Raw genomic sequence first — 114,228 nt, 5'->3', positions numbered from 1 at the left:
TTGGCCTTTAGCTGTGGACCTTTTCCCCACACTGTGTCCCACATTTGGAAATGGGGAGGAGGTCTGCTGACATGGGTGTATCAGGCAATGATTTGGAAGCGGGCTGTACAGGAACTGGAAGAATGTGTGTATCCCACCTGTCTGTGCAGTTGGAAATAATGCCCTTCTCTGGGGCTTCCCTGGGACAGCCAGAGGCTGTCTTTGCAGGCATCAGATCAGGATTCTGGAAAGAATGTCAAAGAGCCATTCATTCTTTATTTTGCTAGTAACTCTGTGCCTTCCAGAGTTAAGTGTCACCCACCGGAGCTGCAATTCAGTCAGATACAGTTTATGAACTGGGACTTGTTCTGTGGCAGTCCCACCTGAGGATGCTCTGAGTAGCTCACACAAGGTTCAAAGAAGCAACCCATGATCTCATGTCCAATGAAAGGGGGGTTTATGCAGCATAACAAGTTTTGCGTCTTTCCCAGCTGCTGAACTGCCATATTGACAGAGTCATTTTTCTGTTTGATTTGAGGAAGCAGATGTTTCTGGTGATGTGTAGCGGGTTGTGTGAATTACGTGTGCACCTTTGGTTGTAGTGCAAACCAACTGGCTAAATCATCTATGTGTCTATTTCATTTGTGTATCATAGGAACAGTCTGCTCATTTCCATGGAGGGAGAGGGATTCAGGACACTGGAACTGAGGGTGTGTCTACACTGCACCATTATTCCAGAATAATGACTGTTATTCTGGAAAAACAATACTAGTGTCCAATTGTGTTATTTTGAAAGAAAATTGAAATAACGAAGGGCTTTTTCTGATGTTGGTAAACCTCAATCCATGAGGAATAAGGCCTCTTCCAAAAAACCAGTATTTTGCAAGAGGGTGTGTGTGGATGCTCCACTGTTGCGATATCAAAATAGCTCCTTACCAGGGCCATTCTAAGTTATTCCTCCCCAGTACCTCCTGGGGCTCTAAATTGAAATAGCACATCCATATTAGGGGAGCCTGCCTCGGACTAATTTTGAGGCTTGCCTGTAGTGTGGACACTCAATTTTGAAATAAGCTACTCCGGAAGATATCTTCTTACGGAAGACTCTCTTGTTTATTAGAGTGAGGTTAGAAAAAAATACATTGCTTGAAATGTGGCAAGGAAGCCACCATTGGACCAGAAAAGTGAGTTTTGCTGCCTTATGAAAATCCACCCTGATTTGTCTGAGTGATGTGCCTCTGAAAATCACCATTGGCATATGCATGTTCCATCTGTACTGAGCATGCTCCACCCAGGGACTGAGGGGCTGAACAGGACTTTATCTGCAGTTCTTCCCACCAGCTGGAGGCTGTTGTGTTAGATAGGGAAGACTCTCTCTTGTGTTCTCAATGGCTACGTCTACACAGCTTCCCTCTTCCGCAAAAGCTTATGCAAATGAAGCATGGATTAGCATATTGCTGTGCTTCATTTGCATGATTAATTAGGGGCCATTTTTTCAAAAAAAACCCCTCTTGTGCAAGAGCTGTTCTTCCTCATTTTTTCAGGAAGAACAGCTCTTGCGCAAGAAGGAGTTTTTGCACAAAAAGGAGGTGTGTAGATGGTCCCTTTTTGCGCAAAAACATCTTGCAAAAAAATGGCTCCTAATTAATTATACAAATGAAGTGCAGCAATATGCTAATCCCTGCTTCATTTGCATAGGATTTTGTGGAAGAGGAAAGTTGTGTAGATGTAGCCAATGGGTACGCCTACGCTACAGAGGAAGATCGAAGCTGCTGCTGTCCATCTTCCAGGGTTCAAATTAGCAGAATAGTTAAAACAGCTGATTTGAAGTGAGAGGGGCACTGTGGTCGATGCCGGTAACTCTGCTTTCACGAGGAGTAAGGGAAGTCGAAGGGACAGTGATCTCCCTTCATCTTCCTGCAACATAGACAGTGCCAAAAGCCGAGTAAAGCTACTTCGACTTCAGCTACACAATTAACATATCTGAAGTTTCATATCTTAATTTGACTTTGTCCCATAGTGTAGATCAGTGTTTCCCAACCAGGGTTCTGCAGAACCTTGGGGTTCCACAGACCATCGTCAGGGGTTCCGCGAGAAATCGTGGAATAAATAATTTTTTTTCTTACAATGTAAGCTGACATTATATATATATATATATATATATATATATATATATATATATATATATATAAACAGCTCTTTACAAATATTTTGTTGACAATAATTTAGCAGTAATTGAATTGCACTCCCCACTGTCAATTTTTTGGCCAAGCAAATATTTTCATAGGTAGGGGTTTCTTGGGATATGAAAAATTATTTTAGGGGTTCCTCCATGGGAAAAAGGTTGGGAATCACTGGTGTAGACATACCCTGTGGGACTAGGAAAAGGAGACTAATAAAACATATGGGCTGTGTCTAGACTGCATCCCTTTTCCATAAAAGGGATGCAAATTAGACACATCGCAATTGCAAATGAAGCGGGGATTTAAATCCCCCCCGCTTCATTTGCATAAACATGGCTGCCATTTTTTTCCGGCTCGGGGCTTTGCCGGAAAAAAGCGCCAGTCTAGACGGGGATCTTTCGGAAAATAAAGCCTTTTCCAAAAGATTCCTTATTCCTCTTAAAAAAAGGAATAAGGGATCTTTCAGAAAAGGCTTTATTTTCCAAAAGATCCCCGTCTAGACTGGCGCTTTTTTCTGGCGAAGCCCCGAGCCGGAAAAAAGTGGCAGCCATGTTTATGCAAATGAAGCGGGGGGGGATTTAAATCCCCGTTTATTTTGCAATTGCGATGTGTCTAATTTGCATCCCTTTTACGGAAAAGGGATGCAGTCTAGACACAGCCCTGATGTTATAGATTTAACCAGTAGGTGGTACCCTATGTGTAACAACCTTGACCTTGCGACAGCCATTACTGGCAGTGCAATGATAGTGAGCATATCTGCTGTGTATCTCTGGGAAGGCAGCTTGGTAGCCAGTCCATATCAAGTACCAGAAGCCTGCCCTTCTGTATAACTCCTGCAACCTGTACAAGGTGTACAGGACAGTGGAAACTGGCAGCCTGTATCAAATGTAGAGTGAGGAGGGGAAAAAGGAGGGTGGAATAGGAACAGTCTGGATAGAAACAGCCCAGTAATCCATAACCACTAGAGAGCACTGCTTTCCACAACCTGGGATAGAATGCAGGTTTCCTGAGTCCCAGCATTTCTCTGCTGACAACAAATATTTGGGAAACCCATTTGCAAAATGAGTGTCTTGTCTCCTGGTAGTGACTGGTCCACATAGCAGATAAATGCTATCACTGACTCCCTTAGCTCGAGCGGTAGATGTCGGTGCTCTGGAGCTAAAGGTCCTGCTGGTGATGTCCTAAGAGGAGGATCAATGTACTTCCACATAATGGAATTGAAATACTGATTTTTTTGATATGTGATTTCCTATATTAAAAAAGAACACCAAGTTTGCAAAGCCAAGCACTGAAATGTTAGGAAATGCCAGGAATTAGATTGCCTGTGCCACCTTAATTTGCGAGGACGTTTAATTACACGATCAAACACAAATTTTTCCCACAAGACTTCTGCCTTATTCAGTGTGCAACATGCATAGTGCCAGTGGAGCGGACAGACTCTCTGGGCCCCTGGGGAAGGAGGAGCTCTGGCTCCGTATCCCTGAAAGGGACAGGGCCTTGGGTGGAAGGGGAGAGGCTGGGTCTAGCCTCCCTCAGCCAGCCCTCAGAGCTGCCTGGAGCACGCCACCCAGGGCTCCAGCGGTGATTTAAAGGGCCTGCGGCTCCAGCCACCATTGTTACTGCTGTAGCACTGACAGCAGCCAGGAGCTCCAGGCCCTTTTGAATAGCCGGGCCCAGGGGCAGTTGCCCCCTCTCATTGGCAGGCTGTCATTCGGTGCAGAAGTTGGGAAGGGTACAGTGAATGAGGCAGGAGACTGCAGGAAAGGACAAGGTGGTCTTGTGGTGTCAGCTGTTGAATGCTCCTTAGTGATCTGAATTCTTCCCTTGCCTCTACCACAGAGTTCTGGCATGATGCTGGTCAAGGCCTTTAAACCAGACTTCTCCCAAGCAGTCACTGCCTGTGTTCCTCATCATCTTCATGCCTGACCTGAGACCCTGTGGTCTGATTTACAGAAGCCCAGAGCAATCAACTGTAAGTGAAGTAAACGTGAGCTGTGCTCTGAACATGCCACATGCTATGAAAATGCGAAGTACTCTGAAAAATCAGGCTCTAGATGTCTCAGGTTGCACTCCCAAAACCACAGACAATTTTGGCCTTAATCATTCCGTGCCTCAGTTCCATACCTGCAAAATGAGAATAATAGCACCCTCTCATCTTACAGAGCGCTGTGAAGATAAATCCATTCATGTCTGAAAAGCACTCAGTTCCTACTGTGCTAAGTGCGATAGGAAACCCCGAGAGGAAATTAATATTCCAGGATTTAGTGCAGGATTTGATGTTGTGCAGTAAATATGACATTGGGTCATACACCAAATGATGGGGATAAAAAGAAATATTGAATAACTACCCACTCAATGAGCGCCATCCATCCTATGCACTGAATAAAATTGGGGTCTCAGGGAACAAACCGTATGTGATCATCTAATTGAAGACTGTAGCATAATAGTACACACAAGAGGGCTGAATTACGGCTGTGCAATTAGATTTAATTCTGGAATTTCCTAATGTCTGAATGATTGACATGGCAACCTTAACACCCCTTTTCACAGAGCTTTGTATATAGTTGTGGTGAGAGAAAGAGGACAACTGCTGGAGTGTTCTCCACAAGGGCCTCTGGGCTTTGGAACTGTCTCCCTCATCCCTTGGTCCATACTAGCCCTAGTGTATTGCCTTTCAGAGGACACTACAAAAAGGCCCATTTTTGTTCCCTAGAGGTATGGGAGTGGAAAGGCTTTTGCTGGGGGATCTTGCTACTGCATTGGCATAGATTGTTGGGAAGGGGCAAGGGTGCGAGGAGTTGTCAGGGATAGAAACTTCTTCTTAATAGAAGTATGTGTAAGTCTAAACACCGTCTGTCTGTAATCTTGGGTGACATCTGTGGAGCCCCATTGCATTCAGTACTAAATTGCACAGGAAAAAAGTCTTGTTAGAAGCTGGGAAAACTGGTTGTAAGTCAGTTGGAAAATGAATGAGGTCCAAATGTTGCTCTCTACTGTACACTTTGAAGTCAAGGTGTAACTGAGAGTCCATCGATAAGCTGCAGTCCGGACAAGGGGGTGTAAATGTCTGAGATACTCTGGTTTAGTAGAGAAGCAAGAGCATGGGCAGCTAGGGTAGAAGTGAGAAAAACATCCAGTGCTTCAGCCAACATAAATCCCTACTCCCATTTTCCAATGGCAGCACCCACACATTGTTCACCAGCGGTCGGGTTCTGTTCCAATCTCCGCAGCCACATGGGGCATTCCCAGCATTTCCCATTGTCGAGAGGAGGAGACACAGAGAGACAGGGGCCGTGTGCATTAAAATGATAATCAAATGGTTATTCACATTTTCAGACATTAATTTTAGAGCTGTCCAAATGTTTAGGGGGGAAAAAAACTATTCAAACTGTCTGGAATGGTTGTGGGCTGGCCCTGCTCCAGGCATCGCTGGAGAGCAGTTTTGACTGAATTTGTTAGAGCAATGGCTTTGCTTAGCTATTTATGAGCAGCTTGCAACACAGAGGATACATATGTGACTAAAGAGACAGCACTTCTAAAGGAATCTGGCCTCCATGTACTGAATTCACATCACAGAAGGCATTAGGAAGCTTCTGAAATTGACTAGTTGCCTTACCGCCCAAGTGAACCTATTTCCCAGCTGAGCAGCGCTGTGAGAGGCAGGCCCTAATAACACGCCATCATCCCAGCATATACATTCCTGTGAAAGGGTAGAAGCATTCTGAGAGATGGAAAGCAGAAGAGTGGGAGCCAGGATGGCTGGGGAGACGTGCCTTGCCCTGTAACAACTTCTGCCCTTTCCCTTCTCCCATCTAAGATGTGGATATTAATACAGATCCACCCAACAGAGAAATTGGGAGGCTTAATTAGATGAGAAACGTTAATGGGGTTTAATGGAGGGAAGTGAAGACCACAAAGCAGCAAATAATTCATCTCTCAGTGTCTAGTTTTCATCAACTTTTCTGGCAGAGTTAATAGCTTAGTCCGGTACCAATCCCTAGAGTTATCCACTGCATGATCAGCATTTATGAAGGGTCAGGTTGAGAGCTCAGATAAGTCCCTGAGAAAGGAATAAACCTGTTAAGGGAACAAATATCCATTGTGTGGAACGGGGAGAATGGTACAGACAATTAACCATGCTAAAGACAAGGGGCAAGGTTAATCCTGGGGTAACTGTACTGACCCAATGGAATGGCACTGCAGATTCACAGGAGGCCCTACTGCTGTTAAAACAAAGATAGTCCTGGTATCTTGCTCTAAATGCTACCTGCTCTGATGGCACTGAGTTCTGGGAAGAGTGTCGCTCAAAGAACAGCAGTATGCCAGACACATGCTCTGCAACTAGGACTCTCTAGCAGCTGCAAAGGGATTTATACCACCATGGGCCTGAATTTTCACCACCTGTGCATATGCAACTTTGCACATGCATGCAACTGTAGCTGAACTTTTTATGTACAGTCATTTGTTCCCCTAGGTGATAGACACCACCACCTACGTGGACAATTTACTGTGCAGAGTTACACATGTACCTTGTGAAAGTCAGGCACTGAAGCAGAACAGTTCTGGGGTCACCTCATCGGGTGAAAAGCAGTATCAGGAAACTGAAGTCAAAGGAGTTGTGCTGATTTATAGCAGCTGAGGTTCTGCCCACTGAAGTATCTGATCTGCTTTCAAGAGTACTGCTGTGTAGCAGGCCATTAAGGTCACAGAAGTTGGCTTTGGGTTTTGTTTTCCCTTTCAGATTTCCCTGCAGCAAAGAGGATTAATTGAAGGAGCAAGCACCTTCCACCACCCATGAAGTCAGGACCCCAGTGCAAAGTGGATGGTCCTACCAAACATGAGAGTTTTTGGTAAAACAAATTCAGAGCTTCCTCACTTCAGGGAGGCCCATTGGCTCTTCTCCCTCAAGTTTCCCAAAGTCCCTTAAAGTATGTCTACACAGCAAAGTTATTTCAAAATAACTTTCCTTGCATCTACACAAGCCAACTGCTATTTCGAAATTAATTCAAAATAGCGGAGGACTTATTTCAAAATTGGTAAACCTCATTCCACGAGGAATAGTGCCAATTTCAAAATTGCTATTGCAAAATAAGCGCTGTGTAGATGCTTATTTCGAAATAGGGGGCCTCGAGCCCTTCCCAGGGTGCCCTGCTGGCCGCCCTGGCTGAAAGGTAACTTCTGACCTGATGCCCTGCTGGAACCAGTTCCATCTGGCCTTAAATGTGATTCAGCGTCCAATCAGTGTGGACGCGTTATTTAGAAATAACAAAATGCTATTTCGAAATGCATTTTGTGTGTAATTGCGTTATTTCAAAATAAGATATTTTGAAATAACGCTGTAGTGTAGACATACTCATAGTTAATAACACGGTAGGGTAATTTAGCATTGGCAAACATTTCTTCTGTCTTGTTGCTGGAATGGCTTTATCACTGGTTCATGTTTTTCCTTCTGTTCCTCACATAGTTTCACTGGGAATCTCAAACTCAAATTGTTGGGGCTGAAATTCAGTTCTGGATGTGAGCAACAACCAGCCCTAGCCAAGCACAAGGCTGGTAGGCACTTCACAACAAGCTTTCTTTCCCTCCCCCGAGCTCTGCCAACCTCAGTAGTAGCTAGGGTTGCCAGGTGTCCGGTTTTGAACCGGACAGTCCAGTATTTGAGCTTTCTGTTTAGGAAAACAAATTGAGAAAATATAAATGAGCAAATATGAATATCTGCTTTTTTCTAAATAAGATGTAATATAGATTGTGATGTAGTGTCAAGTGTGTCCGATATTTTTGTTGAAACCATCTGGCAACCCTACAAGCCAGCACACACCTCAGTCCTGATCTGCCACAACCACATTTCCTGTTCATCTAGTCCAGGTAACCCCATAGCTCCATCAATAAAACTCAATCATGACTCGCAGTGTACTCTGTTATTCTCAATTTCGGCACGTCCTGTGACACGGTTCAATAGTTCCAGGATATGGACATAAGTAGGCAAGCGGCACTTGTTTACTCCGATGTCTTAAGGCAGCAGTTGAACTCATGCCTCTAACAGCTGACTGACCAGTGCAGGAGAATTAAGATCACTGCATTTCAGTACTGGGATGTATACAGTCAATAAAATCAAATTTCCTCCTAGAATTCTAGTAACTGGACTTGAGCAATTCATGTACAAATAATAATTTATTCAACTAATGTTTGATTCTTTTTCTGGCAGAGGAATGCTCACAAATGTGGCAATTTTGTCAAAATTATTAGGTTAGTCAAAATTGTTCAATGATTTGCATAAATTTCCTTTTCTTGATAATTTCATATTCTAAATTTGAAATCTGATCTGTGTTTCTTAGATGTGCTTGGTTATGTTAGTCATGTGGTATAGTCTGTGCTCCCTGATTGACTGCATAACTCTTACCATCACATTACTTCACATTACTGGTGTTGGTACATACAGAAATCCAATCTCATATTTGATTCTTGTTACTATTTGAGCATGAGATTTAAAATTCACTTAATATTATTAATTTTCAATCAGATTAAGCTGCAATTGTTTTGAAATATTTTAGTCCAAAAGATGGATAAAATTGGAAATTTTTGTGAACACAATTTTTTGAGAAAATTTTCCATTTTTTCAATTAAACTAAAAAGAGAGGGGTTTTTTGTTTTTGATTTTAAGTTTAGCATTTGTCACCTGCTACTTCTTCTACCTATAGTGCAATAGCAAAATGGGGCAGAGGAAGGCAAAAAGGGGAGGAGGGCATGAGGGAAAAGTAAATGGAGGTGAGGAAGGGAGAAAATAAAATAAAGAAAAATGAAACATTTTGAAAATGAACATTTCTGATAAAGATTTTCATGACAATTTTTATATAAAATTGTTTCTGTTTGAAACCCACAGGATGCAAATGAATTTGATATTTCTAGTAATTTTTCTTCCTGTTTCTGACAAAATTTGAACAAATCTTTGCAGAAGAACCTGGTGCAATGTTTGCCTACTGTGTTATCAGCCTGCAGTGCCTTTAAGGTAGAGACATAAAAACACTAGACATTGGGGACATGCATTGGACTTTTACTGGTCACTCTTATTTCATTACACAAGAAATCATTTCTGGGACTTGAAGCAAATGCTTCCAAGCATTTGTTTACAGCAGGCATGACTTTGTTGAACTAGGGCAGAAGTTGACAACCTTTTCAAACCAAAGAACCAAACTACATCAAAATTCAGAACAAGTGGTCCAACAAAGAGGCAGTATAAGAATGTTCATTCACATGATTGAAAATATACAACTTAATATTATTGATAATTGACATAATGATTAACAATAGTAGAAATGAAACATTATACAGGCAGTCCCCGGGTTATGTACAAGATAGGGACTATAGGTTTGTTCTTAAGTTGAATTTGTATGTAAGTCGGAACTGGCTCCAGATTCAGCCGCTGCTGCTGAAACTGACCAGGGGCTGACTACAGGAAGCTGGAGGCAGAATTGCTCTGCCCCCAGCTTCCTGGAATCAGCCACTGATCAGTTTCAACAGCGGCTGAATCTCGAGCCTGGGACAGAACAGCTGGGCTGCCAGGTAGGTCCCTGCAGGACCAACCCGGCAGCACCCCAGCTGCTCTACCCCAGGGTCCACAACAAAAGCCTGGTCTGCTGGGAGGGGGCGCACTAGCTGTGCCCCCCCCCCCCCAGCAGACCAGGGACACGGGGAGCAAAGCCGCAGCGACGGCGGGGTGCTGCGCCTCTGAGGCTTTGCCAGAGCAAAGCCTCAGAGGCGTGGGACCCCTCCGCCTCCCCGGCTTTGCTCCAGGTGTCCCATGTCTGCTGGAGATGGTCCCCAGCAGACCAGGGACACCGGGAGCAAAGCCGCAGCGGCGGCGGAGTCCCGCGCCTCCCTGACTTTGCCAGAGCAAAGCCTCAGAGGCGCGGGACCCCTCTGCCTCCCCGGCTTTGCTCCAGGTGTCCTTGGTCTGCTGGAGACGGTCCCCAGCAGACCAGGGGCACCCGGAGCAGCTTTTCTCGCCCCGGAGGTCGAGGTGGCGGGACTACTGCACTCTGGGCGGTCCCGCTGCCTGCGAGCTCCGGGGTGAGAAAGCCCCGTTCGTAAGTGCGGATCTGACATAAGTCGGATCCGCGTAAGTCGGGGAGTGCCTGTGCTCACAAACTTTATTTAATGGGACTTGTGCTGCTGCATCTTTTCTCACATTTCTTTGAAGTTTACATTATAACTGGTTAAATTCAGCTTCATGCTATATATCTCTATACCCAATATGGGACACCAAGGCTGGCTGTCCTTGGGGCTTTAACTCAAAGGGGAGGGGGGACTGCCGGCACTCAGGGCTTCAGCCCCAGAGTGAGTGGCAGGGGGAGCTGCCAGTGCTCAGGGCTACAGCCCTGCTGTGGGGTGAAGGGGGAGGGGGAGCTGCTGGCAGTCGGGACTCCAGCCCCACAGTGCGGGGGAGGGGCCCAGGAATGGGGCTTCAGGCGGGAGGGGGGAGAGGAAGGGCTGCCTGGGGGACTGCCTGGGAATGGTGCTGGGACCTGCGGCAGATTGGGGCTGCCTGAGAATGAGGCTGAGTCCCATGGTGGGGAAAGAGCTTCATCCCCATGGCAGCAAAAGGCTCCAGCCCTGCAGCGAGAGCTGCCTGGGAAGGAGGCTGCAGCCAGCGGTGGGGTCGCCAGAGAAAGGGGTTGTCAGCCCGGAGGGGAATCACCAGCAGTTGGGTCTTCAGCCCCATGTTCCTGAAAAGGCTGGCAGACTCCCCCCTTCTTTAGGGTGCACAGGGAGGGAAGACACACACTACTACCTGGTTTCTCCCTCCGCACCCTGCCTGACTCCACGCACCACATGCTGGTGCCTGCTTTACCACCAGCCACAAATAGGAGGCTGCTGTGGCTGCACTGACTGGGGAACTCAAGGACCAGCAGGGGGCATGCAAATACAGGACATTTTGCCCCTTTTTTAAAAAAAAGTCAGGACACCTGGGAGACTGCTTAAATATGGGGCCGTCTCAGAAAAAATGTGATGGATGGTCACCCTACTTCATGCATGCATTCAGGCTGTCATTTCTTCATGTGCAATGTTGCCAATTCTGCATGTTGTCGAGTAAGGCATTCTAAATCAGAATTCAGCTTGACGAATTTTTCCACCCAAATATCTGACTCCTTGAAATCTGTTATTTCCATGTCCAAATCGCTGACTGAGATGTCTGGAATGACTGTCAAATCCAGTTATTCAAGTGATGCTTTATATGGACATATCATAAGCTTAAACAGAGCACTGTGTTTGCAAAAGTCAACAAAACAAGACTTGAATGCCATCAGGAGCTCAGAAACAAACCCGGCAAGCTGCTGCAAATCAAGGCTGTTATTTGAATTCTCTCTCTCTGAATCAAATCACGAAACATTCATAATCTTTCGAAATGTGCCAGTCTCAGTATCTTTGATGAAGTCAGTCAATTTTGATTCAAATCCATACACTGCCTCCTGCAGAGTCAGGACTGTATTTTCTTGCCATTGTAGCTTAAGGTTCAACTCATTCAAATGACCAGTAATGCTGATGGGATAATAAAACTTAAGTAACCAGTCACAGCCTGAAAACCCAGGGTGTTTGACACCCTTTATAACCAAAAATGACTTGATCTCATTAATGCAGGTGACACAACTTTGCCACGAGATAACCAGCAAACATTGTACATTAGTAGATCGGGGTATTCAGAACCTACTTCCTCAAGTAATGACTGACATTGACAGTGATTAAGGGCTCAGGCAAGAATCCAATTGACAATGTGAACAACCAGTTCCATCACATTTCCAAGTTCAGTTCCACAAGATTGTGCACAAAGTGCCTCCTAATGCACAATGCAATGAAAGTTCAAAAGCGGGCAGTTCAGTTGTTCTGACAAAAGAGTAAGGAATCCCCTCTATTTGCCGACCATGCTAGGTGCATCCGTCCGTACACACAGACACAAGGGGCATCCAACTGTATTTCTTTCTAATTTACAAAGTTTATTACAGTTTTAAGAACATCTTCACCCCTTGTTCGATTTTTTTCATTGGTAATATCTTAAGCATTTCTTCGTGCACAGCATTTCTACAAATATCTCGACCCAACATACACAAATGATTAACGTCACATACATTGGTTGCCTTGTCCAAAGCAAACAAAAACTAAGTAGCTGTACTCAAATTTTGCATTTGTTCCTTGTTGATTTGATGGGCCATTTTCACAGCTCTGTCATGAACTGTTTTTGCTGATAATGGCATGTCTTGAATTTTCTGTAAGATTTTGTTCTTGTTATGAAACTCATCAAATAGTTCAGGACCAATTTTTAGCATGAATCTCTTCATGTAATCCCCATCAGTGAAAGGCTTCCCCTCTTGAATAATGCTGCATGAGCCTGCAAAACTTGTGGGCTATGTTTAGACTGGCATGATTTTCCGGAAATGCTTTTAACGGAAAAGTTTTCCGTTAAAAGCATTTTCGGAACAGAGCATCTAGATTGGCATGGACGCTTTTCCGCAAAAGCACTTTTTGCGGAAAAGCGTCCGTGGCCAATCTAGACGCGCTTTTCCACAAAAAAGCCCCGATCGCCATTTTCGCGATCAGGGCTTTTTTGCGCAAAACAAATCTCAGTTGTCTACACTGGCCCTTCTGCACAAAAGTTTTGCGCAAAAGGGACTTTTGCCCGAACGGGAGCAGCATAGTATTTCCGCAAAAAGCACTGATTTCTTACAGTAGGAAGTCAGTGCTTGTGCGGAAATTCAAGCGGCCAGTGTAGACAGCTGGCAAGTTTTTCCGCAAAAGCAGATGATTTTGCGGAAAAACTTGCCAGTCTAGACACAGCCGTGGAGTTTAAGCTCCCACCTTTTTTTGACCATGCCAACAGGCTATTTTGCCCAGTGTTCATTTTTTGCTGTAGCTCCTTGCAGGATTTTTTTCACGTACCACCCTCAGGGTATTTTGTAGCGAATGCTGCATGCTTTGTGATGAAATGCAGTTCTCAATTCTTTTTGTTTGTTTGTTTGTTTGTTTGTTTGTTTGAGGACAGTCTTGCACTACAATGAGGCAGTGTGGAGATCCAGACCTGTCCATAAATGCAGGCACGTCTGCTGGTCCTTTTGAAAATTCCAGTACTCATCATCTCTCTTTCTCTTCGCCATTTTTACTATTAGGGGCCGCAGAGTATGACGATGAAAAGATTTCTTGACCAATAAAATAAAAGGAGAATAAGCATGACCCCCAATAGAGGATGGATGGTTGTTAAAAGGAACAGTTGAAGGTGAAATAGACTCCCCCCCCAAAAAAAAAGACCATCTTGAAGTGTAATTGTGCATTTTTAAAATTTTGAATTAACTTTTCATTTTAATTTAAAAAGTTGTGTGTATTTTGGGAATGACAAAAAATCCATATTTGGCTCTAGGACAACTACAAAGGTCCTCTGGGGGCTAATTTGAGTCCAACATAATTTTACTGTGTCCATAGCCAGGCATAGACAGTGAATTATATGCACTGGCACCAGGAATATTCCTGGCCGGGGGCCAGGCTCCACCAAAGCTTGCCTCTTGCTATCCCCTGCACTCCCTGCCCTCAGCATCCCCCAGCCCCACCTGCCATTCCCACGCAATTTAAAAAACCCCAGGGACCCCACCACCATCCTAGACAGAGCAGCAGGGCTAGAGCGGCTTCTTGCTGCTTGCTCCATGAGGCTGTCGGCATTAGAGATGTCAACATGTAGTCAACTATACAACTAATGTCTTACTGGTTAATCCTGTTGATTACATGAATTCCCCCACCCTGCTGCCTCTCTGTCGGAGGCAGCAGTGCATGGGGCAGGGTGCAGGGGAAGCTGCTGTGGAGTAGCCTCTGTCCGTGGCAGGCCTGGGGTCTCTATGGACAGAGGCTGCTCTGTGGGATGCTGGTGCAGCCTCTGTCCATGGGGAGCTCAGCCCCCCATGGACAGGGGCTGCGGTATCAGAGGCAGCAGCGTGAAGTGGCAGCAGCTCCCCAGGAGAGGGCCAGGAGAACACTGGCTGCCAGCCCCATCCCTGGGGACTATTGAATAATCATGTAACTGCTAAGATTTGATGCAATCATACGATTATTAAATTAATCAATGTCTAACCTCTCTAGTTGGCATGTATGCCCTTGCAGCAATGGGAGGGGGAGCAGTGTCTCCATGCCACGTGCTGTTTCAGCTGCTGGGAACAGCACATAGAGACCCCTCCCCCCAGCTGCAGGGACGCGCTAGCCCTGCTGCACTGCAGGTGGGGGCAGTGGGGGGGCATTTTAAGTCACCTGGGAGTGGCAGAAAGGAGAACACATGGCGGGGAGTGTGTGAGGCAGCAGTTGAGAGACCTGCTGGCAGAGCCACTGCCGGAGGGGGTGCCCCAAGTAAGTGTGGTACACCCTCCCTTCTCCCCTCTCCCCTTGTGCACTCCACTTCCTCCAGAGCCTGCACCCTCTCCCCCAGCCTCTGTGCTGCCTCCAAACTTTCTTCACCCGCCAGCTCCCACCTTCCCTCCCAGAGCCTACACCAGGACCACCCACCCTTTGCCCCAAACCAGAGCCAGCTCCCAGACTCCATCACAGAGCCTGCACCCACGTTCCCTTCCAGAGCCTACACCCCAATACTCTGACAGCATCCCAGAGCCTGCACTCCAGGCCAGAGCCCCAGAGCCTATACCCTTCCCCCACTCAAACTCCCTCTGGGTATGTCTACACTACAGCGTTATTTCTAAATAAGCTATTTCGAAATAGTTAATTCAAAATAGCTTATTTAGAAATAACGTGTCTACACACAAAATGCATTTCGAAAGAGCGTTTTGCAATTTGAAATAGCACGTCCACACTGAGTGGATGCTGAATCGCATTTAAGGCTGGCCGGAACCAGGTCCAGCAGGGCATCAGGTCAGGAGTTACTTTGTGTGGCTGCTGCCTGAGACCTGTGCTTAAAGGGACCCCTCTCTCCCACCGGACAGCCAGTTCTCAGGTTTCCCTGCTTGCTTGCCTACCTTGATGAGGGACAGCAAAGCATTTTGTCTCTGCGTGCTCTGCTTGCCCTCACTCGGGATACCACAGCACTCTGCAACATGGAGCCGTAGCTGCCCCTGGGCAGTCTGGTGCTTCTCGTGGACGCGTTGCTGCGACTCGCGAGCCTGGCTGCAGTTTCTGCAGGCTGCCATCTGGGAGGTCCATTGAGGGGCTGTCTGTATCCAGGAGGCCCTGCGGGAGAGCTTCCAGCTGGAGGAGCACTAAGAGCCTCCCTGGTCTGCCCCACTGGGGGCTTGTGCCTCATTCCTCCCTTGTGTCCTTCCACTTACACCCTCCAGCCCCTTCCTGATGAAAAATAAAATACACGTTTTTTCATGAACACAAACTGTCTTTATTTAACAAAATGGAGGGGGGAGGGGAGAAATGAAACTCTGGTGAGACTGGGGAAGGGAGGCGGGAGAGGAGAGAGGGAAACTTGGGAGGAGGGAGCTGGAAGAGGGAAGCAAGGGGAAGAAAGGGGAGGGGAAGCTCAGGGTTGGGGGGTCTCGCCGGACCAACTTGATTTTCATGCAAACCTACTCCTGGGTTCTTATGTGGCCTTTGAAGGCCAGGCTGGCAGCTATCCTGCCATAGACGGCCACATTCGTCCATCTAGTGTGGAGATCATGGACGTTGGGGGCACTCCCCCAAACCTGAATAAGGTCCATGATCTCCTCCCTGGACCAGAAAGGCGCTCACTTTCTCTGGGCCCTGGCAGGTTCCTGGGAGCTGGCAGACTGGTCCTGGGGAGCAGTGGAGGGCTGGCTGCCAGTGGCTTGCTGGCTCATGTTTTGGGGCCACTGGGTCAGGAGCAGTGACTGCTGGCTCTGGGCTTGCAGCTGGCACAGGCACTGTGGCCAGAGTCTACCCCTTTAAGGGCTCTGGGGAGGGGGGAGGGAGAGGAGTGTTCTTGGTTGAGGCTGGAGTGGCCACCAAGGCACCCTGGGAAGGCTGGAGGTACACAGCACTTATTTCGAAATAGCTATTTCGTATTTGGCGTTATTTCTCGTAGAAGGAGGTTTACCAAATTCAAAATAAGCGCTCTGCTATTTTGAATTAATTTCGAAATAGCGGTTTGGCTGTGTAGACACTAGGAAAATTATTTTGAAATAAGGGCTGTTATTTCGAAATAACTTTTCTGTGTAGACATACCCTCTCAGAGCCTTAGGCAGGTGGGGGAGGGGAAAGAGTTTGAGTAGGGGAAGGCTATGGGCTCTGAGCATATTGGGCATCCCCCAGATTTCTGCAAACCTGCTGCCCCTGCAGTCAGGTGTCCTGAGGTGAAAGCTCAGGATGCTATCTCATGTCACAGGCCTTTCCCTGATTTTGATTCTTTTTTTCATTTTTTTTCTTACAAGGATCTGGCTTTACCGACCTTGATCTCACAGCCCCGCTCTGAGACATGCCATGGCATACAAGGCTGTTACTGGAAGGACAGTGGATGGCTGGTTGATTGTGCTCTGCAGTTAGTGTGTTATTACAGCTCTGGTTTGGGCCACTGCGAGGGAACAAGGCTTTGTTATTAAAGCAAAGGACTGAGAACTGAGGCTCCAGGGTTCTGCCCTGACTCTCCGTGATGTGCTGTGATCTGGGGCAAGCCCTTCTGCCTCTCAGTAGCTGTTCCCCTAGATTGAGCTGAATTCGGGCCTCTGAAGCGCAGTAAGACCCTGGGTAGAAAGGCAATAGAGAAGGGCAAAGGGTTGATTGTTATCTGCAATCTCAGGAATAGCAGATGTTGGAAAGTACATGGGCCTCTCTCCCTTCCCAAAGCCTGGATCTCTCCCCATGGTGGTGGCGTGTCTCCGTGGTCACACTGTCAACTCTCAGTCATAATCCTAGAGACAGGCCTTGCTCTGTAATGTGCTGCAGGCTGCTCGTCCCTCCTATGGTCCACCCCAGCGCACAGCCCAGCTCTAACATGCTAACTCCTAGGGTCTCTGGGGCCACAGCATAAGAGGTGTGTGTACCCAAGCGTTACCCTGGTTTGGGCGCTCCTGAGCCCAGAGATGTTTCTGGCGCAGTGGCTGCTGCCATCTACTGGCTGTAGCTGTTAACACCGCAGAGGACAGAGTAACATTTGCGCTTGGAGTTTTTCATCCCGGAACAGCTTTACAAATATAACAAATGACTCTTCAACCCCACCCCACATCCGGGAGGCTGGGGACTGTTGTCATCTCTGTTCCGCAGCTGAGGAAACTACAGGAGGGTGCAAAGTAAGTTGTATGAGGCCACAGTGGAATGCAGAGTCAGAACTCAAGAGTGCCTGGAACCCAGCCTGTGTTCAGACCATTCAGCCATCTGGCAGGCTGCCTGCCTAGCTAGTGCTGCTCTCAGGCTGCACATGTGAAATTACATCTGGGCTACTAGCATGAACCTTCACGGTGTCCCTTGCACTATACCCTGCTTTTTGAGGGACTATGGCTATGTGATTTGTGTCCAGTTTACAGGAAACAAACAGCCACCTCAGTGAATCCTTCCCCACAACTGCCGCTGTGTTGGCAGCCTCAGCTGAACAGGCCTGTTGGGATAACAACTCCCCTCGCAGCTGTGGAGGCAGGTGAGAATTCAGACATACCAGCAATGGGCAGCCCTACCTGCCTCTGCCCAAGCTGTACCTTCCCTGGCACTCGCAGGGCTTCAGTCACTGGCGCTGACAATTCGGTGGTACCAGGGTACTTTAAGGGGAAATGTAAAGGATGTCCAGTAAAGCCCCTTAGCTCAGCCACCTGAATCCAGGAGAAGTTACACCAAGAGGGGCTGTGCTGCAAACTCATTAATGTCTTGGTTTGTACCTAGCAAAACTGGGAGCTGCAGTCAAAGGTTCTTCTGAGGTTGTTTATTAGTTTTGCAGATAACAGTGGCCAAGTGTGGGGTGTGGGGCTGTGATACTGCAGCGAACAGGCTCCGCTGACATTCCAGAGAAGGAAAGGGAACTGGTTTTTTGTTGTTGTGCAGACTGTGTAACAATGGTGCTTTTGATTGCCTGCCAGTGGATCTGGGCAGTGGGGCTGAGCTGAAGGTTTAGCAGACTAGTTTAATGAGGCTTGTTGATGTCCCTTATCAGAGTTCCCGTCAAGGTTTCTGCAGCAAGAAGATTCTAGTTACCCTTCAGCCTGGTTCATTGTAATCAGCCAGCCAGCCCTTTCCTCCCTCCATGTAGTAGGAGCTCCTCTTCACTGCCTTGCCTGTGGTCTCTAATGTTCCCTTACCTCTTATTTGGGGCACGGCTGTGCTTTCAGGCAGTGATCAACAGGGTGCCCAGAAGCCCTTGGCTGGGATTGGAGAGCAAGGAAACAAAACCCAGTTGGGCCTGTAACATTGGAGTGCGTGGCCTGCCTGCAGGAATCCACCTACGCTAGGGAGCAGAGAGCAAAACACACGCTGTGGCTGGTAAGTGAAGGGGGAACCAATTTTCAGATTTTTTTTCACAGGTTCCTATGTATGCGATGCACTTTCACTAACCCAGGAGCTGAATCACTCAGAAATTCCCAGCCCTCTTGCCACAAACAGCCACCAATTCTTTCACAAAAGCTACCCTTACAAGAAGCTACACGAATTCCGGCTCCTGTTTCTTACAGCAGAGGCATTTTCAGCTGTTGCCTTTAGGCAGGACCCCCTCTTAAGGCAAACAATGCTTCACAGAACACACACTCTGACACTCAGCATCCATGGGCATCACCTCCCTTCCCATTGTGACCACACGGACCCCTGCCAGTCATCCTCGCGCAGCCCCACCTCCCATCTCACTAGCCATTCATCATCACACAGATCACATCTCTACTCTCTCATCATTCTGAGCAGCCCCGTGGCTACCACAGCATTTACTCACATGATGAGAAAGCATCTGGGTATTTTAGCTGCCTTTAAAGTGAGGAGTGTCTGGTCATTTTTGAAAAAAGCATCACTGAACCTCTCTGCTTTCTTTTGTTCATCATTTCAATCCCCTTCCATCTTTTCTCTGTAAACAAGGAGAGCCAGCAGATGTCCCCAGCCCACTCTTGGCACACTGCCAGGCCCACAGAGCCAAATTTGAGAATTTGTGTCCCCCAGGGGACCAGCGTGGAATCACCACTTGCTTAGGAACGTAGCCCAACTGTGCTCTGAGCCTCTCTCTCAGGTGGTTTCTTGTTACTATTGTTACAGTGAGTGTCACACTCAGGTAAGGTTCCGTATCGCCAGGACTGGAACCTACAGCCACCTCTGCAGTGTCACAGCCAAAGTGTCTTCTGTACCTCCACCTGCTCTAGAGAGTTCTCCTTTAAGGGAGAGAAAGCAGATCACACTTCCTGACCCATTCTCTCTTTTACCAGTGAGGGTGCTGAAAGCCAGCCCTCTTCTCCTGCCCCCTCTCAGCTGGGGACCGGCAAAGAGCCAGGAGTGAAGCCCAGGAGCCATCAGCCAGGACCCTGAAGCCCAGCCGGGACCCAGGCACTGGGCTATGCGGCAGTTGGGACATAGAGGGTGTTGCCTGGGATGCAGGGTTGGCAGCCGGGACTCTCGGTACTGGGACCCTCTTGGGTGTGGGTCTGGCAGTGGATCCTGGGCTAAAACTAGGGGATGCTGCAGCACCTCTTGCCCCCATATTTCGTGCACCGATGTTTTGACCTTTTTGCACAGACTGACTGCAGGAGGCTACTTGTGGTGATGGGTTTTGCGACAAGACTGCTGCTTCCTCGCAGGGACTGGACACAGCCTGCCAGCTCCTTTCACATCCTCTGAACTGGACTGGCCATAATCAGCACAGGTGATGGGGAGACTTAACCTCTCACTTCTCTGTCCTTGTGACATGTAGAGCTGTCACATGAAGAGGAGCCAGCACCGTGTCAGGGACTGAACTCTCCATGGGCGGGTTGGAAATCTCTGCAGAATGCAATGTGCTCTTATGCACTCTCACCCAATTCCTGAATAGTAATAGAGATGTAGCCATGTTAGTCTGGTCTAGCTGAAACAAAAGACAGAACAAAAACAGCCATCTTGTTTCCATCAACCCCCAGTCCTGCGCCAGGCACAGCCCACCAGACCCAAGAATATGGCTCATGAAGTCCTGATGTCATCACACTCAGTGCAACACCTCTACTTGCTGCCTTTCTTCCTGACTGGCCTCTGACACTGCTATATGTTACACCTTGGTTCGGTGATGTGATGGGAGCCTCAAGGGTTTAGCTGACTACCCAGTGAAAACTACTGGATGATGATGAAACAAATTATTTTTATTAAGTGGAATGATTTTTTTATCAAAACTAACAATTATCAAATGGTTTTTTTTTAAACTAGCAATTGCTTAATACTTTTGCAGCGTAGAAAAGCTTGGGCACAATTATACTTAACTAATTACAATTCTTTGATTACAATTCACTTATATTAAATTACTATCTCTAATTTGCTTAACGAAAAATACAAAAACAAAGCCAATATAATGATAATAAAAACTTTGTCCAAAGCTAGCCCCTCTATGGTTATTTTAGGGCAGCTGGTGGAGTGAGTCATAAATTTACTTTTACAACTTAACAACTCCTGGACTTCTATTTCTAACACTTATAAACTTAAATACAACACTACTACACAACACAAAATTATACAATTTACACAGTGTGGTTAACAGAACTTAGATACGCTTTACAGAATTACACAGTGAAATTAACACAATCTAACTATTAATTAAACCAATAACTAATACATTTAAGCAATACTTACAAATCCAGCAATGATAATGACACACAGACACACTAGAACTCGGAGCATGCTCAGGACTCGTGCACCCCTATATTTGACTCGAAGGGTGGGGAGGCAGCTTCAGGGTGATCAATCCTTTAGCCGGGCAAAAAAAAGACACGTGCCCTCAATACATGGCACCTCCGTCGAACAAAGGGGTAGAGGGTCTTTTATACAAAAATTCGGTGTCTGATGCCATGCTAGGGTCTGCATTTGGCAGGGCCTGATAGGCTAGTGATGAGGTAGTATAACAATACTGCCCTATAGGAATTTTTGTGATGTATGCGTGATCCCCTCGTGGACAGGACCAGATGGGGCATAGTTAGTGTAAGACAATTGTGTTTTATTACCTTATGTTTACTTTTTCCCCTTGCCCCTAAGACCGGTCAAGCTACGGTCAAATGAGGCTTATCTGTAAATTCAGCTAGGCGTTATCTAGTTATGCTTACCTCCCTATTTTCTTGGTGCCTTTGAGTTCCAGGATGCCTATAAGGTCAAATTCCATTCACAAAAACTGCATTGTGCTTCCCATGCTCCTCTGAGTATCTGGGTTTTGTGTGAGGGGCCTTGTGTGGCAGGATGGGCTATACGCGAAGGCCGTGGACAGAAAAAGCCTGCTTTACAACACTATAATGAAGAGTGTAAAAGTGCTGCATAGTCCTGTCTTTTGTTTCAACCAATTCCTGAATGTCACTATGTTCTCTGAGGAGTCCTGCCTGGTTCTCCTGCAGGAACCATGGGGAAATGTACCTCTTGCTGCCACAGAGGTGCTAGCAGCCCTTTCACACTCTTCATTGTAGCAGTGTCGGAGGCCAGTCAGGAAGAAAGGCAGCAGGTAGCGGTGTTGCACTGAGTATGATGACATCAGGACTTTGTGAGCCATATTCTTGGGTCTGGTGAGCTGTGCTTGGCGCAGGACTTGTGGTTGATAGAAACAAGGTGGCTTTACGTCCCCCTAAACCTGGAGCTGGTGTCTGCTTTCCTCTGCACTTTCCTTAGTAAAGTCTCCTCCTAAGGACCATTCCATAACCTGCAAACTGCTGCAGTGCAAGATGTTCTTGCAGCCCATAGGAGTAAGGGAAAGAGCTGGGCAAATTTGTCCTAGAACAGGCCACCCCTATTTTAGGCCTCCTGGGGATTCCCCTATATCAGTTTTCCAGAGCAAAGCCAACCCTTAGATTGGGGGCTGAGAATCTGTTCTCCGTATATCCTGGAGCCCTATACAGCCAAGGGATGGCACATAAGTGATACTGCCTTATCGCCTAGGGGTGATGCCTATGTTATTTCCACTCCATGGTTACACATGACTCTGAACTGAGTTATCCTGAGATATAAAACAGCCAAGGGACCAATGGTGCTCAGGTACCACAGTGATCCTCACCTCAGAAGCACCCTGGATAGCTTGCTAACTGTTGTGAAAACATGCTCTTATTTCTCCCACTTCGCTCTTCTTCCATTCCCGCCCCCCGTCTTGCGCCTAGTCTGTATGATCTTGGACCAGGGACTCTCTTTTACACATGGGGCCCTCACGGCTCTACCACGGTTCAAAGAGCAATGGCATGTTTGCTTAGAAACAGCAGAACTGAATGTAAAAAGCAGAAGTCCGCCCTCGGAAGCTCTAGGTAGTGTGTAGACCTAATCCTCACAGCTCGTTATCGTTATCGCAGCTCAGAGGGACTTGCTCTCACTTCCTTCTTCCCACTGCTTATCTGTGGCCTTCACTTTTGTCCCTGAGTCCGGAAACTCTTTTTGGCAGTGACTGTCTCTTTGTGTTCGCAGCACCAGGAGCACTCAGTGTTAAATACAAGTGACTACAATCACATTAAGTAATTAATAACCAAATACACGTTTCCCCAGAGAGCAGTAGAGATCAAAGCAGCAGCCTCAGCCACTCTCAGTCAGTGCTCCAGCCACAAATGTTCTCAGCCACACTCCTGCAGGGCTTTGTCTCTGGACTAATCAATTTAAACACAGCTGCAGTGATACCATTTGTTGCAACAATGTATCTGAGTGTACTAAGCTGTTTGTGGCCAATAGAAACACAGCAGACCCATGTGGCCTAGTTTTCCAAGGTGCAGATTGAGGGAGCTGCTTGGGGAAGGCTAGGTTCAGCACGTGGGAAGATTAGACACAGGGGCTGTGTCTAGACTGCCCAGTTTTTCTGGAAAATCAGCCGCTTTTCCAGAAAAACTTGCCAGCTGTCTACACTAGCCGCTTGAATTTCCTCAAAAGCACTGACTTCCTACTGTCTGAAATCAGTGCTTCTTGCGGAAACACTATGCTGCTCCCATTCAGGCAAAAGTCCTTTTGCACAAAACTTTTGCGCATAAGGGCCAGTGTAGACAGCTGAGATTTGTTTTGCGCAAAAAAGCCCCGATTGTGAAAATGGCGATCGGGGCTTTTTTGCGGAAAAGCGCGTCTAGATTGGCACGGACGCTTTTCCGCAAAAAGTGCTTTTGCGGAAAAGCATCTGTGCCAATCTAGATGCTCTTTTCTGAAAATGCTTTTAACGGAAAACTTTTCCGTTAAAAGCATTTCCGGAAAATCATGCCAGTCTAGACATAGCCAGGGAGTGCAGCTTAGTCCCACGGCACAACCTTTTAGTTGTTGGACTGACTGAGTAGCACTGTACAACAGACGGCTCCAGCTGAGGGCAGTTCATGCAGAATGAAGGAGGTTAAGAACTGCACACAGGGATTAGGAGAAGGCTCTTGATGCTGAGCTACACAGGTAGGGCATGAACGAAAAGGGGAGCCTGTAAAGGCTGGGCTGGCTGGCTCCATTTCCAGGCGCTGGTGTGGCACAGCTGCAGCTATGCTGCTCTAGCACTATTGTGCAGAGTTGCCCACCTACCTCCACAGACGGGGGGGAAGGGAGGTTCCGTTGGTGCAAAGAATCCACTTGCCTGAGAGGCAACAGCTACATGGAGGGAAGAATACTTTCATCACCCAGCTGCCATCACACTGGGGTCTGGTTGGCTTAACTTAACACTCTCAAGGGTGTGAATTTTTCAACCTCCCAAGGAATGGAAATAGGCCAGTCTCAATGTTATGTGCAAACCCAGGCTCAGTGATCAAGCATTGCTGCCTGCTGTTTCAGGGAGCCCCTCCTATCCTGCCCAGTCAAACTCATGCCACCAGCTTCTCCCTCCCTCCCTCCCTGCTGTCACTGCCCAGGCAAGAGACAGGCTCTCCCCTTTGCTGCCCACCATCCCACAGGCTTCTTCCTTCCTAGGTGCACCCAGTAAACAAGACTTGACCCTTCGTCTTCTTAACACTTGGTGCATTCAAAAAGCAGGTCCTCCCCAACCCCTGACATGCTACAGCTTGTTTGCTGCTTGCAGTGTGTCAGAAGTTGCAGGATGGAGGTGAGCTCTGGGAAGCCAGGTTTTTTCTTCCCTCTGGCACTATGTCAAAATGATTTGGAATGCCAGGATATAAAGGAAATGGCTGGGTCAGCCCATGCAGCCTTCTGTCCTATAAAAGTAGTAACTAGCCCTTCCACCAGAGGAGCTTGGTGCCTTGCTAGCACTGACAGACTCTCCTTACCCCCATTTTGTGAGGAAGCTGAGGGCAGTGAAGGACTATGCTTTCTACAGTCACTCTGCAATAGGGCAGCCACGCTTATGGGTTGGAAATAAGGGAAGACTGCATGAATGATAAGGACAACAGGGTTTTTTGAAGGGTGATTTACAGTAACTCCATTTGCATAGCATGTAATCTTCTCTCCTGTACATTTCTGCTGCACACAAGTATGTGATGCAATTATCATGAGCTTCAATTTAATATTTAAGATGGTCAAGAGACAACACTTAAAATAAGGGACAGGTGGTTCCTCTAAGGGACAAATCAATGGAATATGGGACAGCTGGTCGGTCACCTACACACAAGTCAGTAGCAGAACCAAGAACCACACCCAGAACCAGATGACTGTTTTGCGGGGCTCCGGGCAGCATAACTCCGCAGGGCCTCCCCTTTGCCTCGGCGCATGCGCCGTGACGCCATGCACATGCGTGGTGGCGCCACAGCGCATGCGCGGGGCTTTTTTAAACACGGGCCGCCCCGTTCGCCCTGCCCTATATCCGCCCCTGCCCAGAACACCTTCTTATAGAGCTGTGCATAAAACCTCTAGGCTGCATCTAGACTGGCATGATTTTGCGGAAATACTTTTAATGGAAAAGTTTTTCTGTTAAAAGTATTTCCGCAAAAGCGTGTCTAGATTGGCACGGATGCTTTTGCACAAAAAGTGCTTTTGCGCAAAAGCATCTATGACCAGTCTAGACGCAATTTTGCGCAAGAAAGCTCTGATCGCCATTTTAGCCATCAGGGCTTTTTTGCGCAAAACAGTTCTTCCCTGTTTACACTGGCCCTCTTGCACAAGTATTCTTGTGCAAGAGGGCTTTTTCCCAAGTGGGAGCGGGAAATTATTTGTGCAAGAAGCACTGATTTGTACATTACAAAGTCAGTGCTCTTGAGCAAATTCAAGCGGCCAGTGTAGACAGCTGGCAAGTTTTTGCGCAAAATCTTGCCAGTCTAGATGCACCCCTAGACTATGAGAACCCCCCCACATTGTCATGCCCCTGCGTGAGAGTCCTCTCCCCTGTCCTCATGGTAGCTCTCTGAAGTGGGGCTGAGTCTCTCCTCATTCCCTTGAAGTCCAAGCCATCTCACCTGGGGTTGTCTCAATTTCCTCACCTCTCTCCCCCACATCAAAATGGCCACTGCTTTAGGACCTGATGCCATAGCAGAGCTTTTCCACTCCATGTTGATTTTTAATCAGCATTAAAGCTTCTCAACCTCAGGGGCACAGAGGGGAGTCAGAGGCACGGGGAGGCGGGAGAGCAGGGCAGGTAGCCAAGCCGGAATAACTAGTTTAGTCAAAAACAAGGGCTCAAGAACAAGACAGACATCTGCTTGTCCCTCCAGCCTGGACCAATTAATCTGGCTCAAAACAGCCCCAACCTGTTTTCATGGCCCTTGTGGATTTACTTGCTGGAAACCTAGCTCCGAGGTAGCCTTGGCACTTCCCTCCTGTGAGCCAGGAATCCACAGGCCCTGGGTTGTTTACAGCACAGCTCCTGGGTAACTCATTGACCTCAGCATTCAGCCGCACTGCTGGGAAACAGAGGTCCCCTGGAAGATAAGCTGCTCTCACAAGAAATTCTTTTCCTTGAGCGAGGGAGTGGCTGTGTTGTGCCTGCGTGCCTGGCTCCTAAGCACAAACACGCTCTCCCTGACTTGCGTAGGCTGGATGTGCAGCTCTCCTCAGGCACAAGGGTGCCCACAAAGTCTCCCTGGGGCACTTCTGCACGGACCTGACCTACAGAGCCACCTAGAGAGAATGCTGCGGAGTAGAGTGAACTTGTGCCGATGAGTAATCAGGTCAGTACAGTTGCTTGCTCTGCTTGGCAGTTGCATTTGCCTTCTGTGACAGTCTGCCTGTCCTGCTGCTGTACCTCTTGATCACCTATGAGTAAACATAAGTGGGAGGCAGAGTTTGTAGGCATTTTTAGCAGCCCTGTGGGTAGGAAAGAGTCACTTACAGCCTGGCGGAGAAGCTGAGGGATTTTCTGTCCCAAATGAGTTAGATGCTCAGGTACCTTGGCATAAGAGCCTGAGCAGAAGAGACTAATTTGGTTTTTTTAGGGGACTCAGAGGTCTAATGAGCAGGGAAACACAGAACAAAGCTGGCAGGCTTTCAGGTTTTACTGAAGTGAATTTAGTGTTGGTGGAAGGTGTTGTGACTGTCAGCCCTGGAGACCAAAGTCTGCGGTGTTATTACCACCGTAATAACATGTATGGGCAAAGCATGGGCAATGGGCAAATGTGGGGCAGCCTCCCCACCCTATGCCTTTGTGTGCCTCAGTGACCCAACACTTGGAGGATCTAGTCCTAAGAGAGGGCTGGGAAGTGAGTCTCAGGGGTTCACTGAGAACCTGACTTCCTTACAGAGACTGCCAAGCAGGGCCCATCTAGTGCCAGCTGTGCTGGAGGGTTTGTGATAGGGACCCCCTCTTGCTTTTCACAGGGCTGGCTGTTCACCTAACCCAGATAAGGCTCCTTAAACCAGTGGCGCTCCAAACCAGGGACTGTGTCTGTGTGCGAAACTGTTTGCTTAGTCCCTCAGATAAGGGTTTTCAGAGGAGCTCAAAGCCAGATTTGTAAATGCTTGGCACCCAGAGCTCAAGGAGAGAACAGGAATGGGGGCAGGGCTCATCAAAATGTGTTCCCAGTACAGCAGCCCCTGTCTGGTGGGGAGGTGTGTGGATTTCCCATCTGAAATCTTCCCCCACCCCAACTCCCTGCTTTTATAGGGACAGCTGAAATTCACACCTGGATTTGAATTTTGCCACTGATTCCTGGATCTTTATACTGGGAGGCCAAATACCCCCTAATTTTGGAGTTTTCAAAATCTGAAGCTAAACTCTGTGTGACTTGAGCCTATTTCCAGCCTTTTCTTATAGCCAGGAACATGCTCCTTTGGTCTGAAGGCACCAATGGGGCAGGACTAAGGAAACTAGCATGGTTTCTTTCTAGCCCACTTTCTGTCCACTCCCCTCAGCTGCACAGCTTTGCAGAGAGACTAGAGAAAGGGGACTTGTTTGTTCTATACAAAGCAAGGCCAGGAAGAGGAAGTTGCAGCATGTCTGAAGGGCTGCAAAGAAGGGGAATCATTACAAGAAGTTGGTCAGAGTGTGGGGTCAGGCCTAAGAGGGGCTAGGCACAGTCCAGGCACTAGTGGAGAACAGGAGTAGAACTGGGAAGAGAAAGAGAATGGCATGAGGGGTCTGATAGTTCAGAATAGATAGAACAGAAATAAAACCCAAAATGTTGAAATTCTCCAAAAGGCCTTGAATTGGCTCCCCTCTTGGCCCCACAGACATCAGAAGCCCTGGGGTCCCTGGCTTTGAGTAGATCTTAATAGTGGCCAGTCCTGGGGCCTTGCACCATGGAGTCTCTGACTCTCAGGCAGATTACCTGGCAGGCTGCCCCTGAAAGCCTGGCGTCCACAGCAGCCTTCCTGGTGTGCTGCCATGGAGCTGGATGGGTGAACTGGCAGAAGGCTTGGAGTCCCTCCCGTCTGAACTTCATCAAGAGCAAACTCGTTCCACACGGGCAGTTCAGTTTTGCTGAATCAGCACATTTCAATGGCTATGCTGTTTCGCTGGAACTTGTTGGACCAATTCTAGTTGGGAGCAGTCTGCACTGGAGGATCACTGGTTTAAATGGATTGATACCCAAGGCAGCAGTACTAGCTTGACCAGGGAGCAATTCCTTATAGGATATAGACACTGCATGCATACTTCAATGCACCAGGCTGAACCACACTGCCTCTTTCCACCCCAGTCATTAGTATTATTTCTTATTTATATTATTGCAGTCCCTAAGAGGCTCAGTCATGGCCCGGGAGGAGCACACTGTGCTATGTCCATCACTCTATCATGTCCCACACTTCTTGGGGAGAGGACAAGTCACTGTCTGGCCTGGCTTAGTCATGTTCTAAGTTGAGGAAACGCTTTCTAAATAAGAACTTGTCCCTTGAATACTCTCTTTGGCCCATTGTTCCCTTTGGCTGCACCCTACACTGCATGCTTATTTTGAAATAAGCTACTCTGGAAGAAATACTCTGAAATCACTTATTTTGAAATAGCACGTCTACACTACAGGGAAGCCTCAAAATTAATCTGAGGTAAGCTTCCCTAAAGTGGACATGCTATCTTGATTTAGAGCCCCAGGAGGCATTGGGGAGAAATTACATGGAATGGCCCTGGGGAGAAGCTATTTAGAAATAGCAGCAGTGGAGCATCCACACTACTGCTATTCCAAAATAGCTATTTTAGAATAGGTGTTATTGCTCGTGGAATGAGGTTTACAGAAGTCAGAATAAGCCATCCATTATATCAAATTTATTTTGAAATAATGGAATTGCTGTGTAGACTCCCGCATTGTTATTTCAGAATAATGGCTATTATTCTGAAATAACTCTGCTGTATAGACGTACCCCAACACAGCAGGAAGGGTGCGCTATACACAGTGGCTACGTCTACACTGGCCCCATAAAACAGAATAGTCATGCAAAGCAGGTAAGTCAGAATAGGGAAATCCGTGGGGGATTTAAATAAACATGTCCACCGCTTTTTTTCCGGCTTGGGGAAAAGCCGGAAAAAAGCGTCTAGACTGGCGCGATCCTCCGGAATAAAGCCCTTTTCCGGAGGATCTCTTATTCCTACTTGTCATGGAGCTTTCAGTGACATTTGGTACTATGTACCTGGCGATGGGAAAAGACTTTTTAAGCCAATGTTTTGCTCTTCCTGAGTCAAAACCTCTCCCTGGGCAATTAGGTTGTATTTGCATTTATAGTGCATCTGAAAGATAGTTTTGTGCCAGGAATAAAGGACTGGGCACTAAGGGTTTAGTGCCTGGTTTTGCCATAATCTGTGGGATCTATGGCAAATAATTTCCCTCTTTGGGCCTCAGTCTCCACATATGGGGAACGGGAAGAATAATACATTCCTAATCTACACTGCAGTTGTGAGGCTTAATTCGTCAAAGGTTGCAGAGCGATCCCTGGATGGAGGGGGCTAGAGAAATCACAATAATGTTACTATAGGTGAGAGGTGCTTGTGAAACAAACAGATGCAGGGTTGGCTTTTGGAGGCAGGGATGGAGGGGAGTTCAATTTCAGGTCAGAGAGGGTGTGTGTCGGAGTTGAGGCAGGACAGGGAAGAGGGTGGTTCAGATGGCTTCCCGGAGAACCCCAACCAAAGTCAACATGTGGATTTCCACTACCACTTGCTGAAGCTTGGAATGCCAGGAATGTACTGCAGGGCATTCAAGATATGCTCTGCAAAGGCAGAGAGAGAAAGGAACCCACTGGAATCACTGAGCTGACTGTGGGCAGCCACATCAGCCTGGGAGACGGGCCCAGTCCCACCCCCCGCCTCGCAGATGCACAGCAGCCATCAAAAGATGCATTGTGTTTTGAGAGTCTGAGTCCCTGTTGCAGGGGGACAGAGCGCCATTACAAGGCTGGGTAGGACTGGATTCACCCCACAGCCGTGAGAAGGGACGACCTGCCGGCCTAGGACCTGGGTGGGATGGTGGACACATGGGCTGCTGCTTTGGTGCCCCTTTGCAATGGGATCTTTCACTATGGTGCACAGGTATGTTGTCTGTAGGGATATCAGCCCCTGCATTGTCGTAACTTAGCTCCCGTACAATGCTGGGCTGTGGTGAGTCCTTTAGCCTTATATCTCACAGCTCTGCCAGACTCGCTGGGAAAGGCCCTGCTGTTCAGGTCTGGCTCCGTCAGACTGTGCACAGGGACAGCTGCTGTTATTTCTTTCCTTCCCTTACCACTGGTTTGCCAGTGACTCCTGCTTCTGATGTGCAGTGAGACATTCTGTAGAAACCAGCTGTCTCATCATGGAGAGGAAGGAAGGAATCATTCAGTTAGCTTCTGTGGAGCTTTCTTCCAGATCCCCCTGGGAAACCAACAATTCTCTGCTTACACTTCTGTCTCCTGCCCAATGGCTCCTGGGAGCAATAGCAGGGCTTGCAGATAGTATCATCTGATGATGTTTGCCTTTGAATGCTCATGGCAGGCTCCTTCGTCTTGGTATTGTCAGGCCTGGTCACCCATTCTGACAGAGCTAACGTGTTATAGGGAAGAGTCTTGTGGTGGCATGAAGAGTCCTGCGGTGGCATGAAGACTAGATCTAGAATGGATAGTTTCCCCCCATCTGTAACTTTTCTGACTCCCTGGGTTTGCTCTATCCTGGAAAGAGAGGAGGGCTAGATTCTGATTTCAGGTCATCTGGCATAAATCTGGAGCAAGTCCACTTCTGCAGAGTCCCTGTGAATTTGCACCATGGTAGCTGAGTGATGAACTTGGCCTGTTGGTCCCCTGTACCTGTTGCTGGAGGAGGTGTTCAGCCTGGGGTTGAGATTCACCGAGAAGACCTGCTGTTAGAAGTTACAAAAGATCAGCTCAGCAGAGAGAGGCAAATGAGTCACTATCGGGAATTGCCATGAAACCCAACAACCAGTTTCAGTTCACATCAGAGTGCTCCTAGTTCCCTTTCCCAGGCAGCAGGAACAAAAATAAACACTGAACAAATGAGGGCTGCTGAAGGCAAGCCTGTTGCCCATTCATCATTGCTCCACTGTTGAGACTGCCTGAGACAGACTCATGTCCCCAGTGATGCCCTACCAGGGCTTTTTGGCAAACCCATGATGGCAGCAGAGTGAGTGGATGCAACACTCTGGAAGCTCTGTCATTGTTATTCTTGCTGAGCCACTCCGGGTCCCATGGCCAAGAATACTCTCCTCTGTGTCTGATCTGCTCCATCTGCACCATGTATTCTTCAGGTGAAGAGCCGGATTCCTGTTCTCCCACTCCAGCTGGCCTTCTGGCCTCTTGGTCCAATCTGCAGAACTACACAGCTGCGCCTCCAGAAAAATGTGGAGACCCGGTGGAGACCATGGCATCAGGTACCTGAACCCTGGAAAAGGGGAGCAGCCCACTGGGTCAGCCAGATAGACACTTCAGTGTTGGTGCCAATCAGCCTCCTGCAGGGCTACTGGCCACTTGGGGTTGGAGATAAGGGTCCCCCTGTTATAACAGCAATATTAGCATTAAATATTGGGAGAGGAAATTAAAAATTGATATGGGGGAGGGACTTGTTAAATGAATACTAATCTTTGAGGTAGTGGTTTAGTGGCTAGGGCAATACATAGGAGTCAGGAGACTTACAGTCTATTTCAGGCACTGCCACTGACTCACTTCCTGGCATTGGGAAAATCCCTGCACTCGTGCCTCAGTTTCCCCATATGTAAAATGGGGGAAATTACTCCTTACACTCTTTTGTAAATTGCTTTGATGTCCTTCAGATGTAAAATTAAATATTAACATTTAGTTAAGGGCTTCTGTGTGTAAGCAGAGCTCACTAAAATGAGCAGCAGGGGGCTGTCTTTTCTACTGCTAACTATAAATATGGTTTATAATTCCATGTGCAAATGGCAGTTTATTTTACAACTGGCAAAGCTGACTGAACAAAAAGAACATTAAAGAATAGTTATGGTCAGAAAAGTGACTTACAAAAGCAGCTGCACTGTTCCATTCTCCTATCTCTTGGTGCACGTACATCTTACAAGTCATATCTGCTTACTGCCAAAAGCTGGGTTTTAATCCTGTTATCCCTGCAGAGCCAATACAGCTGTGGAAGAGCAAGCTGGAGGTTAATGCACTTCAGGCGTCATTAATGTAATTGCCAACTAAAGTTCCGATTCCAGAATCTTTATGGCAATGGTTGATGATGTGTGAAGCAGAAAGAATGCAGCTTGATTTTCAGATACTGGCCTGAGCCAGCAATTAAGAAAATCTCATTTTGACTGGTAAAATGATGAGTAAGATGGGTGAGATTCTGTGGCCTCCATTGTGCAGGAGGTCAGACTAGATGATCATAATGGTCCCTTCTGACCTTAAAGTCTATGAGTCTATAAGTAAGAAGTTATGTAAATTACTGAGCCTCCTACACTGAAGAAGAAAGAAGAATTACTACAGGATCTCCCAAGATGTGACTTTTAATTTATGGGGTCTTATTACTGCCTGGATCAGCATGCTATGGGTCTGAAGCAAAAGCAGGAAGAGAAATACACCACAACTCAGTGCTACCCCTGTCCTGGGGCAAAACCAGACAGTCATTAAGGGATATACTGTGGTGACGGCCTTTAGAAAACAACAGTCCCACTAATCTCGCTCTCTTTCATTCGTGAGTCAGGGTGATAGAGAGAGGTAGCTTGATTGTGTACAGTAACTTTGGTTTAAGAGCTGGTGGAAGGTAGAATAGATGGTATCTCCTCTATGAAAACTGGCAACCACCTTTCTGTCTCCATGTCCTGTTAGGTAACTCCAGGCAGCTGGATCCAGGAGATCAGTCTGTACAGTTAGCAGAGGGGGCTCTGGAGACCGAATCTGTATCATTGGCTGTAGGGGAGAGATTTCCAACTGGTAAGAGATTGTCTTGTCTGTGGTCACTGTTTCTAATGATAGTATGTAGCAAAGACTGACCATCTGCAAATAGATCTTCCCACCAGTTTCTCCTCTTTAATGTTAGCATCCAGAGAAACTATTTGGGGGTGAGGGCTAGTCTGACCGGTGTTATTTTAGCAAGGTAGCGAACTGAGGGTCAGAGACATGGATGTAGCATGGGAAAGTAATCTCTGTGCCAGGCAGCTTTAATGCCAGGACACATCAAGGCTTGTCAAATGTCTCCATGTCCCGTGTCATAATAGCCTCCTCCTTCTTTACAGCCTAATCACCCTGATGGGCTGTAGGTAATCCCCATTCAGCCTAATGGAAGTTCATGAAAGTGAAAGATTGAGCAGCAGATGGAGGAAAGCCAGTGCGGGCAGGTGTGCAAGCTTCTCCCACTCAGTTTCACCAAGGAGCCTCCATGTGGGGTCTGCAGCTCTGCAACTGCCCTCTTTCTATTCCACACAGCTAGTCCTGACAGGGCCCTAATGCTCCAGTCCTGAAGCCTGCCCTCTACAGAGCCAGCCTCCAGTTAGGGTTGCCAGGTATCCGATATTCACCTGGACAGTCCGGTATTTGCCTCCAGCTTCCCTGTGCTTACCGGGTCAGAGCTGTGGGGTTTTAAAAATGGTGCCCAAGATGGCAGCTGTCTTAAAGGAGCAGCCTCCTTTAAAACATTTTTTTTTTAAATTTTTTTTTTTTTTGCTTGACAACTTTGGTCTCCCCCCCCCCTTTTTTTTTCCTCAACAGAATTATTTCCCGGTGTTTTTTTTGCGGGGGGTGTTCGGTATTTTTTGTTAAACCATCTGGCAACCCTACCTGCAGTCAGCCTGTGTAATGCACAGCCATGTGGTGACTTTGTGTGTGGATAAGCCTTCCAAACTGACTTTTCATCTAGTCCAACCCCACTAGACTCGTGTTTGGTCTAATGATGAGGTCAGTACACAACATGGCCAAGTAGGAGTGGTGCTTGGGGTATTTTCTTTTATTTTTTACATACAACAGTGGCTCTTCTTTAATCAGCCATGTTTCATTTTCAAGAGATTGCACTCGTGTTCTCGGTTGAGAGTCGCGCATCTCAGTGTGTCAACTCCCAGCTGCAGGAGGCATCAAGGAAGAAGCTGTGGGCCCTGGAAAATGACAACAAGGATGTCTGCGATCTTTTCAAGGTGAGAGTCCCAGGTGCGTGCACATGAAAGGGAGAGAGGGTGGAAGGGGAACTGCTCCCATGCACCGTGATTCTCACATGGGGTGAGAGGAGAGTGCTGGGCGATAGAGGAAGCCAAAGAATTGTGGGATTTTCAAAGGTGTCTGAGGAAATTGAGGCCCTCTGAAAGTTAGGCTACATAGACAGATGGACCAATAACCACTTTGGAGATAGCAGAGTTCCCTTTCATTTGTGTCAGCTGGGGTTCACAGAAGATATTGAGATGTTGTAAGATTGAATGTAAAAAGATGCTGTGTAGTGCCTGATCTAGCCTTCCGTCTCAGTTCTTTGAGTCCCACTGATAGCTAGTGTGTTGATAGTTCTGTTATGACCCCAGCTGCTGGAAGTTTAGAAGAAGGTAGAGTATAAGTGCTGGTGACAAGGGAAAGTCTCTTTATCTCAAGAGGCAGATCTACGGCCCTCAGAATCAGACAGTCCCTTAGATCAAGTCACTGGAAGGAAAGATTTCTTACACCCCTTGAATCCAACTACATGTTGGTTTGGGAGGTGTCTTTGTCTTGACTAAACACTGCCACACCAAACCTGTAAAACTATACAAATATCTGCATTTCATAAGCAGAAGTGCACTGGGCATGTGCAAAACAGCTAGTAAAGGATTTTCTGGGAAGAGAGTCAACTCCCTCTCACTCATTCTGCTGCATCAAAGAGCATCAGCGATAATATGGAGGGAAAAACTGATGAGATTCGGTCCTTCCTTTTGGAAGGACCCAACTTGCACAACCATAAGCAGGCAGCAAAGCCCTGCTTATAACCTTGGCCATGTGCTCAGAGTCCAGGAGCTCCAGGTTGGAGCACAACTGAATCCTGGCTCTGTATCCCAGTTCTAGGTCCTTCCATTATTAGCAAACATGAAATGTACCATTGACACCCCTTTTGTCTTCTCTCACGCTACACCTACACAGCTTCCCTCTTCTGCAAGAGCCTTACAAATGAAGTGCAGATTAGCATTTTGCTGTGCTTCATTTGCATAATTAATTAGGAGCCATTTTTGCGCTAGAGACTTTTGCGCAAAACCCCCCTCTTGCGCAAGAGCCATTCTTCTAGAAAAAATGAGGAAGAACGGCTCTTGCGCAAGAGGGGGTTTTTGCGCAAAAACGGCTCCTAATTAATTATGCAAATGAAGCATGGCAATATGCTAATCCACACTTCATTTGCATAGGCTCTTGCAGAAGAGGGAAGCTATGTAGATATAGCGCCAGAGCAGAAGTTTCAGGTGAACACCAGGGGTTTCTCACGTCCTTGTGCTATCTTCTGTCTGTAGGAGCTGTCAGCCAGGCTGGTCTGCATCCAGACCCAGAAGGATCGGTTCCTCCTTACTTTCAAGACTATAGAAGAAATCTGGAAGTTTTCCACATATTTGGCTTTAGGTAAAGCATTCATCACACCAAGTAGGAGGAGGGATGGCCAGTAAGTAGGGATATTGAATAAGTTCCTCATCTGCCCCATGCCACAGAAAGCCTGTGAGTAGGCGTTAGGAAGCCATGCCAGGGATACAATTGGCTAATGGGGTGGAAAGCTTAATGAATGAGGGATGGTGCAGGAGAAATATGGAACACGTACCCATCTTCAGATTTATGAAGCCACTGTCCAGCTCAGTGCAAAGGAACTGAGTCCATATCTGCTAACTGCTCCATTGCATACAATGGAACGGGGACAAGATCAACACCAAGGAGGCTGTTGCTGCACGGATTACAGACAGTTGCTGTGATGCATGGCAGAAACAGGACTTTGTCCTTTTGCAGTCTGGGAGTAACTGGAAAAGGAATGTGTTTAGCCTGTGTTCTTTCTGTGGTTTATCAGGCTACGTGGCGTGCTGTTTGGAGCATTTTCTCTTCGACCACGGGTACTGGCTGAACTGTTCTCTGGTGGAGGACACTGAGATCCGAGTTACTGTAGATGAAGATCACTTGGCCACCATGTACCTGGGTCTGCTAATCCAGGAAGGTGAGATGCAAGTGCCCATCTGGGGACATGCATTCCAGCAACATTGTAGGTGCAGAACCATTCTGGGTTACAGAGCACATGGGTATGTCAGGAACAACTGCTAATTACTACCCTGCTTCTCTCTGTAGGTAATTTCTTTTCCAGAGCAGTGCTCAATGTGCTTGAGCCCCTGGAGGGGGGTGAGGAAAGCTTGAGGCTCCACAAGAACGAGGTAGTCCATGTGAAGGACATCGGGGAAGAATCCAAATGGGAAGGGATGTCCTTATCGACAGGTCAGCGAGGCCTGGTGGCCGTGGCAGCCGTAGAGCCACTACCCCACCCGTTTTATCAGTAAGTACACTGGCCATCATGTTTCACACAAAGGGCCATGCTGCCCACTCTGTTTGTTCCTGATCATGGCACATTCACAGTCTGCAGTGCCAAGGCAGCACCAAATCCGGGGCATGGGAGTATTCTTATCACTGAGCTAAGGGGTAGCTCTTTGTACCTGGACAGTACTGGTCTGGAATTTTAGCACAAAGGCTTAATTCTGGTTTCACTCTGAGGTGGCTCTTTGACTTTAGTGGACTTATTCTTGATTTATGCTGGTGTAACTGGGAGGAAAAGCACAGCCCAAGGTTTACATAAAGTTGGCTGAAGCTGAAGACTGCCCCAGTGACTGGCTGTTGAGGAATTAATATTAATAGTATGGCCCCTCATGACAGATACCTGGCTAAGCCATCGTGACATGGACGTCACTCACAGCAACCGTTGTACTTGCTCAATGAAACTCCAATTTCCAATAGCCTGTGAAATTCATCATGCTTTTATGAGGGTGTCATTTTATATGTTACACAAGAGACACTCAGATGACTATACTTGCACTTCTTACGTACTGCCACCCTAGCAATACAGTATGCCCAGGATTAGTGGATTACCAGCAGTGGACATGTGCCATGTGAGCTCTTGATACCTAAGGACACAGCTGAGCTACTTTTTGACAATGTGGCTGGTGGCCTCAGAACACAAATATTTATCAAGGGAACAATTCTCAGAGAGAACTGATGTGTTTACCCAGGACTTTCCCCTCTTTAGGTGGTTTCTGAAGAATAATCCAATGAGCTGCGGTGTCTCCCAGGAGATCAACGGGTCAACCTCTCAGCCAATTGGTGTGTGCACCTTTGTAATATTTTCAACATGAGGCCACTTGGTTCTTACAAAGCCGGGTTCAGCTATGGAAAAGTCTACCCTGCAGATGCACAAGAAACATCTCTCTTGCTCCAGGAGTGACGCTTGAGTTACAGGAAGCAAAGGAGGAAAGAAAAGTAGCATCTTCACATTCTCCAGCAATCTGCATGGGGGCTTGAGACAACATGTGCTTTGAAAGACTGACCTTAACAACTTGGGGAAGAAAGAGCTGCCATGTTGACACTCTGCAGCATCTTCTTATATTCTTTTCTCCCCTTTCCATCTTACCTTTATTCTCTCTTTTCTCTAATGCCTCTGTCTCCTTTGGGCCTGAATTTTAAACAATTAGGCACACAGACATGCACATGCCATAGCACATCGAACTTGTGCCTGCAATCCCTGTAACACCTGGGTGAGTGCATTTACACATAGTCAGTTCTGGGCATTTGCCTCCTCTTGGATTTGGTATCTGCATGTGCAAATTAGGCACATAACTGGGTGCAAGTACATGTCTACTTGCAAGTCAGATCATGAAATGTTCATAGACATTACCAGCAAACTCTAAGTGATGTTCTACCCAGAGTCACTTCTGCTGTGAGCAGTATGATGCAGAGAACTATGCATTTAATTTCCCCCACCAATATTCGTTATCAGGACTATTTGCAGGGTTTTTTGTCTTTGTCCATCAGGCATGTGATCTGCTTGTGTTTCTTATTCTACCCTCCCATTAATATCACAAGCATCTTCACAGAAACCACAGAGGAGCAGATCAATCAGGGAGACTGGTATCCTGTTTCCATCCACTGCATAAACATGGTTTCTTATTGCCCATCCAATTCCAGCTAGGGGAGGTTCAAATATGATTCGCATTTGGGCCAACCAATTGAAATCAGGTTGTTTCTCTGTGTTTCTCAGGCAAGGGGAGGTGCACAGCCACTGAAGATCACAGAGGGAAAGGATGGGATGAACTGAGTTTCTCCAAGGGAGACAGCATAGAGATTGTTGGTTTTCTTATACCAGGACTGCAGTGGTTTGTGGGGAAATCCACAAGCAGTGGGACCATTGGCTTTGTCCAGAGCAAACACATAGCAGCAGAGACTCGTGAACCTTTGTAAGTAAGTTGCTATTTTCCAGACAAACTCCTGGGGAGGGAGGGAGTAAGGGAGGGAAGGACTGACTAAGATCCATTCCAGGTATGTGCAGAAATCCCGATTTCCTGGCAAGAGTTATGTCTAGATTCCACCCCAGGTGTGCTGAGAAACCAGATATTCCCTACAAACAATAAACAGACTGAAGGAATCAGATCTTCTCACAGTCTTGGATTTCACTTTGACCCCCAAGCTCCTGGTCCCATTTGAAGTGAAAGAGGCTGCAAGTGAATGTTCCCCACATTCAGGTCTGCCCTGGGTGAAGTGAGGCGAGAGACCCCATAGCTCTATTTGGCAGCGTTATTTTGGAATAACTGATGTTATTCCAAAATAACAAAGAGTGTATCTACACTGCCAGCATTTATTTAAAAATAATGGAGAGCTGGAGGACTTACTCCAACTCCTGTAACCCTCGTTTTATTCCTTTGACTTCCTGCTGTGTAGACAATGCCAAAAACCAATTTAAGCTATTTCTATTAAACCAAGCAATTGATACAGCTCAAGTTGTGTCACTGAATTTGATTTCAGCCCTGCTGTGTAGACGTACCCTTTGAGAGGGTCCCAAACTGAGTGATGTTGCAACATGGTGCACAGGGTCTCAGCGCTGCCCAACGCCCCTTCTACTTACAAAGAGGCAAACAGGCCACACCTGGGTGGTGCTGCATCCCACTTTAGCCACTTGAAATGTAGCAAGGTTTGTTAGCTGTCACATTCCCTTTGTCTCAGGAAGTTCTCAGCCTGGATGTTTGTGCCTGCTAACAACAGTATTATTCTGGTCTACAGTTTGTTTTATAGTTTGTTACACTCGTGCTGCTGCTCCTCCCCTTATCCGTGTCACACAACAATTGGCTCCTCTCCACCCTTTTAATATCAGTTGTAAATGTTTATTGGCCGCATAGCTTTGTCAGAGGCTGCAAGTTCCTCTTAAGGTGATGCACAATGTGCCCCGAAGGAGGCAGAAGAGAGCATTCAAAAGAGTTCTTTTCTCCAGCCTCCTTCCTGTGTCAACCATCAGGTCAATGCACCCACTTTGACACAGCTCTATACTGAGTGACATTAAACACCTGCTTCTACACCATCAAAAGGAAAAGGCAAGAGCCACCAGATGAGGCAGGCAGCAACCCCCACACTCCGTACAAGCCTTGGCACTTTGGCAGTGGCCTCTGTTGGCTAATGGAGGACATAAGCCCCAACTAAAGATAATGGCAATGGGGAGGGGGTGGGGGGGCATGCAGATTCACAGAATTAGTGTTTGGGTCTGTTTATCACAGGTTTTCCAATGCCTCAAGCAGCCATTTCTGAAGCTAGAATAACTCAAGATCTTGTCTCCTTGGGGCTTTTATTGCCTAGGTGGTGGAAATAGCTGGACTCCTGCATCCAGCCAGGGCAGAGCTGGTGGTGCAGGGAGGTGGGAGCCCTGTCTCAGCCTGGAGGCAGAGCTGTGGTAGGGGTGGGGAGATTAGGTCCGGGTAACATGGGAGAGCTGTGCTGGCTGATTCTCCCGGGTTTGTGCCCCAAACACAGGGGAAAGTGTTCAGTGTTTCTCAGTGAAGATGAGAAATCCTCCCTTCTCCTCCCATGCAACAGCAGCGAGCAGCACTACGCCAGCCTCCTTGGGGACCTGGCCCGCACAGACATCACCTCTGTGTACAGACTTGGTGAGTGCCCCGAGCTGCTCGGCTCTCACATTCACAGCTCCTTGGCCTTGCAGCCCTTCTCTTCTCACATGGCTGACTCTAGCACAGTCCCGTCCTTTCGCCCACATTCAGACCTTCAGGGGGGAATGAGCTGCTAAGAGGGTTCATGTCTCACACTGGTCCTAAGGTTATAGGGAGATCTCCATATAGACCTGCCTCAGGACCCAGAAATCAGGCAGGGTCATCATAATGCTAAGCTCTAATTCACCAGTAGAGGGTGCTGCACTTAACTGGTCCTGGCCTAGAATAACCTGCCTGTAGGTGCTAATGCTTCACCCAATCCCCAGCCCATAGGAAATGCCTTCTCATGGGCTGTGTCTAAACTACATGGCTCTGTTGACGGAGCCATGTAGATTAGGGTTATAGGCAAAGGGAAATGAAGCGGCGATTTAAATAATCGCCGCTTCATTTAAATTTACATGGCTGCCGCGCTGAGCCGACAAACAGCTGATCAGCTGTTTGTCCGCTCAGCGCCCTAGTCTGGACGCTTCCCTGCCGACATCAAAGCCCTTTGTTGGCAGCCCCATTATTTCTCATGGGATGAGGTTTACCGGGGCTGCCGACAAAGGGCTTTGATGTCGGCAGGGGAGCGTCCAGACTAGCGCGCTGAGCGGACAAACAGCTGATCAGCTGTTTGTCGGCTCAGTGCGGCAGCCATGTAAGTTTAAATGAAGCTGCGATTATTTAAATCACCGCTTCATTTCCCTTTGCCAAAACAACAAATCTACATGGCTCCATCGATGGAGCCATGTAGTTTAGACGTATCCATGCTGTGAGGCAGCCCCACTGAGCTCTTGACAGAGGCAGCTCCTTCGGGAGAGGGGATTGGATGAATTAGCGAAGCCCTTTCAAAAGGACTAACTGTTGGGAGGCAAAAAGAATTCAAAGGTTTTCCTTGTCAAGTGGGAGACATGATGCTCATTTCTGGATTCATGCTGGGATTCTGGGATGGATAAATGGTTCAAGTGAAAAGGAGTGATGTTTGCTTGTTAGAGCAAACCAAAAAGTACAATAATGCTCCCCACTTACAATTTGTTTCCTGGAGTGCCTCATTGTCAGTGAGAGATGGTGTTGATAAAATCCTGAGTCACAAAAGACGACACCCTCTTGTTTCCTGTGTGGGTACCAATACCCAATAAAACCCCCTGTCCCACAGTTGGGAACTATTTTCTCGCATTGATCTCAGTCCTTCAGGATGGGGGCAGGGAATTGAAATTCTAGCTGAACTCAAAATCCACTCCATTATGTCAGATCACCATAGTTTAGCCAAGTTTCAGCATCCTGGAGAAGGGCACCAGAACTCTTCCAGGATTTGTTTTGCAGTTACAGCACTTGCTAGCACTGACCACATTTTATTTCTGTTGGCCGTGTAGCTGGTTTCGAACCTACAGCCATGTTCCCAGGAGGGCCCTCTGGTGAGTACATGTGAATGAGTTGTCCTCTGTGCCTCTGGATTTGGAGGAGGAATCTCCATGTGGGGAAACATTTCTCTGTGGTCTATCCATCCCTTTCAGAGGCTGTTCTTCAAGGGTGTAAGGATATCCAGCTGCTCAGGACGTGGGAGGAAGGTGCTGCAAATGGCCTGTCCACCCCTAGTGACTCAGAGCAGTCTAGTCCAGAGGGCGAAACACCCCCCACTGCCCTGGAAGAATTTCTTCGGCAGGAGTCAGATGACCTTGATGACCCCAAGTTCTTTATTGACCTGAATGCTGGCAACATGGAAGACGCTAGAGTCTTTGATCCCATACTGACCTTCCTTAACCAAGGGTGCTATGTGGCCCATTTCCAAAGCCTCTATGACCTCTCATTTTCCTTCCTCCAGTCCACTTTCTACAGCTTCCCCGATGAAGATAAACTGGTCTTGTTCCTTGAGACTTCCAGAAACTGGGCCAAGAGGACTCACTTATGCTGGGCTCACATCAGGCTCTGTTTCCTGCTGGGTAGACTGTGCATCAGAAGGGTCAAGTTCTCGCAGGCCCGTGTCTATTTGGAAGAAGCCATGAGCATCATGGACAAGGGGTTTGATGACCTGCCCCTCCTGGTTGCACTGCATGTGAACCTTGCTGCCATCTACCTGAAACAGAAGATGAGGCACAAGTTCTCCTCCATGCTGGGGAAAGCTGTGGCCCTGCTAGTCTGCTTGCCTGGACACTGCTTCAGCTCTGAGAATGAGATGGAGCTTGTGAAGTACCTCCTGAGGGAAGCCATCGCCGTGGGCAATGCTCCCTTGGAGGCCCGGGCCTGCTTTCTTGTTGTCAAGCTCTTCCTGCAATTGGGCAAGCATGATGAGGTCCTGCCCTTTGTGGAGCACCTTCAGTTCCTCGCTACCTGCTTCTCCAGCCAGGACTCGAGTGCCACATCCTTGGACACCACTCCAATCCTGAGCTATCTCTATGATAAGAAGTACTTGCCACACATGGCGTTGGCTTCCATCAGGATATCTGCTCTCAGTGACATAAAGGGGACACCATCGCCGATATGGAGAGCTGGTTTAGTCCTCCAAAATACCTCCAAGCTCCTGGGAAGCCAGCTGAGTAGGAGCAGCATCCCAGCTATCGCTTGCCTGTACCTCCGGCATGCATTGGTCTTCTCCCATGAGAGTGGAGCGGTGCCCATCCAGAGGGCATTGTGTGCTGTCCTGTCCAAAATGTACCTCCAGCATGGCAAGTTAGATGGAGCACTTTATTACTCGGCCAGAGCCGTAGCCCTTGGCAGGCTGATGAGTGAGGAGGAGGCCTTCGAATCTTCCCTCTCCTTGGGGTGGATGTATGTTCTGGCTAGCCAGCCAGCTAAGGCTAAGGAGATCATGTTGCAGCTCCTGCATTCTCTGCGTGAGACAGACAGTGTTACTCAAGATGGGGCAGTTCACAACCTCCTGGCTATTGCCCTCAAAGAAGAAGGACAGGTGAAGGAGGCAGCAGAGAATTACCTATGGGCCCTAAACAAAGCCAAGGAGACAGGCAACAGGCGGAACCAAGCTATTGCCCTGGCCAACTTTGGGCACCTGACTCTTTCATGCAGAGCAACCCAGCTGGCAGAGAGCTATTTCCTCCAGTCTGTTCAACTCTGCATTGAACTCCAGGGTGTTGAAGACTCCGAAATAGAGCTGGCGCAGGTCCTGCTGTGCCTGGCGCAGGTCATGGTGAGCAGACACAGGATAAAAGACAGCAAACTCTATTATGAGCTGGCACTGGTGTTTGCCATAAAGACACACAATGTGAAGAGTGAGTATATTAATTAAGGTTTTGTAGGGGGAGGAGGATATACAGGGAAGATATTTGCCCCTCTGCTGCATCTTATTAGATCTCTAATGTGTCCTATTTAATCATGCCATCTTCCACATACCATACAGGTCAGCTTCATATCACTCAGTCCCTCTGCCATTTCTACAGCAAAGTATCCCCAAATCCTGGGGCCTGCATTACCTACCATGAGCACTGGGTATCCCTGGCACAGCAGCTGCAGGACAGGGAGATGGAAGGGAAAGTCCTGCAGATCCTCAGCCAGCTCTACCAGATGCTAGACAAACCTACGTAAGTCATTCCCAAGATCAGACCCATTGCAGAGCATGCTAGCTGGGAGTCTCTGCTTATAACCTTTCAGATCTACAGGGCATGGTCTCCAGTGGGCCTTGAAGAAGGAGAGGTTATATGTGTCATGGAACTTAGTGTGGCTCAAATTCTATCAGCAGAAGTTACTAAAAAGGCAACATTTGCCAGCCTTTACTAAGCCATTTCTGCTGATATTTCATGTTGTAAATAATGGGGGAAATGGTTTAATTACAGATACAACTTGGCAAATGTTGAAACTTTAATAGTGACCAGTGTTCCTTGTAAGCCAGTGATGGGCAACCAGTGGGCTATTTGTGGCCTATCAGGGTTCTCTGGCTGGCCCACAAGACATTTTGTTTTTTGTTGTTAATGTGCAGAGTTGCCAGATTCCATTGGTTACTGTCCGCATAGGAAGAAAACTACAAGTATTACTTAAGTAACACACATGTAAAGCAAGGGCATGTGAAGTGCAGTCTGTGCTGATAACATTGACGTGTGCTCCCTCAGTCAGCACTCCTGCAAATTCTAAGTATGCAAGCGCAGTTAGCAAAACTACCCTATCCTGGGAAATCATCTTCATTATGACAATCTTGTGGCCCTCTGAGATGATAGAGGGACATTCATGCGGTCCGCTCACTAGCTTAGGCTGCCCATCACTGCTGTAAGCTGCATGCTTAGACAGACACCCAGGAGAGATTCAAATGCTGTCCAGCTGATTAGCAGAGTGCCCACCGCCGCCCATAGCCAGCAGCATATGTGGAGCACATCTGCACGTGCCTTGGTGCACATAACAACATTGATTCCACACATAGATGGAAAAAATATTGAAGGAACATTGACAGTGACCACTGTGTGATAGGATTTAAAACAGGGGCGGGGAACTGTTTTTGGATTGGGGGCCGTTGACCCACAGAAAAATCAGTCAGATAGGGGGAGGGTTGCACACAAGTGAGAAACAAAAACTACAACAAAAACCCCACCCCATTCTGATGTGCCCCCTGACTGACAAGGAGAAATACATTCTCCCCATTTCCTTAGTGCAGTGTTTCTCAACCAGAGGCATGAGTACCCTTAGGGGTACTCGAGAGAAGCCTGGAGGGTACTTCAACACAACTAGGGTTGCCAGGTGTCAGGTATTCTACCAGACAGTCTGGTTTTTGCGCCCTCTGTCTGGTAAAAAAAATTCAGAAAATACCGGAAATGTGCAATGTCTAGTATTTTCTGTTTTTCCGGCTGGGCGCTGGATGGAAGCCTGGAGGGGATGGGGGGAGTGGCTGAGAGGCGGAGCCGTGATTGGTGCTGGGAGCCTGTGGTAGCGTGCAAAAGCCTGGCAGGGACGGGGGGCCTCCCAGCCACTCCCCCACTGCCGCCAGGCTTCTGCACACAACCAGAAGGAGTTCCAGGCTGGGAGGCGGGGCCGGGATCGGCACTGGGAACCCTTGGTTGTGTGCAGAAGCTGGGGGGGGGGGAGGCGGGGCGTAATCGGCAGTGGGAGCCCTCAGCTGATTGCGTTTGAGAAGGAGTGATGCCTTGGGGAGGAGGAGAAGCCCTGTCCCTACTCCTGAGCGCTGTTCAAGCACATTGTGACGCCGTAGTCCAGGAGAGAAGCCCACAGGTGCTTTGTCGTTGCGTTTAGGTGCCTTCCATGGGCTTTCAGCCAAAACTGACTCGGGTGGAATTTCTGCTTCTTCCCACTGGGACACCCAAAGACCTGGCTATGAGAGAGTTACCTTCCTACCCATGGTTGCTCCCCCTTCCCCCGCCATTATGTTGCCCCGGCATCTGCGTCTCTCTGCTTTGGGTAGCAGGCGGCTGCTTTGCAGAGCAGGCTCTGCTGCCTCCCCATTGGTTCCCAGCTTGGTGGCTCTTGGTAGTAGCCACACAGGATGTGTGTTTGGTGTGGGTGGGTTTTTTTTTTTGCTTGACAAAGTTTTAGCCCATGTATTTGGCAACCCTAAACACAACTGAAATTTGGAGAAAACTGAATTTTTGTTTCAAGTTTTACAGCGCTTTCTTATTTTTGTACTTTTTAAACCCCAAAATTCTATCGCATGCCTGGCCACGATTAAGTTGTTTAAACACATGTGTTGCAATAGTAGAAAAAAAATTGTGTGTGTCTGAAAACTGCAAGTACTAGGGGTACTTCTAATTTTATTTTTCTTAAAAGAGGCTACTTATATATTTTTTTAATAAAAAGGGTATTTTATAGAAAAAAGGTTGAGAAACACCGCCTTAGAGCACCAGAGCCCTGTGGGTAGATGTTGTGTGTTCCAGCCCCATAGAGGGCTTGTGTGTGTGTGTGTTGGGGGGCTGGGGCTGATCCAGGCAAACCGGGTGCCACATCTGGCTTGCCTGGCCCTTAGGTTCCCCACCCCTGATTTGAAACAATGAGGAATCCTGTGAACCAACAGGCAGAGCCACCAAACTGTGTGGTACACGTGCATGCTGCTGCCCCCTTCTGGACAAGATGTGACACACTGAAGTGCATGTCAGTTTGCCTGCTAGAGGCTTGGAAAGAGAAGCTAGGCTCCGTTGCTAGTGGAGGTTCCTCTTTTGCTGGAGTGAATGAGAAAGAAAGAGATGTGTTGGGGAGGCCAAATGTTGCTGACTGCAGGCAAGAGCTCTTGGCTTCTGTAGTTGACCTGTGCCATTGCACGCAATAGCAATTTGCTCCACACAGGAGTAACCGTTGTGGGGAGCGTGAAGGAGCTGAAAGGAAGATGGTCCTTGTGCGGCTGTGACAGGGGGAAGGAGTGCAGGATGTTTTGCCGAGTTACAGCTCTACAATTTCTCTGTAATTGCTGACCCCTTGTTAACCCTTCAGGTCCCTGAGACGGTCTTTGGACTGCACCAAACAGAGCTTAAGAATCTTCATTGACCTGGGGGAGGCAGCCAAAGCAGCTCATGCCTGGCTGCAGGCTGGGAAGCTGTATTATCTCATGCAAGAGGACGAGCTGGTGGAAATGTACTTCCAGGTAAGGGGGAGGTGGCTGGAAGAGTCTGCCATGGCAGTTGTTTGCTGCTAATCTGTAAGGGTAGCTACCAATCACCCAGCCTCTCGTTTGCCAGGAGAGTCTTTGGAAAGAAGATCACAACTATGCAGAGGATCCCCTCACTGTTAACTGGCAAGCCATCAGCTGAAGAAGTGGCCACACTGCTATGTGTGGAATTGCACAGGCACAGTTGTCACATGCACAGCCACCCTTTCCCGTCACTGGGGTTTAGAGACAACCTGCTTGAAAGGCATTGAATTCGTCAGGTGAGACCAGAACTGGGATTTTTCAGACTAGTTGTCAGGGGTTAGGTGCCAAATCCTCTTGAAATCCATGGAGACTAAAGAGCAGCGTTCAAAGGGAAGTGATGAACGTCCCATTGCTTAGGATCAAGACCAGGCAAGGCAAAGCATTAGATCATGTAGAATAGGGAAATAACCCTATTTTGCCAGCTAGGAGGACTGCATCCAGGGGTCGGCAAACTTTCTGAAGTGGCGTGCCAAGATTTAACCCTCCTGCCCTGGACTGCACTGCTCTAGGCTCTCTCCACCGTGTGCCCTGCTCGGTCTCCTGATCTGGCCTCCGCTCCGGCTTTTCCTGTGGGGAGGAGAGGAGCAGCACGCATGTGCTTCCCTGGAAGTTGGATGTGGTGCGGAGCCTTGGGGCTTCCCCCGCTCCCTGCAGGAAGCCGGCGCCGGCTCCAATCTTGTAGGAGCTGGATTGCCAGCATGGGCTGGGGTCAGGGTGGCTGTGGGCGGGATTCAGGGAAATGGGCGTAGCAGGGGTGGGTGACCCCAGGGTGTCCAGCCCTGATGGAGGCAGGGTCCATGGTGCCCTCGCCTTCCTGCCAGGACCCAAGGCACCCAGGGACCAATGCAGCTTTGGGGCAGGGGGACCCCCCACGGGTTTTCCTCTCTCCTCAGCCATCCCTGCTCAGCCTCAGGGCCGCAGCTGGGGTAGCACTCCCCCTCACTTGCACCCCAGCACTCACTTGCATCCCAGAGTGAGCGACCCTCCTCCCTGCAGCTGCTGCACCCCATCCCGGCTCCAGACTGCCCCTGGGAGCTGGCTTAGGGATGCCCATTCCCCCCCGGGGCCTAGCTGCCCCCAGAGCAGCCCCAGCCTCCAGAGCAGCCCCACTCTGCCACGTGGCCCAGCTGTCCCCGGAGCACCCCTGGCCCATGAAGCAGCCGCAGCCCTGCTGGTCGGGCCACGTGGCTGCTGCGGAGCAGGAACCGTGACTGTGGTGAGGCTGCCACAGCAGGGACAGCCTCACCGCAACCCGGCTCCAGCTGCAGCACACAGGGTGGCTGCAGGCCATGCAGCCCCACTAGCCGGGATGTGTGCCACTCAAAATCAGCCTGCGTGCCACCTACGGCATATGTTCCGTACGTTGTTAACCCCTCATGTAGTAGGTTCTAGCCATGTGTAACTTCTACGGCTGCGTCTACACTGGCGCATTCTCACGCAAAAACTCTTCTAGAAGAGAGCGTCTACATTGGCATGTGCTTTTTGGAAGAGATGTGCTTTTGCGCTAGAGCATCCGTACCAGTGTAGACGCTCTCTTGCGCAAGAAAGCTCTGATGGCCATTTCAACCATAGGGCTTCCTTGCGCAAGAAATTCATGTTGCCTGTCTACACTGGCCTCTTCTGGAAGAGCTCTTGCGCAAGAGGGCTTATTCCTGAGCAGGAGCGTCAGAGTTCATACATTAGAATGTCAGCTTACTTGTGCAAGAACATGTGGCCAGTGTAGACAGGCAGCAAGTTTTTGTGCAAGAGCGGCCACTTTTGCACAAGATCGCACCAGTGTAGACACAGCCTATGATTCTAGCATTTGAACAGTGAAGGGGAAAACATCCCTAGATCTCTGTGGAAACATTAATTACAGGAAGCATTCTCCTTTAAAGAGACCCATCAGCCTCAGACTAATCAGCACAGAAGATTAGTCTGGGTTGCTAATGACATGATCTGCTGCTAGGTTGAGCAGTAAAGCAGCACTTGGATGTAGGTAGAATGGCTGTTCTGTCCCTAATTTTACAGCATCAAAACCCCTTTAAACTGGTGGGACTAGCTGGGACAGGGATACAGTGCTAGTAACAGAGGAGAGAAGCATTCACCTTTACGTCACCTGCATGAATCTACTCCTAGACAGTAGTGGCTGGAAGTTGTCAGTATCAGATGGCTGCTCAGTGACCCATGTGTAATGAATGGGTAGCCTCAGCCTACTTTCTGATGGTCAGGTGTTCACAGCAAGCAAATCAATGGCACCATCATCAGTGGCAGTAATTAATGCTGTGGCTGATGGGTTCAGCTGGGAGGCCATGGATTTAATGAGCAGTGGAGAGTGACCTCTCATTAAGAAAGGGACGTATAGGCTGAATATCAGGCAGCAGCTCCCAACTGTGCAGGTCTACCAGTCTGAGGGAAGATTATTTATGATGCTAAACATACAATAAGGAACAATCCTGCACTGGCTGGGAGATGGCCAGGACCTTATAGCCAAATTCATCAAGGAGGCAATTGGGTGTTGCCCACTGACATCAGTGTAGCTCCATGCGTTCTCTCCAACAATAAATTTGGCTCAGCTGGTCTTTCCCCTTTTGATTTTGAGTCCCCCATCATCCTCTGAGTAGGGATGTGAAGGACTGGTCGACTATCTGATAAGCAAATGCTTAAGAGATAGGCAAGAGGCAGCAAGGGGGGGAGTGGAGGGAGGTAGTTCAAAGCAGCAGCACCGTTTGAAGTCTGGGGCCAGACCCCAGGCTCCATGCAGCGTGCTGCCACTTTGAAATGCTGCATGCAGCCCGGGATCAGCTGGGGGCTCCCCTGCTGACCCTGGGCTCTGTGCAGTGCTGCTGCTTTGAAACGCTGTGGGGAGCCTGATGTCAGGGTCCTTGCGGCATTTCGACAGCGCCCACATGGAGCCTGGAATCAGCTAGGGACTCCCCAGCTGACCCTGGGCTCCACGTGGAGCTTTCACCTTTGAAGTGTGTAGCAAGAGCCCTAGGGGTGTTGCTACACTTCAAAGGTGGAGGCGCCCTATTGACTAATCGAATAGTTGATGCAAAATGCATTCGATTTGTCAATATTTAGCATCCTTACGTCTGAGGTAAGGGAGTCCTGACATGCCCAGCGGCAGGGTGGGGGGAAAGCTTGCACAGTTCCGCTTCCTACAAATACTGTTCTCATTTCTTTTGCTTCCCAGGATGTCAGCCTGGCACATCACACCTGCATGAAATTCATGTTCCAGCCTGAACATCAAACTGCACTCTTGTAACTTACAAATGCAATTACCCCAACTGTGCATGCATATGTATGCGTATGTTCTGTGTATCTAAATGCAAACAACCAGTTGGCCTCCCGATCGCTCCCTTCCATGCATAACTACTGCAACTGAGAATACAGACGATGGAGACATTTAGCTCGGTAGGCTTGGGCCTATGTCTCTCGTTAAAGTAAAAAACCACCCAGAGAGTCTATGGTGCTGCCTCTCCCAAGCTCTCACCCTGAGTCCTTCTCCTTCTAGGCAGCCATACAGACTGCACTGAAACCAAGGGACTTCTCCTTAGCCATGGACCTGTATGAAGAAGCTGGGGATATCTTTTTCAATGGCAACCGAAACAGGCACCAAGCAGTGGAGTATTACCGGGTATCTACCCAGCAGAGCATTGGCATTGGGGCAAACGGCCACAGGGAGAGCTCCAGCAGAGCGGCATGTTTCGGGGAGTCATTCAGAAAAGGCAATAGAGGAGCTGAAAGGCAAGAGGCGGGATGTGTCAGAGCATGAGACAGCAAGGAGGAGCATGGCACTCTGTGGAGCATGGCCAGAGGTGCAACACATCAGGCAACCTGGCTCTGAAGCCCAGACACACCCACTAAAAGTTGCTGCCCCAGTAAGAGCTCAGTTGTGAGAGGGGAGAGGATACCCCAGGGAGCCTGAGCTGGTGCTTTTCTGTCAGCTCCCAGGATAGACTGAGCACCCACAGAATGATGCTGTAAGCAGGAGAATTGAGTTCTGAGTCTGGCAGGCTACAGGCTGGGGGAAAGTGCTTGGGCTGTAGGGATGCTTCATGGCAGGGTGAACAGCCACAGGGGAATGTGCCAGTGAGGGCTGAAGCTATCTGTGGTACTTACACAGCTCCTCATACTAGCGTCTGCAAGGGTTTTCTCCAAAGAGGTAGGGAGGTGGTTTTAATTCCCATTCATAAAGGCTGGGACCAAGAGAGACTAAGTCACTTGCCCAGCTCACACAGGGACGCGTGGCAAAGCAGGGAAGTGAACCTGGCTTTCTGTCATCCCCAGCTCATGCCTTGGTCCCTTCACTGTTCTTCCCCTGTAGTCTGCACCATGGGGCTACTCTGTGTAGTGCAGGGTTTGAACTGGACCTGCCCAAGATAACTGTGGGCTATTGTCCCCTCTCTCCCCAGGGAGGTGCTGTGCCTTTGGCCAGGAAACTACAGGCCACCAGGACAGAGCTGCGACTGTTCAATAAGCTGGCAGAGCTGCACATTGGGCTACGGAGCTATGAGAAGGCGCTGGAATTTGCCACGCTGGCAGCCAGGCTCAGCAGCAGTGTAGGTGAGTGATCCCTCCCCAGGCGCCAGGAGTCTGTCCCCATGAGAGAGTGAGTAGGTGGGAAGAGAGGAAGGTCTGTCTGAATGTATTGGCCTGGAAGGTGAGTTGTTGCTGGATTAATGAAGCTCTACGTGGTCTTTCATTATCTCAGGATAAAGTCTGATTAAGCACGTGGCTGGGGGCTTGGCTGATGGTCTCATGGGAATGCCCAACTCTCCTTCAATGGCATGATGGACACCTGAGTTTGATGGGAAGTTTGTTGATTTGCTAAAGCCTGAGAAATTCTGGGTGGGTGTAATGTGGTTACTCCTCACTGCTCTGGTTCTTATTTCCCCATGTACCTCCTCACTCTGCATGGACGTTGTTTAACGGGGCAAGAACCGTTAAGGCCAATTCCAGTGTACTGCACTGAGCTGCAGCTTATGTCAAAACAGTCCGAGTAATCCCAGCATACCCAGAGAGTGATACATTGAATTACGTACATGTAGGCATTCATCCCCTGTTAACCTGTGCTGATGGTGACAATGATCCTGTTGATGGCCATGTCCCTGCTGGGCCATCTTTATGCCATTCTCAAATGTCCCTTATTCATAAATGCTCACTCTTCCCCTGACTGCTCGCCTATTCCAGAATTCCTTGGGATTCCTGGGCTCCTTGCTCAATTGCCCAGGAATGCTGGCTGCAGTATCATTGTAACTTTTCCCAGGAGATCAGCTGCACGAGGTGGTTGCATTTCACCGCCTGGCTGCGGTGTACTATTCCCTGCAGATGTATGAGATGGCGGAGGACTGCTACTTGAAGACACTTGCCCTGCACTCTCCTGTGCTGCAGGGTGCAGAAGAGGCCTTGTACTATTCCAAGGTTTACTGCCACCTTGGCAACCTGACCCAGCACAAACTGAAGGTGAGAAGCGGAGCCGTGAGGGCAGAGGACTGGACTGATGTCCCTTCCAGTTCTATGTTTCTGTAGTGTGCTATGCTGAATATAATGGTGTTGCTGGAGTATTAATCCCTCTGCCTGTCCTGGAATTCAGCTGCTAGATCCAGTGGCTGGGCCTGGTCCGGTTCCAGCTCTATCCGCTGGGCACTTCATTTCAAACCAGTCACTCATGTTTTCCCTTGTCCTTTGTGGTTAGGATGAACAAGATGCTGCTGCCTACTTCCTATTGGCTCTTGCTGCTGCCACAGAGCTAGGAGACCAGAAGCTCCAAGGTGCCATACATGCGAAGCTGGCTGCTATATACAATGCTCCCCTGTGGCTCAAGAGCCCGGACTGGTGTACTGCCTATAGGGGCAGGTGGCTGAGTGAAGGAGGATATGTCATCTGAGAAGCCACCTGATGGAATCCACATGCTCCAACATGGGAAATAGCTGAACCAAGTTATCTTCCTACCTCACTGCTGAAGAGCAGCCATTTGCTATGAGAGCAACAGCAAACAGTCCATGGATAGCGCTGCACCACAGCCTGTTCCCGAGCTGGGTTATCCTCGCACGTCAAACAGAAAGACCAGCTGTACGGGACAAGACACCCTCCTCTCAGCTCACAGGCAGACTGTGGTCTTGGGTCACCTGGCAACCAGGTGAAATCATCAGCCTTGCCTTGCCAGTTAGTATCACTAACAAAGCACGAAAGCAGGAAACCCCCCCACCAGCCAGACCCCACTTCCAAACCACACTCCCTGCGTGTGCTCTGCTACATGTAGGATGCTAAGTGACATCTCAGTTACCCGCCTGAGTTAGGATAGACCCCAAGTCCAGTGTTTGAGTGCATGTGATGGCGGTTATGGGACTGACCACTAGATGGCACTCCAAGAACGCAGCTGACTGGGGAATGCACTGACACCAATGGTGGGAAAGTGTGTATGATCTTCAGTCTGATGCTCATCTCAGAGCCCTTCCAGACTGGGACTAAGCAAATGGGCCTTTGGGGGCCATTGGTGGGAGCTTTGGCTCTCATTCCAGAAGTATTTTAATGTGTCCAATTGCAAATGTGTTATTTATTTCTGTATTTTCTCTTTGGTCTGCCTCCTGTGTTGGGGGCAGATGAGCTGTCTGGATGCCACACGCCCACCGGCTCCATTATAAAGTATCTGTCATACTAAGCACAACTCACTTCTTCTAATGAGAGAAAAGCGAGATGTTTGTTCCCAAGATTACTCCAGCGCCTATGTGGGTACAGTACATAGGTGGCAGTTTCCCATGCGAGAGGGAGGAACTGTCCCCACTAAAGCCACAGGCACAGGGGCAGACGGGATTCTGACTTTGCAGCATGAAGGGAGTAGGCGGGCAGGTACCATGTGTAGGTACCCGACACTTTCTGCTTGCACAGGTGAGGCAATTGCTAAGCTACAGCCCATTGTATGAAGTTGCAACGTGCACCCCCAGTCACACCTAGAAGGTGTGCAGGGATGATGTGCCTGGGCCATCCCCCTCAGCCACACTGGCCTTGCCTCCTAAGGGCTGTGCTGCACCAATATGCTAGATGGCAACCCAGACTAGCTTTCAAGGGACTGCACTAGGTCTGTCTCCATACTGGCACCTACTGGGAAGAGGGGGGTGGAAGAGGCTGTCTTGCCCAGCCTTTTCTCCCTCTCCTCAGCCCCTACACATTGGGGGTATGTCTACACTACCCTCCTAGTTGGAACGAGGTGTACCGGTAGTTCGGAATAGGAATCCTAGTCCGAACTACCTAGTTCAAGCCCTGTGTAGCCGCGCTGCACGGGGTTCGAACCAGCGGGGTTTTAAAAATGGCGGCTCCCCGCTTATGCAAATGAAGCCCGGGAAATTCAAATCCCGGGCTTCATTTGCAAGTGCGGTATGCCTACATTACCCTCCTAGTTCGAACTAGCGGGGTAGTGTAAACATACCCTGGGACAGTTCCATTTTGACCTGGGTGTTTCAGAAAAGCAGGGGAATTGAAAGCCTCCATGGGCCTCTGGACAAGGTATGGGGGGGATGGCTCCATGCTCCTGGTGAGGCCAGGGCCCCAAGCAGAAAAAGCATGGCAGGGGACAGCCATCCCTCAGTGCCGGCCAAACCACAGCCCTCGACCCTCAAAGCTGCCCAGAATGCACAACGCTGCACTCCAGTGGTGATTTAAACAGCCTGGGTTTTGGACCCCACTGTTTCTATAGTAGTGGCAGTGGCCAAGAGCCCTTAGTCCCCTTTGCATAGCGACGCCCTGGGGTAACTGCCCTCTTTGCTCCCCCCGTCCCTGTCAGTGGGCCTGCAGAGAAGTGACCAATGTACCATCACACAAGGAACAGCGACAGTACTGGAGGTTGTTCTGCTGCTGGTTTCTAAATACAAGCACCTTTCCCTTCTGGAGGAGTTCATTGCAAAAGGAAAAATCTCTCTGTTTCTTGAGCCCTTAATGCTTCTTTGCATCCACTTCTTACCAGGTATTGTAAGAGCGGTCAAGGCGGGCGGGAGGTGAGATTTCAAGAACCAACAGGTTTCTGGCATTCTCATCCCTGCCTGCCTGTTAGACATGGATGAGATGGAGAAGGCCGGGAAAGTGGGTACATTTCTGGTGCCCAGAAAGCAATGGGAGGGAGGTGGGGGCAGGGAGGGAAGGATTGGGGAAGGGGAGTGTAACACACTTGCTGTCTCCATAATGCTATAATTCTGTGCTGTTTCCAAAGCCCCTGGAATCCCAGGGCTCTCCTCAGGATCTTCTTCACAAGCTGCACAAAGCAGTCAGCTCTGTTCGAGGTGTGGGAGAGCCATGGGGGATGAAGGGGGAGGGTAGGGACAGGGGCATGGCAGCCGCTGTTCTGCCCCAGCAGCAGGGAGCAGAAGTGACTGGCAAATCCCAAGTCTGACAGTGACCACCTGGCCTGCAGAGAGGAGCGGCTAAGGGTCATTCTGTGCAGGCACTGCCCATTGCACAAGTGGCAGAAGGGTGTGCTGTGAGATGGCAGGGAGGAACAGCCAGTCCCTTTGGCTAGGTCCCATGATACCAGCCGGGAGAGAGGGAGTGTTTCTGTGAGGGCCCGTCTGCCTGCAGTCCGAGTTTCTCTGTGTTTTGTTAGGCCAGTAGAACAGGGCCCATTGTGACCCAGTAGCTGCACTGGGCACTGGAGAAGTACAAAGACACTTTGGAGTGGAAATGGAACAAACAGGTAGGCGAGTGCCAAGTGTGCCCAGCTACTGAACACTTACGGGTGACTTACCGTCTGTACCATAATGCAGCACTAGAGGGCAATAAATCACAGTTCTGCCAGGCTGGCTCTGCTTAGTCCTGATTCAAAACAAACAAGATTTTCATTTTTAATTTATATGGATTTAGGAGCAGGTGTAGTGGAGGGCTAAGCTGCTGAGGCCCAGTGCTTCAGGAACACCTGCAGAGGGCTCCGTGTTTGGGCAACAAGAGGCCGATCCATCCAGCCCGGCTGTCATCAGGCACGCTGTTGAGAGCATTTTCATACTGTTTTTATTTGTTCATAAATCCTAAACAAATGACAATTTTTCTCTGCCGCTTTTTGTGAGCCCAGCTTTGTTCTCACTCCGGGTTGCATGAAGCATCTGATGATATGGCAATGGATTGTTTTGTTGCCTGTTTAGCTGAATGTGACCAGTCAAGGCCATTAGCCTGCCAGCCCCGCCCTGGGGATAGCCTGGAGAGGGATAAATCCTAATCCCATCCAAAGCACTGCAGGCTCTGAGAAGAGCCTTCAGCAGACTGCTCTCTTCCTCTTGCTACTTTTTATTTTCTACATTTCAGTGGGGTTTGCCACCCTGACTAGTATTGCTTCTGTCAGACAGTGCCTAAAAAGGCCCTTCGGTGCACTACCATGAGGGAGGAAAATGGGATGGGGGGGAGAGTTGGGGAGTTGGGTGTCTGTTTATGGCAGGGAAATTCTAACATCACTTGGGCAGCAGAGGACGATCAGAGCTTTCCCATGACATTACACAGAAAATATAGGATCTGTACAATGGTAGCTGGATTTTAGCTTTGGTTCCTCATCCGGTTCTTCTTAAATCTTCTAGTTGAAAGTCATGTGAAGTGCAGAGCTCCCTGGATCAGACCTCAAGATGATCCAGTATTCTGGCTGGAGGTTAGAGCATTCTGAAGGATGCTCTTAAAGAGCCCGATTCTCATTTACATTATCATCACTCTTGTAGTGCAAGGCTGTGTCTAGACTGGCAAGTTTTTCCGCAAAATCATCTGATTTTGCGGAAAAACTTGCCAGCTGTCTACACTGGCCGTTTGAATTTCCGCAAGAACACTGACGATCTCATGTAAGATCGTCAGTGCTTTTCCGGAAATACTATGCTGCTCCCGTTCGGGCAAAAACCCTCTTGCGCAAATCATTTGCACAAGAGGGCCAGTGTAAACAGCACAGTACTGTTTTCCGCAAAAAAGCCTGATCACGAAAATGGCGATCGGGGCTTTTTTGCGGAAAACCGCATCTAGATTGGCCACGGATGCTTTTCCGCAAAAAGTGCTTTTGTGGAAAAGCATCCTGCCAATCTAGACGTGCTTTTCCAAAAATGCTTTTAACGGAAAACTTTTCTGTTAAAAGCATTTTCGGAAAATCATGCCAGTGTAGACGTAGCCCAAGTGTAAGGTAACATGAATGCACTTTAAGTGCCACTGGTATTTCCAGAGACTTGCAAAGAGATTCTTGTCTTCCAGGACACTCCGTCATGCCTCTCAGCCTTTCTAGATCCAAAATAAGGCCCATACAAAATCACATATGCAGAAACATCAAATGTTGTCCCAGTCCTTTCTTTAGAGGCAATAACTTCCTACAACCTCAGCATCAGGGGTTTGCATTTCTGGTGTTAACCATGTTCAGCAATAGATGTGAGAGCGCCTCGGGTGTGGGTTCAACAGTGGGGCTAAGATGAGCGCTGGGACCTGAGAGAGCTCTGCCCTTGGTTTATCCCTGGCTAGATTTCACCCTGAATGCGCAATGGCTGCTTTCAGATCCTGAATCATCTACGCTATGTCTACACTACAAAGAAAAGTTGGAAAAAAATATGCAAGTTGCGAACCACAATTTGCATATCTTTTGCTGCTTTTCTTCTGAAAGAGGCTTTTCCGACATTTGGCCCATCTACACAGGGCCAAATGTCAGAAAAAAACCCTCTTTCAGAACATCCCGTCTTCCTCATAAAACGAGGCTTACAGGGATGCCAAATAAAGCATCTGCTTTTCTGATTTTTTTTTTCAGAAAAGCAGACATGTTCCTTGGTATCCTGTAAAAGCTCTGTAGTCTAGACGTACCTAGTGTGAGACACTTGAATTTATTAGCTTATGCTGGTCTTTATTTGCATCTTTTATTACTGATCAGTGTTTGTATGGTGGTTGTGCCCAGACGCAGCTGTTAGGCCCCTATTGCTAAGCTATGAACATGAACATTGTCCTTATGTCATGAATGCTCCAGCCCCAGAGAGTGCAGTCTCACTATCACCGTTCACATTTCTTCTTGTAGAAATTAAATAAACCTCAGAACTGGTGCAAAGTAAATTGCCCTTGGGAAAAAAATCTTTTCACTGTTAGTTATCTAAGGTCTTATTTCTAACACAGGTGAGAAAATGGCCAGGTCAACAGCTGTGTTAATCAGTGTCGTTCCACAGAACTCCATGGCATTTTGCTCCACCTGATAATCTGGCCCGTGATTTGCAACCTGACATGGCCCCTTTAAATCACAGTGAACGATTCAGTGCTGCCTGGGAAAAATAAATAGCAGAAAGACTCTCCTGGGAATGTCCCATGTAGCCACAGTTCCCTTCCCCCCTCCCCTGCTAAATCTGGGCTGCTTTCCTAGCAGGATGTGAGGTCATGATAGCCAGGGTTAACTCAACTGAACAGTAATTCTTGGAAATAAAACGAAAGTTGGAGAGTTCAGTCACTCCCTGGAGATACAGCAAGATACAGCAAGTCTGCCTTCTGCCATACCAGTGGCAGTTGCTGTGGCTGTGGCTGTGGCTGTGGCTGTGGCTGTGGCTGTGCCCAAGAGAGTTTGAGGACATGGGGTTCCTCCAGCCAGCAACATCAAATCTTGGGCAAAGAGAAAGTGAACAGCTGATTTGTGATGTTGTGGCATTGGAAAGTGAAGGTGGCCCATGTTCTAGCTCAGAGCGGACTCTGTTCCATTCCTCAAAGAGTCATATACTTGGAGGACAGAAAATCCCAGCTGAATGGGGCAAGTGAAATACCCAGTGCCACACAGAGTTAGGTGGAAGAGTGAGGAACAACATCCAGATCTATTGTCCTGCCGAGGACACTGCACAGTTCTCCCTCCTTATGGGAGGTGTGTGGGATCATCATCCTTTGAAATATGCACTGGCTTGTTCCCATGCTGTGCCTGCTGTTTGTTACCCTTGCTGTCAGTGGGGGAAGGGGAGACCAAAGAATGGAGAAGAAAAACTTGCTGCAGACTGAGATCCAGGTGCATTGGCAGAGCTGGGGTGGCTGCACACAGGCCGGGAATAGCAGAAGTGGCTGCAGGTCAGGACTATGGTCCATACAGGCCCAATGACAGGAGGAGGCAAAGGGGGAAATGTCACAGGGGCCCTGTGATTCAAAAGAGCCTGGAGTTCCCCTGCATCACCCTGCTACTTCGGCCGCAGAAGCAGCCAAAGCCCCAGATCTCTTTGAATTGCCACATGGCTTTGAGGGCCAGAGAGGGGGCAAGCACTGTGGTCTGGGGGGTGCTAAGGGCTGATGGCCCAAGGCCCTCCCCTTTTGCCCTCAGCTCTGCCCCTTCTGGGGCGTGGAGCCAGGCCCCGCTCCCATCCTGCCGTGGGGCCTGCACTGACTGTCAGCCCTGCTGGGTGCATAGGCAGAGCTGTTTCCTACCAGATTTATGTTCCTGGGGAACCAATGAGTGATCATCTGTCAGCCCTGTGTTCTTGGGGAGCCAGGGGGTGATGCTCATGGAGGGCCCCCATCCCCCAGGCCTCTGCTTTAACCAAAGACAAAGAAATGAAAAGGCAGAGGAAGACACACCTAAACCTCTCCAGACAAGGGTGATAGAATTAAGAAAACACCCTTAGCCTCATCTGCATGGAAGGTAGAACAGGCAGAAATCTATATTAGCATACCGAATGAGAACTGCACTTCTAAAGCAAGAACCACATTGAACTATGGGATACCTAAAGCAGAAAAGCATTGCCTGGTGGAAAATCTCTGCTCCAGATGCTAATGAACCCATGCCTGCTCACATCCAAATCGGTAATTATCAGCCCAATTTTAGTAATAGATCCTCTATTAATATCCAAAATCCTGAAACTGCTTCATTGCATTATGAGCACTCACAGTCCATGTCTACACTAGGAAACTATTTGGAAGTTAGTAAATTCGACTTAACTCCCGATTTAACAAATTCAGACAAGTGTGTCTACACTATGGGGAAGTCTTGAAATTAGTCCAAGGCAGGCTCCATTAAGGTGGATGCGCTACCTTGGACTTAGAGCTTCAGGGAGCACTGGGGAATAATTAGTCTGAATTAGTTGAGGGAGTAATTATTTCAAAATAGTGGCACAGAGTGTCCACATTCGGGATGTTAAGTAGTAGTTAATAATCTAATCGAGTAGTCGATGGAAATAAGCTACTTGATTAGTCGATAAGGGGGTTAGCTCCAGGGATGGCACGAGCCAGGACTGAGCACTCCCGGATTGCACCAGCTCCGGGACTGCTGCAGTTCTGCATTTTAAATGTAATTGCCACCTGGCTCTTATGACATTTAAAAGGCAGAGCTGCAGCGGGGTATCCGGCACAATGGTCCGGGACTGAGCAGTCCCAGACCACTGTGGCTCTGCTTTTTAAATGTAGTAATTGCCGCCTGGCTCTCGCTACATTTAAAAGGCAGAACTTCAGCGGGAGACCAGGTGTGAACCAGCACTGAACAGTCCCAACTTGCGCCGGGTCCCAGACTGCTGCGGCTCTGCTTTTTAAATATAGTAAGAGCCACCTGGGTCCAGGCAGCTCTTACTACATTTAAAAAGCAGAGCTGCAGCGCCCAGTGCCTCTGCCTCCCCTGTCCCTCTCCCCCATGGAGACACTACTGAGGGGAACTGACTTTTAAGACAGTTCCCCCCCAGCACTGACTCCTGCTCTCTGATACAGAGGAAGCGAAGGGGTGGGGGAGTGAGTAGTTGAGTAGTGACTCGACTACCCAATAAGCCTAGGCTTATTGGGTAGTTGACTATTCAACTAGTCACTTATATCCCTAGTCCACACGACTGCTATTTTAAAATAAGTATTTTGAAATTAGCATTATTCCTCAAGAAAAGCAGAAGTACAGATTTCTAATTAAGCGGCTTGTTATTTCAAAATTACGGGCTTCTTAGTGTGAATGCTCCATTTATAAATTTGACCTTGTGGGGGTTAATTTAAAATAATGCCCTAGTGTAGACCAGGGCTCAAGGAACACTTCCCATAGCCAAGAATGGTTAGTTTTCATTGTCTAGCCTAAGCTTAACAGCTTTAGAATATTCCCTTGAGTCATCTGTTTACCTATAAACAAATTCAGTGTTCCTCTTGAACTATTGTTATGTCCCTACAAAAACTCCTACCCTTGCCCAAGTAAAGTGTTCTGATCCTGGATCTAAAGTCTGCATCAGTTCCATGGGGACTTTTTCTCCTGACTGATTGTGCTGAGGGCTCTGCTCTGCTTTGCCTGTCTCCACCACTCTGGACTCTCAGCTAACATCACCATCTGGGAATCCCAATCAGTTCAAGCTTCACCAAGTGGTGAGATCTCCCGCTCGCTCTCTCTTCTCCCTTTCCCCTGCCTCTCTCCAGGGATAGCTTCCTGATCCTGCCTAATGGGATCAGTTATGGTTTATCTACATCATTGTACCCTTGATCAAGTTACGTAACTTCAACTACTTGACTAATGTAGCTGAAGCTGACATACTTAGGTCTGTTTACTGCAGTATCTTCACCAACGTAAGTCAACAGCTGATGCTTTTCCATTGACTCTGCTTACTTTTCTCATTTTGCTGGGAATACTGGAATTGACAGGAGAGCACTTGGCGGTGGATTTATTGTGTCCATATTAGATGCAAGAAATCGACCCCTGCTAAATTGATTGCAGCCAGGCGATCCAGCCCATAATGAAGACATGCCCTAAGAGGCACATGATAGCCCTTGATCGGCATCTCCCTCAGAGGGATGGGGAAGTAATGATGAGACTGGTAAACACTAGCTGTTCAGCCACACTGAGATGTGTGAAGTATATAAAGTGGGTAATTTGAATTAAAATTAACTTATTTCCCAGCAGAATGGGTTTTGTTTCAACTATAATTGAGATAATAAATATGCACAGTCAGGAGCCTTTAATAGATGGATGGGAAGAGCTCCAGCAAGAGCCACAAGACACTAAACATGACCCGTTTAAATTAAACCCTCCCTTCCCACACCCCACATGGTGCTATACTGTGCAGTGGCCCTCCTGACTGCAACCTCTTAGCAGGCACTAAGGGAAGAAAAGCCTGAATGACTCACCCCATTAAGAATGCAGTACCAGGCTTTTGAATGGTAGGGGTCTGGTGTACAGCACAGTGGAGCCACTGAAGAGTTATTGATTTGATCTGTGGTTGCGCCTACAGGAATTGATTTGGGACTTCCATGTGTTCAGTGCTGTGAACATGTGAAATTAAAGACAGCCCCTGCCCGGAAGAGTTTACAATGCAAGCAAGCAATGAGACAACAGGTGGAAAAAACCCATTCAGTGCTAAGAAGGATGGGGAGTAGTAATATGACAGAGCTGGGGATAGTGAATAACTCCACTAGTGCACCCAATTTGAAAATGGATTGGAAGGAAGAAAAGGTAGTGGCTCTATAGAATTTTAGGTGGAGAACCTCCCATGTGCAAAGGATGAAGTGAGAGGAAATTCAGCATTCCCTCAAATTCCTTTGCACTAGTGGGCAGTGAAAGCTGGCACTGCTGGCAGAGCAGAGAAGAGGGCCAAAACCGCTCGATTATGTGTAAAAGCTGATAGGGAAACTGAAGCAAAGAATTGCAAAGGGGTAAGATAGCCAGCTAGCACTGAGACATGGTGCTTAAAACATTTATTTAATTTGATTAGTTGAATGAGGTGTAATGTCGTAATCAAAACGGAAAAAAGAAGTGGTACTTTCAGGAACTCTTCCCACTAGAAGTGAGAATTGGATGCCTCTCAGGAAAATTGTGCAGCTCTTTATGATGCAGTTGTCCTTCTCTTTCCTTCCATGCTTTGATCATTAATCAAATAGTTAACAATGCTGTGACAGGGTGAACAGACCCTGCACTGGGGCTGCAGGGGTTAAGTCTGGCTACCTAGCTGAGAAGGCCCCGGGCACAGCCCTGATAAGAAGGCCTGTGGAGCAGCTCAGTCCAGGCTGATAGCAGATGAGGAAGAAGATGCCACTGCAGATTCTGAAGGGGAAGTGCAGGTACACACAGACACTGTCACCAGTCAGCAGGGAACAGCAGCAGAAGCCCCCAGGCTGGAGGAAAAAGATGGCGAAGACTAGGCAGGAGAGATTGGTATGAAGTAGCCCAGGGCAGGGAGTTATACCCCAAGTGCTTGGCATGTAGCAGTGGGATTCCCCGCTGAGCTAGTAGTGGTCCTCTCTATTGCTGACAGGACCCTGGGCTGGAACCCAACAGAGAGGGCAGGCCCAGGTCTCCCTATCCCCTCCTCAGCAACCCCTCAAGAGGCTCTACCATTGCTGTCACTACTGACTCTGGCTACTAGGCCAAGCTGCCCTGTGCCAAGGGAGCATTACTACTGACACTGGCTGCTAGGCCATGCTGCCTGATGGGAAGAGAACTGTACTATTGACTCTGGCTGACCACTCTGTTGAGAGACAGTGTTACTGGGGAGCAGGCCATAGGGTCTGACTGCCTTAAGGAACAGGTTCAACTGTTGAGCACCAATTGAGGGGCTTCAGAACTCGACACTCCATTCCCCCCCACCCCGCCCTGCGACAAATGTTAACATTTAAATGATCTTTGCAAAGTTTCTGAGTTAACATCTCACTGAGATGAATGGAGCAAGTCACACTTGTCTTAGCTTTTGTTCCAGGCTCTTTGCAGACTCAAGCAGATGTTGCTACATCATTTACACTTATACCATGTTTCAAAGGGTTTCTACACAACAATAAAGGTTAAAAAACATTAAAATGAGAGCTGAGATTCTGGACTACATTACAGCAATATGGTTACATTATGCTATATCACAAAGTATTCCCAAGTTCAAAACCTGTTCATAGTAAGTAAATTACCCATGGTGTAGGCACCTTTTCAAATTTGAACTTCAAAGCTACAGCACATACCTATACCAATTACCCTCCACCTTGGCCACCTGCAACTAACTACATCAACCAGGCTAAAAGGTTAGATTTCAGGCATGCTATTTATATCTGGTGGACCAAAGTGGGGTGTGTATGGTTTCTAGATTATCTTTCATGGGGTTCACAATGTGTCACACCAACAAGGGATCTCTGGGGCATAAACAACCCTGCCAGCATTTGAAAGCGAGACAGGAAAACATTTAGGGTATGTCTACACTACAAAGTTAATTCAAAATAACAGCAGTTATTTCGAATTAACTTTAATAGCATCTACACAGGCAAACCGCTATTTCAAAATAAATTTGAACTAGTAGAGCCCTTATTTCGAATTTGGTAAACCTCATTTTACGAGGAGTAACAACAAATTCAAAATAGCAATTTCTAATTAAGTGCTGTGTAGACACTTAATTCGAAATAGGGGTCTCCAGCCCTTCCCAGGGAGCCCTGGTGGCCACTCTGGGCACAACCAGGAAAATGTACTCTCCTCTCCCCCAGCCCCGGAGCCATTAAAGGGGTAGACCCTGGCCACAGTGCCTGTGCTAGCTCCAAGCCTGCCAGCCCAGAGCCAGCAGTGGCCACCGGGGCCCCTGATCCAGTGGCCCCAAAACATGAGCCAGCAAGCCACTGGCAGCCAGCCCTCCACCGCTCCCCAGGAGCAGTCTGCCAGCTCCCAGGAGCCTGGCAGGGGCTGGAGAAGGCGGTGCCTTCCTGGTCTGAGGTGGAGATCGTGGACCTTATTCAGGTTTGAGGGGGATGCCCCCAACGTCCATGATCTCAGCTCTAGACAGAGGGACATGGCCATCTGTGGCAGGATAGCTACCAGCCTGGCCACCAAAGGCCACAAACAACCCAGGAGCAGGTTTGCATGAAAGTCGGGTTGGTCTGGCGAGACCCCCAACCCTGAGCCCTGAGCTTCCCCCCCCTTCTTCCCCTGGCTTCCCCCTTCCAGCTCCCTCCTCCCAGGTTTCCCCCACCCTTTTCCCACCCTCTCGCTTCCCCTCTCCCACCTCCTTTTCCCAGTCTCCCCAGAGGTTCACCCCCCCCCCAGTTTTGTTCAATAAACCCAGTTTCTATTTTTGAACATACGTTTGTTTTATTTGACATCAGGAAGGGGGGCTAGGGAGGGGTAAGTGGAAGGACATGAGGGAGGAATGGGGCATGAGCCCCTGGTGGGGAGGGCTGGGGAGGCTCTGAGGGCTCCTTGGGGTGGACGCTCTCCCTCAAGGCCTCCTGGATCCTGATAGCCCCCCGATGGATCCCCTGGAGGGCAGCGTGCAGCAAGTGTAGCCGGGCTGATGGCAACGACCCCACAAGATGCACTTGCGTGCCCAGGGGCTGCTCTGGCTCCATGTTGCCAAGTGCTGTGATGTCCCGAGTGCAGGCACTCAGGGCACTCCAAGACAGAACTTCTTTGCTGTCCCTCATCGAGGTAGACAAGCATGCGGGGAACCCTGAGAACTGTCTGTCTGGGGTGGGGGTAGGGTCCCTTTAAGCACAAAGCTCAGTTAGCCTCAGGCAGCAGCCCCACACACTAAGTCCTAACCTTATGCCCTGCCAGCACTGGTTCTGGCCAGCATTAAGTTTGGTTCAGGGTCCACTCAGTGTGGACGTACTATTTCGAAATAGCAAAATGGTATTTCGAAATAGTTTTTGTGTATAGATGCGTTATTTCGAATTAGCTTAATTCAAATTAACTATTTCGAATTAAATTAATTTGAAATAGTGCTGTAGTGTAGACATACCCTTAGGGAAGACAAATTTGACGTTTTTTTTATGAAACCTATATGGTCTAGAAGACAGAATGAGAACCAGGGTATTTGGCTTAAAATACAGCCCCTTCCCAATAGAGATGATTGGAGAGCAGTGTATGCTATTGGGATGGAAACCTGCAGGAGGGTGGCAGCGACCCCAGTAGCAAATGATGACTGGATGGGAACATTTTAATTGTAGGCTGTGCTTTACTAACTGCCTTCCATCCTGTTATCCTGTTACATTCCTCCTGTCCTCATCCTGCTTCAGGGAGGAGGATGGGATGGTGCCTAAGGTAGGCGGAGACACGGATGAAGTCCTGAGTAATTTGCTTGCCTGGTAGCTTTCCCAGCTCATGCATGACATCTCAAGGCTCAGATGGCTCTTGCGTGTCACCAAGAGGGAAGCATGCACAGGAAATCTGGCAGCAACAATCGCACCTCACATGAGTGCCTGCGACTAGCATAGGAAACAGCCAAGTGCCAACAATTCCAGTCATACTGCTTAATGATGTTAAACAGGGAAAAAAAAAGGAATGGCTCAAAGCTCAAATGCCATGAGGGCTGTAGGCACAATCCAGGCATCCGAATGAAAACAAAGAAATTGCCTCCCCCCATCACCAGAGAGCCTTTGAAAGAGGAAGAACAAATTCTTATATAACAAGAGCACCAAGCGCCTTCCTGTCCAATCATTGGCATAGTGTTTGCCTTTTGTAGTTATATTTACCAGTAAACACTAGGCGGGTGCTTTGATGCCATGGTGATGGGCCCATTTAAGAGCACAGTTGCATGGCGGGAGTCCCCAAGTGTGTACTTGTTAGCTCTCCTGACTCAAATCAAAATCTGGTTGGGGCAGCTAGAACTCCTCAGATAGGCTTTCCCTGCAGCACAGCCCTTCTGTACCCCGAAGCTGGGCAGACTGAAGCTTCTGGCCACAGTCTAGCCCCAAAAGTCAGCACCATGAGGTTATGAGGGGAAAAAAGAGGGTGCTGGGGGGATGGCTGCTGGATCGCTCCATGCCAGCAACAAGGCAGTCGATGGCAACAGTGTATGCCATGCACATGCTCCAGGTCTGCTGGGACAGCTCCAGCCAGACTGTGCGGCACAGCTCCCGGTCAGCACAGTGCTCCTCCTGGTCAGCTGGTTGAGCTGTGAAGAACAGAGAGAAGGGCAATCATCCGAGGAAATACTGTGCCTGAAGTCTAGTCCTCACCTCTGAGCCAGCATCAAAAGGTCTCAGGTCAGATGACTGAAATGTGCTTTGAACAAGGCCGTCTGTGGGCTAGACATTGGGCACTGTCCTACAGGGGCACCGGTATCCCAGGGGAGCCTCATTACCCCCACCCTTTGGGGACAAGCAGGCATGATAAGGTGCTGGCCAGGCCAGGAGTCTGCGAGTGGGAGGGGGTATAGGGCAGGTCACTTTCTGTGCCGCGCACATGTCGGGTCTGACAGTGGCAGCATCCCACAGAGAGAAGACTTCTATCCCTGTCTGCTGGAGGCAGGGATGGTGTTGGGAGCAGCAGATGCCACTTGCCGGGGAGGGTGCTAGTGGGGTCCAATCCACTTCCTTTCCTCAGCAGGTTCTCATGTAGGTGTTCGAATGTCCTCCACCTCACCATGGTTACCTGGCAGCAGATGCTGCCTTGAGAGTGCAGACATGACTGTGTGCCATGTGATTCCATGACCCCATGACCCAAATCACACATTGCTGTGTGATTCCATGACCCCAGCCTCCTTAGTGTGGCTTGTGGTGGGAAGGTGTCCCACCACTGAGTCTGGAGATAGAAAGACCTCTCCAGCAACCTTGTGAGAAGGCGTGAAAGATTCCTGTGTGGGAGCCTCATGTGGCTGTCTTCTCCGAAGTGGCGCTCCATGTGCACCCATGTGCATAGGCTTCTGTGCAGGGCCCAGGCCAAGAAAGCCACGTGAAGAACATGCACCTCACTGGCCACCACCTGCCCCACATGGGTCTGGAGAAAGGAATGGAACTCACCCGATGGACCTTCCTCAGCTTCATCCAACAATGGGAAGAGGCCAGTGCTCCAGGTCAGCTTGATTGATAGGGTGGGCAGGCCAATGAGGGAGTGAGGAGGCTGGAGTCCCTTCCTCCATGTGAGCTGCAATTTCCTGGATCAGACCTAGCTCAGGAGGCAACATGTGCCTGAGCTGAGCTGGAAGGAGCCATGCCCGCCAGAGAGAGCCCGGGACAAAGTCATGCTGCGCAGAGAGCTGCACCCAGAGCCCGAGAACTGGTGCAGTGAGCAGAGCCTGAGACACGCAGCACAGCGAGCAGACCCATGCTGGGGAGCAGGGCTGCAGCCACAGAGCTAGAGGAGCCAGAGGAGCAGCCTGGGAGCTGGGGGCAGCACAGCAAAGTGGAGCTGGGGCTGGAGCATGCTGGAGCTGGGTGCAGTGAGCAGCAGGGGGGACCCTAGTAGAGGCCCAGCACAAGGGGTCTCATCAAGCCAAGGGGCCTAGCAGGCCAGACTGGAGGGAGAGCTGACACTGGGGAGAAGGGTCCTGCCACCCAAAGCAAGTATCCAACCTGCAGCATCCCTTCAGCACAGCCTGGGCCTGAGAAGGAGGCCTGGGACCTACCAGGAACAGACTGAACTGTCCTTATGTTCCAGAGATACTGTTTGTGAGGTCTCTATGCCACAGAGCAGAACGATGTGTTTTCCATTTCCCCCTATTTGCTCTTTTAATTTTTTTGATTGTTTTGTAAATTGTAAATTGTATTTGCTTTGAAGTGTATAGGGTTGCCAGAGGGGTTCAGAAAAAATACTGAACAACAGGAAAAAAAACATGCCAGGAAAAAGTTTGTTGAGGGGGAAAAAAAAAGGACCCCGAGAGTTATTAAGAAAAAAAACAATCCCCCAGAAAAGCCACCGTGGCCCCTTTAAAAACCACAGAATGAAGCTTTTTGGCCCTAACAGGCTGCCAGCGGCCACCCACCATCTTGCCTCCCTGCGTTGGGCCAGACAGCTCCCTGGTAAGCACTAGGGTTGCCAGGCTGCCTCCGTATTGAGCTGGATAACCTGGGATTTTTGCCTCCTGGACGGGAAAAAACGAGAAAGTACCGGACGTTTTAGGTGTCTGTTATTTTCTTAATTTTTTTTAACAGACTGTCTGTTTCAATACCGGACACCTGGCAACCCTAGAAGTGTATATAACCATCATTGGGTCAGGGAAGTGTCCAGTGGAAAGAACATCCTCAGAGTGGGGACACCATAGCCTCTGCCTCAGGTGACCACAACAAGGTTAGGGGTTGGCTTGTTGGCTTGGTTTTTAGCATGAAGACTTGGCTGTTTGTACACTTTTGCAGAGACACACTTGCTCTGGACAAGAGAGATGTGCAAATACTTGTTGGTAATTATGCGAGCACGTTAGAGGAAATGGGAGAGGGTGGGGCCAGGGAGAAGGGCAGGGAAAGGGGAAGGAATATTGAGGGGTATAGTAGAGGGGCTGGCAACTCGTTTCACTTTAATGTTCTGGTGATTCACAGCAAGGATGAAGATGCTTGATTTCATCCATCTGCTGCCATTCCAAATCATCAATGAAAGGGAATTCACCCCAGCCCCCTCCCTTCCTTGGAAAGTCAGTACATGTGTATCCATATCAGTGGGATGGGATGGTGACACTCCCAGGTGGACATGAGCATCTTTGGAGACATAACAGAGGGGCAACAGTTAATTTGCAATTGAAACTGAGCAGATTGCTCTCTTTCTCCTCCTCCTCTCTTCACCCTCTAAGCCACAGGGTGATTAAGACAGAAGGAAATAGCCTCTACTGAACAAGATGGAGGTTCTAGTGTGAAAATCAAGTGAAGGGGGATCAACCTGAATTCCCTTGAGTGTAAAGGAGCTAGAGTGTAGAACTAGAGTCTAAAAATCTTTTATAATATCTGTCTTTCTCTCCCACACCAATCACTGAGCAACCAGCTAGCCATACAGAATTGTGGGCACTCAAACAGCTGGGCAAAAAAGCACGGTGGCTGCTTTGGCTGCTTTCTCCACTTCGGGTGGGCTAACTATGCAAGGCAGTTTTCCCATTTCTGAGGAAGGTGTTGTCTCAGTAGCCAAGAATTCATTGCTCACTGATTGCCACCAGGTGGTCTTACCTTACTTGTATAAGGGGAAGCATAATGCCAATCAATCTGTGAGCATCTTAGGCCCAAGCTGCTCAGAGGCAATGACACCTTGATAGCGACTGCACTAGAGTTCCTCACACGGGAAAGGGTTGATCTCCTGTTTTGACAATTTTTGGCCTGGGCATGTCAGCTCTTCCTGTTTTTGCCAAGATACCCATACTTCAGGGTGCTCCGCGGGCTAAGAACCAAGTTAATTTGAAGATATGATAGCTTTTAACTGAATAGGTGGGAAAGGAGCTGGTTCCCAAGGAAAAGGCTGAAGATAGCTGGAGTGAAGAAACCTTCACAGAGGGCAGCTGGAAAGCTTGACTGGAGGAATATTCACTCCTTCTCAGGAGTGAACAAGACAGTGAGGGCTCTCTCAGCTGTGTGGCAGAATTGGCAACTCCCCATAGTAGATTTGGGAGATCTTAGCAACATACGTTTAACTGGGAAATCCATTGTATTATGAGTGCAAAATGTATCTATCATTGTGGGGTTGTGTGTAACTTCTCTAGAGAGGAGTCATGGCCAATGTAAACTCTGGGAAGTATTGAGAACATCAAAGAACTATTTTAAACAATGTGCTATATAAGAAAGCACTTTTGGGATAAACAAAGTTAAGTGTATTGCATAGGAAACACCTGGGACCCCACCTCCAGACCCAGTGTTTTGAAGCTGCACCCTGAAGAGAGAACTGTTTAAAGAGCCAGGTTGTAGAAAGGAAAAGCTAACCTGTGCATTCATGATCTTATTCTGAGCAAAAGGTGCTGTGGACCTGGGTGGGATGGTGGTGGTGTACCGTATTTTTGGCTAAACCATCTGGCAACCCTAACAGGGCCATGTGGTAAAATGCTTTTGTCGTGGTCTTCGACCACTTTACCAGCACTTGGTTCATTAAGCTCTCTCTGTAGCATGTGTTTTTATATATATGTATAAAAACATATGTATAAAAGCAGGGCACATCGTTCTCTGCAGATTAGCCTATAAATAGAGAGATGAGCTAATATTTAACTCATTTGGGAGCTTGGCACACAGTCCATGAATTCATCTCTCTTTTTAGAAGCATTAATTAAGCTGGATTTAGCTGCAATGGGCCTGGGGACTTCTCAAGTCAAGACATGCTATGGGTAAATGTTTACACATAGTAAATATTTCTTCTCATTTAGTTAGAGGGTGATAATTGTTATCAGATTCTGAAGGACTCGAGATTGTGTAAACACTTAAATTATCCTCCTCAGTTCCAAGAGACTAGTCAGGGACTGTTTGAAAATCTCTAAGTTTCCATAACGCCAATAAAAAATCTATTTGGGTTCTTTTTTCCCCTTGAAGAATTGCTCATCATTAGCTACACTGCCAATAGATGACAGGTGCCAGTTCCAATTGATTTAAACACTTTTGTGATGAAGAACCAACAACAACTTCTAGGGAATTTTTTCTCATAATTATTACCACCACCATTAAAATTGTGCATTATTTCTAGTATCTCATGCTTGCTTCCAGCCACTGGACCTTGTTATACCTTCCTGCTAGAACAATGCGCCCTTATCAAAATTCTTCTTCCTGTGTTGGAAAATACAGACAGTGATCAAGTCACTCTTCAGTCTTCTCTTTGTTGAGCTGAATCGATTGAGCTTCTTTTAGTGTAAGCCCAGTTTTCCAGATCTCTATCATTTCCTTACATCTCCAGCCCACCTCTGCAAATTGTGTGTGTGTGTGTGTGTGTGTGTGTGCAGACAGAGTCTTTTGAGGGGGATAAATTACCTTTTAGTGGTAATTTAATATCCTGCAGAATTCTACAGTCAGAGTATGGTGTGTCTACACAGTAGTTATTTCGAAATAAAGTTATTTCAAAATAACGGCGGTTACTAGCATCTACACAGCCAAATCACTATTTCGAAATTAATTCAAAATAGTGGAGCGCTTATTTCAAATGTGGTAAACCTCTTTCCATGAGGAATAAGGCCAAATTCAAAATAGCTATTTCAAAATAAGTGCTGTGTAGACACTTTTATCGAAATAGGGGACCTCCGGCCTTCCCAGGGTGCCCTGGTGGCCACTCCAGCCTCAACCAAGAATACTCCTCTCTCTCCCCCTCTCCCTTCCCAGAGCCCTTAAAGGAGTAGACTCTGGTCACTCTGCCTGTGCCAGCTCCAAGCCTGCCAGCCCAGAACCAGCAGTCACTGCCCCTGACCCAATGGCCCCAAAACGTGAACCAGCAAGCCACTGGCAGCCAGCCCTCCACCGCTCCCCAGGAGCAGTCTGCCAGCTCCCAGGAGTCTGCCAGGGCCCAAAGAAGGTGGATGCCTTCCTGGTCCAGGGTTGAGATCATGGACCTTATTCATGTTTGGGGAAGAAGCCCCCTATGTCCATGATCTCCACACTAGATGGAGGAATGTGGCCGTCTATGGCAGGATAGCTGCCAGCCTGGCCACCAAAGGCCACAAGCAAACCCAGGAGCAGGTTTCATGAAAATCAAGTTGGTCCGGCGAGACCCCCAACCCCGAGTCCTGAGCTTTCCCTCCCGCTTCTTCCTCTTGCTTCCCCCTTCCAGCTCCCTCCTCCCAGGTTTCCCCCTCCCCTCTCTCACCCTCTCTTCTCCCCTCTCCCACCTTCTTTCCCCAGTCTCATTAGAGTTTCATTCCCCGCACCCAGTTTTGTTAAATAAAGAGAGTTTGTAGTGTTGAAAATACATGTATTTTATTTTACATCAGGAAGGGGGGCTAGGAAGGGGTAAATGGAAGGACGTGAGGGAGGAATGAGGCACAAGCCCCCAGTGGGGCAGACCAGGGAGGCTCTTAGTGCTCCTCCGGCTGGAAGCTCTCTCGCAGGGCCTCTTGGATACTGACAGCCCCCCCTCCTGATGGACCTCCCAGATGGCAGCTTGCAGAAAGTGCAGCCAGGCTCGCAGCAACGCATCCAAGAGAAGCACTAAAGTGCCCCGGGGCAGCTCTGGCTTCATGGGGCCAAGTGCTGTGGTGTCCCGAGTGAGGGCAATCAGAGCACGCAGAGACAAAATGCTTTGCTGTCGCTCATTGAGGTAGGCAAGCAAGCAGGGAAACCTGAGAACCGGCCATCTGGGAGTGTCCCTTTAAGCAAAGGCCTCAGATAGTCTCAGGCAGCAGCCACACAAAGTAACTCCTGTCCTGATGCCCTGCTGGACCTGGTTCCAGCCGGTCTTAATGCGATTCAGTTTGGATGCGCTATTTCGAAATAGCAAAACACTATTTCGAAATGCATTTTGTGTGTAGATGCATTATTTCTAAATAACTTATTTTGAATTAACTATTTCAAAATAAGATATTTTAAAATAATGTAGTGTAGATATACCCTTAGGGAGGACACAAAGAGTTTGATAATTTCCCTGTTACAACATTTGTTTAATATTCAATTCATCAGGTTAATAAAAAATGGCCCTGTTCTTGCAGCCTTTACTCATGCAAACTGCTATGTAACCAATTATCAAGAAATGCTGAAGCATTTAAGATGCAATAAGTGGATGTAATTAACAATCACTGAGGACTGAGAAGGGAAGACAAGGTAGCAACTAGAGGAGCATGTGGTTATGGTGACTTGCTATGTATAGAAAGATGTTTTGAGCTATTTGATGTTTTGAATGAGACAAGCATAAGTATTCATAAGACATCAGTACTAGGTTAGTGAAATGAGGGTATGTCTACACTACAAAGTTAATTCAAACTAACGGACGTTAGTTCGAATTAACTTTGATAGGCGCTACACTAGCGCTCCGCTAGTTCGAAGTTAATTCGAACTAGCGGAGCGCTTAGTTCGAACTAGGTAAACCTCATTCCACGAGGACTAAGCCTAGTTCGAACTTACTAGTTCAAATTAAGGGGTGTGTAGCCCCTTAATTCGAACTAGTGGGAGGCTAGCCCTCCCCAGCTTTCCCTGGTGGCCACTCTGGCCAACACCAGGGAAACTCGTATGCCCCCCTCCCGGCCCCGGACCCCTTAAAGGGGCACGGGCTGGCTACGGTGCCCGTCCCAGGTGCAAGCCTGTCAGCACCCAGCCAGCAGACCCTGCACCTGGCACGGCTCGAACCAGCCACCCGATGCCCCCCAGCCCTCCCCGTCTTCCCGGGACCAGGCTGGCGGCTCCCGGGAGCTTGCACAGGACCGCAAGAGGCTGGCACCTGCCTGGTCTAGTGCGGACATCATGGACCTCGTCCACGACCTCCACACTAGGCACAGGAAAGTGGCCGGCTAAGGCAGGGGAGCTGCCAGCCTGGCCACCCAGGAGCAGGTTTGCATGAAAATCAAGGTGGTCCATTGAGACCCCCAACCCTGAGCCCTGAGCTTACAATGGCCGTACTGGGTCAGACCAAAGGTCCATCTAGCCCAGTAGCCTGTCTGCTAACAGCAGCCAACCCTAGGGACCCTGGAGGGGATGGACCGAAAACAGTGACGAAGCCATTTGTCTCGTGCCATCCCTCTCCAGCCTTCCACAAACTTTGGGCAGGGACACCACTCCTACCCCCTGGCTAATACCACGCCATGGAGCCAACCTCCATCACTTTATCTCACTTCTCTTTAAACTCTGTTCTAGTTCTAGCCTTCACAGCCTCCTGCAGCAAGGAGTTCCACAGGTTGACTCTTTGCTTTGTGAAGAACAACTTTCTGTTACTAGTTTGAAGCCTGCTACCCATTCCTTTCCTTTGGTGTCCTCTATATTTCTATTATGGGAACTAATGAAGAACTTTTCTTGATGCACCCTCTCCACCCCACTCATGCTTTTATAGACCTCTATCCTATCCCCCCTCCGTCTCCTCTTTTCTAAGCTAAAAAGTCCCAGTCTCTTTAGCCTCTCTTCATATAGGACCTGTTCCAAACCTCTGATCATTGTAGTTGCCCTCCCCTCTCCCACCCTCTCTCTTCCCCTCTCCCACCTCCTTTTCCCAGTCTCCCCAAGTTTTGTTCAATAAAGAGAGATTCTATTTTTGACCACACGTTTTCTTTATTTTGTACATCAGGAAGGGGGGCTTGGGAAGGGTAAGTGGAAGGAGGTGAGGGAGGAATGAGGTACGAGCCCCCAATGGGGAGGACTGGGCTGGGTCTGCGGGCTTCTAGGGGTGGAAGCTCTCCTGCAGCCCCCCAATTGCCCCCTCTCCCGAGATGGCAGCCTGCGGCAAGTGCAGCCGGTCTGATGGCCGAGTGCTGTGATGTGCCCAGTGTGGGTAGTCCGGGCACTCCAAGCCAGGACTGCTTTGCAAGCAGGGCACCCCTGAGAACTGTCTGTCTGGGGTGGGGGTCGGGTCCCTTTAAGCACAGCCCTCGGCTAGCCTGAGACAGCAGCTCCATGTCCTCATCTGATGACCTGCCGGCACTGCTTCCGGCCATCCTTAACCCCGGTTCAGGGTCCACTTAATGTGGACACGATAGTTCGAATTAGCAAAATGCTAATTCGAACTAGTTTTTTAGTCTGGATCCGTTAGTTCGAATTAGCTTAGTTCAAATTAACTAATTTGAACTAAATTAGTTCGAATTAGCGCTGTAGTGTAGACTTACCCTGATGGAAGATTATATTTTCTGGTGTTTAGGTGAGCTAAGGAAGACACAGCTTCAACTGATGTTGGTAGGAGCTTTGGGTCCTTTAGCACTTCTGAAAATCCATCTTTACTGACTGGGATTTCCATCCGGTAATCCCCATTGACTGGCTAGGCTTGTGTTTACGGTGATTCTTCAGTTCTCTATTAACAGTGACTGGTGAGCTAGGAACTGGTTCGGAGAACCCTTAAGTAAATGAGAGCAAGGTTCTAGCAATGTGTGTTGGATGGGCCACAATGTGTGTTGGATAGGTGTCTGGATGGCATGTCCCAAAGGAGACTGGTTTAAGAGTAGAGGCATTGACTAAATATAACAGAAACAAAAAGGTTATATATAAAACAAAATCGTAACACAACCTCTAGAGACTAAATGTAACAGACTAGCCTCCCATCTAAAAGAAACGTATCTCACCCAAATATCCTTTGCACCGTTCCAACGAAGTCTAACTGTGATCCTGTTTCAGTGAATGTAATTACACTGCCTGTTTCCTGAAGTACAGGCAGTCCCCGGGTTACGTACAAGATAGGGACTGTAGGTTTGTTCTTAAGTTGAATCTGTATGTAAGTCGGAACTGGCATCCAGATTCAGCCGCTGCTGAAACTGACCAGCGGCTGACTACAGGAAGCCCGAGGCAGAGTTGCTCTGCCCCCAGCTTCCTGGAATCAGCCGCTGATCAGTTTCAACAGGCTGAATCTGGATGCCAGTTCTTACATACAGATTCAACTTAAGAACCTCAGGCGTCCCCAAGTCAGCCGCTGCTGAAACTGATCAGCGGCTGATTCCAGGAAGCCCGGGGCAGAGCAACTCTGCCTCGGGCTTCCTGTAGTCAGCGCTAGTCAGTTTCAGCAGCGGCTGACTTGGGGACGCCTGGGGCAGAGCAGCTGGGGTGCTGCCGGGTTGGTCCAGTAGTGCCCAGAGCGGTGCTATGGGACCAACCGGCAGCACCCCAGCTGCTCTACCACAGGCGCCCGGAGAAAAGCCTGGTCTGCTGGGGGGGGGGGGGGGGGCGCACAGCAGACCAGGTTGACGCGGGCGGCGGACGAGACGCACCGCGGTCCCGCCGCCCGGGTCCTCTGCGGCTTTGCTCTGTGTCTCCCTGGTCTGTTGGTCTCCAGCAGACCAGGGAGACGCAGATCAAAGCCGCAGAGCATGCGGGCAGTGGGACAGCCGAGACGCGTCGCGGTTGTCCCGCTGCCGGCGTCCTCCGAGGCTTTGCTCCCCGTCTCCCTGTTCTGCTGGTCTCCAGCAGACCAGGGAGATGCGGAGCAAAGCCACGGAGCACGGGGGCAGCGGAACAGCCCAGATTTGCTCCGCGGATTTGCTCAGCGTCTCCCTGGTATGCTGGGGGGGGGCTTCCCCACTCAGCAGACCAGGGAGACGTGGAGCAGCTTTTCTCGCCCCGGAGGATGCAGGCGGCGGGACCGCGGCGCATCTGGGCGTCCCGCCGCTCCCGTCCTCCGGGGCGAGAAAAACCCCATTCGTAACTGCGGATCCGACATAAGTCGGATCTGCGTAACTCGGGGACTGCCTGTACAGGAAAAAGGGATTTTTTCCCCTTGCCTTCTCCTTATATGCTCCAAAGTTCATTGACTGTACCCCAAGGTCAGGATAACCCTTGCCCGCCATAGATTTTTCTCTGATGTGCTGCTACCCTAATGATTTGACATCTTCTAAATGATTTCATATGTAAGTGAGGCTTTCGCCATGTTGGCTTACAATGTTTAATTTACATGCTGACAGACGTGACTAAGAATGATCATATTGGCTCAGATAAATAGTCCATTAAGCCCAATATCCTGTCCTCTGAGAGTGAACAGAACAGGGCAATTTATCAAGTGATCCATCTCCTGTCATTCAGTCCCAGCTTCTGGCAGTCAGAGGGTTAGGGACACTCACAGTGTGGGGTGTATCCCCCTCACATATCGTATTTTTCTGTGTGTCTGATAACTCTGTACTTGACTGTACTTTCAGCCAATTTGCCTGGACCTGAAATGAGGCTTACTGACAAGATAATTATCAGGATCACTGCAGGAGCCTGATTAAGCAGTAGCTTACATTCAGCCGGCTTCCAGGAGGCGGCTTCACTGTCCACTCCCGGGAGGGTTAGCTGCCAGCTCTGCAGTATAAAGCTATGCTGTATACTGCAGAGCCCACAGCGTGTGTAACCATGTCACTGCTAAGGTTTTAAGTGGTCTTTTTGTTTTAACCCTCTCCTCTGTTTATGCTCCTATGGATAAATACATAATACTTTCTTGTGAAGAGGCTGTATCACTGAATTCTCCTACTGAGCACAGGTGTGAGAAGGAGAAACCAAAGCCATTTAGAACTGCTGAGGACACCTAGCTGGTGAATCTGGAGACCCAGTTTAGAAGTAAGGATGAATTGTGGGCTTACAAATGAGAGCAGTAAGGGCATAAGCCTGTGGCACAGAAGAGGTACCTCAAAGACAGGAGTAATGGGTACAAAGTACATCTCACCCTGAACTGTGACAGAGGTATCTCCTTATTTGCTCCAGCACAGGCTGTGTAGCTGAAGATCTGATCCCCTGTGGGCCTGATCTACAGAGATGCTGACCATTTGCAAATGCTTGCTCTCAGAACTCCACAAGGTCACACCAGATAGTGGCTAAATCCAAAACCTGAAACTTTGAAGAGTACCTTAACTAACTGCACCAAGGTCCAATTTAGGTACAGGACCACTTTGATCCAAATTTTCAAAATTCAAGTTTAGTAAGACTGCAAGTGTATGGCCATAATATAAGTCAAAACATCTTCATTGAGGTTCATCAACTGCCTAGGAGACACACACATTTCTAGCTGTCAAGCATCTGCCAATCTTTAATTATTATTGTTTTGCAGCACTGTGTCTTCTAAATAAAGACAACAAAACCTACAGAAAATAACATTAGCCCCAGATTATTTAATTCACATATAACTGCTTTATTAGTTTGAAGTCCTGAACATACTAGGAGATTACTAGAGTGTGTGATGTATAGCTACAAATGGATTTTATTTTCCACAGAGCACGTTGTATTTCTGTGAACTATATCTGTGACAAAGTTAATGTAAAAGTTTTTGTCAGTTGGCTATTCTATTAATGGTTCACAGACCAACTAGCTTAGGTCCTGATCCTGCAAGGCATTCCCATGGGCAGGTACCTGTTCCTACACAGAGTCACACTGAAGTTAATGGTCTATGTCAGAAAAAGCAATCTGTTCCACTTAGCTTCATTGGTGAGCATGCCTGGGATTGTTAACAAGGCAGCCTAAAATTCTGGGGACTTGGGCTCAATTCCCCAACTGCCACAGCCTTCCTGTATGACCTTGGGTACGTTACCTAAGCTTTGTTTTCACTGCCAAAACAGCGGGTTCGTTTGCAGAGACAATGTAGGCGAGGCAATATCTTTTGGTGGACCACGTTCTGCCTGTAAAAGAGACAAGCTTTTGAGTAGCACAGAGCTCCTCTGCAGCATTTTTTTTAAATAATATGTAATTATCTTTCTATTCAATCCTAATGGAGAACAAGGCACCTGTAGTTTTTACTACAAGTAAATTATGTGAAGTTGACCTTGCCTAGTTTATCTCAAAGTAAAACTACAGACCCTTGTCTCTACTGGGACTTTACCTTAGGAAGACTGTTATGTATTAGTTATTGTTGTGTGGTAGGAATGTCTCTCCCTCCCCCCCTCTTTTCTCTTCTGCCGTTGGTCTCCTTATTCTTTCAATTTCATAACCTCTCTTTCTGTCAAATAGCACGGAATTCTCCACAGGTCTGTCTTGGGGTGGGTACAGCTGTCTCCCTCTAGAGCAGGGCTGGGCAAAATATGGCCCGGGGGCCAGATCTGGCTCACCAAGCCACCAGATCCGGTCATGGACCACCATTCCAGGACCCTCAGGCACATAGCTGCCGCTAGGTGTGGGACATGGAGGATTCATGTGATTTCCCTGTCCCAGCCCAATCCTCAGCCCCTATTGGCTGGAAACAACAGGCCAATAAGAACCAACCTCAGCCAATCTCTCAGTTCCTATTAACTGGAAACAATCCGGGTATGTCTACACTACCCCGCTAGTTCGAACTAGCTCTTAAACCCTCTCATAAATTAAGACAATGCTGAAACCTTTTGTGTTTGACATAATATTTTATTTAAAACTGAAGCCTGGCCAACAAGCCCCCAAGCCCCCATCTGGCCACAGCATCATAACACACCTGTCCCCCTACTCTGACCCCAAATCTGAGCCTATCATACACTGGAACCCCCTGTCCTGAGCCTCACACCCCCAAACCCCTGAACCCCCACATCCTCAGTCTTCTGCCACAACACTCCTGCACCATTCATACACTGCAAGTCTGTGTCCTGAGCCCATCATACTCCCAACTTCCCTGCCCTGAGCCCCTCACACATCCCAACCCAACCCCTGCATCCTCACATCCACAAGCCTGTGGCTTGCTCCCCAATCTTCCACTTGAGCCCAACACTCCCCAGCCTGGAGCTCTCTCCCTGAGCCAGCATCTTCCTCTTCACATCCTCCTGCATCCAAATTCCCTCCCAGAGCTTGCACCTCTCATCCCTTCCCACACCCAAATCCCTCATTCCCACCCCAGAGCCCACACCTCCTGTTTCAACCCAGTGAGCGTACAGTTAGACTACAGGAGTTTTTCCAGCAAACACGCTCTTTTGGAAGCCCCTGTATTCCTCGTTCCACAAGGAATAAAGGGACTTCCAAAAGAAGGGTTTTTTCTGATATTTGGCCCAGTCTAGACGGGCCAAATGTCAGAAAAACTTCTTCTGACAGAAGGATCAAAAAAAGTGGCAGTGTAGCCATACCTTGAGAGTGTATAAGAGCCGGGGATAGCATGTGCTAGAGAAGAGGGGAACAGAGAGGGTGGGGCCTCAAGGAAGGGGTGGGGTCTTGGAGAAGGGACAGGGTAATCCTGACATTTAAAAAGTGATCTTGGGTGTAAAAAGGTTGGAGACCACTGCCCCAGGACAATCTATCAGCTCCTATTGTCTGGGGGTATGTCTACACTACCCCGCTAGTTCGAACTAGCGGGGTAATGTATGCATACCGAACTTGCTAATGAAGCCCGGGATTTGAATTTCCCGGGCTTCATTAGCATAAAGCCGGCGCCGCCATTTTTAAAGCCGGCTAGTGCGAACCCCGTGCCGCGCGGCTACACGCGGCATGGGCTAGATAGTTCGAACTACGTAACCATTCCGAACTATCTGTACTCCTCGTGGAATGAGGACAGGGGGTTCCAGTGTATGATAGGCTCAGATTTGGGGTCAGAGTGGGGGGACAGGTGTGTTATGATGCTGTGGCCAGATGGGGGCTTGGGGGCTTGTTGGCCAGGCTTCAGTTTTAAATAAAATATTATGTCAAACACAAAAGGTTTCAGCATTGTCTTAATTTATGAGAGGGTTGGGGAACCTGTTTTGAGTCAGGGGTCACTGACCCACAGAAAAGTCAGCTGGGGCCACACAAGTGAGATACAAAAACACAATCCCTCCAAACACCTCAAGCCTCACTAATGTAGCCCCAACTGTGCTGGTGGGGACAGGGTGCTGGGGCAGGGGACAGGGTGCTGGTGGGTACTGGGGCAGGGGGCTGGGACAGGGGACAGGTTGCTGATGGGGTCAGGGGACAGAGTGCTGGGAGCGGGGTGCTGGTGATTGCTGTGGCAGAGTGCTTGGGGCAGGGTGCCCGTGGGTACTGGGTCAGGGACGGGGTTCCAGTGGGTGCTGGGGCAGGGGACAGGGTGCTGGGGAATTGGACAGGGTGCTGGGAGCAGGGTACTGGTGGATGCTTGGGGCAGGGTGCCGGGGCAGGGTGCCAGTGGGTGCTGGGGCAGGGTGCCCGTGGTACTGGGGCAGGGGACAGGGTTCTGGGAAAGGGTGCTGGGGCAGGGTACTCTGTGTGTGTGGGGGGTTGGCCAGTGGGAGGGGACAGGGTCAGCTCAGGCCAGTACCTGAGGATCTGCAGCAGGTCTCAGGAAGCACATGAACTGCTCCCCCATCCCCCAAATAGCCAGAGCATTTCCTGAAATGCCAGGTCTGTGGCACACTTGCGATTTCCTTCCTCTGCTGCCTTTCTGTGTGAGGGGAGGAGGTGGTAGGAGTCCCAGGAAGAAGCATTCTCTGGGCACTTCCTTCCCCTGCTGCCTTCCTGAGGGGGTGGGGGAGGAGTCCTGGGGCCACATCAGCTCCAGCTGCTCAGGCAGCACCACTGAAGCGGGGGAAGGAAGTCGCTGGTGTGCCACAGCTCTGGCTTCAGGAAACGCACCGGCTGTTTGGGGGATGGAGGAGCAGTTAGCACACTTCCTGAAAGCCCAGAAGTGGCATGCAGCTGCGAGACTTCCCCCACCCCACAGGGTGTCACTGGAAGAAGCGTCACTGGGAGCTTCTTGGGGATGGGCGGAAATGAGGGGGAGGCCAGAATGCCTCGTGATTGACTGATCAAACTCTGCCAATCGACCAATCGATTGCAATCAATGAGTTGGTGACCATGGGTCTGGGGGTTAGGGACAGTGCAAGCCTCTTCCCTTCCAAGAGTTGAGAGCCACATGGTGGGAACAGACTGCATTGGGAGTGCTGCAGGGATGTTGGCCAGTAGATACGTTGATAAGCACCTCCCAGCTAGAGACTGCCTCTAACACCCCTACCCCTCCTGCACCCCAACTCCCTCCCCTAGGTCACCATCCAAACCCTCTGTACCCCCCCACCCCAGGTCATAACTCCCTCCCAGAACGTATACCTCCTCCTACATCCCTTTCCCAGGCCAGAATCCTCTCCTGCACCCATACCCCCTCCCAGACCCTGCACCTCATTCCCTTACCCCAGGTCACCATCCAAACCCTCTGCAGTCTGTACCTCCTTTTCTTCTTCTCCCAGGTCACAATTCCCTCTCAGAGTTTGCTCTCCTTCCTAGAGCCCCTCCCCCAGGCCAGAATCCTCTTCTGCACCCATACCCCTTCCCTGACCCTATATTCCAATCCCCTGACCCAAGTCACAACACCCTCCTTCACCCAATATCCCTCTTGGAACATCTCCTGAACCCTAGTTCCTTACCCCAAGCGCTCTTCTGCACCCAACCTCCATCCAAAAAGTTCCCCTGGGTTACTTCCTACCCAATTCTCTATACTGTGCTCTCTGTCTCCCCTCTGAGGTGTCCCAGGCTGGGCGGCGGCCGGGGGGGGGGTCCACATTGGCTTCCCTCTGGTTCATATTGGCATTCTGAAGTACTGGTGGTTCCTCTTTAGGAACAACTTCAGCCCTTCCTTCTCCATTAGTGGTCAGTCCGTACTGAGCTGTTCTACAGACCTTTATACCTGGCCTCCAGTTGGAGCATGCCTTTCAGAGCTGAGGGGGTAGGGTTTCCTCAGCTAGATGAACAGATTTAACTTTTGAAGGCCCAATGCAGGATTATCCCTTCGTAAAAGACTTGTTTATTTAGTAGTTCAGAAGGCAATGGATAGGTCTCTGAGCTTTAGCTCCCCATGTGTACAACAGGGATGTTCCTCCTTGGGGTGTTGGGAAGGTGCACAGGTACTGTTGTGATTGGGACATAAATATACCACAGATAGTTTCCTTGTCCCTCCCCAATTGCCTGCTGTAGATGGGGAGTAAGCCACCATGGTTAGCCTAGGCAGGGTCATAATGGTGAGATTCTTACTCTCCTGTGCCCATGTCTAGCTCAGGTCAAAGACTAGGAAACCCTGATAATTTTCTCTGGCTGGCACTGAATTCTCTCAGAAGCAGGAACCATGGCATTGTGATTCTTCAAAGAGCAAAGGAGCAATGCTAGCCTTCAATCAAATGGTAAAGGAGATATTAGCAAGCAACTGAAGTCTTGTTTGAGAGGATCCCTTTGGCAGCATCCAAGCAGGAACATTAATGCAGGAGAGAGATAAGAGACACCATCAACATAATATTATTAATTTTCTAAAGACACAGATGCTTGCTTTTTGTTGCTCATAATAATTGTTTTGACGTTTGTGTCTAAAGTCTGTGTCCTTAAACATGTTTTTCTTCGTTGTGTGTGCAGATGAGTTTGTTACTTTAAGGTTATTTATATGTTTTAGGATTGAGATGCAGATTTTTGTTTTTATTTTGCAGTTGAAGCATTTGTTTTCAAGGGGAAAATGTAAAGAATTGCCTGGATTTTGCAGAATACAGGTAAGTCAAGTTTTGCACTCAAACTGGAAAATGTCCCTTGGAAAATGTCCCTTTAAAATGGAAGGAAAGAAGATATATTGACATAATTAAGGCTATGTCTGGACTGAAGGCTTCTTCAGAAGAAGCTTTTTTCTGAAGAGATCTTCCGAAAAAACTTCTTCTGAAAGAGAGTGTCCACACACAAAAGCGCATCGAAAAAGCAATGCGCTGTTTCAAAAGAGAGTGTCCAGACTGATTGGGTGCTCTCTCGCGCATAAAAGGCCACCCAGAAACAGTTCAGGCAGGCCTAGAGGTCAGCAGTTGCTTCCAAGTGCTAGTGCAAGAGACACGTGCTTAAAGGGACCTCCCCGGACAGCCATTTCTCTGCTTCTGCTGCGTGCTTGCCTACCTCTTTGAGGGACAGCAAAGCTCTCACAGTGTCTCCTGTGGTTTGCTCTGCTTTTTTGGATGCCACAGCTTTTCTCTTGGAGCTATGGAACCAGAGCTGCCTCTGGGCATGTGATGGGCATGTGATGGCCCTGCATGGCCATGCTGCAGTTTTTGCAGCACTTTGTGCCAGCTGCCTTCCTGGTCTTGACTGAGCTTAACCCTGAGCTCATTCTGGGGACCCTCTCCCTGGGTGCGGGACCTACACTGTGGCAACTGGAACCCACTGTGGAGAGGTGTTTCTGGAGGCTCAACACCAGTGTGGACTGGTGGGACCAGCCACTCATGGAGCGGTGGGACAACCAGCAGTGGCTCCAAAACTTCCACATGTGGAAGGCCACCTTTTTGGAGCTGTGTGCCTGGTTTGCCCCCACCCTGTGGAGGCATGACACCCACCTATGGCCTGCCACTCCCCTGGAGAAGTGGGTCCCAATCACCCTCTGGAAGCTTGCCATCCCTGACAGCTACCAGTCAGTGGGCAACCCACTGTCGGGGCCCTCCTCATGGACGTAAGGCACTCTGGGGATGCAGTCCCTGCAGTGGGGGGGAGTCCTGGAAAAGGGCGTCCCTCAGGAAAGGGGGGTTGGAGGCTGTGGAGGGTGGAGTGGGGGTAGGGGTTGTGCCTTCCCACCCTCACACAGCCCTGCTGCTGCTGGAGGGCAGCCCCATAGGGGGTGGCTCTTGGGGTGTTTGGGAGAGCGGGGTGGACACCTCCCAAGGGCTCAGGCACTCCCTCTCTCATTCTCTGTTTTTTGTGTCTGCTTGTCTCCTTCTGCAGGTTTCAAGGGCCATCAACTCGATCCTGCTGCGGAGGGTCATTCACCTGCTGCGGAGACCTGGACCTGATCATGGCCGGATTTGCCTGGGGTTCCCAAACTGTGCTAGAGCCATAGATGGGACCCATATCCTGATCTGAGCACCAGAACATCAAGCAGCCCAGTATATTAATAGGAAGGGCTAATTTTCTATGGTGCTGCAGGCCCTGGTGGACCACAGTGGACAGTTCACGGACACTTTTGTTGTGGGGTCAGGCAGGGCACATGATGCCCATGTGTTTCAGAACTCTAGCCTGTATGGAAAGCTGGAGGCACATTCATCCCTGTGAGGGGCCATCCCCCACTATCCAGGGGGGACCTCCCCGTTTTCACGATTCTAGGCTCACTAGGGGTCGTTCGCTGGCAATTCACACTCTCCACAATGCCCACAAGAGGGCTGAGGGGGACCCGGGCCCACCCTCTCTCCGGGTCCCAACCCAGGGCCCTAAGGTGGGGAGACTTTTCCCCAACCTGGCTGACGGAGCTGTCTGCTGCAACTCGTCAGCCTGCAGGCACTACTCCAGCTGCCCGCCCTGGCTTGCTTCCTCACCCCCTCTGGGCTCTCACCCGGGAGCAATATTTCCAGGTTGGATATTAGGAAAAGTTATTTCACTAGGAGGGTGGTGAAGTACTGGAATGGGTTACCTAGGGAAGTAGTGGAGTCTCCATCCCTAGAGGTGTTTAAGTCTCAGTTTGACAAATCCCTGGCTGGGTTGATTTAATTGGAATTGGCTCTGCTTTGGGCAGGGGGCTGGATTTTATGGCCTTCTGAGATCTCTTTCAGCTCTATGGTTCTATGATACTATGATTCCCAGGGGCCGGTTGCCTTGTCTGCCTGTACTCCCACCTCCTCCTCCGGATGACGGCCCCTCACCCAGGCCCGTCACGCCCTTTTGACAGGTCTGCCCATCTTCCGCCTGCCAATCCCTGGCATTCCCTGCCCCTTTGTGCTGCCCCACACTTCCGGGTATGGTCTCTTAAGTCCTAACATCAGCCCCAGCCTTTGCGCATGTGCTGACACTTAGCACCGTCACTGGCTCTCCCTCCCCTCGGGCCATACTGGCTGCTGCATCTCCTGGCTCCACACCTGCAGGGTTCCGGCTTTCTGGTGGGGCCGCTTTCTCGGGTGCCTCCCCTGCAGTGTGGGGTTCCACTGCCCTGTCACAGTCCCCCACCATGACTTTGTGGTTGGGGTTGTGCAGATGCTATTGTGCATCATGGGGAATGCAACCTGCCCCCTGATGCTGTGGCTAATGAAGCCATACACTGGACACTTGGATCCCAGCAGGGACCAATTCAATGCCCACCTGAACAGAGCCCAGATCCAGGTGGAGTGCATCTTCGGCCACCTGCCTTGATGTGGAGGAGCACAACAGCCCCAAGGTGGTCGCGTCATGTTGTGTCCTTCACAACACTGTGGAGAGGAAGGGGGAGGCCTCCCTCCTGGGCTTGAGGGCAGACACTGGCCGTGAGAGGTGAGCCTTCCAGCAGTCAAGGACAGCTGCTACCTGACAAGCCCATCAGGACAGCTGCCACCTGACAAGCCCATCAGACCTCCCTGAGGTCTGCACACACACCTGCAACTCACAGCGCTGCCCGCAGGAGTGGGTGGTGCCTTGCACATGCAGGCAAGCCTGTGTGCTGTGTGTGGCAATCCTCAGTGTGTCTGGGGTCGTGCCTGTGCCCTTGTGGCTAGCCTGCTTCCAGCCATGGTGGGTGCTGGGAGGGGTCCTCCCCCCTGTAGTCCTGCTGGGTGGATCCTGGGACCCCTGAGGCTGCTCCGTGTGAGAGCCGGGGGGGGGCCACGAGGGACTTGAGGCTGGACCATGGGTGGCAAGGCCTGTGGCAGGGAGAGTCGTGCGGTGAGGTGCTGCTCGCAGGCCGGCTTTCTGCCACAAGGCTTGTCCAGGGTGCCTGCAGCTTTAAGAGGGGCCAGGAGACAGGAACTATAGAGTCCTGATTAATTTTGATGGAGTATCCATCAGGGCACCTGTGTTATTTCCTGGAGGCCTCTTCTTCTGAAAAAAACCCTCCTCCCTGTCCACACATGCTTTTTTCCAAAAGAGCTCTTTCGGAAAAAGGCTTCTTCATAGTAGAAAGAGGATTACCAGTGCCAGAAAAACCCATCTGTTCTTTTGATTTATTTTCGAAAGAACGCGATTACAGTGTGGACGTAACTCAGGTTTTGTTGGAAAATGGCTGTTTTTCCAACTAAACTCTGTAGTGTAGACTTACCCTGAGTGTATGCTGCTGTAGGATGTGTGAAACTTGGCGTCATGCCAGATGCCTCACAATGCGCCTGGTGGGAGTACCACAGTGAACAACTAAATTATCCTATCATGTCATGTCCTTGACATGGCTTAATAATAGGTTATTATTAATTAATTAGAAGGTGGATGGGAAACACTGAAAATGAAAAGGCCCAAAAAGGCATTTGTGAGGATTTCAAACTGGTAAATTAAGGAGAATTTGGAAAGTTAAGCAGAACGTACAAAGCTTTCTGAAGCCTGCAATTTAATCTTCTTGTTCCTGTCACCACAAGGCTTCACAGTGGGAAAATGGGCTCAGGAGGAAAACAGGCCTCAAGGTAACACTTGTTTTATGCCTCAGGAAAACAAGGCTGCCCCATAAAGTTCTTTGGCGTTATTTCACAAACACATTATACACATGCGGAAACCTCTGTTCACATATTATCTGACCAACGACAGAGGTGCAAGTAAGCCAGTGTGGCCTGCTGCAGCACTCTGGCAACAAGCTGGCTGGCTGAGGCACTTGGCAGCCAGGCAGGTTAGGAGGGCTGGCTGGGGGTGCCCCTTCTCTCTGGGACTGCCCCAGCCCTGAACCCCTCCCCACCTGCCAACATTTTGGGGAACAAAGGAACTATAGCCACGCATATCAAGTCACTGCTGCTTTTCCTGCTTCCTGTGAGTAGGGAGCAAGGGGAGAGTGCAGAACCTGCTGCATCCCTCCCCTGGGCAGCCGGAATTGAAATGAACTCAGCAGGCTCTTCACTTTCTCTCGCTCCCTGGTCACAGGAAACAGAAAAAGTAACAGTGACCAATGATGTGTGGCTGCAATCTCCCACCCCCAAAATGACACCCTTGCCTCCCTACATTCACCCATACACCCACAGACTTGACTCCTGCACTCCCATATCCCCCCTGTTCTGAGGCCCCACACACTCCCAGCCACCTGCCCTGACTCCCCCTACTCCATCCCTCTGCCCTGATCCCCTCTTTCTACCCTGACTCCTGCACCCTAATCCCCTGCCCTGAGCCCCTTATGCACCTCAACTCCTGCACTTTACATGCTCAGCCCCTGCCCTGACTCTTCATCTCCACACACCCCAACCTCTGCCCTGAGCCCCCCACACTTAAATTTATTACAGGTACTGTTGTAACCCTAAGGGCTTCCCCCCAGAGGGCAGTGGGTAATTTTTATAATGGAGATTGCCTATCTCCTAGAACTAGAAGGGACCTTGAAAGGTTATTGAGTCCAATCCCCTGCCTTCACAGCAGGACCAAGTACCATCCTTGCCCCAAATCCCCTCTGCAAGGATTGAACTCACAACCCTGAGTTTAGCAGGCCAATGCTCAAACCACTGAGCTATCCCTTCCCTCTTAGTAATAGGACATTATCTTTAAGAAATTTAAGTTACTTTCACTCCTGACAAACAAACATGATTTACATACTGAGACGCTCCCTTTCTGCACACAAAGATCATGGTGAGCAAGGAGGATTTCCCAGAATGTTCCCATGTTGCAGTTGCCTACTCTTCCATTGGAACCCCGTTGATGTATGTTTGTATACACTGATCGGTTGGTTGCCTTTGAATCTCATGGGTGAATCCCAGGGCTCTATGTTTTTTCTAAGCCTGGTAGGTGTTTTTTGTTACTCTTCATAACTTGAGAAGTGCTATTAGCTTATGATTGGTGATTGTTTTGTTTCAATTTTATTCTATATTTCTTTCCTTCAGCTAGATCTTTGTGTTAATCTGTTGAATAAAGAAGTGATATTTCCTCAACTCTTCAGCATCCGGCAATAGGCAATCTCAATCATACATCATCATCACACCTCGCTAGACAGGTTAGTCTCCAAGATGATAGCTATGGAACTCCTAATTTATTAAACTGAGCCTTCGGCCAACATGATTACCTCCATAACCTGATTTCTGTCTCACAAAGAGGCCTGCAAAAAGAAAGTGTCTCATACCCACAACTTTGCCATATATCTTTGCAATCAGGCTGCTTGGAATCAATTTCCATCTTATCAGAAACTTCTGGAAGCTGAAGTGTAAGCTAAAGGAATTTGCTCTGGTGAAGTAAGCCAGCCAGAACTTTGGGGAGGGGTTGAAAGGAAGAGAAGATTTCTTTTCATACCCTTTGAAGCTAGGACAAGGGAAAATATTATGAAATCTGATTAATTTTGTCATGCTGTCAGGAGTGGTTCATGGCCGAGAGTGCTAACCTCAGGGTAGACTATCAAAAAGCAACCTGTATACATGGGCTAGAATTAAATTTCACCAATCCAGTAACAAGTCCTACAGCATTACACCATTCTTACTGTGGAGTCACAGACAGTCCCCTTGGGCATTCCAGTCTATCTTGCCACCCAGGCAAGCTGAATTATGAGACAGATGGTCACTTTACATAAAAAAATCACAGCAATATTTAGGTTACTCCCAGTCCCAAAGGACCAGCTGGTACCCTACATCTTATACCAAAAACAATGCCTGTAGCCAATCCTATAATAAAATATTGAAAGGTTTATTAACTAGGAAAAAGAAATACGAAAGTTAGAACCATGGTTCTTAACCTCTTTACCATTGTGGACCGCAAATGTGTTATGTGGGATGCAATCAATACCATCTGGATAGATTGAAATGCCTGGATAGATTGGAATGCTTGCCTCGAGCTACCCCCTCCCCCAGGAGGTCTCCAAGGGCTAGACAAACCCAGGGAAGGCAGTTCAGCTGAGTTCTATAACTTTCCCTATACTCACGTGAGACAGGCAGTGGGTGGCAAGGGGCTTCACACGCCTTGCTCGGCCTTCTGTGTCTGGGACTCACACGAAAGCTTGTGCATGTGGGTGCACATAGAGCACCACTCCGGAGCATTTGGTTCTCTGACACTTCCGCACAGGAACCCCTTGCTCCTTCTCACAAGGTTCCTGCATAAGCCTGCCTTACTCCAAATTCCATGGTGGGACACCTTCCCACGACAAGCCACCACTAAGGAGGCTGGGGTCACGGATATACACAGCAGTGCTGCACATGGCACAGGCTCATACCCACACTCTTGGGCAGCATCTGCTCTTGGTCAAGCAAGCATGGTGATGTGGAGGAGACCGACTTCCTTCCAAGGGAAGAAGAGTAGGGGACCCCAGTAGCAATCTCTCCAGCGAGCAGCATCTGCCATTCACCCTCCACCCCAACACCCTCCATGCAGGCAGCGATAGAAGTTCTCTCTCTGCAGGACACCACCAGTGCCACATTCAGCATGTGCGGACATGGAAGGAACCCTAATCCCATCTCCCTTTCCCACCCCCAGGCTCCTGGCCTGGACAGCACCTTCCCATGCCTGCCTGTCCCTGAGATGTGGGGGTAGAAAATCTCCCCTGGAACCTCTGTGCCTCTGCAGGGAAGTGCCCGCTGTCCAGGCAACAGATGGACTTGCTCAAAGCACATCACCATCATCTGAACCGAGACCTTGGTGTTGGCTCAGAGATTAGGGCTAGGATTCATGCACTGTGTCTCTTGGGATGGCTGCCTTTGTCATTTTTCTTCACAGCTGGGCCAGCTGCGAGTGTACTGTGTCCACCACTTCCCATGCCATCAGCATGACTCCACAAGATCATTAGGCAGAGGTGAACCTGAGAGGACCTGGTGCGGGAACATCTGGACTGCCCCTATTCCCTCAGCCGGAGCTTCAACTAGGAGCACCAGGAGTGCTGGACTGACCACAAGGTGAGGAAGACCATGTGGGAGCAGTTATCACACCAGCATGAGCAGGGGCGGATGAGAGTGCCGTGGGGCCCAGGGCAGCGCCGCAGAGCCCCGGGCAGCGAAATTTCGTGGGGCCCCTCCTTTGAAACAGTGCATGCGCCGTGGTGCCACGGTGCATGCGCAGGGCCTTGGGAAGCATGGGGCCCGGGGCAGCCGCCCTGCTCGCCCTGCCCTAAATCCGCCGCTGAGCATGAGGCCATGTGCTCCTCCATCACATTAGTGATGGAGCGCATGGTCGCATAAATGGAGCAGTGTATCAGCCACCTCCCCACACACACGCTTCCCAGTCCAACTCCTTGCACCCTCCCAACTTCCTGCCCAACTCCCCGCTCCTGCCCCCCCAACTTCCAGCACCCATCCCTGCCCCCGCCCCTCTGGCTTCTCCTCCTAGCCCCCTCAAGGGCCACTGGGGCCTGAAAACACGTGGTGGTGGGACTTCTCAGGAAGCCAAAGTCTCCTGTGGTATCTGAGGCAGATGCCAGTTCCTAAGCACCCCTCTCTGACCCCCCTCTTCACTCCTCCCCCTCCCAGGTTCTTTCCCCAGTCCCTTCCCTGTTGTATGTTCCCCAAATAAAAAATCACAGTTTTGTGTTCAGACAAAAAGGTTTCTTTATTTGGTCTGCAGGGGAGGGGGAGAAGGGAAGGCAGGGGAATGAAGGGGTGGGGGAGGAAAGGCACACAGAAGCAATGCAGAGGCCCCTTGTGGGGAGACCCGCGGAGAGTCCCACAGGTGGCCTTGGTTGAAACTCTCCCTCAAGGCCTCTTGGATGACCAAAGCCCCTTGATGTGCTTGCTGAATGTCAGTGGTGCCCAGCTGCTCATAAGCCCTGGCCAAATGCTCAACCTCTGCCCCTCACCCTAGCAGGAAAATCTCCCCTTTGCTCTCACAGATATTGCGGAGCACAGAGCAGGCTGCCACCATCTGGGAGAAGTTGTGCTCACTCCAAAACCTCCCCTTGAGGCAGTCAAAAGCAGACTCCACCACCATGTGGCACCTGCTGAGCCTGCATTGAAGGTCTCTTTGGTGGGCTCCAGGCTGCCCATCATCAGCCAGGGGAACAAGGGGTAGGCTGTGTTACCCAGGATGCACATGGGCATGTCGGCATCCTTGACCCTGTTGGTGCAGTCGGGGGGAAAAGTGCTGGCGTGCATTCTGTGGAAGAGGCTTGAGTTCTGGAATACATGGGCATCGTGCACCTTCCCCAACCACCCGACGTAAATATCTGTGAACCAGACCTTTGGTCCATGAGGGCCTACAGCACCATGGAGAAGTACCCCTTTCTATTGATGTATTTGGAGGCATGGTGGTCAGGGGCCAGGATGGTTATATAGGTGCCGTCAGTGTTCCCCCCCACACACAGTTGGGGAAGCCCATGGTGGCAAAGCCAGTGACAATGGAGTCCACGTGCTTGGTGTCGACCCTCTGCAGCAGGATGGTGTTGATGGGCTTGACCACCTAAGAAACATAGATTCATAGGGCTGGAAGAGACATCGGGAGGTCACCAAGTCCAATCCCCTGCCCAAAGCAGGACCAATGCCAAGTAAACCATCCCAGCCAGGGCTTTGTCAAACTGAGACTTAAAAACCCTTAGGAATGGAGATTCCACCACCTCCCTATGAGGGGGAAATCTCGCTCCCCTGGGGTACAGAGCCCCCAGAAGGGTCCGAGGCCGGAGGTCAAATCAGTGAGGCAGGAGAGAAACCTAGAAGAGAAAACTTTATGATGCATGCATGCAGGCTGTCACTTCCAAGAGTGAAGCAGCAGCCCTGACAGACAGATTCAGGTATCCTATATACAGAATGCTTAGACAGTTCAGTTGTGGATTGTTCTTCTTTAACATATCAAAGTCTCAGCAGAAGTACTCTGAGACTTCTGTTCACCTCAGGAGTGCTAGAAGTAAGTTTTTACAGTACACAAAGCCACATGAGAACTTGAGTGGAGGAGTCTACAAGGCAAACTGTGACAAAGATAAGGGTTTACATGACAAATTGTGACAGACTAGGAGTATCCATGAACTTGAGATAGTCATTTGTAAGGGTCTTTGATTAGAGCTAATTTGATTTCTCTCTGTTACAGGGAGAGAGACCTGGAAAACTTTTTAACCCTTACAGCAGTTTTCTTTTAGAAAGTTATGATTTCTGCACAGTCCCCCCTTAGACACAATTGGAGTTATTTGATTTTTTTTTCTCCCACAATTCCCCCCTTTAATACTCCTATTGGAGTATTACTCAAAGTTATTCTGGACATTCTTAGGTATTCTTCTTTTGCTGGGATGAATTTTTATCTTAGATGGAGGTTTTTTTTTATCAGTTGGGTAAATGATCCACTGCCCATTCACCCCCAGATCTTTACCAATGCCAATATTGCTTTCAAAACATAAGGGAAACATAGTCCCTGATGGATCTAATGCTTGAGTAAGGGGAATCCCTGAGGCAATCAGATTTTTATGCCAAATCTGCCTGTTCCCCCCATGACTATGTACTTCTGGCACAGTGTAAAAGGCTTTCAGAACCTTTGATAAGCTGTTCACATATCCAACAGTCACTTGTATTGGTGAGGGACACAACCTTCTGCAGGGCTTCCCAATAAGGGTGGGGAAAGTTATACACTAAGGCTATTCTGACTACTAAAAGAAGGAAAACAATCCTCATCCTAGTATAGTATCTTAAATTTCTAAAGTAGAAAGGATAATAATAATAATAATATAGTAATTAGCTAGCAACTAGCAAAGCAGTCTTTTAACTAAACTTAATCAGTTAGTATTGTTTGGCTTGCCTCTGCAGGCACTCTTCGAGATTTCGTAGTCTCTTAGTTCACTCAATACTGGAATGGATTCCCCTTTGTGAGAGCTACGGGGCACCAGGCTCACCTGTAGGTCTTTGCTGGTACAGTCCTACCTCTCAGGTTGTACCTCAAAGTTCCTGGTGGAGGCCGGTTTGGTAACAGTCTGGTTTGAGAGTTTGCCGCCTCGGTCCGCTGAACCTCGTCCTCACGTGATTCCTTCAGGGAGGGGTCCTGGGTGACGGGGTCAATCAGCTCTGTTGGATCTGCAGTTCGGCGTACATGACTTGCGTGGATCCACGAGTGGCGCTCCTTCACCTTTACTGCTGTGTGGGTGATGAACAGCAATTGGAACGGTCCTTTCCACCGGGCTGTCAGGGAATTCTTTCTGCGATGTTTCTTCACGAACACGTAGTCGCCTGGTTGGATGTTGTGGCACGGTACATCAGTAGGTACTGGGAGGGCTTCCTTTACCTGCAGGTGCAAGCTCTCCTAACCGTCATTTTATGTCTAGGTTTCTTCTTTCTGTGTGGCTGTTAGCCTGTGGGCCTCCTGCAACATTAAACTGCTTACAAATCACACATGAATTAGATATTCTTGAGACAGCTTCTAGGTGCACGCCTGGGGCGTACCATTGTTTTGGGATTTGTGAGGCCACCCCCCTTTTGCTCATGTGTGTCATTTGATGAGACACCTGAGCAAGCTGCCGTGTGAGAGATTTTTGGGGCGACTGGGCAGCCAGCTGGGGATAAGGAGCAGCCTGCTTTCTCCCAAAGGTTTTTCTCTGCAGGTTGAGCAGCTTGCTGTAGTTCTATCAGGTCCTGCAAAGAAACAGGGAGAGAAAGAGAGACCAGAATCTGAAAGGGAGTCAGAGGTCCATGTTCTGCTGCATGTCTGGTGGCTGCATCAGCATTCCCATTACCCAGAGAAACAGGATCAGTGGCACCTGTGTGGGCCGGGCAATGGGTAATAGAGAGGGATGTGGGTAGCTGAATAGCATCAAGGAGTTGGGAGATAAGGGGACCATGAGAGATAGCAGAGCCAGAAGGAAGGAAACCTCGTTGTTTCCAAATTTGTCCTGTGGTATGACAGAGAAAGCATACTTTGAATCAGTATAAGTGGCAGCAGACTGTCCGGACGCTAAAAGGCAAGCACAAATTAAAGCGATGAGCTCAGCAGACTGAGCTGATTTTGGTTCCTGGAAGAGAAAAGGCCTCTAAAACATTATTATCTGAGACCACTGCATATCCAGCCTTTAGTTTACCAACTGAATTTCTTTTATATGAGCCATCAGTATACAATACAAGATTTGCATTTTCCAGCTGTTGATCAGACAAATCTTGGGGGCTTTACACAGTGCTCAAGCAATTCTTCACAGTTATGGGTATGTGCTTTACCAGTAGAGGGTAAAGGAGAAAAAGTAGCTGGGTTAAGTACATTACATCTTTGAATTACCACATTTGGGGAAGAGAGGATAACATTCTCATACAGGGTTTGTCTCTGAACAGATAGGTGCTGAGTGCGGTGTCGCTGTAAGAGAGCAGAGACAGCATGAGGGACCTGTAAGATAATGCTGTGGCCTAATGTGACAGGTTGGGCCTTTTTAAAGTAATTCAGCAGTAGCTGCAACTGCCTTCAGACAAAGTGGGAACCCACGGGCTACTGAGTCCAGTGTTGCAGAAAAATAAGCTACTGGACGAGGTGTGGGTCCAAGGGGTTGACAGAGAGCTCCAGCTGCAATTCCATCCTGTTCATGACAAAACAGAGTAAAAGGCTTGCTATATTTAGGTAAGCCTAGAACAGGTGGCTGTGAGAGAAGAGTTTTAAGGGAAAGGAAAGCAGATTCACATTCTGGGGACCAGGTCACTGGGTCAGGAGCTAAGATTAAGAGTAGAATAGTAAGGGGCCTGGTGAGTCCAGAAAAATTAGGAATCCATTGTCTGCAATATCTTGCAGTACCCAGACATTTGCGTACCTGACTTTGGTGAAAGGGTGAGGAATGGAAAAAACATGTGAGATTCGCTCAGGTGTTAACTGGCGGCCATCTCCTGAAAGTAAATGTCCTAAGTACTGAACTCTTTGTTTTACAAACTACAATTTGGCTTTGGAAGCCTTGTGACCCTTATTAGCAAGACACTTTAACACATATCAGTTTTACATCTTTCCTTAGTTTTACTAGCAATTAGCACATCATCAACATACTGAACTAACACAGAACTGCAGGGAAGAGAGAGAGAATTAAGGTCAGCTTTTTAAAAACTGAGAAAACAGAGTAGGGCTTTAACAATAACTTTACAAAAACATGTCCTGGTTAATTGATGACCCTGAAAGGAAAAGGCAAAGAGAAATTGGGAATTCTTATGCACTGGAATAGAAAAGAAGGCAGAACATAAATCTATTACAGAAAACCAGGTTAGGTGCTACTGGAAATCTAAGGATTACAAACTTATTAATGGCTCTTAAGTCTTCTACAAATCTATAGATTTGCTTTTTCACAGGTAGTATAGGTGTATTACATGGTGAAGTTGTATAAACAAGTATCCCTTGTTTAAGGAGGGAGAGATTACAGGCTTAATGCCCTCTTGTGCCTCCCTAGCCAATAGATACATGGGTACCCTTGGGAAAGGCTTGTTGTGTCTGTATGTTGTTTGCACTGGTGTTGCAGAGGCTAGCAACCCCACTTCATTCACAATGGGCTGCCCACAATGTCTCTGGGACATCTGAGAGGTCCAGGAGGGGTGTATGTCCTGAGGTCTCATCAGATTCCTCTGAGAGTAGTAATGCCATCAAATTTGGAGCCTGATAGGGGGAAAGGTCAACAAATATCCCTTCCTCACTACAGAGAAGGTTTGCACCCAATTTACACAACAAATCACGTCCCATAAGGTTTACAAGAGAACAGGGAGATAACAGGAAAGAATGTTCAGCTGACAAGGGTCCAAAGCGGGGTGGGGGTGCAGATGGCACATCTGGGGAATCAAGCTGTTTAGAGAAGCCAATTCTTGCTGCAGCTTTTCCAATAGAATCTTTTTTGCTAGCCATAATGCTCTGATTATTTTTTTTTTTACTGCCACATCCTCCCAGAGGCACCAATATTCCATCTGGTTAGGATGTTTTTCCTCGAGGAAAACTCTAAGATAAGCAAGCTTTTGTAAGTCAAAGTTCTAATTGCCATTTATTCTGGGAATTCCCCTGAGTATAGCCATTCCAAATGCTCAATAATTCCTTAAGTCTCCTTAGTTTCAAACCTGCAGGCAATACCTAGCTGACTGATCATCTGAGACAAGGGAGTCCCAGGCTGTGAGAAACCTTTTCCCTCAGTAGGAGACAGACTTGAGGGAGCAATCTTATCCATGTTAGCACTGTCTTGTCCAAGGACAGTGCAGGAGCCCAACAGTACTACCCTCTCCAAGGATAGTACAGGCGTCCAGCAACACTACCCTCTCCAAGGATAGTGTGGGAGTCCACACAAACTGTCAGCTTCACTTACACTCCTTATGTGCCGGGGGAAACCGCCCTTGCTTTCAGCAGCTGTGCAGTGACACTGACAGCACTGGTGCGGCTGCGGTCCCCCTCTGGACTTCACTCACTCAAAACCATGTGCTTGGACTCGCCACCAATCAGTCAGCAACAACAACAACAAAATCCAACCCCTATTTGGCTATACCCAGTGTTTTCGTTTTAAGTTTCCCTCAAGCCTCTTAACAAAAATGTTAAGTAAAAGATGACTCTTACCGCCAGCCGGTCCAGCTGGTGACGAGAACAGGGAGGCGGACTGGGGGATTTTAAATGGATCCCTTACCCTCCAGATGCGCATTGTAGTCCGTTCCCATTCCCCGTCATCAGCCTTTCCAACTGGAGTTCCAAGCCATCCCACTTCTGACACCAAATTGAGGGGGAAATCTCGCTCCCCTGGGGTACAGAGCCCCCAGAAGGGTCCGAGGCCGGAGGTCAAATCAGTGAGGCAGGAGAGAAACCTAGAAGAGAAAACTTTATGATGCATGCATGCAGGCTGTCACTTCCAAGAGTGAAGCAGCAGCCCTGACAGACAGATTCAGGTATCCTATATACAGAATGCTTAGACAGTTCAGTTGTGGATTGTTCTTCTTTAACATATCAAAGTCTCAGCAGAAGTACTCTGAGACTTCTGTTCACCTCAGGAGTGCTAGAAGTAAGTTTTTACAGTACACAAAGCCACATGAGAACTTGAGTGGAGGAGTCTACAAGGCAAACTGTGACAAAGATAAGGGTTTACATGACAAATTGTGACAGACTAGGAGTATCCATGAATTTGAGATAGTCATTTGTAAGGGTCTTTGATTAGAGCTAATTTGATTTCTCTCTGTTACAGGGAGAGAGACCTGGAAAACTTTTTAACCCTTACAGCAGTTTTCTTTTAGAAAGTTATGATTTCTGCACAGTCCCCCCTTAGACACAATTGGAGTTATTTGATTTTTTTTTCTCCCACACCTACATAACCCATCCCAGTGCTTCACCACGCTCCTAGGGAAATAGTAAAATGGTCACACCTGCAGGCCACAACCGTGGATCTCCCCATGCTGAACTGGTTCCCCACAGAGCGGTAGCTGTCCAGCATAGCGAGCTTCAGGGCACAATGGCCATGTGATTCTGCAGGGCAATGGTGGATCTCAGGTGGGTGTCTCATTGCCTGAGGGTGGAGGCAAACCACTCACAGAGCTCCAGGAAGGTGGCCTTCCACATGTGGAAGTTCCAGAGCACAGCAGTATGATCCAGTCCCACCAGTCAGAACTAGTCTCCCAGTGCCAGAAGCAGCAGTGCAGGGGAGGATGGCAGGGAATGTGGTGCATGAGGAGCACCCATGCCTAGGTGCGGAGGTCCCCCCAGTCTGGGCTGGTCATCATAGTCCTGAAGCACCATGTAGGCAGTCTGCATGAACTGCACCATGGGGCGCAGCACGGGGTCCAAGAGCCTGGCACTGCTGGGCAGCAGCTCCAGCTCCATGTTGGAAGTGCTGTGGTGTCCGCAAGGGCAACCAGAGCATGCGGTGAGTTTGGTGTCCCACGAGAGAGTGGAGAAATGGAGAGTGAGACACGGTTGTAGAGAGGAATCCCTTTAAGCACAAGTCTCAGCTAGCCTCAGGAAGCAGCTACAGGAAGCGATTGCTCTTCTGATGCTCTCCCTGGAGTGCTTCTGGGGGGCTTTAAATGCAATGCAGGCTCCAAGCACTGTGGGACGCGCTATTTCGAAACAATTCTGCGCTATTTCGATGGTACCTTGTAGTCTGGATGCGCTATTTTGAAACAGTTATTTTGGGACTTATTATTTTGAAATAATTTGCAGTGTAGACACGCCCTACGGTGCCACAGGATTCCTTGTTGTTTTTAATGTAAAATGTATTTCAGCACAGACCCAGGAGATAACTGCAGGGGATCTCTGGCTTCAGTTTGGTTTCTCTGGCCCTGTGAGAACTCAAATAGCAAGAGATGAACAATTTTTATATATATGATCAACTATTTTTATTCCCTTCTTCTAGCATTCAAAGTGATGCGATGAGGCCATTTGCCCATACTTCTCCATGGGGGATGGAGATGGGGCAAGTAACAAAGCTTTTGTCTTATAATAGCCTGCTTACATGTTGATAGTTGTGCTGGGGTTGTGGATGAATTCCATGCCTGGGTTCGTAAGTTCAGAGCAAACATTTTCACAGTTAGAATGTAAAACTTACATATTTTCTGACAGCCCAGAGTACAGCCATTACAAGTGAAATTAATGCATGCAGCCACTTACAAGCACTTCATAGTCTAAATGCTAAATACATCCCATTAGTCTTATACCCAACTTGAGCGAAACTGACATGCAGGTGAACTGTTCTGGTCTCCAGCTGTGCGCTGGTCAGTTCTGAGCTAATGCCTACAGCTTGGGCAGGAGCTGGCTGCTGGCCTGCCATAGTCACAATGCTATCCAATTGCACATGTGATTGGATTCCTTGCTCTCAGAAGGAGAGCAAAGGGGAAGCCACTAGGGTTGGAGGGAGCAGACACTGGTGGAGGTTTAGAGAGAGCAGTGCTCAGTGAGCCCAGCTAGGGAATGGGCCCTAACTAAGGAGAGCTAGTAGTGACTGATCATCTATGTGGATTTTACTAGAATATGAGAAAAAGGATGGTCCAATCCTGACCAATCCCAGTGGGGAACTGTTTCCAGGAAGACTGAACGGACATGTCTACACTACATGGGAGATTGACGCTGCCGCGGTTGATCTTTCAGTTTTCAATGTAGTGAGTGTAGTATTTACTCACCAGATTGAACTCAAAGGGCGCCCCTGTCTGCACAGGTACTCCTGCCCCTCACGAGGCGCAAGGGAAGCCAAGGGAGTGTTTGTTCATGTCGGCCTCCCACTGTGTGGAAGGTGCAGAAACGCAATGTAAGAGACGTCGCCTCCTGCTACGTAATTTGTGTAGCTGGATTTGCATATTTTACTTTGACCTTTCCATGTAGTATAGACCAGGACAACAAGAGTGAGCCTGCTAGAGATTCATATCCAGCCTACTCCCTGGTAGAGTCTGGTATCCTGCAATAGTAATCCCAGCAGTGATGGCAATTACTTGATATCCAGCTCAAAGGCCCCTCATGGTGTGGTCCCCTGGGTACTGCTTGGAAATCAGCTACATGTTCTTCCAGCTCCATTACTTGCCAAAATAAGATTATAGTCATAATAATCCCACATACTCTCAGTGACGGGGGGATGGGGGACTTGCAAAGGCATAGATGATATCGCCTTTTGAAATATGAACAGATCCTTCTTCACCAGTTTTTACTCCTTCACTGCCGAGAAAAGGGCTTATGGAGGACAATATATCTGATGGACTTTCTTGTTCACCAGTACTGTGCTCTGGCATCAGCCCTGCTCCCAGAAGGAGCTCTCTGAGGGTATGTCTACACTACCACCCTAGTTCGAACTAGGGTGGTTAATGTAGTCCTTCGAAGTTGCAAATGAAGCCCGGGATTTAAATATCCCAGGCTTCATTTGCATCTTGCCGGGCACCGCCATTTTTAAATCCCCGTTAGTGTGGACTCCGTGCCCGCAGCTACACGCGACACAGAGTAGGTAGTTCGAATTAGGCTTTCTAATTTGAACTACCGTTACACCTCATTCCATGTAGAGATGTTACCCCTGTGGTTTTCTGTTCATATCTCCAACCCAGATGGAATGTTGAGGGTTCCTTTTTATAGCCAGACCATTTCAGTCCTGGCTCCACACCTAATAATAAGGATCTTGGTATGTTTCAGAAATGTATGACAATGCTCAAGCCATTCTTACTGTTCTCACCCATGCTCCTGAGGTCAGAGAGTCAATTAATATTTCCTTGCAAGTGATATGCCCCTCCCCATCCCCTTCAAACTTGTTTATGTGAATGTTTTTCTGATTTAAGATTACCCTAAGTTTCATTGGCTTGTGGCCTTCATTTTTAATAATATTACTAGGTGAGTCACAGGCCTGCTTGCAGCACTGTAACATGTTAGAGTAAGCGGTGTATTATTCTCTACACATAAATTAAATTCAAAAGATAAAGATAGGACTTCAAGAACATGGAGATGGAAGCTAAGGAGTGGGAGAGTTCCCCTTCTATTAGAGATTGCCTAATAGAAAAAGTTAAGAACAAATAGTCTAAAAATGTTCAGTTGGAATGATTTTCTGCTCCACAGAAGAACAAGATGAACAGCCAAGTTATTCAAGTAAATTCTGTTGGCGTATATCCTGTTACTTAAGTGTAATCAAATTTAGACTTTATTGCTTAAACTAATGAATTAATCACAAGGTTAAAGATGATAATTATGGGAGAAATATACTTAGTTATAAAACTGAAGCGATCTTTCTGTAGCAGCTCAAAAGAAGGAGATAGAACGACTACACGAGCCTCATCAAGACTTGGTAAAAACTGTAATCAGGATTGTCTCATGGAACATTTTTGTCCTCAAAAACAAATTGCAGGATTTGTAATAGACATTATTCGTCCCAATCTGACTTGATGTCTTTAAATCATGATTGGAGGACTTCAGTAATTCAGCCAGAGGTTGGGGTCTATTACAGGAGTCAGTGGGGGAGGTTCTGTGACCTGTAGTGTTCAGGAAATCAAACTAGATGATCACAATGGTTCCTTCTGGCCTTAAAGTCTATGAGTCTATGATTAAGTTTTCCTTCAAGAAATCTGTCTTATTTAGGATAAGTCATTTTATTTTTTAAAGCTTTGAATTCTTTATAAAATTGTGATAGAAATGTAGCCGTGTTAGTCTGGTGTAGCTGAAACAAAAAACAGGACTATGTAGCACTTTAAAGACTAACAAGATGGTTTATTAGGTGATGAGCTTTCGTGGGCCAGACCCACTTCCTCAGATCAAATAGTGGAAGAAAATTGTCACAACCATATATACCAAAGGATACAATTTAAAAAAATTAACACATATGAAAAGGACAAATCAAATTTCAGAACTGAAGAGGGATGGGGGGAGGTAAATGTCTGTGAGCTAATGATATTAGAGGTGATAATTGGGGAAACTATCTTTGTAATGGGTAAGATAATTAGAGTCTTTATTCAAACTTAAGTGTAAAGTGTCGAATTTGAGCATGAATGACAGTTCAGAGGATTCTCTTTCAAGTGTTAGTCTTTAACTTTAAAAGAAATGAGCAGTCCTGTGGCACCTTTGGGTTTGTCTACACAGCAGGGCTAAAGTCGAATTAAGCTACACAATTTCAGCTATATCAATTGTGTAGCTGAAGTCAAAATGGCTTAATTCAGCTTTTGGCGCTGTCTCCACAGAAGGAAGTTAAAGGAAGAACACTCTTCCTTTGACTTCCCTTACTCCTCATGAAATGAGAGTTACAGGAGTCAGAGTAAGAAGTGCTCCAGCTTGACATGATTTTGAAATAAAAGCTTGGAGTATAGAAATGCACTGTGTAGTCACTTCCATTTTGTGCAAAATCCCCATTTTGCTCAAGATCTTTATGCCTCTTCCGGCTACACTGCTTCTTTTTGTGCAAAACCCCCTTGCGCAAAATGAAACGGCAGAAAATATGCTAATGAGATTGTGATTTATGCTAATGAGCCATCATTAGCATATTTTCTGCTGCAAAATCTCGCAGTGTAGACAAAGCCTGAGGGTATGTCTACACTACCCCGCTAGTTCGAACTAGCGGGGTAATGTAGGCATACCGCACTTGCAAATGAAGCCCGGGATTTGAATTTCCCAGGCTTCATTTGCATAAGTGGGGAGCCGCCATTTTTAAAACCCTGCTGGTTTGAACCCCGTGCAGCGCGGCTACACGGGGCACGAACTAGATAGTTCGAACTAGGCTTCCTAGTTCGAACTACCGTTACTCCTCGTGAAATGAGGAGTAACGGTAGTTCGAACTAGGAAGCCTAGTTCGAACTACCTAGTTCGTGTCCCGTGTAGCCGCGCTGCACAGGGTTCGAACCAGCGGGGTTTTAAAAATGGCGGCTCCCCGCTTATGCAAATGAAGCCCGGGAAAGTCAAATCCCGGGCTTCATTTGCGAGTGCGGTATGCCTACATTACCCTCCTAGTTCGAATTAGGAGGGTAGTGTAGACATACCCTTAGAGACTAACAAACTTATTAAGTCATGAGCTTTTATGGGTTTCACCACAAATGCTCGTGACCTAATAAATTTGTTAATCTCTAAGGTGCCACAAAACTTCTCATTGTTTTTAAATGTTGCCAAGTTAATTTCAAGTAACCCATATTTCCAGGGCTTTAGTTTTATCCTTCCACATATATCTGTTCTATTAGACCTGATGGTTTATGTTTCCCCTCTTAATCCTTAGTCTCTCTGGATGAAGCCTGAATCCCTCATAGACTTGTGTATAGAAAATAACCCATTTGTTAATTTTGTTCTTTTGAAAGATTTTAATGCTTGATTTGGTCCTGGGCAGATGGACATTTCTTAATCTTCCCAATGACTTAGCAAAAAGGACTTTTACTTTAAATTCCTCTAAACGATCTTGGAATAAGGTGAGACTACCCTGGCTTGCAAACTTTCTTTACTTTTAAATAGGCTTTGGTTGGAGGATTTGAATGGCAGAGGATGTGATGATGCAGCAAGCCATTTTATATTTACTTCTGTAAGAGGGGGCAGTGTCACAGATTACATCCCAGTCCTGATTGTCAGTTGGTCTTGATTTTTTAATTTTACTGTGGCTTTTAAACTAGACAATGAAAATCAATCCCTTCAGGTGAATTTCTGTTCACCTGCCTCCTCTGTATAGGGGAATATAGGTTCAGGCAGAGTGTATTCCATCCCTGAAATTGAAGTTGTAAATTTGAGGCAAATTAAATGGAATGCTTTAGTTAAGCCAAAAATCAAAGAGAAATTTATGTCTAACAACCTGTTAATTTTAAAGAACCAACTGTTGGTCCTTAAGGGTATTTTGCTAGTTTTTTTAGTATTTACTGGTATTGTTAAAAAAATGACAGGGCAATTTAGCTACTATGAAAGGCTATTTTCTTATCATTAAAGGTAAAAGTATCTGGCATGATACAAAATTATTTGGTTATAAGAAACATCATCAGATTAGAGCAAGGGCAATTAGAAGTACACCAGAATCCAGGTATTAGAGAGAAATTTTAATCAATGGACCCTTTGGAAGGAATTCAAACACACTGCTGTTGACCAAAAAACAAAACAAAACAAAAAAAACCTTTTGGTGGCAAAGGGCTCTATCTGAACTTAGGAACTATCCCTTTGGCATGATTGGTTCTGATGGATCACCAGTTTCCATTAGAGACATTAAAACTTGTAATCAATTAACAATTGTAATTAATATCCTGCTAAAGACTTTATGACAGCAGAAGTCTATGAAGATAATATTAACTGGTGTGTTTCTATTTTATCAAAATTATTTACCAATACAAATAATACAGGGTTTCCAGCTGATTGATCAACTAGTGTTATTGTAAGAACATAAGAACGGCCATACTGGGTCAGACCAAAGGTCAATCTAGCCCAGTATCCTGTCTGCTGACAGTGGCCAATGCCAGGTGCCCCAGAGCAAATGAACAGAACAAGTAATCATCAGGCGATCCATCCCTTGTTGCCCATTCCCAGCTTCTGACCAACAGAATCTAGGGACATCAGTTTTACCTATCCTGGCTAATAGCTATTGATGGATCTACCCTCCATGAATTTATCTAGCTCCTTTTTGAACCCTGTTAAAACCCTGACCTTCAGAATATCCTTCACAACTCCTTGGCAAGGAGTTCCACATGTTGACTGTGTGTTGTGCGAAGAAAAACTTCCTTTTGGTTGTTTTAAACCTGCTACCTATTAATTTCATTTGGTGACCCCTAGTTCTTGGGTTATGGAAACAAATAACTTTTTCCTTATTTACTTACTCCACATGAGTCATGATTTTATAGATCTCTATCTGTTAGTCATTTTTTTTCCAAACTGAAATGTCCCAGTTTTATTAATCTCTCCTCATATGACAACTCTTCCATACAGCTAATAACTTTTGTTGCCCTCCTCTGAACTTTTCCCAATGCAAGATATCTTTTCTGAGATGAGGGAACCACATCTGCACACAGTATTCAAAATGTGGGTGTATCATGGGATTTATATAGAGGCAAAATATATTCTTTGTTTTATTCTCTATCCTTTTTTAAATGATTCTTAACATTGTTTGCTTTTTTGACTGCTGCTGCACATTGAGTGAAGGTTTTCAGAGAACTATCCACAATGACTCTAAGTTCTCTCTCTTGAGTGGAACCAATTAATTTAGTCCCCATCATTTTATACATATAGTTGGGATTATATTTTCCAATATGCATTACTTTGCATTTATCAACATTAAAATTCATCTGCTACTTTGTGATCTAGTCACCTAGTTTTGTGAGATCCTTTTGTCTCTCTTCATCAAAAAGGTAAAAGAAATGTCCTTAGGAATTAACCACCAAGTCAGCCTTTTAAGATGTGCTCTTTAAAATTTAGTCCAGCTACTTAGGCAGAAGACCAGGCTGAGAATAATAACCCATTTCCAGAGGCATAAGCTAGCTTTTGGAACGGCCGTGCAATGAAGATAATTGTTTTGCACACTCACATTTTATGTACAAATACTGCTCTCTCAAAGGCAGATTATGGTGCTATTAAAGGAAAAACAATATTTTACCCCTAAAATTCTAAACCAGATATCAGCTCCACTCTGTGATGATGACATTATTTTATTGCCCCCAACACTTTCGGGTCTGAAGTACCTTTGACAGGATTTTAACATTTTCTGTTGGCAGAAATCTATGACTACAAACCAACAGCAAACTAAAAGAATTTTCCTTTGCTGTAAACCAAAGTTATATATGTGGATAACTGAATATACTATATTGAGTTAAATCCTTTTCTTATCTGAGTATTGGGTTTACATACCAGGGTGCCTGGGACAAGTATAGAATCATGAAACTGAAAGGGACCTTGAGAAGTCTTCTACTCCATCCCCTCACTCAAGGCAGGAAGGACTATGCATTATCTAGACCATCCCAGACAGGGATTCCCAACCTTCTTAGGCAATTTATTCCACGGTTTAGCAACCTTGACAGTTAGGAAGTTTTTCTTAATGTCCAACCTAAACTGCCCCTGGTGCAATTTAACCCCTTACTTTTTGTCCTATCCTCAGAGGTTAAAGAGAACAATTCTTATGGTGCGTTGGGGTTGCGAACTTTCTTTTTAGGCTCCAGCTTCACAAGGGAAACATCCTAAAATCGAGAAGGAAATGTTTGTCGCCATATTTTCAAGGCTCCAAGCTCCCAGGGTCTTTCTTTTGGCTACATTTTGGGGTTGATCCTTCTCTAGAACTCCCTTCTCTAGACACCACTGCTTCTTCCAAGAAATAGAAAGCGATTTCTCCATGAAAGGCAGAGTTTTTCAGGACTGAGGGAAATTGGAAATTGCATTTATTTAAGGTCTATACATCTGGAAATGGGCTCAGGGGATAAGACAGTCAAAGTGGGCTGAATCAGGCTGTCTCCCCTGTAGCATCTGGGTCAGAGAAGATTTGTTCTCAGTAATAAGCAACAGCCATCATGTGCGCTTTATCAAGGTATCTCTTTGTCTCAAGAAACATTAACAAAGGAGTCCATGGGAGAACAGAGCAGGAGAACATGTGACTTTAGCACTGTCAATTAATTGATAGCAGCCATTTGTTCCAGCAGAAGATTTGGGGGATGGAGACCTTCTCCACTCCCCACTATTGATGGTGTCAGAATTAGATAGTAAAGCTGAGAGGCATTTAAAGAAGAAGGAAATCTGATGGAGATGGAGACTCAAGTGGCTGCTTTACAAACTGTTTGATTTTTCTTGAAAATGAATTGGCTGACCTCAGACAGAGTCTATTGTTAAGAGCATACAGTCTCTTTTTAATTATCCTGTTTGTTTGTGACGCCTGCTAAGGAAGTAGGAAATCATTTCTCCTCCTCCTTTGCTTTTCTTCATTTCCATGTGGGAGGAAAAGCAATTACCAGACTTCATTGTTACAGTACAGGCACCCCACAGCCAAAGGCATCAGGTCTTTGGAAAAATCCCCAAGTAATAGCAACACTAATACCACTCCCACCAGCACCAGAGTGGGGGAGAGAACAGGTGGGGGAGAGAACAGTGGCCAGAAGCAGGAGAGAACTGGCCCTGGGAGGGCAAAAGGGACTGGGGCAGGAGAGAACTGGCCTTGGGGATACTAGAGCAGGGGGAGGGGCTGGGGCAGGAGAGCACTGGCCTTGGGCAGGCTGTCAGGGTAGCCTGTGTGGGGGGGAGGCGGGGGGAGGGGAGAGAATAGGCCCTAGCTGGGCTCATGGGGTGTTTGGGGGATAAGAGAACAGGCCCTTGGTGAGCTGAGGGAGGCCTGGGGGGTGGGGGGGAGAACAGGTCCTGGACAGTCTGGAGTGTGGCCTGGGGGGAGGAAAACATACCCCTGGACCCAGCCTCCTGCACATTCCCCCACATCCCCAAGACTCTCCCCTGAAGGACCGGGGCAAGTCTGCTAGTGATGAATAATTACAATACCCGGGTTGGTCATTTACAGAGACGCAAAGGAGTTGAGCATGTGCATGGCTTTCAGCAGTCTGGCTCCCATAAATCAACATTTCTTATGTGGTGTCCTATCTAGGGGTATGTCCACACTACAGCACTAATTCGAACTAACTTAGTTCGAATTAGTTAATTCGAACTAAGCTAATTTGAATTAGTGCATCTAGACTTAAAAAGTAGTTCGAATTAGCGTTTTGCTAATTCGAACTAGCATGTCCACACTGAGTGGACCCTGAACTGAGGTTAAGGATGGCCGGAAGCAGTGCCGGCAGGGCATCAGATTAGGACTTAGAGCGTGGAGCTCCTGCCTCCGGCTAGCCGAGGGCTGTGCTTAAAGGGACCCCAACCCCACCCCGGACAGACATTTCTCAGGGGTTCCCCGCTTGCAAAGCAGTCCTGGCTTGGAGTGCCCTGAGTGCCCACACTCGGCACATCACAGCACTCGGCCATCAGCCCGGCTGCACTTGCCGCAGGCTGCCATCCGGGGGGGGGGGGGGGGTCAATCAAGGGGCTTCAGGAGAGCTTCCACCCTGAGGAGCCCACAGAGCCAGCCCAGTCATCCCCATCAGGGGCTCGTACCCCATTCCTCCCTCACCTCCTTCCACTTACCCCTCCCTAGCCCCCCTTCCTGATGTACAAAATAAAGGACACGTGTGTTCAAAAATAGAAACTCTCTTTATTTAACAAAACTGGGGGAGACTGGGAAAAGGAGGTGGGAGAGGGGAAGAGAGAAGGTGGGAGAAGGGAGGGCAACTAAAATGATCAGGGGTTTGAAACAGGTCCCATATGAAGGGAGGCTAAAGAGCCTGGGTCTTTTCAGCTTAAAAAAGAGGAGACTGAGGGGGGATATGATAGAGGTCTATAAAAGCATGAGTGGTGTGGAGAGGGTGTATAAAGAAAAGTTCTTCATTAGTTCCCATGATATAAGGACTAAAGGACACCAAATGAAATGAATGGGTAGCAGGCTTCAAACTAACAACAGAAAGTTCTTCTTCACAAAGCAAATAGTCAACCTGTGGAACTCCTTGCTGCAGGAGGCTGTGAAGGTTAGAACTAGAACAGAGTTTAAAGAGAAGTGAGATAAAGTCATGGAGGTTGGGTCCATGGAGTGCTATTAGCCAGGGGGTAGAAATGGTGTCCCTGGCCTCTGTTTGTGGAAGGCTGGAGATGGATGGCATGAGACAAATGGCTTGGTCATTGTCTTCGGTCCATCCCCTCCAGGGTACCTAGTGTTGGCCGCTGTTGTTAGCTACTGGGGTAGATGGACCTTTGGTCTGACCCAGTACGGCCATTCTAAGCTCAGGGCTCAGGGTTGGGGGTCTCAGTGGACCACCTTGATTTTCATGCAAACCTGCTCCTGGGTGACCAGGTTGGCAGCTGTCCTGCCTAGACGGCCACTTTCCTGTGCCTAGTGCAGTGGTCGTGGATGAGGTCCACGATGTCCGCACTAGACCAGGCAGGCACCCGCCTCTTGCGGACCTGGGCAGGCTCCCGGGAGCCGCCAGCCTGGTCCCAGGAAGAGGCGGAGGGCTGGGTGGCAGCGGGTGGCTGGCTCATCCCGTGCCAGGTGCAGGGTCTGCTGGCTGGGTGCTGGCAGGCTTGCACCTGGCACAGGCACCGTAGCCAGCCCGTGCCTCTTTAAGGGCTCTGGGGCCGGGAGGGGGGTAGACGAATTTCCCTGGTGGTGCCCAGAGTGGCCACCAGAGAAAGCTGGGGAGGTCTAGCCTCCCACTAGTTCGAATTAAGTGGCTACACAGCCCTTAATTCGAACTAATTAATTCGAACTAGGCGTTAGTCCTCGTAGAATGAGGTTTACCTAGTTCGAATTAAGCGCTCCGCTAGTTTGAATTAAGTTCGAACTAGCAGTTTGTGTAGCGCCTATCAAAGTTAATTTGAACTAACGTCTGTTAGTTCGAATTAACTTTGTAGTGTAGACATACTAGGCTATTTATTATTAGAGCTCTTCTTATTTATCAGTCCCCCTACATGGATGAGGTAGGGCTTAGCTCCGCAGGCTGATTTGCACTTCTGTTGGCCACATCAATATTCATCTCTTCGTAAACATGACTTGCCCTGCTGCTTGGAATCACTTGAGATTATTCATATTGATTTTGCAACCTGTTAATGATTAAATACAATGTTCCTCAAAGCTAGCATTTAACAGGAAAACCTGATTGAATTTGCTGTTTTCTGCCTCACAGAACATTCTGTCGTGTCAATGAAGAATCACCCTATTGTCTTTTAATAAAAATTTCCATCTCAGAAGAATTCACATCCTACTGTTTAACTGAATACACCATTAGCATATTGTGCACGGTGCAATCACCACTGCCACCCAATGAACAAAAGCTATCACAGGTGGGGCAGCTCCATGAGATTTGCAAGGCTGGGCCCACACAGCATCCACTAGAGTGTATGTGTGTGTGTGGGGGGGAGGAATTTGTCCCCTGGCTCACACTAATGCAGGGGTGAGAAACCTCCATGACTGAAACAAGGGTGTTAAACTCGGGGAGGACGGTGTGCGTCTAGACTGGCAAGATTTTGCACAAAAGCAGTTGCTTTTGTGCAAAAACTTGCTGCCTGTCTACACTGGCTGCGAGAATTTGCTCAAGAGCACTGACTTTCTAATGTAAGAAATCAGTGCTTCTTGCGCAAATACTTTGACGCTCCTGCTCAGGGATAAGCCCTCTTGCACAAGAATACTTGTGCAAGAGGGCCAGTGTAGACAGGCACCTTAATTTCGTGGGCAAGAAAGCCCAATGGCTAAAATGGCCATCGGAGCTTTCTTGCGCAAAAGTGCGTCTATACTGGGCATGGATGCTTTTGCGCAAAAGCAAATCTTTTGCGCAAAGGCACTTGCCAATATAGATGCTCTTTTGCGCAAATACTTTTAATATAAAAACTTTTCCATTAAAAGTATTTCTGCAAAATCATGCCAGTCTAGACGCAGCCAGGGGCTTTGGAAGAACTGTGTAAGGCCAGTGACTTGAAGAGCAGGAGGAAAAGAGAGGTGCATTAGGACAGATGCATGGCAATCAAGGACTAGAATAGTAGCAGGAGCTGTCAGCAGAGATGCATGGAAAGGACTGTTTAGGGTAAAAACACACCATGTAGAGCACTTATATATCAGTCTTTAGTAATTTTATGGTCATTATGCCATTACCATAGTATCTGAGAGCCTCATAATCTTTATTCTCACCTTGAGAGGTACCATTATCACATTTTACAGACAGGGAACTAGGGCACACAGAGACTAAGCAAATTGTCCAGGAACACACTGTGGCAGAGCAGGGACTAAGAACTTAGACCTCCCCAGTCCCCATTCTAGCACACTACACTTGACCCATCATTCCTCTCTGCGCTGTCTTTTCCTCTGTCACACCTGGCACACTATGCTGAGCTCTAGCTGGCTCTTTCTAATCCTCAGTTTCATTGGTACTACATTTACTTCGAATTTTTTAAATATAAAACCCAAGAAAAAAATACTGCTAACATTCTGTAGCTCTCCCCGGGTCAAGTCATTCTCTTGAGAGGCAATTTGCACTCTCCTAACAAACCCTGCTTAGACACAGGTAGCTCCAGTTTTAGGGCTTGACTGCACTGGCATGGTTTGTCACAAAAAACTGCCTTTTGGCAACAAAACAGTGAGAGGGTATGTCTACACTACCACCCTAGTTCGAACTAGGGTGGTAATGTAGGCAACCGGAGTTGCAAATGAAGCCTGGTATTTGAATTTCCCGGACTTCATTTGCATAAAGACGGGCGCCACCATTTTTAAATGTCCGCTAGTGCGGACTCCGTGCCGCGCGGCTACACGCGGCACGGACTAGGTAGTTCGGACTAGGCTTCCTAGTGAAACGAGGAGTAATGGTAGCTCGGACTAGGAAGCCTAGTCCAAACTACCTAGTCCGTGCCGCGTGTAGGCGCGCGGCACGGAGTCCGCACTAGCGGACATTTAAAAATGGCGGCACCCGGCTTTATGCAAAGGAAGCCCGGGAAATTCAAATCCCGGGCTTCATTTGCAACTTCGGTTCCCTACATTATCACCCTAGTTCGAACTAGGGTGGTAGAGTAGACATACCCAGAGTGTTTACACTGCAATGTGGCTTTTGTCAGGAAAAAAAACCAGTTTTGGGAACAAAAACCCTTCCACCCCTGTAAGAGACTTTTGTCTTTTTCCCTCCCTTTATTGTCAACAAAGAGTCAGTATGGACTCGGCTGTTTGTTTTCTTGAGAGACAAACAGCTGAAACTTCTGCCAGTGTCCCACAATGTCTGTCCTGATGGCTGTGCTCAGTGTTTTGTGATATCTGCTGCCCTTAAGGCATGCACCACTCCCCTTTAGAGTTCTGGGAAGTATTTGAGAGCTCAGCTGCTCCAGTTGGGGAACAAAGAACAAATCATTGGAATGCTCCTGTTCTGCCTTGCTGGGAACACAGCAGCAGGCAGACTGCTGCAGCAGGGGGAGGGCTGGAGAGACAGCTGTGCTGCTTTGACATTCCTCCGCATGAGAGCTCAAAGAGCTATGAGGGAATCCCAATAAGCACAGGGATCAGCTCTACCTTCCCGCAATCATAGAATCATAGAATCATAGAATAATAGGACTGGAAGGGACCTCGAGAGGTCATCGAGTCCAGCCCCCCGCCCTCAAGGCAGGATCAAGCTCCGTCTACACCATCCCTGACAGATGTCTATCTAACCTGTTCTTAAATATCTCCAGAGAGGGAGATTCCACCACCTCCCTTGGCAATTTATTCCAATATTTGGCCACCCTGACAGTTAGGAATTTTTTCCTAATGTCCAATCTAAACCTCCCCTGCTGCACTTTAAGCCCATTACTCCTTGTCCTGTCCTCAGAAACCAAGAGGAACACATTTTCGCCTTCCTCCTTGTGACACCCTTTTAGATATTTGAAAACCGCTATCATGTCCCCCCTTAATCTTCTTTTTTCCAAACTAAACAAGCCCAGTTCATGAAGCCTGGCTTCATAGGTCATGTTCTCTAAACCTTTAATCATTCTTGTCACTCTTCTCTGTACCCTTTCCAATTTCTCCACATCTTTCTTGAAATGTGGTGCCCAGAACTGCACTGTGGGATGCTTACCCACATTTCTTCCTTCTATCTGTTGTCAGGGTGCTAGCAATGTGGCCATGAAATGGTGACAATGGGAGGCAGAAGAACTGGTTTGACCATTTTTCACTTTTGGCAACTTTTGCATGTTGACAGCACTTTTGTTGCCAAAACTTCCCAGTGTAGACTTAGCTTAATATAATAAAGTAACCAGGCCTATGCATCCTGTAAAACTACTCATTCCCATGCTTGCAAATTCTGCAGTGTTCAAAATTTGTGCAGCCCTGGACATAAGCAGGGGGAGAATGGTGAAAAGAAACATACATATTCACAACAAGGAGGAGTCCTGTGGCACCTTAAAGACTAACAAATTTAAATTTATATTTCAGACTGGTAGCCATGTTAGTCTGTTTCAACAAAAACAACAAGGAGCCCAGTGGCACTTTAAAGCCTAACAAATGTATTAGGGTATTAGAGCATAGGCTTTCATTAGCGAAAAAGTTTCAGAGGGGTAGCCGTGTTAGTCTGTAACTGAAATTTTTTTAAAAAAAACAACAGTGAATAGTCCTGCAGCACCTTAGAGACTAACAAAAAATGTACATGGTATCATGAGCTTTTGTGGGCACAACCCACTTCTTCAGATGCTGGAGGGGAGGACAAGGATCCAGAGTGACCTAGACAAACTGGAGGATTTGTCCAAAAGAAGTCTGATGAGGTTCAACAAGGACAAGTGCAGAGTCCTGCACTTGGGATGGAAGAGTCCCAAACACTGTTAAAGCTGGGGACCGACTGGCTAAGCAGCTGTTTGGCAGAAAAAGAGCTGGGGATTACAGTGGATAAGAAGCTGGATGTGAGTCAACAGTGTGCCCTTGTAGCCAAGAAGGCTAATGGCATATTAGGGGGCATTAGGAGGAGCATTGTCAGCAGATCAAGAGAAGTGATAATTCTCCTTTATTCAGCACTGGTGAAGCCACATCTGGAGTATTGTATTCAATTTTGAGCCTCCCGTTACAGAAAGGATTGGAGAAAGTCAATGGCAACCAAAATGATTAGGTGGCTGGAGCACATGACATACAAGGAGAGGCTGAGGGATCTGGGCTTGTTTAGTTTACAGAAGAGAAGAGTGAGGGGGGATTTGATAACATCCTTCAACTACCTGAATGGGGGTTCCAATGAGGATGGAGAAAGGCTGTTCTCAGTAGTGACAGATGACAGAATAAGGAGCAATGGTCTCAAGTTGCAGTGGGGGAAGCCTAGGTTGGATATTTAGTAAAACTACCAATATCAATGGCAGAAATTCCTGTGAGCTGTGGATTCTGTGGTAAATCATGGAATCATAGATTCATCAAGCTGGAAGAGACCTTAGAAGGCCATCAAGTCCAGCCCCCTACCCAAGGCAGGACCAATCCCAATTAAATCAACCCAGCCAGGGCTTTGTCAAGCCAGGACTTAAACACCTCTAGGGATGGAGACTCCACTACTTCCCTAGGTAACCCATTCCAGTGCTTCACCACCCTCCTAGGGAAATAGTTTCCCTAATATCCAACCTGGACCTCTCCCATCGCAACTTGAGACCATTGCTCCTTGTTCTGCCATCCATCACTACTGTGAACAGCCTTTCTCCATCCTCTTTGGAACCTCCCTTCAGGAAGTTGAAGGCTGCTATCAAATCCCCCCTCACTCTTCACTTCTGCAGACTTAACAGACCCAACTCCCTCAGCCTCTCCTCGTAGGTCATATGCTCCAGCCCCCTAACCATTTTGGTTGCCCTCCGCTGGACCCTCTCCAATGCATCCACATCCTTTCTGTAACTGGGGCCCAAAACTGGACACAAAAATCCAAACAATGTCCCATCAATTTCCTGACTTGAGAATCTGCCCTATGAAAAATTCCTTTCCATCTTTCCCCAGGGCCAACCTTTTGTGTGGGTGACA

At 48.2% G+C, this 114,228-nt stretch overlaps 1 protein-coding gene across 9 annotated transcripts; it reads left to right on the top strand.

The window, feature by feature from the left end:
- Nucleotides 1–17,360: 17,360 nt before the first annotated feature.
- Nucleotides 17,361–53,325, top strand: SH3TC2 (SH3 domain and tetratricopeptide repeats 2). Of its 9 annotated transcripts, XM_075900244.2 has the most exons (20): nt 17,361–17,730; nt 18,413–18,563; nt 19,791–19,917; nt 31,256–31,378; nt 32,793–32,897; nt 33,963–34,090; nt 35,411–35,516; nt 35,950–36,093; nt 36,222–36,423; nt 37,168–37,241; nt 38,176–38,371; nt 39,933–40,066; nt 41,479–41,520; nt 41,620–43,329; nt 43,458–43,638; nt 46,481–46,631; nt 50,176–50,298; nt 51,077–51,227; nt 51,931–52,127; nt 52,360–53,325. In XM_075900244.2, exons 4-20 carry the CDS (start codon nt 31,369–31,371, stop codon nt 52,549–52,551), a joined length of 3,846 nt encoding a protein of 1,281 aa, XP_075756359.2. In that variant the 5' UTR covers nt 17,361–17,730; nt 18,413–18,563; nt 19,791–19,917; nt 31,256–31,368; the 3' UTR covers nt 52,552–53,325. The 9 variants fall into 9 exon arrangements, with proteins under 9 accessions (XP_075756359.2, XP_089625651.1, XP_006138179.2 ...); XM_089769525.1 differs by lacking the exons at nt 17,361–17,730; nt 18,413–18,563 and having other exon boundaries at nt 19,435–19,917; XM_006138117.5 differs by lacking the exons at nt 17,361–17,730; nt 18,413–18,563; nt 19,791–19,917 and adding an exon at nt 25,814–26,266.
- The last annotated feature ends 60,903 nt before the right edge of the window (nt 53,326–114,228 follow it).

The sequence above is a fragment of the Pelodiscus sinensis genome, chromosome 16 (assembly GCF_052426305.1).
Source record: "Pelodiscus sinensis isolate ZL-2025 chromosome 16, ASM5242630v1, whole genome shotgun sequence".
Classification (NCBI taxonomy): Eukaryota; Metazoa; Chordata; order Testudines; family Trionychidae; genus Pelodiscus; species Pelodiscus sinensis.
Note: the sequence above shows the minus strand (reverse complement) of the source record. Positions and strands in the feature narration are given on the sequence as shown.

What these genes read in the sequence shown, in the direction of transcription:
- SH3TC2 (XM_075900239.2), top strand. Translation starts at nt 29,994, where the DNA reads ATGGGCTGCTGCTTTGGTGCCCCTTTGCAATGGGATCTTTCACTATGG. An exon ending in TCTTTCACTATGGTGCACAG is followed by an intron (nt 30,049 to 31,255) that starts GTATGTTGTCTG and finishes TGTATTCTTCAG; the next exon opens with GTGAAGAGCCGGATTCCTGT. An exon ending in AGGGGAGAGATTTCCAACTG is followed by an intron (nt 32,898 to 33,962) that starts GTAAGAGATTGT and finishes TTCATTTTCAAG; the next exon opens with AGATTGCACTCGTGTTCTCG.